The 111,945-nt window shown below is 46.4% G+C and overlaps 1 protein-coding gene across 1 annotated transcript; it reads left to right on the top strand.

Moving 5' to 3' along the window:
- The first annotated feature begins 58,717 nt into the window (after window positions 1-58,717).
- On the top strand, window positions 58,718-108,498 carry EXOSC9 (exosome component 9). The gene is made up of 12 exons (XM_030191779.1): window positions 58,718-58,863; window positions 63,402-63,496; window positions 69,284-69,403; window positions 70,426-70,528; window positions 75,854-75,991; window positions 77,030-77,112; window positions 82,558-82,690; window positions 84,897-84,985; window positions 95,217-95,363; window positions 101,823-102,019; window positions 102,948-103,017; window positions 108,041-108,498. The coding sequence occupies exons 1-12, from the start codon at window positions 58,798-58,800 to the stop codon at window positions 108,129-108,131; spliced, it is 1,332 nt and encodes a 443-aa protein (XP_030047639.1). The 5' UTR covers window positions 58,718-58,797; the 3' UTR covers window positions 108,132-108,498.
- The last annotated feature ends 3,447 nt before the right edge of the window (window positions 108,499-111,945 follow it).

Genomic DNA, 111,945 nt, shown 5'->3' with positions numbered 1-111,945 from the left:
AGACCTGTACAGTCCATCCAGTCTGCCCAACAAGATAAATTCGCTATACATGGTATGTGATACTTTATACCTGAGTTTGATTTGTCCTTGCCATTCTCAGGGCACAGACCGTAGAATTCTGCCCAGCACTGTTCTTGTACTAAAAGTTCTGAAGCTAATGTTGAAGCCAGGGCCATGCCAACATGGTAAGCGCAGTAAGCGCCGCAGGGGGGCACCTGCCTTCAAGGGCGCCACGCCGTAGTTGTATTTAAAAAAAAAAACCTTACTCCTCCGCTCCATCCCTGATTCCCCGGTACTTTAAATTTACCTCGCTGCGCCTCCGACGTCTGCGCAGCATCAGTGAAAGTGCTGCCTGTCTGACGTCTCTCCACCACCCTTCCCTTCGCTCGTTCGTTCCCTCTGTGTCCTGCCCTCAAGGAAATGAGGTCAGAAGAAGGCGGGACACAGAGGGAACGAACGAGCGAAGGGAAGGCTGGTGGAGAGACGTCAGACAGGCAGCGCTTTCACTGACGCTGCGCAGATGTTGGAGGTGGAGAGAGGTACATTTAAAGCGCTGTGGAATCGGGGCGTGCGCACACACCAACTGATGATAGTCTGCAGGGGGGCGCCAGAGACCCTAGGCACGGCCCTGATCACTGAGGCCCCCTGCAACCAGTCACCAAATCTATGACAAGGCAGAATTGGTGTGTAGAGCCTGAGATCTTTCATTAAAACTTGAGGACCATGGGTCAATTTTACCAGATAATAGAAAAGGTGCCGGTACTCAGTACCCCCAAGTACCCCCTCAAAAAAAGCCCTGGTGGTATAAGACTGCATTTTTGTGTTGTCTGGAGAAATGTTGTGACAGGAGCTTGTGACAACCACTGACATGTTAGGGTTCTAAATTGGTTTTATTTACTCAGTTGGGGTTGTGAGTAGAAGCTGGACAGACCTGTGTTGACAGTACTACTATTTAGCATTTCTATAGCGCTACAAGGCATACGCAGCGCTGCACAAACATAGAAGAAAGACAGTCCCTGCTCAAAGAGCTCAAAGAGATAAAAAATAAAGTAAGCAAATCAAATCAATTAATGTGAACGGGAAGGAAGAGAGGAGGGTAGGTGGAGGCGAGTGGTTACAAGTGGGTACGAGTCAAAAGCAATGTTAAAGAGGTGGGCTTTCAGTCTAGATTTAAAGGTGGCCAAGGATGGGGCAAGACGTAGGGGCTCAGGAAGTTTATTCCAGGCGTAGGGTGCAGCGAGACAGAAGGCGCGAAGTCTGGAGTTGGCAGTAGTGGAGAAGGGAACAGATAAGAAGGATTTATCCATGGAGCGGCGTGCACGGGAAGGGGTGTAGGGAAGGACGAGTGTGGAGAGATACTGGGGAGCAGCAGAGTGAGTACATTTATAGGTTAGTAGAAGAAGTGTCTGACCAGAAAAATTAAAAAAAAAATGCATTTTAAAACGGAGAGAATTGTAATTGAAAAAAAGAGCAAGTGTGTTTGGTATTGAGGTGGTTAATTTAAGAAGCCTGGCGGTTTCATTTTTGGCTTCAAGTTGTGTGAATGACAGCTGAACTTGGAAGCTCTAAATAAAAAAAAAAATGTTGATCTTTCAAATAGTTTAACTTGTCTTAAGAAAAGAACAGAATAAATTGGTGAAGCTGTAAAATGTTATGACCCACCACAGAAAAGAAATTGGATGAGGAAGTTCTATATTGACAGTAAACACTGTTATTAGACGGGAGTTTGCTAAAGAAAAATCCTCCTCAGAGAGAAAATATATTATTTTTTGAATAAATTAAATCTGAGCTCATGTTTGTACTACTCATTTCCAGAGGGCTCTGATTTATATCTTTAATGTCAGAAGATTGGTAGTTTAATAATACATCTGGTGTATTGAAAAGTATTGGCTCAGTATTTTGGTGAGCCATAAGATTGCTCATATTGAAATTGGAAGTTCTTGGAAAATTAAAGTGTATTGTTTACTAAGGTGTGCTATAGGCGTGTTAATGGTTTCCGCGTGTTAAACACTAATGCACCCATAGAAATGTATAGGTGCGTTAGCGATGAACGCACCTTAACTTTAAAGGCATATTAAAAACGCTAACACACCTTAGGAAACATACCAGTAAATGAGGGTGGGCTATTTTAAGGATTCTGGATTAAACGTTGTTTGTTTGTTTGTTTGTTTTTTGGTGGGGGGTACAACGTAACACTGATTTTTAAAAAAGGTTCCAGGGGAGATACAGGAAATTATAGACCGGTGAGTCTTATGTCAGTGCTGGGCAAAATGATAGAGACTAGTATAAAGAACAAAATTATGGAGCATATTCAAAAGCATGGATTAATGAGACAAAGCCAACTTACTGACTTCACGGTAAACCTGGAGGACGTAATGGGGCAGTTCGGCAAACTGAAGAGTAGCAAATCTCCTGGACCGGATGGTATTCATCCTAGAGTACTGATAGAACTGAAAAACGAGCTTGCGGAGCTACTGCTAGTGATATGCAACTTATCCTTAAAATCGAGCGTGGTACCGGAAGATTGGAGGGTGGCCAATGTAACGCCCATTTTTAAAAAAGGCTCCAGGGGAGATCCGGGAAATTATAGACCGGTGAGTCTGACGTCGGTGCCGGGGAAAATGGTAGAGGCTATTATTAAAAACAAAATTACAGAGCACATCCGAGGACATGGATTACTGAGACCGAGTCAGCACGGCTTTTGTGTGGGGAAATCTTGCCTGACCAATTTACTTCAATTCTTTGAAGGAGTAAACAAACATGTGGACAAAGGGGAGCCGGTTGATATTGTGTATCTGGATTTTCAAAAGGCGTTTGACAAGGTACCTCATGAAAGGCTACAGAGGAAATTGGAGGGTCATGGGATAGGAGGAAATGTCCTATTGTGGATTAAAAACTGGTTGAAGGATAGGAAACAGAGAGTGGGGTTAAATGGGCAGTATTCACAATGGAGAAGGGTAGTTAGTGGGGTTCCTCAGGGGTCTGTGCTAGGACCGTTGCTTTTTAATATATTTATAAATGATTTAGAGATGGGAGTAACTAGCGAGGTAATTAAATTTGCTGATGACACAAAGTTATTAAAAGGGTTAACTCGCGACAGGATTGTGAAAAATTACAAGAGGACCTTACGAGACTGGGAGACTGGGCGGCTAAATGGCAGATGACGTTTAATGTGAGCAAGTGCAAGGTGATGCATGTGGAAAAAAAGAACCCAAATTATAGCTACGTCATGCAAGGTTCCACGTTAGGAGTTACGGACCAAGAAAGGGATCTGGGTGTCGTCGTCGATAACACACTGAAACCTTCTGCTCAGTGTGCTGCTGCAGCTAGGAAAGCGAATAGAATGTTGGGTATTATTAGAAAAGGTATGGAAAACAGGTGTGAGGATGTTATAATGCCGTTGTATCGCTCCATGGTGCAACCGCACCTTGAGTATTGTGTTCATTTCTGGTTGCCGCATCTCAAGAAAGATATAGTACAATTGGAAAAGGTGCAGCGAAGGGCGACTAAAATGATAGCGGGGATGGGACGACTTCCCTATGAAGAAAGACTAAGGAGGCTAGGGCTTTTCAGCTTGGAGAAGAGACGGCTGAGTGGAGACATGATAGAGGTATATAAAAAAATGAGTGGAGTGGAACAGGTGGATGTGAAGTGTCTGTTCACGCTTTCCAAAAATACTAGGACTAGGGGGCATGCGATGAAACTACAGTGTAGTAAATTTAAAACAAATCGGAGAAAAGTTTTCTTCACCCAACGTGTAATTAAACTCTGGAATTCATTGCCGGAAAATGTGGTGAAGGCGGTTAGCTTAGCAGAGTTTAAAAATGGGGTTGGACGGTTTCCTAAAGGACAAGTCCATAAACCACTACTAAACGGACTTGGAAAAATCCAAAATCCCAGGAATAACATGTATAGAATGTTTGTACGTTTGGGACGCTTGCCAGGTGCCCTTGGCCTGGATTGGCCGCTGTCGTGGACAAGATGCTGGGTTCGATGGACCCTTGGTCTTTTCCCAGTATGGCATTACTTATGTACTTATGTACTTATGAAGGGAAATCTTGCCTCACCAATCTACTACATTACTTTCAAGGGGTGAACAAACATGTGGATAAAGGTGATATTGAGGGGCATAATCAAATGGCGCCGGCCAAATTGATGGGCGACCATCTTCGGGGCTGGCTCTATTTCTGGGATAAGCAGCATAAAATGTTTTGTACTGTTTTGGGGATCTTGCCAGGTATTTGTGACATGGATTGGCCACTGTTGGAAACAGGATGCTGGGCTTGATGGACCTTTGGTCTGTCCCAGTATGGCAATACTTTACTTATGTAACATAGAGAATGACGGCAGATAAAGACCTGTACGGTCCATCCAGTCTACCCAACAAGATAAACTCATTTTACATGGTATGTGATACTTTATATATATACCTGAGTTTGATTTGTCTTTGCCATTCTCAAGGCACAGACCATAGAAGTCTAGCTATATAAAAAATGGTAAAAGTTTAAAATCAATTCTTTTCCTGAGGTTAAAAAAAAAAAAACTAAATAGGGATTTGGTTTTATTCCTTTGAGTTTTACAGCTAGAGTAGTAGGTACCACAGGACCAGATTCCTGTTCATCCAATACAAATAAGGTACCCAACGTAAAAGAAAGACCAAGAAAAGAAGATATCCAAGAAAGTATGAAAATCAGCTAAGTTCTTTATTCAACATAAGTAACCAGAGAACTGAGACAGACATAAAGAAGATTAAAATTTAAAGAAAGTTAAACAAATACTTTATCTGGTTGACATAGTTGAAGAACCTGTAAAACAAAACAAAACACAAATAGGGGCATTTTCGACCGGGGATGACCATTTCTAAGGGCGCCCATCTCCGAGGACGGTGCCGCGAAGTGGCGGAGCCAACTGTATTTTCGAACGAGATGGGCGTCCATCTTTCATTTCGATCATACTGTTGGGGGCGCCCAAATCTCAACATTTAGGCCAACATTAAAGATGATCGACCTAAATGCTGAGAACGCTGGAGGGTGCCCTCGGTTTTCGCTGATAATGGAAACCGAGGGCGCCCATCTCAAAAACAAACAAATCCAAGGCATTTGGTCGCACATGCCAGGGCACCAACCGGGCATCCTAGGGGGCACTACAGTGGACTTTGCAAATTGGTTCCAGGTGCATAGCTCCCTTACCTTGGGTGCTGAGCACCCCAACCCCCCCCCCCAAACCCCGCTTCCAACAACTATACACCACTACCATAGCCCTAAGGGGTGAAGGGGGGCACCTACATGTGGGTACAGTGGGTTTCGGGTGGGTTTTGAAGGGCTCCCATTTTCCACCACAAGTGTAACAGGTAGGGGGAGGATGGGCATGGGTCCGTCTGCCTGAAGTCCACTGCACCCACTAAAACTGCTCCAGGGACCTGTATACTGCTGCGATGGACCTGATATGACATTTGAGGCTGGCAAAAAAAGTTTTTATTTTGAGGATGGGAGGGGGTTAGTGACCACTGGGGGAGTCAGGGGAGGTGATCCCCGATTCCCTCCGGTGGTCATCTGGTCAGTTCGGGCACTTTTTTGGGACTTGGACCTGAAAAAAAGGGACCAAATAAAGTGGACCAAATTCTCGCCAGGGACGCCCTTCTTTTTTTCCATTATCGGCTGAGGGCGCCCTCTCTTAATCACGCCCCAGCACGCCCCTGTCCCGCCTTCGCTACCCTTCCGACACGTCCCCGGGAACCTTGGCCATCCCAGCAACGGAAAGCAGTTAGAGCCGGACAAAATCGGCTTTCTATTATACCGATTTTGCTGGCTTCAGGAGATGGCTGGCCATCTCCCGATTTGTGTCGGAAGATGGTCGGTGATCTCTTTCGAAAATAAGCTGCCCTTGTTCTGCATTCTGTTGCTCTGACGGTCTCAGGATTCAAAATGGCCACCGAGAGTGGAAGTGGCCTTGCGAGACTTAAACTCTCGGTGGCCATTTTGAATCCCAAGACCATCACAGCAACAGGATGCAGGGCAAGGACAGAGCTCCGGGCAGGAAAGAGGGGGCTCTTTCCTGCCCCGAAGAGGCCACTAGACCACCAGGGTAGTAGATAGTAAGTAAGGGGAGGGGAGGTGACCTGGGGGAGGGGAGGTGATGGGGGGGCCAGGGGAGGGGAATATGTGACAGGGGGCGGGGTGAGGATGCAAAAGGGGCAGGGTGTGGGAGGGGCATGGGGCGGGACATGTGTCCTCTTTTTGAGAGGACAAAATATGGTAACCCTAGGTTAGGGACAGTCCTTAGGAGGACCTTAGTGACCTTGGAGGAGTGAAGAGGGAGATCCTGTTCTTTTAGTACTCTGGGCCATTTCGTTTAAGGGCCTTGAAGGTCAAACAGAGAGCTTTAAATTTAGTCATGTACTGTACTGGTAGTCGGTGAAGTTTTTGCGATGTGGTCACGTCGCTTGCAACCTTCTATGAGTCTTGCTGCTGCATTCTGAATGAACTGGAGCTGGTGCAACCCCTTTGTAGTCAGACCATTGTATAGTGCATTTTAGTAATCCAGTCTTGATGTTACCATGGCATGCACAACTGGGATAAGATTTGCCTTCTCGATGTAAGGAGAGAGGCAGCATAGCTGTCGCAAATAGTAGAAGCAGCTCTTGAAGGTTGCTTGGGTTTGGGGAATCAGAGTAAGTGTTGAATCTTAACTGTATTCCAAGGTTACTGACTTGTGATTTCAGGGGGAGTTCATACTTCCCAAAAGAGATTTTGATGTCGGGTACATGTCCACTTGTGTTAGGGACCCAGAGAAGCTCAGTTTTACTTGGGTTCAGGCAAAGTTCGTTGTTTTTAGCCCATTCTTGTATTGATGTTATTCATACAATGCCTCTCATCTAAACCTCTCTCCGTAAATGAACTGAGCACACAAGCAGGCTTCAGGTTTAACATTATAATTATCAAATGACAGTTTCACTGATTTAGTGCCAGAGCTCTGCATGACATGTCCAGGGGCTCTTACCGCTTCAAGTTTCAACTTTCTTTATTGCTTGATACACCGCCTAAGGTAAATGCTGTCCAGGCGGTTTACAATGGTCCTAAATAAATACAGTAGGATACATGAAAGTATCAGAGAAAATAAACTACAATATCTAAAGCAAACATAGGAAGGGAGATAGATAAGGAACAGAATTATTCATCACACAGAGGAGCGGGTGACAGTTTGCTCTGCAGGACTCAGGCGCAAGACCACGTGTCCCAAATCTCCTGTCAGCTGAATCAGGGAGAGGACAAGCATAGTCGCCTAAAGAGATGAGTCTTAAGGGCCACTTTAAATTTCAAAAGAGATTGTAAAGATCCAAGTTTGACAGGTAGAGAATTCAAAAGAGTAAGCCCATAAACAGAGAACACGGTTTTCCCGAAACATAGCGACTGGTATCGCACGGAGGAGGGGAGGGCGTTTAATGTTGTTCTTTTAGTTGCATTGAGAAGCACATAGTCAAAGGACAACTGACTCAATTTCTTGAAAAAGAAGTGTTGTGATAGGTGATATTTTTTCTGTTCTTTTTAAACCATTATATCATGTAGTAACTTTGCCTAGGCAAAACTAGGAAATTGCTGTAGGAGTGGAGGAGTGGCCTAATGGTTAGTGCAGTGGACTTTGATCCTGGGGAACTGTATTGGGCAATCAAGCCATTGTGACATCACTGATGAGGTTGGCTTTTATTGGTGGAATGAGTGGAGGAGTAGCCTAGTGGTTAGTGCAGTGGGGATCTGGGTTTGCTTCCCACTGCAGCTCTTTGTGACTCTGGGCAAGTCACTTAACCCTCCATTGCCCCTGGTACAAAATAAGTACCTGAATATATGTAAACCACTTTGAATGTAGTTGCAAAAACCACAGAAAGGCAGTATATCAAGTCCCAGTTCCCATTTCCCTTTCCCTTATGACATCACAATATCAGAAGTGAGCCAAGTATCAGGCAATCAAGCCATTGTGACATCACTGATGAGGTTGGCTCTTATTGGTGGAATGAGTGGAGGAGTAGCCTAGTGGTTAGTGCAGTGGACTTTGATCCTGGGGAACTGTATCGGGCAATCAAGCCATTGTGACATCACTGATGAGGTTGGCTCTTATTGGTGGAATGAGTGGAGGAGTAGCCTAGTGGTTAGTGCAGTGGACTTTGATCCTGGGTAACTGAGTTCAATTCCCACTGCAGCTCCTTGTGACTCTGGACAAGTCACTTAACCCTCCACTGCCCCAGGTACCAAAAAATTAGATTGTGAGCCCTCTAGGGACACAGAAAGTACCTGTATATAATGTGTACAGTGCTGCATACCTCTAGTAGTCTAATAGAAATTATTAGTAGTAACAATAAAAACAGCAGCCTGCATTATAACATCTCTCATCTCAACAGGATCCTAACATATGTTCTAATCAAATCTTCAGAAACATGAAAGCAGTCCTCTTGACAGACATCAGAACAACTAACTCTTTCAGTACCTGAAAATCTGTTTCCTCGGCAAAATAATAATATTTTTATCATCATGGTAAGTTTCCATTTATAACTATTTTGAGACACTAGGATGAACCCAGGAGGTTTAATTGACAGGAGACAACATCACATGACAAGGCTGAAGTCACAGCCACCATCTTGATACACTAAAAGCAAAGCAAACTATTGGTCCACACCAAGTCACAACATAGGCAGTCCTTATTTCTAATCAGCACTTACAATTGTTTTGGGTGACTCAATTAACTAACTACAGACCAGTTGCATCCATACCACTACTAACTAAAATAACAGAAGGAGTAGTAACCAAGCAACCCACAAGTTATCTCGACAAGTTCTCAATACTGCATGATGCCCAATCAGGATTCCGCTCAAATCACAGCACAGAAACAGTACTAACTACCCTACTGACCAAATTTAAACAACGGATAGCAACTGGCTCAAATATACTCCTCCTACAATTTGACATGTCAAGTGCCTTCGACATGGTTGACCACGGAATCCTACTACACATTCTTGAATATTTCGGCATCGGAGGCAATGTCCTAAATTGGTTCAAGGGATTCTTAACCTCACGCTCATACCAAGTCACATCAAATTCAACCACATCTGCTGCATGGACACCTGAGTGCGGAGTACCGCAGGGATCTCCCCTTTCACCAACAATTTTCAACCTACTGATGACCCCACTAGCAAAACTTCTATCAAACCATAACCTTAACCCTTACATATATGCCGATGATGTAACGATATCTATTCCTTTTAAACAAAACATCAACGAAATCTCTAATGAAATCAACCAAAGTCTACACATCATGAACGCCTGGGCAGATGCATTCCGACTGAAATTGAACGCAGAAAAAACTCAATGCCTCATACTAACCTCCCAATACAATACAACAAAATTTACTACTATCAACACACCTAAACTAAACTTGCCAATTTCAGAAAATTTAAAAATCCTCGGAGTAACAATCGACCGCCACCTTACACTTGAAGCTCATGCGAACAACACAACAAAAAAGATGTTCTTCTCCATGTGGAAGCTGAAAAGAATAAAACCATTCTTTCCAAGATTTGTCTTCCGCAACCTGGTACAATCACTCGTATTAAGCCATCTGGACTACTGCAACTCATTATACGCAGGTTGCAAAGAACAAATAATGAGAAAACTTCAGACAGCTCAGAATACAGCGGCCAGACTCATCTTCGGAAAACCAAAATACGAAAGTGCAGCACCATTACGCAAGAAACTACACTGGCTCCCACTTAAGGAACGTGTCACCTTTAAAATATGCACATTAGTACATAAAATCATCCACGGTGAAGCCCCTGCATACATGTCCGACTTGGTAGACCTGCCACCCAGAAACGCCAAAAAATCATCCAGAACTTTCCTCAATCTCCACTTCCCTAAGTGCAAAGGCATAAAGTATAAAGGACTACATGCCTCAACCTTCTCCCACAAGAGCACGCAACTCTGGAACGCACTACCACGCAGCCTAAGAGCGGTCCACGATTTGACAGACTTCCGCAAACAACTGAAGACCTATCTCTTTGACAAAACATACCGCAAGGAGCAAAACATATAAATCCCATATACACCACAACAATGCCTCAAGACATTACCCCACGCAATCCACGTCCCCGTACTCTCCCATTCAATATCTACCCACAGATAAAAACTGTCTACCCCATCGCTCACTTGCTATTATTTGATCAGCGTACTAAATCCCTTACACCATATCCTTTAGTTTCCACGCCCCAAAGGCGACTGATCTGACCTTGTCTTCCTTTTATCTGTTCACAATGTAACCCATAATTGTAATGTATTGTAATATAAGAAACTGTATTTCCATCATTTACAATGTATTGTAAGCCACACTGAGCCCGCAAATAGGTGGGAAAATGTGGGATACAAATGCAACTAAATAAATAAATAAATAAATAAATATGGCGGCAAACTCCGCCTACTGGCTTCAGGCCAGATAATGGGCCATGCACACTCCTGCTGTCTCCTGTCAATTAAACCTCCTTGACTAGGACAGGGGTGTCCCTTGTGCAGCCCACCTGACCTCAGAATGCAGCCCACTTCAGATCCTTAGCAAAAATCATTTTTATGCCTAATTAACTAACACATGGTTTTGCAGAGCATACAGCAAGTTTGAAGTCACAATTTTAGAAGAGATTCACAGTTTCTGAGGCATTAAAATCATGCTATAACAGACTAAAATGTTCATAGGGCCCATATACCTATTGATTTCTGATCACGTGGCCCCCTATGCTAGGAGAAAAGGGGCCTTAGGTAGATTACATTGAGTTGTTGTCAGAGTTAATATTAACCCAGACATCTCTGACTGCTACTCCACAGCTACAGCTATAAAGTTATATCTGCATCAGCTTTTGCATCAACATTTTCTAATGAGTAAATATTTGAGGTATTGATTTTACATACTGTGTTTTACCGATGTATGAAGGTGCTTTACAGTCAGTAAACAATTCATTACGAGAAGACTTTATAATGTCATCCATAAGAAGCAAATTAACATTTTGAAAGAAGAGTGCAGAGGACGATGGAGGGAATGGTCTTGCATGCATGACGTATTGCTTCAGGATGAATTATTTCTCAGAGTTGGACCATTGTTGGTTCATAAGGCAGCTTTTCTAGTTCATTGCACTTTTAAATACAGTAATAGTTTTCTGTTGAACCAAGCCCTGCTTTGTGTGATACTTTGTTTTTAAGGGAGCAGAATGTGGAAAATCCACAAGGATATATAATTTACGGGGTGAAAACAAAATAGTGAACTGTTCATCTGTTATTTCACAGGAGAAATCCATCGCCACTGGGAGTCTTCCTCTCAGTTCTCCTCCCTCCGAACATTCCTCCTCTTCACTTTCTTGGAAATCCTTTCGCAGACTACTTTCCGCTGTCATTGGTTATGTGAGCTCTTTCCTGTCATTTTTATTTATGTATTTATTGCATTTGTATCCCACATTTTCCCACCTCTTTGCAGGCTCAATGTGGCTTACAATACATCATGAATGGTGGAAATATATTAGAAAATACATATTTAGTGTTATAGGAGGGTCTTGGTCAACATAATGATAAAACATGATAGTAGATATTGTAAGACAGTCCTGAATATCTGTGGAGGAGTTGTGTGTTTTCACATTGGTTGATCTTTGTGGTATGCCTTGTTAAAGAGATGGGTCTTCAGTAGTTTGCAGAAGTTCGTGGATCGTTTTTAAGTTGCGCGGCAATGCGTTCCATAACTGTGTGCTCAAGTAGGTAAAGTTTGACGCGTGCATTAGTTTGTATTTTAGACCTTTGCAGTTAGAGAAGTGTAGATTAAGGAATGTGCGGGATGATTTTTTAGCATTTCTGGGTGGTAAGTCTATCAGATCTGCAGAGGAGTGGCCTAGTGGTTAGGGTGGTGGACTTTGGTCCTGGCCACCTGAGTTCAATTCCCAGCCCAGGCAGCTCCTTGTGACTCTGGGCAAGTCACTTAACCCTCTATTGCCCGCCACATTGAGCATGCCATGAGTGGGAAAGTGTGGGGTACAAATGTAATAAAAATAGACTAGTGCATCTCCGTGAATGATTTTGTGAACTAGGGACCATATTTTGAATGTGAGCCAGTGTAGTTTTTCTCGTAGGGGTTTAGCACTTTCATATTTTGTTTTACCGAATATGAGTCTAGCTGCAGTGTTCTGGGCTGTCTGAAGTTTCTTGATTATTTGCTCTTTACAGCTGGTTTCTGATTTTAATTATTTTATTGTAAACCAGTTTGATTTAGTAAGAAAGGTGGTATATCAAATCTTGTAAACTATTAAACTATTGGCATCCATAATGGAGTGGAGGAATGGCTTAGTGGTTAGGGTGGTAGACTTTGGTCCTGAGGAACTGAGTTCAATTCCCACTTCAGGCACAGGCAGCTCCTTGTGACTCTGGGCAAGTCACTTAACCCTCCATTGCCCCATGTAAGCCGCATTGAGCCTGCCATGAGTGGGAAAGCGCAAGGTACAAATGTAACAAAAATAAAATAGATACTATTGGAGATTCTACATGGAATGTTGCTATTCCACTAGCAACATTCCATGTAGAAGGCTGCGCAGGCTTCTGTTTCTGTGAGTCTGACGTCCTGCACGTACGTGCAGGACGTCAGACTCACAGAAGCAGAAGCCTGCGCGGCCACATTGGTGATCTGCAAGGGCCAACTTCTAGTGGAATAGCAACATTCCATGTAGAATCTCAAATAGTAGCAACAGTGGTGGATGAGTGGCCTAGTGGTTAGGGTGGTGGATTTTGGTCCTGAGGAACTGAGTTCGATTCCTACTTCAGGCACAGGCAGCTCCTTGTGACTCTGGGCAAGTCACTTAACCCTCCATTGCCCCATGTAAGCCGCATTGAGCCTGCCATGAGTGGGAAAGCGCAGGGTACAAATGTAACAAAAATAAAATAGATACTATTGGAGATTCTACATGGAATGTTCCTACTATTGGAGATTCTACATGGAATGTTGCTATTCCACTAGCAACATTCCATGTAGAAGGCTGCGCAGGCTTCTGTTTCTGTGAGTCTGACGTCTTGCACGTACATGCAGGACGTCAGACTCACAGAAGCAGAAGCCTGCGCGGCCACATTGGTGATCTGCAAGGGCCGACTTCGCTAGTGGAATAGCAACATTCCATGTAGAATCTCCAATAGTAGCAACAGTGGAGGAGTGGCCTAGCGGTTAGGGTGGTGGACTTTGGTCCTGGGGAACTGAGGAACTGAGTTGGATTCCCACTTCAGGCACAGGCAGCTCCTTGTGACTCTGGGCAAGTCACTTAACCCTCCATTGCCCCATGTAAGCTGCATTGAGCCTGCCATGAGTGGGAAAGCGTGGAGTACAAATGTAACAAAAAATAATAATAATGATACTCCCAACACTCTCACAGTTGGAGGGTCCCATAACCCAAGAGAACTAAGTAACTTCCCCCAAATTTTCCTAAGTGCCAGGGCTTCCTTGACACAAGATCTTATAGGATGTCATCTCCCCCAGGACCTTCACAGCTTCTGGCTACTGGTCCACTCCCCAGGTGTCCCCCAGCTGGTCAGAGGCTCTGCATAGCTTCCTCTTTGACTCCTCTTAAAGGTAAAAGGATTGATAAACCTCTCTGTCCTGGGCCATCACTGGCAAAAGAACTCTGTTCCCTGCTTAGTCAGTTTGACAGAAAAGAGAGGGCAAGGTCCTTTTCCCTCCAAAATCTCTCTATTTAATTGCTCCCTTGGCCTTCCACATTGGGAAACCAGCGCAAAAAGATCCTCTCACCTGGTATACTTTAGCCAGTCTCTGGGACAAGTGGTATCATGCACATAGTGGAGGAGTGGCCTAGTGGTTAGAGCACCGGTCTTGTAATCCAGAGGTGGCCGGTTGAAATCCCACTGCTGCTCCTTGTGATCTTGGGCAAGTCACTTAACCCTCCATTGCCTCAGGCACAAACTTAGATTGTGAACCCTCCTGGGACAGAGAAATATCCAGAGTACCTGAATGTAACTCACCTTGAGCTACCACTGAAAAAGGTGTGAGCAAAATCTAAATAAATATGTGGAATGTTGCCACTTTTTGAGATTCTGGAATGTTGCTACTATTTAAGATTCTAGATGGAATGTTGCTACTAGTGGAGGAGTGGCCTAGTGGTTATAGCACTGGTCTTGCAATCCACAGGCAGTCAGTTCAAATCCCACTGATGCGCCTTGTGATCGTGGGCAAGTCACTTAACCCTCCATTGCCTCAGGTACAAACCAAGATTGTGAGCCCAGAGAAATATCCAGAGTACCTGAATGTAACTCACCTTGAGCTACTGCTGAAAAAGGTGTGAGCAAAATCTAAATAAATATTCTAGATGGAATGTTGAATGTTGAAACTATTTGTAGATTCTACATGGAATGTGGGGGAGTGGCCTAGTGGTCAGAGCACCGGTCTTGCAATCTGGAGGTGGGCAGTTCAAATCCCACTGCTGCTCCTTGTGATCTTGGGCAAGTCACTTAACCCTCCATTGCCTCAGGTACAAACTTAGATTATGAACCCTCCTGGGACAGAGAAATAGCCAGAGTACCTGAATGTAACTCACCTGAGCTACTGCTGAAAAAGGTGTGAGCAAAATCTAAATAAATAAATAAATAATAGGAGTAGAGTCAAGACATGGTGTCAAAAATTCTATAACAGGAATTGATCTTGAAATTGCAGTAATAGACTATAGCATAAGTCTGAATGTGCATTATTATCAAAAACTTCCAATATCTCCCAAGCACACATCAAACTTATTAATAGATATTAAGTGTTGTGAACTCCTCATTGATCCTCGGGTGTATTTATTTTTTAGTGTATATTTTCATTGAAGCACTTTCTTACTTTTAGTGCTCAATTCTTCAGCAGTCTCATATTTCCCTCATTTCTTGTTTATCACAAACTAATAATAAGCAAATTCAACTACTTAACTGGCAGGCAAGGTGCACAACAACAGGAACCTCAACCGACTTGGCCAGGTTTCGCGACTTCGTCAGGGCGGAGGTCCTCTGCAAACAACAATGTTCATATTAGTTACAGCTCAGGTTGCTAACAGATCCACACAAACTGTAACACAGCTTGAACAAAATAGGTGATTTATCAATTATTGAACCGTAACTTTAGATATTAGCACTTATAGAAACAGAGAAACATGACAGCAGATAAAGGCCATATGACCCATCCAGTCTGCCCATCCTCTGTAACCCCTAATTCTTCCTGTTCCTAAGCGATCCCACATGCTGTTCCCATGCCTTTTTAAATTCTGGAACAGTCCTTGACTCCACCACCTCCACCGGGAGGCCATTCCACGCCTCCACCACCCTTTCTGTGAAATAATACTTCCTTAGGTAACTCCTAAGCCTATTCCCTCTTAACTTTGTCATATGCCCCCTCATTCCAGAGCTCTCCTTCATTTGAAAAAGGCTCTCTTCCTGTACATAAATGCCCTTGAGATATTTAAACGTTTCTATCATGCCTCCTCTCTTCCAGCGTATACATGTTGAGGTTCATAAGCCTGTCCCTATAATTTTTGCATTCAAGACCGCTTACTAATTTCGTAGCCACCCTCTGGACCGACTCCATCCTGTTTATCTTTCCGTAGGTGCGGTCTCCAGAACTGCACGCAGTACTCCAAATGGGGCCTCACCAGAGACTTATACAACGGCACTATCACCTCCTTTTTCCTGCTGGTCATGCCTCTCTTTACGCACCCAAGCATCCTTCTGGCTTTGGCCGTCGCTTTTTCTACCTGTCAAAGGCTGGTGTAACTGCCGGCAGTTGTGTGTGTAAGTGTTAGGAAGAGGTTTAATTGACAGGAGACAGCAGGAGCGTCCTTGGCCAATTATCTTGCCTGAAGCCAGTAGGCAGATCTTGCTGCCATACAAAGTAATGTATTTTGAGTGCATCAAGATGGCAGCAGCTACGTAGGGGAAGCAAGTAAACCTCCTTGGGTATAGGTGGCTTCAGTCTTGTCATGTGACGCTGTCTCTTGTCAATCAAACCTCCTTGACTTAAGCTCACAGCTGTAAGACCCGCCCATGACCTGCCCATGGCCACACCCCCTTTGTAGTTATGCACTATAGGGTCCTTTTACTAAGGTGCACTGAAAAATGGCTTGTGGTAGTGTAGGCGTGGGTTTTGGGCGCGCGCAGATCCATTTTTCAGCGCGCCTGTAAAAAAGGCCTTTTTAACATTTTTGCCGAAAATGGACATGCGGCAAAATTAAAATTGCTGCGCGTCCATTTTGGGTCTGAGACCTTACCACAAGCCATTGACTTAGCGGTAAGGTCTCACGTGGTGACTGGGTGGTAATGACTTACGCGTGTAGCTGATGCGGGCCAGAAAATAAAAAATATTTTTCGGACACGTGCGGCAGACGTGTGCCAAAATTGAAATTACTTCAAGGGTCACGCAGACAAGATAAGGGAGCATGCGCATGTACCGGAGTTCCCCGCCGGTTGGGAGTGTGAGAGAGCAGCTCTTGCCACAGATACAGGCTCCCCTGAGGACGCAATATTAGCGAAACATGCCAGCCTGTCGGGAACTGAAGCACTGATAAGGGAACTTTTGTTTTAAGCACCTTTGCACATTTTTATTTTGTTCACAGGTCACTTGGGGCAACCACCGAATGCTATGAAGCCCACAACCATCGATTCAAATATGCTCACGCGTTACAATTGTAGTGAGGGTTGTGTATAATCACAGCTCCAGCTGATCTCATCAGGCAGGGTAGGAGGAGGCTGGTGGGATGATGGCTGGATGGGCTTTTGCCCAGTCGGTGGATAACAAATACAAAGTTGTATAGTGATTGAATGAGGTATATGTGGGGGTCCGAAGGGATGAAGGTTGTGTGTTGTCCACTAAGATCATTAGTCATGTTGTGCTTTGGGTGAGGAGGTTTACGTAGGGTCGTTGAGGTAGGCCTTTTTGAAGAAGTTGGTTTTTAGTGATTTCCTGAAGTTCAAGTGGTCGTGGATTGTTTTCACAGCTTTTGGGAGGCCATTCCATAGTTGTGCGCTTATGTAGAAGAAGCTGGATGCGTAGGTTGTTTTGTATTTCAATCCTTTGCAATTTGGGTAGTGCTGGTTTAGGTATGATCTTGATGATCTGACTCTGTTTCCTTTTGGTAGATCTATAAGGTCTATCATGTATCCTGGGCCTATGCCATATATAATTTTGTGGACTAAAGTGCAGCAGTTAAGGGCAGGGGCGGAGACGCTGCTCATGCAGGTCTGGCTGAGATTATGTTCAAGCAACTTTCCTTACATTAGTCCCTTATTCTGCTGCTCTCTGTCTGTCCACGTACACCCTGTACTGCTTATTAAGGTCTTTTAATGATTCATTGCTTGTATTGTCTTTCCATTGTAAGAAGCACATGATCCCTTACTACGTACTGTTATTTCAATATTTTTACTGCTGAAATTGTCTGTTGTCCATGTCCAGATTGTTCTTATTGTACACTGCCTTGGATGACTGTTAAATAAGTCCCAGTAAGATAAATAAATCTGTTGCCTTGGCAGCGTAATGCCACTAGCCGGGATTTCCACTCTGACACACTGCTCTGCTCTGAGTCAGGATCTTTACGAGTGTGAGTCACTGTGAGCAGATACTGGGGAAGGTAAGTTTTTATGAATTAACCACATTAGCGCTTGACTCCTGCTTCCTTTCTTCTGATTTGTAGTATGGAATGTTGCTACTCTGAGATTCTGTATGGAATCTTGTCACTCTTTAGGATTCCAGAATCTTGCTATTCTTTGGGGTTCTACATGGAATCTTGTCACTCTTGAGGATTCCAGAATCTTGCTATTCTTTGGGGTTCTACATGGAATCTTGCTATTCGTTATGATTCCGGAATCTTGTTACTCTTTGAGATTCTTCATGGAATCTTGCTATTCGTTATGATTCCGGAATCTTGTTACTCTTTGGGGTTCTGGAATGTTGCCACCGTTTGGGTTTCTGCCTGGTACTTATGACCTGGCTTGGCCACTGTTTGGAAAACAGGATACTGGGCTAGATGGACCATTGGTCTGACCCAGTATGGCCACTCTTATGTTCTTATGATTATAGGTTTGGGCTACACTGGGCCTGAGGGTGTCGCTGTGCTCACATGCACAACCTACTGAAGGGGGGAGACCGTCCCCAAAGCCCACCCTCCTATAATCTGAAAAGAGCTCCAAATCCATCCACAAGTATTAACATTTTTATATTACCACTGGACGTTTGCAGGATGTAGCCTTTCAGTCTAAGAAGAGGTCTGAGTGGACCATATCCTACCGAGAGAGAGGAAGGAACTACAATATTCATAAGAAAGAAAAGAAATAAAGAACAAGAGAGATGGGAAAGGGAAAGGGGAAAGGAGAAGGTCTAATAGTCCTCTAAGGAAAGGGAAAAGGTCCCTATATACATATTCCCCATCCTTCACCCCCATCTCCCCCTCCCTCCAAACCAGTACACACAACCTAGATTAATTTCAGGACTGCTTTCTCTAAGGAATGGTGGGTTGTGCACCAAAATTTTAAATTCTGAGCAGAAATCTCTCTTTATGACTTCTTGTAAGTAACTTTTATCGACATTTAACAACACTGTATTCATTTGTCAACCTCCAAATGTTAACAGTTTTCAAATACACATATGTGTTTACAACATAACAGACTTCCCTTCTGATTTCCCAGTTTTCCAATAGTCATAAATCTTGTCCAAATTAACAGTATCTCCAGTAGCCAAATGTAGTGGTTTCCCACTCCTACCACAGCAGCTACTGGTACCAGCATCTCCCATTCTCCATCTCCCCTCCCCCAATGTGGTCTACCCTCTCCCACCCACCCCAGCAGCTGCAAGAACAGTGTCTCATTCCCCATTCATGTTGGTTCAAGCCTCTCCTCTTCCCCTCCCTATCCCCTACCCTCTCCATGGTCTACCCTCTCTCACTGCAGCAGCTGCATCTGTCAAGCCTGTGTCACGAAAAGTGAGCCCTTGGGCCAAACAACGTCTGGCAGCCAGACAGTTCTGATCTTACCTGGAGAATCAGGGCTGAGGCCTCCGAGGAGGGACAGGCTAGGAAAGACAGAAGCAAAGTCCAGGCTCAGTCAGAGGTTCAAAGGCAGGCGGCAGGCAAAAGCAAAGTCCCGGTTCAATCAGAGGTTCAAAGGCAGGCGGCAGGCAGTAGCAAAGTCCAGGTTCAATCAGAGGTTCTAAGGCAGGCGGCAGGCAAAAGCAAGTCCAGGTTCAATCCGAGGTTCAAAGACAGGCGGCAGGCAAAAGCAAAGTCCAGGTTCAATCAGAGGTTCAAAGGCAGGCGGCAGGCAAAAGCAATGTCCAGGTTCAATCAGAGGTTCAAAGGCAGGCGGCAGGCAAAAGCAATGTCCAGGTTCAATCAGAGGTTCAAAGGCAGGCGACAGGCAAAAGCAATGTCCAGGTTCAATCAGAGGTTCAAAGGCAGGCGGCAGGCAATAGCAAGGTCCAGGTTCAATCAGAGGTTCAAAGGCAGGCGACAGGCAAAAGCAATGTCCAGGTTCAATCAGAGGTTCAAAGGCAGGCGGCAGGCAATAGCAAGGTCCAGGTTCAATCAGAGGTTCAAAGGCAGGCGACAGGCAAAAGCAATGTCCAGGTTCAATCAGAGGTTCAAAGGCAGGCGGCAGGCAATAGCAAGGTCCAGGTTCAATCAGAGGTTCAAAGGCAGGCGACAGGCAAAAGCAATGTCCAGGTTCAATCAGAGGTTCAAAGGCAGGCGGCAGGCAATAGCAAGGTCCAGGTTCAATCAGAGGTTCAAAGGCAGGCGACAGGCAAAAGCAATGTCCAGGTTCAATCAGAGGTTCAAAGGCAGGCGGCAGGCAATAGCAAGGTCCAGGTTCAATCAGAGGTTCAAAGGCAGACGGAGAGCAATCCAGAACACAGAACTCAGGGATCCGCAAGTAGAAGCCGAAGCAACGAACACTGCCAGCGACTGCCCTTAAATAGCCCCCTCCGTCTGGAGAACACTCAACAGCTGTTAGAAAGGAGGGGCACACAACCAGCCCCAGGGCTCCGGATAGGCTGGTCCCAGAGAGAAGGCGGAGTCCAGCCGCGACCAGCCAATCCGGACCCTGAAGGGGCGTTTCCTCTGCTCCCAGGTCCCGCACCCGGAAGGGACCTGCTAGTAAGAGAGCGCTGGCCATTTTGGCAGCGCCGGCGCTCTCCGGCCGCCACCGCGCTGAAGCGGCGAACCGGCATACCCCAGGAGGTGGGTACAACTCTCTGCCCACGCCGCCCATAGCCAGCGATACCCCGCTCTCCCCTGCTCGCGGAGCGGGGCATCCCAGCGGGCAAAGCGGCGCAGGTAAGGGGCGCGACAGTACCCCCCCCGTAAGCCCCCCCTCTCCGTCTAGGTCCAGGCTTAGCAGGATAACGAGAGTGGAACTCGTGTAACAAATCAGGGGCAAGGATATTAGCCACTGGCTCCCAGGAGTTATCTTCAGGCCCAAAGTTCTTCCACGAGATCAAGTAAAACAGTCGACCCCGCTGGAGTTTAGAGTCAAGTATCTCTTTTACCTCGAACTCTGGATCAGGATCAGAATCAGGAACCAGTAGCTTCTTTGGAGCAGGATGCCAGTGGGAAGTCCTAAAAGGTTTAAGCAGAGACACATGAAAAGCATTGTGAATGCGCAGATTACCAGGTAAGTGAAGGCGATAGGCCACCGTCCCCACTCTAGATGACACAGAAAATGGCCCGATGAAGCGAGGAGCAAACTTTAGGGAGGGAAGACGTAGTTTGAGGTACTTGGTGCTGAGCCATACTCTCTGTCCCGGCTGAAATACGGGAGCGGCACGGCGACGCTGATCAGCATAATGCTTGTACCGAGCAGCCGCCCTCCCCAACTGCTGCCGGACTGTCCTCCAAGTTGCATGAATGGTGGTGAGAGTAGACTGGAGTAGTGGAGGAGCTGTAGTCAAAGGAATCGGAGGTGGAAGACGTGGATGACGACCAAAAACAGTGAAGAAGGGTGACGTCCGTGAAGCAGAATGAAAACTATTGTTGTATGCAAATTCAGCCCAGGCCAGGAGATCAGTCCAATCATCTTGACGAGCATTGGTGAAGGCCCGAAGAAAGGCTTTAAGGGTCTGGTTCGTACGTTCTGCCATGCCATTGGTCTGAGGATGATAAGCTGACGAGAAATGCGTGGTAACCCCAAAGGCAGAGCATAATGATCTCCAAAATTTAGAGGTGAATTGGGACCCTCTATCACTGATGATACGATGCGGCAGTCCATGTAGCCGAAAAATGTGCTGGATAAATTGGGAAGCCAGAGTCTTCGCGGATGGCAGGGACCGCATGGGAACGAAGTGAGCCATGCGAGAAAAACGATCCACCACCACCCAGATGATCGTGTTGCCCTTGGAACAGGGAAGATCAGTTATGAAGTCCATCGAGACCTCCTGCCATGGTAGATGGGGTACAGGTAATGGTTGAAGAAGCCCCCACGGCTTGCCTGGCAAGGACTTGGTACGGGCACAGGTAGGACAGGTAGAGACAAACTGCCGAATCTCCTGGGCCATGCGAGGCCACCAAAAATAACGGGAAATAAGGTGATAGGTTTTACGGAACCCAAAATGTCCTGAAAATGCCGTAGAATGACCCCACTGAAGAACCTTGCGACGAGATCGAGCAGGAACCGTAGTCTTGAGACAGGCGGAGGCCCCCACCATAGGAGAAAGGCAAGCAGGATCGAGCATGGGATAGAGCTCCTCAGGCTCCTCAGGAACGTCAAACGCTCGGGAGAGGGCATCAGCCTGAATATTCTTTTCTGCGGGACGAAACACCAAATGAAAAGAAAAACGGGCAAAAAATAGTGACCAACGGGCCTGCCGGGGATTCAAGCGTTTGGCATCTTGCAAATAAAGCAGGTTTTTGTGATCAGTGATGACTGTAATAGGATGCGCAGCACCCTCCAGTAGGTACCGCCACTCCTGAAAGGCGAGCTTTAGAGCCAGCAGCTCTCTGTCCCCGATGGTATAATTACGTTCTGCAGGCGAAAACTTCTTAGAAAAAAAAAAACAAGGATGTTTCTTACCAGAAGAAGTTGTCTGGGACAGCACCGCTCCCACCCCTAGAGCAGAGGCATCGACCTCCACGATGAAAGGCCTTGTGACATCAGGACTCCGGAGCACAGATGCAGACAAGAAAGCCGTCTTTAAGGCAGAAAAAGCCTCCAGGGCAGCAGGAGACCAATGCCGAACATCCGCCCCCTTCCGAGTAAGGGCTGTCAAAGGAGCTGTGAGGAGCGAATAATGGGGAATGAACTGTCTGTAGTAATTAGCAAAGCCAAGAAAACGTTGCAAGGCACGGAGACCCTGGGGCAGCGGCCAGTCCCGGATAGCCTGCAGTTTAGCAGGGTCCATTTGTAATCCCACAGCAGAGATAATATGTCCCAAAAAAGGAATAGTGGATTGATGAAATGCACACTTTTCCAACTTGGCAAACAGTCGATGATCCCGGAGTCGTTGAAGCACAGTGCGAACATGCCCGGGATGGTCCAGAGGTGAAGCAGAGAAGATCAGAATATCGTCCAAGTAAACAATGACTGAAGAATACAGAAGATCCCGGAAAATGAAGTTGATGAAGTCTTGAAATACAGCCGGAGCATTACACAGTCCAAAAGGCATGACCCGATACTCAAAATGGCCTTCGTGAGTATTAAAGGCAGTTTTCCACTCGTCCCCCTGACGGATACGAATCAAATTGTAGGCCCCTCGCAGATCCAACTTAGTAAAAATGACAGCCCCCTGGAGCCGATCAAAAAGCTCCGGGATAAGTGGAAGGGGATAACGGTTCTTGACTGTGATGTTGTTAAGTCCTCGATAGTCAATGCAGGGCCGCAAGGACCCATCCTTCTTAGAGACAAAAAAAAACCCCGCCCCGGCAGGAGAAGAGGATGGACGGATAAATCCTTTACGAAGGTTGTCCCGAATGTAGTCCCGCATGGCAGCAGATTCCTCCCGGGACAAAGCATATAACCGCCCACGAGGAGGCATAGTGCCGGGCAACAAATCAATGGGACAATCGAACGGGCGATGGGGCGGGAGGGAATCTGCCTCCCGGGCATCAAAAACATCAGAAAACTCCTCGTACTCCCTTGGAAGATGAGCATCACAGGGGTGGAGGAGTCCAGGTAGCGCTGGCACATTAATAGGAAGAGGGTGTACTGGTGTCAGACAAGTTTCAAAACAATGACCACTCCATTGGCTGATCTCTCCCGAAGGCCAGTCTATGTAAGGCGCGTGCAGCCGCAGCCAGGGCATACCTAGAATTACAGGATGGATGGCCTGAGGTAAAATAAGAAATTGTATCTCCTCATGATGAAGAAGGCCCACCTGCATCTGAAGCGGAAGCGTGAGATGAGTGATAGGCTGAGGTAAAGCAGAGCCGTGTATGGAAGTGACTTGAAGAGCTGGTTTACAGGAAATAACCGGCCTTCCTAGGCCCTGAAGTAGCCTAGCATCAATAAAGTTGCCCCCTGCTCCTGAATCTAGCAAGGCTAGGGTGTTTATCCTGAATTCTTGCCAACGTAAGATAATGGGTACAGTCATTAAGTTATCCGGAAGGGTTCCTGAACGACCCAAAACCACCCCCTTCACAAGGCTAGGGTCTAAGCATTTCCCGGCTTGTTGGGACACCTTTTCACAAAATGGCCAGGTTTCCCGCAATACATACATAGTTTATTTTCCCTCCGGTGGGTTCGTTCCACAGCTGTCAATCGGTGCCTGCCAATCACCATAGGCACCTCCGGTGCCTCCACAGTCGGAACCACCGCCTCCTGGGGAGAGACAATTCGTGGTCTTTGAGGGGAAAACCTGCGAGGTGGACGGGAGGCAACTTGTTCTCGTGCCCGTTCCTGGAAGCGGACATCAATCCGAGTACTTAGAGAAATTAGAGCGTCCAGGGTACTAGGGACCTCCCGGCCGGCTAGCTCGTCCTTAATGCGCCCACTCAAGCCTTGCCAGAAAATGGCCGTAAGAGCCTCTTGATTCCATTTGAGTTCCGCTGCCAGAGTACGGAATCGAATAGCATAGGCACCAACCGTACTGCTTCCTTGCTGGATCCGTAGTAGTTCTCCTGCAGCAGAGGAGGGACGCCCTGGAACATCGAAGACCATGCGGAACCGACGCAGAAATTCTCCAAGATCCGAAAGGAGAGGATCCTGTTGCTCCCAGAGAGGTGAAGCCCATGCCAGGGCCGCACCGGAGAGTAATGAAATAATGTAGGTAATCCTTTGTTTGTCCGTAGGAAAAGAGGCAGGTTCCATGTCAAAGAGCATCTGACATTGGTTCAGGAATCCGCGACATGCGGAGGGTGTGCCGTCAAACCGGGGAGGTTCCGGCAAACGAAAGGCAGGCTGAGGTGGAGATGCCCTACTTGCCCCGGGAGTCGGTGCTCGCGGTGATGACATCTGGGAACACACATCTTGCAGTACTCCAGACAATCTGTTAAGCTGGGCCTGCTGCTGTTGGAGAGCTTGGGCCAAGTCGGTTAGATCAGGCTTATCTGGCGAGCTCATGGCTTCGGCTTTCTGTCAAGCCTGTGTCACGAAAAGTGAGCCCTTGGGCCAAACAACGTCTGGCAGCCAGACAGTTCTGATCTTACCTGGAGAATCAGGGCTGAGGCCTCCGAGGAGGGACAGGCTAGGAAAGACAGAAGCAAAGTCCAGGCTCAGTCAGAGGTTCAAAGGCAGGCGGCAGGCAAAAGCAAAGTCCCGGTTCAATCAGAGGTTCAAAGGCAGGCGGCAGGCAGTAGCAAAGTCCAGGTTCAATCAGAGGTTCTAAGGCAGGCGGCAGGCAAAAGTAAGTCCAGGTTCAATCCGAGGTTCAAAGACAGGCGGCAGGCAAAAGCAAAGTCCAGGTTCAATCAGAGGTTCAAAGGCAGGCGGCAGGCAAAAGCAATGTCCAGGTTCAATGAGAGGTTCAAAGGCAGGCGGCAGGCAAAAGCAATGTCCAGGTTCAATCAGAGGTTCAAAGGCAGGCGACAGGCAAAAGCAATGTCCAGGTTCAATCAGAGGTTCAAAGGCAGGCGGCAGGCAATAGCAAGGTCCAGGTTCAATCAGAGGTTCAAAGGCAGGCGACAGGCAAAAGCAATGTCCAGGTTCAATCATAGGTTCAAAGGCAGGCGGCAGGCAATAGCAAGGTCCAGGTTCAATCAGAGGTTCAAAGGCAGGCGACAGGCAAAAGCAATGTCCAGGTTCAATCAGAGGTTCAAAGGCAGGCGGCAGGCAATAGCAAGGTCCAGGTTCAATCAGAGGTTCAAAGGCAGGCGACAGGCAAAAGCAATGTCCAGGTTCAATCAGAGGTTCAAAGGCAGGCGGCAGGCAATAGCAAGGTCCAGGTTCAATCAGAGGTTCAAAGGCAGGCGACAGGCAAAAGCAATGTCCAGGTTCAATCAGAGGTTCAAAGGCAGGCGGCAGGCAATAGCAAGGTCCAGGTTCAATCAGAGGTTCAAAGGCAGGCGACAGGCAAAAGCAATGTCCAGGTTCAATCAGAGGTTCAAAGGCAGGCGGCAGGCAATAGCAAGGTCCAGGTTCAATCAGAGGTTCAAAGGCAGGCGACAGGCAAAAGCAATGTCCAGGTTCAATCAGAGGTTCAAAGGCAGGCGGCAGGCAATAGCAAGGTCCAGGTTCAATCAGAGGTTCAAAGGCAGGCGACAGGCAAAAGCAATGTCCAGGTTCAATCAGAGGTTCAAAGGCAGGCGGCAGGCAATAGCAAGGTCCAGGTTCAATCAGAGGTTCAAAGGCAGGCGACAGGCAAAAGCAATGTCCAGGTTCAATCAGAGGTTCAAAGGCAGGCGGCAGGCAATAGCAAGGTCCAGGTTCAATCAGAGGTTCAAAGGCAGGCGGCAGGCAATAGCAAGGTCCAGGTTCAATCAGAGGTTCAAAGGCAGGCGACAGGCAAAAGCAATGTCCAGGTTCAATCAGAGGTTCAAAGGCAGGCGGCAGGCAATAGCAAGGTCCAGGTTCAATCAGAGGTTCAAAGGCAGGCGACAGGCAAAAGCAATGTCCAGGTTCAATCAGAGGTTCAAAGGCAGGCGGCAGGCAAAAGCAAGGTCCAGGTTCAATCAGAGGTTCAAAGGCAGGCGACAGGCAAAAGCAATGTCCAGGTTCAATCAGAGGTTCAAAGGCAGGCGGCAGGCAATAGCAAGGTCCAGGTTCAATCAGAGGTTCAAAGGCAGACGGAGAGCAATCCAGAACACAGAACTCAGGGATCCGCAAGTAGAAGCCGAAGCAACGAACACTGCCAGCGACTGCCCTTAAATAGCCCCCTCCGTCTGGAGAACACTCAACAGCTGTTAGAAAGGAGGGGCACACAACCAGCCCCAGGGCTCCGGATAGGCTGGTCCCAGAGAGAAGGCGGAGTCCAGCTGCGACCAGCCAATCCGGACCCTGAAGGGGCGTTTCCTCTGCTCCCAGGTCCCGCACCCGGAAGGGACCTGCTAGTAAGAGAGCGCCGGCCATTTTGGCAGCGCCGGCGCTCTCCGGCCGCCACCGCGCTGAAGCGGCGAACCGGCATACCCCAGGAGGTGGGTACAACTCTCTGCCCACGCCGCCCATAGCCAGCGATACCCCGCTCTCCCCTGCTCGCGGAGCGGGGCATCCCAGCGGGCAAAGCGGCGCAGGTAAGGGGCGCGACAGCATCTCCCTCCCTTCCCCACTCACACTAGTTCCAGCAACTCCCTTTCCTCTCCCTATCCCCCCCCCCCAGCAGCTGCAAGAACAGTGTCTCATTCCCCATTCATGTTGGTTCAAGCCTCTCCTCTTCCCCTCCCCATCCCCTACCCTCTCCATGGTCTACCCTCTCTCACTGCAGCAGCTGCATCTCCCACCCTTCCCCTCTCACACTAGTTCCAGCAACTCCCTTTCCTCTCCCTATCCCCCCCCCCCCCCCCCAGCAGCTGCAAGAACAGTGTCCTCTCCTCCGTTCCCCACTCTTGCCAGTTCCAGCATCTCCCCTTCTCTAGTCCTTCTGGAATCAACAACAGTTTTCTGGCTGCCCATCTCTAGTTGGTCCCTTGATAATGAGTGTGACTGTTGGGCAGACTGGATGGACCGTTCAGGTCTTTATCTGCCATCATTTACTATGTTATTCTCCAGCATATTCCACAGTTTAACTATGTGTTACATAAATAAATCAGTTTGTTTTCAATCTTGTGGGCTTCTGATTCATAGACTATTCTCTTGTCTGTGTTGTTTGATAGGTTAAACAACCGTTTCTTCTTTAAATTTTCCAAAAAAGGACATCCAAAGTGATGAAGAGGATGGACGGACTCCCATATGAAGAAAGCCTTAAGAGGTTAGGGCTCTTCAGCTTGGATGGCTAAGGGAGGATATGATTGAGGCCTTCAAAATCCTAAGTGAAGTGGAATGGATAAATGCAAATGTATACTTTATTCTTTCACAGAGTACAAAGACAAGGGGACACTCCATAAAGCTACGTAGCAGCACATTGAAAATACATTGGAGAGAAGATTTTTTTCACCCAACATATAGTTAAGCTCTGAAACACAACCCCAGAGAATGTGGTAACAGCAATTAGCATAGCTGTGTTTAAAAAAAAAAAGTTTGGACAAATTCCTAGAGGAAAAGTCCATAAACCGTTATTAAGGCTGACCTGGGGAAAGCCAATGTTCATCCCTGGGGTCAGTAGCCTGGAATCTTGTCACTTTTGGGGACTCTGCCAGGTACTTGTAACCTGGACTAGTCACTGTTGGAAACAGGATGCTGGGCTAGATGGACCCTTGGTCTGACCCAGTAGGACGGCTCTTGTGTTTTTATATTCTTAACTTGTATCATATTCCCTATCGGTTATCTTTTCTCCCAGCTGAAAAGCCCCAACCTGTTTAGCCTCTCTTCAAACATGAGGCGTTTCATCCCCCTTTACCATTCTTGTTCCATTTCCCCGAACCTTTTCTAGTTGAAGAGTATCCTTTTTGAGGCAGAGCGACCAGAACTGCACACAGTACTCAACATGTAGATGCACCACCAGGGACATAAGTACATAAGTATTACTGGGAAAGACCAAGGGTCCATCGAGCCCAGCATCCTGTTTCCAACAGTGGCCAATCCAGGTCACAAATACCTGGCAAGATCCCCAAAAAAGTACAAAACATTTTATACTGCTTACCCCAGAAATAGTGGATTTTCCCCTAGTCCATTTAATAATGGTCTGTGGACTTTTCCTTTAGGAAGCCGTCCAAACCTTTTTTAAAACTCTGCTAAGCTAACCGCCTTTACCACATTCTCTGGCAACGAATTCCAGAGTTTAATTACAGGTTGAGTGACCTTTGAAGTCAGAATGATTGAATATTTTAACACCCAACAGAAAGGACGTAACAAGGATCTGGGGTTCCTAACCCATTATAAACCATAAAGCTGTATGTCTCTGTTGATCACCCCACCCCTCACCTATCCACACCCATCCTGTTAGAATATCAATGATATGCTTTGATGTCCCCATGCATACCTCCGACCCACCCCCATCCTCCCACCCTGTCAGACTGTCATAGTAATGCTTGAAGGTTTTCACTTATATACACTGTCAGCTAGCACATTTGCTTATTTCCGATCTGAGGAAGAAGGGCAACCTTCGAAAGCTAATCAAGAAATGTACTAAGTTATGTCCAATAAAAAAGGTATCATCTTATTTTCTTTTCCATGTTTTATTTTCCATGTTTTATTTTGTTTGATTTCTATTGATAACAGGTTGAGTGAAAAAAGGAAACCGATATGGTTCTCCAAGCAAGTGGCTGAGAAAATAAAGGCTAAAGAGTTGGCGTTCCAGAAATACAAAAAAACTCAAGAAAGGGGACACGAGGAGGAATACCGGATGAAACTGAAAGAAGCCAAGAGAGAGATACGTCTGGCGAAAGCGCAAACGGAAGAACAAATGGCTAGAAATGTAAGGAGGGGTGGCAAAATTTTCTTCAGGTATATTAGTGAAAGGAGGAAGACTAAAAAGGGAATTGTGAGACTGAAAGATGCTGCGAACCGCTATGTGGAAAATGATGAAGAAAAAGCAAATTTGCTAAATAGATACTTCTGTTCTGTTTTCACAGAAGAAAATCCTGGAGAAGGACCGCGATGGACTGCAAAAAGTACAAATGAGATTGAAGTGGATAGAGCACCGTTCACGGAAGAGAGTGTGTATGAACAACTTGAAAAGCTAAAGGTGGACAAAGCCATGGGACCGGATGGGATCCACCCTAGGACATTGAGGGAGCTCAGAGAGGTTCTGGCGGGTCCTCTTAAAGATTTGTTTAATAAATCCTTGGAGACGGGAGAGGTTCTGAGGGATTGGAGATCGGCGGATGTGGTCCCTCTTCACAAAAGTGGTGATAGAGAAGAAGCTGGAAACTACAGGCCGGTAAACCTCACTTCAGTTATTGGAAAAGTAATGGAAGCGATGCTGAAGGAAAGAATAGTGAATTTCCTGGAAGCCAATAAGTTGCAAGACCCAAGACAGCATGGATTTACCAAAGGGAAATCGTGCCAAACGAACCTCATTGAGTTCTTTGATTGGGTGACAGGAGAATTGAATCAGGGACGAGCTATGGATGTAATCTACTTAGATTTCAGCAAAGCTTTTGACACGGTTCCCCACAGGAGGCTCTTAAATAAACTGGATGGGCTGAAGATAGGACCCGAAGTGGTGAATTGGATTAGGAACTGGTTGACGGACAGACGCCAGAGGGTGGTGGTGAATGGAATTCGCTCGGAGGAGCGAAAGGTGAGTAGTGGAGTACCTCAAGGATCGGTGCTGGGGCCGATTCTGTTCAATATATTTGTGAGTGACATTGCCGAAGGGTTAGAAGGTAAAGTTTGCCTATTTGCGGATGATACTAAGATCTGTAACAGAGTGGACACCCCGGAGGGAGTGGAAAACATGAAAAAGGACCTACGGAAGCTAGAAGAATGGTCTAAGGTTTGGCAATTAAAATTCAATGCGAAGAAATGCAAAGTGATGCACTTAGGGAGTAGAAATCCACGGGAGACGTATGTGTTAGGCGGGGAGAGTCTGATAGGTACGGATGGGGAGAGGGATCTTGGGGTGATAGTATCTGAGGATTTGAAGGCGACGAAACAGTGTGACAAGGCGGTGGCCGTAGCTAGAAGGTTGTTAGGCTGTATAGAGAGAGGTGTGACCAGCAGAAGAAAAGAGGTGTTGATGCCCCTGTATAAGTCGTTGGTGAGGTCCCACCTGGAGTATTGTGTTCAATTCTGGAGGCCGTATCTTGTTAAGGATGTAAAAAGAATTGAAGCGGTGCAAAGAAAAGCTACGAGAATGGTATGGGATTTGCATTAGAAGACGTATGAGGAGAGTCTTGCGGACCTGAACATGTACACTCTGGAGGAAAGGAGAAACAGGGGTGATATGATACAGACGTTCAAATATTTGAAAGGTATTAATCTGCAAACGAACCTTTTCCGGAGATGCGAAGGCAGTAGAACGAGAGGACATGAAATGAGATTGAAGGGGGGCAGACTCAAGAAAAATGTCAGGAAGTATTTTTTCACGGAGAGAGTAGTGGATGCTTGGAATGCCCTCCCGCGGGAGGTGGTGGAAAAAAAAACGGTAACGGAATTCAAACATGTTTGGGATAAACATAAAGGAATTCTGCTCAGAAGGAATGGATCCTAAGGAGCTTAGACGAGATTGGGTGGCAAAGCCGGTGGCGGAAGACGGAGATGGTGCTGGGCAGACTTATACGGTCTGTGCCAGAGCCGATGGTGGGAGGCGGGACTGGTGGTTTGGAGGCGGGGATAGTGCTGGGCAGATTTATACGGTCTGTGCCAGAACCAGTGGTGGGAGGCGGGGATAGTGCTGGGCAGACTTATATGGTCTGTGCCCTGAAAAGGACAGGTACAAATCAAGGTAAGGTATACACAAAAAGTAGCACATGTGAGTTTATCCTGTTGGGCAGACTAGATGGACAGCGCAGGTCTTTTTCTGCCATCATCTACTATGTTACTATGTTACTATGATTCGTTTTAAATTTACTACATTGTAGGTTCATCGCATGCCCCCTAGTCCTAGTATTTTTGGAAAGCGTGAACAGACCTAGTATTCTAGGACATTAAGATATTCTTAGTTTGTTTTCCATTCTTTTTAGAATAAAGCTTAACATTCAATTTGCTGCTTGTTTAGCAGTTGTGACACACTGGGCTGAAAATGTCAACCTTTTATCCAAGACGTTTCCAAGATTTTTTCTTGGGTGGTGACTCATCTCAGAACCCTGTGGTTGGGAAGAGTTTTCCCTCTGTGCATCACTTTCCACATTAAATTTTAACTGCTATTTAGAAGCCCAGTCTCCGGAGATCCTTCTGCAATGCTCAGCTGTTCCAATGACTTTGATGAATTTTATATCACCTGCACGTTTAATCACCTCACTCATTGCTCCTGTCTTTACAATCGGTTTCCATGCCGCAAGTCAAGCTTTCCCAGCTCCCTCCATATTTCTATATGGTTTTACCACACAATGAGGTACAGAAGAATGCAGAACGAACATAAAAAAAGAAAACTGAAGAGAGAAAAGCAACTGCCATAGTACAGACAGAAGAAAAAAAATGGCTAAAGACAAAGAGCCATGACAAAACTTTTTTTTCAGGTATATTGGGTAAAGGAGGAAGGCTAGAAATGGAATAGTGAGACTGAAAACTGCTCGGAACCGATTTGTGGCGAGTGATGAGGAAAAGGCAGTCACACTAAACAAATACTTCTATGTTCGTGGAAGAAAATCCTGGAGATGGAACTCTGTTGGCTGACGTGGAGGGGCATAATCGAACGGGGACAACCATCTCTAAGGGCGCCCATCTCTAATGACGTCCCGACGAAGGGGCGGGGAAACCTGTATTATCGAAACAAGAAGGGCGTCCATCTTTTGTTTCGATAATACGGTCGGGGACACCCAAATCTCAACATTTAAGGTCGACCTTAGAGACGGTCGTCCCTGGTGTTCGGCGATAATGGAAACCGAGGACGCCCATCTCAAAAACGACCAAATCCAAGGCATTTGGTCGTGGGAGGAGCCAGCATTCGTAGTGCACTGGTCCCCCTCACATGTCAGCACACCAACCGGGCACCCTAGAGGGCACTGCAGTGGACTTCACAAATTGCTCCCAGCAGCAAAGCTCCCTTACCTTCGGTGCTGAGCCCCCAAACCCCCCTCCCAAAACCCACTCCATACAACTGTACACCACTACCGTAGCCCTAAGGGATGAAGGGGGGCACCTACATGTGGGTACAGTGGGTTTTGGGTGGGTTTTGAAGGGCTCACATTTACCAGCACAAGTGTAACAGGTAGGGGGGGATGGGCCTGGGTCCGCCTGCCTGAAGTGCACTGCAGTACCCACTAAAACTGCTCCAGGGACCTGCATACTGCTGTCATGGAGCTGGGTATGTATGACATTTGAGGTTGGCAAAAAAAAAAATTAAAATTTTTTTAATGGTGGGAGGGGGTTGTTGACCACTGGGGGAGTAAGAGGAGGTCATCCCAAAATCGGCTTTCGATTATGCCGATTTGGGACGACCCTGAGATAAGGACATCCATCTCCCGATTTGTGTCGGAAGATGGGTGTCCTTCCCTTTCAAAAATGCCCCTGAAAGACACATGTGGGAGTGGAGGAGATATTGCTCCATTCACAGAAGAAAGTGTTTATGGACAACTTAAAAAACTGAACGGGGCCAGATGAGATACATTCGAGGATATTGAAGGAGCTGAAAGAGGTTCTGGTGGGCCCTCTTAAAGATCCTTGGACACAGGAGAGGTTCCTTAGGATTGGAGAAGGGCAGATGTGGTCCCTCTCAGTCTCCACAAAGATGGTGTCAGAGAAGAAGTGGGAAACTACAGGCCGATAAGCCTCACTTTGGTGGTAGGAAAAATTATGGAGGAGCTGCTGAAGGAAAAAGATAGTACAATCCCTAGTATCCAATGGCTTATAAGATCCACGCAACATGGTTTTACCGAAGGAAAATCATATCAAACAAATCTGATTCATTTGTTTGACTGGGTGACCAGAGAATGGGATCAAGGACATGCTTTAGATGTGGTCTATTTGGACTTCAGCAAAGCCTTTCACACAGTTCCTTGTGAACAAATTGAAACGGCTGAAGTTAGGTCACATGAATGTGTATTTTCAAACTTTGTGCTTTGAAAATGAGACCCAAAGTGGTAAATTCTAGATTAGAAACTGGTTGACTGACAGACGTTAGAGGGTGGTAGTGAATGCAATTCACTCAGAGGAAAGAAAGATGAGTAGTGAAGTGCCCCAAGGATCGGAACTGGAGCCAATTCTGTTCAACATATTTGTGACTGACATAGCCAAAGGGTTAGAAAGGAAACGTTGCCTTTTTTGCAGACGATACAAAGATTTGCAACAGAGTACACCCCGGAGGGAGTGAAGAATATGAGATTAGAAGAATGGTCTAATGTTTGGCAGTTAAAACTGAATGCAAAGAAGTGTAGAGTGATGCACAAGGGGTGTTGAAACCCAAAAGAATTGTATTTGCTGGGGGGTAGGAGGCTGATAAGCACAAACTTTGGGTGAGAGTGGCTACTCCAGACTTCGCGCCTTCTGTCTCGCTGCACCCTACGCCTGGAATAAACTCCCTGAGCCCCTACGTCTTGCCCCATCCTTGGCCACCTTTAAATCTAGACTGAAAGCCCACCTCTTTAACATTGCTTTTGACTCGTAACCACTTGTAACCACTCGCCTCCACCTACTCTCCTCTCTTCCTTCCCGTCCACATTAATTGATTTGATTTGCTTACTTTATTTATTTTTTGTCTATTAGATTGTAAGCTCTTTGAGCAGGGACTGTCTTTCTTCTATGTTTGTGCAGCGCTGCGTACACCTTGTAGCGCTATAGAAATGCTAAATAGTAGTAGTAGTAGTAGTAGTGAGAGTGTCAGAGGATGGGTGGCAACACCGGTAATTGGGAAGCAAAGCTAGTGCTGGGCAGACTTCTACGGTCTGTGCCCTGAAAATGGCAAGGACAAATCAAGGTCAGGTATAATCAGTTTATCTTGTTGGGCAGACTGGATGGACCATACGGGTCTTTATCTGCCATCATCTACTATGTTACCATGAAACTATCTGACAAGGCAATGGCAGTAGCCAGAAGGATGCTAGGCTGCATAGAGAGAGGCATATCAAGTAGAAGAAAAGAGGTGTAACTGCCTTTGTACAAGTCATTGGAGGCTATCAGGCTCATTTTCGAAAGAGAAGGACGCCCATCTTTTGACACAAATCGGAAGATGGGCGTCCTTCTCACAGGGTCGTCCAAATCGGTATAATCGAAAGCCGATTTTGGACGTCCCCAACTGCTTTCCGTCGCAGGGACGGCCAAAGTTCAAGGGGGCATATCGGAGGCGTAGCGAAGGCAAGACTTGGGCATGCCTAACACATGGATGTCCTCGACCCATAATGGAAAAAAAAGGGTGTCCCTGATGAGCACTTGGACGACTTTACCTGGTCCTGTTTTTCTTACAACTAAATGACCAGATGACCACCAGAGAGAATCGGGGATGACCTCCCCTTACTCCCCCAGTGGTCACTAACCCCCTCCCACCTTCAAAAAAAATCTTTAAAAATATTTTGTGCCAGCCTCAAATGTCATACTCAGGTCCATCACAGCAGTATGCAAGTCCCTGGAGCAGTTTTAGTGGGTGCAGTGCACTTCAGGCAGGCGGACCCAGGCCCATCCCCCCTACCTGTTACACTTGTGGTAGTAAATGTGAGCCCTCCAAAGCCCACCACAAACCCACTGTACCCACATCTAGGTGCCCCCCTTCACCTGTAAGGGCTATGGTAGTGGTGTACAGTTATGGGTAGTGGGGTTTGGGGGGGCTCAGCACACAAGGTAAGGGAGCTATGCACCTGGGAGCAATTTATGAAGTCCACTGCAGGGCCCCCTAGGGTGCCCGGTTGGTGTCCTGGTATGTCAGGGGGACCAGTGCACTACGAATGCTGGCTCCTCCCACGACCAAAGGGCTTGCATTTGGTCGTTTCTGAGATGGGCTGTCACATCCGTCGCTCCCTCTGGCTGCTCCTCTGCGGGAAGCAAGGGCCGGGAGGAAGGACCCACAGCCAGAGAGGGCTTACCCGGCGGTCTCCCGGATGGGCGCCTGTTTCGGGTGCAGTCGGGGCCGAGCCGGTGTCCATTGCGGCGATGGCCGGCCTTCTTGAGGCTGCGGCTGAGAGCCGGGGCTCGCCGCGGCGATGGCCGCCCTGTCCGGGGCCGAGCCCGTGGGCCGGCGATCGCGGCTTCCGGGCTCTTGGTCGCCGGCTATGGGCTCCATGCTTGCGCCAGCGGGGAGGATGGTGCCGAGATGCGATGGCCGGCGTCTTCCCCACATTCAGGCGCGGGAGCCCAAAGCTCCGCCTCAGAGGAACCAGATTGGGATGCCGGTGCTGTAGCCCCGCCTGGGAAGCCGGACAGAACCAACCAGAGGGATTTCTTCAGTAGCCGGGTTCCGATTGGCCGGCCATGTCGGCTGGGGCTGGGTGGTTGATTGCTGACAGTATTTAAGGAGCGGGGCTGAAACAGGATGTTGCTTCAGGTTCTGTTTCCCTAGGCCAGTCTTTGTGTGTTCTTGTTTTCAGTACGTTCCCTTGCTCTCCTGGTTTGACCTTTGGGCTGTTTTTGGATAACTCTGCTAGCCACTTGCCCTGACCTGTTGCCTGTGTTTGGACGACGCTGTGAGCTGCCTGCCCTGACCTGTTGTCTGTTTCTGGACGACGCTGTGAGCTGCCTGCCCTGACCTGTTGCCTGTTTCTGGACTACTCTGATTTCCACCTGCCCTTCCCGCTCCCGGTTCCGGTACTGGGTCAGTTTGTCAACCCCGCGGTTCCGGAAGTCCCGTTGGCTGCCTGCAGCTGGGGGCTCAACCCCCCCGTGAACGGCAGTCGCCGCGGGTGAAGTCTTGGGGTTGCACGGCTGTCCTCTGAGGTCCTTCGGGGCCTTGCGGGACCTAAGGGCTCACCTTCTTTCCAGACAAGACATGGGCGTCCTTGGTTTCCATTATTGCCGAAAATCAGAAACGACCAAGTCTAGGGACAACCATCTCTAAGGACGACCTAAATTTCAAGATTTGGGCATCCCCGACCGTATTATCGAAATGAAAGATGGACGTCTATCTTGTTTCGATAGTACGGGTCTCCCCGCCCCTCCACCGGGACGTTTTGCGAGGATGTCCTCAACAAAACTTGAGCATCCCTTTCGATTATGCCCCTCCACATCTCACTAAGGACATCAAAAGACTTGAGGAGGTTCAGAGGAAGATGACAAAAATATTATGGAGCTTTGTTGCAAAAGATATACAAGAAAAAACTTGAAGACCTCTGTGTGTGTACCCTAGAGGAAAGGAGGGACAGGGTGGATATGATACAGATGTTTAAATATTTAAAAGGTATTAATTTGCAAACTAATCTTTTTCAAAGATGGGGAAGCTGTAGAACCAGAGGTCATGAGTTGAGGTTGCAGGGTGGGAGACTTGAGAATAATGTCAGGAAATACTTTTACACAGAAGTGGTGACGGGTGCCTGGAATGCATTCCCGCAGGAGGTTGTGAAGACAAAACCAGTGACAGAATTCAATAATTCATGGGATAAACACAGAGGAACATTATATAGAAAAGGATAGAATCCAATTAAAGAAAAACAAAATGACCTCATAACTGAACATAAGAGTTGCCATACTGGGTCAGATCAATGGTCCATCTAGCCCAATATGCTGTTTGAGGCCAAGTCATGTCACAAGAACCTGGCAGAAACCCAAATCGTGGCAACGCTCCATACTATAAATCCCATACTGCATACTCCATACTACATGCTTCCCATGTCTGTCTCAATAGCAAACTATGGACTTTTCCTCCAGGAATTTGTCCAAACCTTTTTAAAACCCAGATAGGCTAACCGCTGATACCACTTTCTCCGGCAAAGAGTTCTAAAGCGTCACTGTTCATTGAGTGAAAAAATATTTCCTCCTATTGTTTTAAAAGTGTTTCCACCAGGGGTGTAGCTGGACCTCTAGGGAGGGGACCAGAGCCCAAGGTGGGGGGGGGGGGTACATTTTGGTCACCAGTCCGCTGCCGCTCCCTCTCCGCTGCCCAATGCCGCCGTTGTACATCTTGGCTGGCAGAGGTCTCCAACCACCGCCGCCGCAAATACCTTGTCTGGTGGGGGGTCCCCAACCCCCAGTAGCTGAAGACTTCATCCAGTGCTGGTTTCCGGCACCCGCCACATTGCCTGCCCTGCTCTCAATCCCCCTCATGTCCAGCACGCTCCTTTTCATGAAACTTCAGTGCCCAACGTGAGGGGAAGAGAGAGCAGGGCAGGAAATGCGATGGTGGCACCACCGACCAGCACTGGACAAAGTATTCAGCTGGCAGGAGTTGGGGACCCCCGCCAGCCAACCAGGGGACCAGAGCAAATGTGGGGGGCCCCACCTAGGTATGCCACTGGTTTCCATGTAATTTAACTGAGTGTCCCCTGGTCTCTGTACTTTTTGAAAGGGAAAAAAATGAATTCACTTCTACCCATTTTACACCACTCCGGATTTTGTAGACCTCATTCGAATCCCCCCTCAGCCGTCTCTTTTTCAAGTGTACTTTCTTCCTTTAAGAGGAAACCAGTGCATGACAGCAGATGATGCTATAGGAGACTGAGAAGGTCACTTCCTGTTCTCTGTCAGCTGAAACAGCAGCTGTGACTGGAGATAACATATGATTTCTATATGGGGACACAGCTGATTAAAGGCATATCTGACAGGGCCTAGGCATGTGCCTAATTTTTGTGTTCCTTAATCCTGCCCTGCTCATGCAGGGTTTCTGCCAGGTACTTGTAACCAGGGGTGTAGTTACTTGGGGCCATGGGGGTATGGGCCCCCACAGATTAGGCCCTGGCCCCCTCTACATTTGCCCCCCCCCCAATCCCCGCCAGCCGAAGAGTCTTCCTCAGCGCCGGTCGACTGCAGCGCCTTCGTTGTGGGATCATCTGTTTCTGACGCCTTACGTCCTGCACGGGTTGCAGCAGCGGTCCAAAGTGGTGGCGGTGGGGGGGGGGGGGGTTGGGTTTGCAGTTGCGGCGATGGGGGGGTCCAAAGTGGCGGGGGGCGGCGGCGGCGAGGGGGGTCGGTGGCGGGGGAAGCGGCTAAACAGTGCCCCCCACCTCTGGCTCTGGCCCCCCCTCCCGCCGAGGTCTGGCTACGCCTCTGCTTGTAACCTGGATTGGCCACTGTTGGAAGCAGGATACTGGGCTGGATGGACCATTGGTCTGACCCAGTATAACTGTTCTTATATTCACAAAACCTGTCTGGGAGAGGGTTGAGAAGCATTGATTTAGAAGCTGCCCAGTGGCCCATTGTAATGCCACTGGCTACTTTCCTTCCTTTGGGCATATCGCCAGTAAACATAGAGGCAAGATTAAAATATTATAGTTTCATATAATTTCAAATGACTGCATTCCCTTTTCCTACACATTCTATGGATATGGTTTAGCTGTCCGTCAATACAAGCTTATATTCTGTATCAGAGCCAGCGGTGTGTGTGTTTTGTGTTTTTCCCTCTGGCTGGAATGAGGCCCGGCATGTTCCAAAGACTTAATGGGCTGGAAGGAGGCCTGAATGTTGGCCTCCTGCCTTTGTGGCAGGATGTGAATCACGGGTAGATCAGGTTGGGAGGACACGAAGGAGAAAGGGGGTGGCCACATTTCCTCTGATGATGTTCCAGTGGGTGATGCTAGCCATAGCACAGAAATTATGCATTGAGTTTAGCTCTCTCTGGCTGAAAAGGAGGAGGCAGGATATTTCAGGAGGGACACTTCAGACCAGTCCTGGACTCCTAAAAACCCTATCCTGACACATTAGGGGGACCTGCAGTAGTGAGATGAAAACAGTAACGGAATTCAAACATGCATGGGATAAACATAAAGGAATCCTGTGCAGAAGGAAGGGATCCTCAGGAGCTTAGCCTAGAATGGGTGGCAGAGCTGGTGGTTGGGAGGCGGGGCTAGTGCTGGGCAGACTTATACGGTCTGTGCCGGGGCTGGTGGTTGGGAGGCGGGACTAGTACTGGGAAGACTTATACGGTCTGTGCCGGGGCTGGTGGTTGGGCGGCGGGGATAGTGCTGGGCAGACTTATACGGTCTGTGCCGGGGCTGGTGGTTGGGAGGCGGGACTAGTGCTGGGCAGACTTATACGGTCTGTGCCAGAGCCGGTGGTGGGAGGCAGGAATAGTGCTGGGCAGACTTATACGGTCTGTGCCGGGGCTGGTGGTTGGGAGGCGGGGCTAGTGCTGGGCAGACTTATACGGTCTGTGCCGGGGCTGGTGGTTGGGCGGCGGGGATAGTGCTGGGCAGACTTATACGGTCTGCGCCAGAGCCGGTGGTGGGAGGCGGGGCTAGTGCTGGGCAGACTTATACGGTCTGTGCCGGGGCTGGTGGTTGGGCGGCGGGGATAGTGCTGGGCAGACTTATACGGTCTGCGCCAGAGCCGGTGGTGGGAGGCAGGGATAGTGCTGGGCAGACTTATACGGTCTGTGCCGGGGCTGGTGGTTGGGCGGCGGGGATAGTGCTGGGCAGACTTATACGGTCTGTGCCAGAGCCGGTGGTGGGAGGCAGGGATAGTGCTGGGCAGACTTATACGGTCTGCGCCGGGGCTGGTGGTTGGGAGGCGGGACTAGTGCTGGGCAGACTTATACGGTCTGTGTCGGGGCTGGTGGTTGGGCGGCGGGGATAGTGCTGGGCAGACTTATACGGTCTGTGCCAGAGCTGGTGGCTGGGAGGCGGGGCTAGTGCTGGGCAGACTTATACGGTGTGTGCCGGGGCTGGTAGTTGGGAGGCGGGACTAGTGCTGGGCAGACTTATACGGTCTGTGCCAGAGCCGGTGGTGGGAGGCAGGAATAGTGCTGGGCAGACTTATACGGTCTGTGCCGGGGCTGGTGGTTGGGAGGCGGGACTAGTGCTGGGCAGACTTATACGGTCTGTGCCGGGGCTGGTGGTTGGGCGGCGGGGATAGTGCTGGGCAGACTTATACAGTCTATGCCAGAGCCGGTGGTGGGAGGCAGGGATAGTGCTGGGTAGACTTATATGGTCTGCGCCGGGGCTGGTGGTTGGGAGGCGGGACTAGTGCTGGGCAGACTTATACGGTCTGTGCCGGGGCTGGTGGTTGGGCGGCGGGGATAGTGCTGGGCAGACTTATACGGTCTGTGCCAGAGCTGGTGGTTGGGAGGCGGGGCTAGTGCTGGGCAGACTTATACGGTCTGTGCCGGGGCTGGTGGTTGGGCGGCGGGGATAGTGCTGGGCAGACTTATACGGTCTGCGCCGGGGCTGGTGGTTGGGAGGCGGGACTAGTGCTGGGCAGACTTATATGGTCTGTGCCGGGGCTGGTGGTTGGGCGGCGGGGATAGTGCTGGGCAGACTTATACGGTCTGTGCCGGGGCTGGTGGTTGGGCGGCGGGGATAGTGCTGAGCAAACTTATACGGTCTGTGCCAGAGCTGGTGGTTGGGAGGTGGGACTAGTGCTGGGCAGACTTATACGGTCTGTGCCGGGGCTGGTGGTTGGGCGGCGGGGATAGTGCTGGGCAGACTTATACGGTCTGTGCCAGAGCTGGTGGTTGGGAGGCGGGGCTAGTGCTGGGCAGACTTATACGGTCTGTGCCGGGGCTGGTGGTTGGGCGGCGGGGATAGTGCTGGGCAGACTTATACGGTCTGCGCCGGGGCTGGTGGTTGGGAGGCGGGACTAGTGCTGGGCAGACTTATATGGTCTGTGCCGGGGCTGGTGGTTGGGCGGCGGGGATAGTGCTGGGCAGACTTATACGGTCTGTGCCGGGGCTGGTTGTTGGGCGGCGGGGATAGTGCTGAGCAAACTTATACGGTCTGTGCCAGAGCTGGTGGTTGGGAGGTGGGACTAGTGCTGGGCAGACTTATACGGTCTGTGCCGGGGCTGGTGGTTGGGCGGCGGGGATAGTGCTGGGCAGACTTATACGGTCTGTGCCAGAGCCGGTGGTGGGAGGCAGGGATAGTGCTGGGCAGACTTATACGGTCTGCGCCGGGGCTGGTGGTTGGGAGGCGGGACTAGTGCTGGGCAGACTTATACGGTCTGTGTCGGGGCTGGTGGTTGGGCGGCGGGGATAGTGCTGGGCAGACTTATACGGTCTGTGCCAGAGCTGGTGGTTGGGAGGCGGGGCTAGTGCTGGGCAGACTTATACGGTGTGTGCCGGGGCTGGTAGTTGGGAGGCGGGACTAGTGCTGGGCAGACTTATACGGTCTGTGCCGGGGCTGGTGGTTGGACGGCGGGGATAGTGCTGGGCAGACTTATACGGTCTGTGCCAGAGCCGGTGGTGGGAGGCAGGGATAGTGCTGGGCAGACTTATACGGTCTGTGCCAGAGCTGGTGGTTGGGAGGCGGGGTTGGTGGTTGGGAGGCGGGGATAGGGCTGGCCAGACTTATACGGTCTGTGCCAGAGCCGGTGGTGGGTGGCAGGGATAGTGCTGGGCAGACTTATACGGTCTGTGCCAGAGCTGGTGGTTGGGAGGCGGGGTTGGTGGTTGGGAGGCGGGGATAGGGCTGGCCAGACTTATATGGTCTGTGCCCTGAAGAGGACAGTACAAATCAAAAAGTAGCACATATGAATTTATCTTCTTGGGCAGACTGGATGGACCGTGCAGGTCTTTTTCTGCCATCATCTACTATGTTACTATGTTTACTATGATCTGTGATGCGAGTTCCAAGCCAGGATTGGACAAAAAGTCTCCCTCCTGGCAGCTGAGAGATTTTATCTCGGAGGGAGATAAGGAAGGAATCCAAAGATAACATAAGGAGCTGGGAACATTCCAGGAAGACTGAAGCAAAGGGTTAGCTAGCTGCAGGGCTTATTTTTGTGGGGGTATTGAGTACACGTTTTCCATTGGCTGTTAAAATTGACCCATGATCTCCAAGTTTTAATGAATGAGCTCAGGCTCTACACACCAATTCTGCCTTGTCATAGATTCTGTGACTGGTTGCAGGGGGCCTCAGTGATCACCACCCCCCCCCCCCCCCCCCGATGGGTGGCCTGGCATTTCAGTACTGGCACCTTTTTTGCTAGGAAAAATGCACTGGCTAGCAGAGATCTGAATGAGACCGAGATGCAAAGGAAAAGGAACGCCTGAAAATGCAAAGAAAGAGGGTGTCCCGTATCCGGCACTGGGAAAAGCTGACCTCCTCAGGAAAGAATTTGCTCCCATGGGGTCACATGCTGCTCCTGCAGCAAAACTGTCTGCTATTGTACACCAGAACTCACAAAAATAAATATCCTGAAGGCAGCTTCAGTGTTTAGTTTAGTTTAGTGTAGTTTGGAAGACTTCCTGTAAATTCAAAACACTTCAGCATGAGGCACAGACAGCAGGACATACTTGAATGTTAAAGACCAAACTCAGGATCTACTGGGGGGGGGGGGGGGGGGGGGGGGGGGGGGGGATGAGAGAGGGAGAAGATGAAGGAAGAGCATCAGGGAAGGGGAGCGAGGGGAGATAATGAAGGATAGACATCAGTGAAATTGGGGGAGAGAGAGGAGTCCTGGAGCAACAAGGGAGGAGTAGACTAATGGTCAGTGCAGCGGGCTTTGATCCTGGCGACCTAGGTTCAATTCCCACTGCAGCTCCTCGTGACCTTGGGCAAAATCACTTAACCCTCCATTGCCCCAGGTTCAGACACTTAGATTGTGAGCCCTCTAGGGACACAGAAGGTACCTGCGTATAAAGTGTACAGTGCTGCATACATCCAGTTTCACTATAGAAATGAGTAATAGTAGGAAAAGAAGGGAGATGATGACAGAAGGGGGAAGTCAGAGAGAGGAGAGATGAAGAAGGAAGAGCATCATGGGAGAGGGAGAGAGGAGTCAGGGAGATGATGAAGGAAGGGCATCAAGGATGGGGGAGAAAGAGAGGAGCCAAGGAGAAAGAGAAGAGGGATGCTTATTTCTAGAATAAGCAGCATAAAATGTACTTTTGGGGATCTTGCCAGGTACTTCTGACCTGGATTGGCCACTGTTGGACACAGGATGTCGCCTTCGGCACCTAACCACTATTCAAGAAATCTAGACTACCCCAACTTACTACTACTACTTAACATTTCTAAAGCGCTACTAGAGTTACGCAGTGCTGTACAATTTAACATAGAGGGACGGTCCCTGCTCAAAGAGCTTACAATCTAAGAGACAAATGAACGGTCAGTCCGATAGGGGCGGTCAAAATGGGGCAGTCTGGATTTACTGAACGGTAAGAGTTAGGTGCCGAATGCAGCATTGAAGAGGTGGGTTTTAAGCAAAGACTTGAAGATGGGCAGGGAGGGGGCTTGGCGTAAGGGCTCAGGAAGGTTGTTCTAAGCATAGGGTGAGGCGAGGCAGAATGAGCGGAGCCTGGAGTTGGCGGTGGTGGAGAAGGGTACTGAGAGGAGGGATTTATCCTGTGAACGGAGGTTACGGGCGGGAACGTAAGGGGAGATGAGGGTAGAAAGGTAGTGAGGGGCAGCAGACTGAGTGCATTTGTAGGTAAGAAGGAGAAGCTTGTCATTTCATCCTTTAGATTGTAAGCTCCTTTGAGCAGGGACTGCCCCCCCTTTTTTGTTAAATTGTCCAGCGCTGCGTAACCCTAGTAGCGCTATAGAAATGTCAAGTAGTAGTAGTAGAAGGATGCTGGGCTTGATGGACCTTCGGTCTGTCCCAGTACAACAAATCTTATGTTCATAAGGGCATCAAAGATGGGGGAGAGAGGGGAGAAGATGAAGGAACAGCATCCAGGAAGGAAGAGAGAGAGAGGAAACAGGGAGGGAGGAGAGAAGAAAGATGAAAGAAGAGCATCAGGGAAGGGGGAGAGAGGGGAGATGATGGAGGAAGGGTGTCAGGGAGGGGGAGAAAAGAGATGATGAAGGAAGGGAAAGGCAGAGAGAGAAAGAGAGGAGTTGGGGTGGGGAGAGGGGAGAAGATGAAGGAAGAGCATCAAGGAAAGGGAAGAAAGAAGAGTCAGGGAGGAGGACAGGGAAGATAATGAAGGAAGGGTACCATGAAACAGGGAGGGAGGGAGAGAGAGAGAGAGAGAGAGAGAGATAGGAAGAGAGAGAGAGAGAGAGAGAGAGAGAGAGAGAGAGAGAGAAAGAGGAGTCAGGGGGGACATGATGAAGGAAGGGTGTCAGGGATGGTGAGGAGACAGAGGAGTCAGGGAGGGTGAGAGAAGGGAGATAATGAAGAAAGGCATCAGCAAAGAGAGGGGGGAGAGAGAGAAAGAGAGGAGTCAAGAGAGTTAGAGACGGATGATGATGAAGGAAGGAAGGGTGTCCTGTAATGGAGGGAAAAGTAGGGAAGGGCTGTGCATGGAATATGTGTGAGCAGGAGAAGGGATTACAGTGTGAGTGAGGGAGACTGAGGTGAGTCAGACTGGAGAAAGGACTTGAGAGGGAGAGTAAGGGATTTTATTTAGAAAGACTTCTATAGTGCCTAGAAGTGTACAGATTATATGGGAGTGGAGGATAGAGTGAGAGTGGAATTGGGGAGAAGGGCAGGTGAGATGAATCAGGGTGAAGAGAAGGATTTAGCACAGGGCTAAGGGTGACCCCTGGGCAGCCACACACATTATCTGTTGGTGTCTGTGTCTAAAATCTCAGAATCTCCATCAGTCTCTTCCCAGGCATAAAGGATCCATGACCGCTGGTTGTATAATGATGGAAGGGTCTCTGGACACAGGCACATGCAATCCACAGTGGAAAACTAACTGAGGGAAGCTGGTAAGGAGGCTCCAGAGAAAGGACAGATTGAGTCAGTAAAATCCGGACTGGCTCAATCCTCTTTTTTTCAGAAGCCATATGGTAACCCTACTCAGTAAGGGTTAGAATAAAAATACCCATTTGCTGGGCCCTCCACAAGCAGAGCTATGGAAACAATGATGCCCTGCTGCTTGCCTTCCTTTTTTTCTCTTTATGTGGTTCCCTTCTGCCTACTTGGAAGTTGTTATTATGAGGGAGTGAGAGGTATAGGGGCAGAACATTCCGTCACTACTGTTGCAGTTTAGTCACCTTACAGTAGGTGGCGCTAACCTGCCAAGTCAGAGGCTGAGTCAGAGGGGGGCGGGGCAAGATGGAGGTTAATATGAGTCAGGGAAAGGAGAAGCCAGAGAGATAGGAATCCATGTGGAAAGGAGAAAGGGAGTCAAGGAGGAGGAGGAGGAGGAGGAGGAGGAGAGCCAGGGTGGAGAGGAGTGAATGAGATGGGGAGAGAAAGAGACAGAGGGAGTGCAGGGTAGAAGAAAGGCATGGGAGGCAGAGACAGAGGGTAAGGAACTGACTGCAGGGCGACTGCTGAAAAGCATCTGGAAGATTCTGACTTGCAGTGATATTTGTGGTTGCTGAACAGCTATTTAAAAGTCCTGGTATATTAAACACAGGCAGCAAATCAGCTGCCCTTTTACAAAGCTTGTGGGTGTGTTGCTTACTGAGGATGGGGGGGGAGGGGGGGGGAGGTCTGTGTGTTTCATCTACAGAACCAAGGGAATGGCAACGTTAATTCCTCTTTCTGCAAACCACATCACTAACTGAGTTCCTGAGTTAAAATGAGATGTGCCCTTGTGTAATCAGCATAGGGGTGGCAAGATGGGGTGACCCAAGCCTGGGGGTTCCTGGGTAGTAAGGGGAAACTAATCAAGCCAGCTCACATAGCCCTGCCCCAGCCAGCTGTGCTTCTCCCAACCAGTGGTTACCAAAAGCCCTTTTCATGTCATACCCCATGAGAGAAACAGGGCCTCAAATTGAGTAGCCTAGTGGTTAGTGCAGTGGACTTTGATCCTGGGCAACTGAGTTTAATTCCCACTGCAGCTCCTTGTGACTCTGGGCAAGTCACTTAACCCTCCATTGCCCCTGGTACAAAATAAGTACCTGAATATATGTAAACCGCTTTGAATGTAGTTGCAAAAACCTCAGAAAGGCAGTGTGTCAAGTCCCAATTCCCTTTCCCCTCATTATGATTGACAGTTCACATTCCAGACCTCAAGGAGAGACAGCAAGAAAGAGACTGACTCATATCTCACATTCTGCCCCTAACGTCAGACAGTTCTCCAGAGGCACTGAGACCCATCAGGAGTGCCATCAGGGGAGCCTCTCCGCAGAAGGGGTGTCCTATGCTAGGATGAAACCCCTGACCAACTTCAGCCACATAGTAAATATATTGGCAGACTTTGATTTGTGTTAAAAAGGCATTTATTACTGTTTGCCATATTTGATAACATCATTCAACCAGCTCTTCTATGTGGGAGTGAAGTCTGGGGGTCTACAGGATGGGACAGAATCTCAATATAAAACCCAGCACTTCCAGGTCTACAAACATACCCCCTATATCAACAGTGGATACAGAGCAGAACAATTCGGCATGCGGAAAGATCTGTACATTCTAGTGTCAACTTAATTACACACCACCATCTCCCTCCACTGCCAGTCAAAATGTGCAGTAGGAAGAAACCCTGCCATAAAGACCGAAGCTGTGGCGGTGTAGAACTGAGAAAGATATGTCTTTAAAAGAAATGCAAGAAACTGTCTTAAGTGTGTAACTGACAAATGCTGGCTTAGCTGATCTAGGGGAAGGCCAGTAAGGACAAATAGAGATCTTCACTACAGTGGAGTAGCCAACGGTGGGCTACTTTGAGCTCAGGCCCACCAGTAGCAACACACCTATGATGTGGCCTGCAGAGATTCGCAAGCTGAAAACTCCCAACAACTGTCCCTCCTGCGTACCTTATAAATAGCAGATCTTCGCCTGCAGGAAGCAGCGACTGATACATACTGCTCACACCGGCCCCAAAGCCTTCCCCTCTGACTTATTCCCGCCTATGCGGAAACAGGAAGCTACATCAATGGGAAGGATGTGGGGCCTACATGAGTAGTGTGTATTAGTTGCTCCTCACTGAAAATCTGAAATTTAAAAGGTGTGCAGGAGAGTGGGGATATTTGAGAGATCATATGGCATGCAGGCGAGAGGAGAGACCAAATCACCTGTGGGATGGGGTGGGGTTCTTCTGCCCACCCATCTTGGGCCCAGGCCCGTCCAAAATTGGGTGTCTGGCTACGCCCCTGGTTCACTACAGATCTCTTTCCTGTATTGACAAAGAAAGGCCATTTGATAAAAGAGAGGTTACAGAAGGTCTGAAACTGACCAGTATTTGTGATAAGATGTCTTCTTTTAGAAAAGTAAAACATACGTTTTTAACTAAAGAGAACAAGTTATTAATGTTAGTCTATTATTAAGTGTATTTGAGAAATGCTATGCAACAGGCTTTTCCATTGTACTATGCCCTTATACTTTAGACTTTTAACATATTTGTTTAGATTAAGTTTAGTATTCTAAAATTTGCCGATGACACAAAGTTATTCAAATTGCGAGAAGATTGTGAAAAACTACAAGAGGGCCTTACGAGACTGGGAGACTGGGCGGCTAAATGGCAGATGACGTTTAATGTGAACAAGTGCAAAGTGATGCATGTGGGAAAGAGGAACCCAAACTATAACTACGTCATGCAAGGTTCAGCGTTGGGAGTCACGGACCAAGAAAGGGATCTAGGTGTCGTCGTTGATGATACGTTGAAAACTTCTGCTCAATGTGCTGCTGCGGCTAGGAAAGCAAATAGACTGTTGGGTATCATTAGGAAAGGGATTGAAAACAAAAATAAGGATATTATTCTGCCGTTGTATCGCGCCATGGTGCGACCGCACCTCGAGTATTGTGTTCAATTCTGGTAGCCGCACCTCAAAAAAGACATAGTGGAATTGGAAAAGGTGCAGAGAAGGGCGACAAAGATGATACAGGGGATGGGACGGCTTCCCTATCAGGATAGGCTGAAGAGGCTGGGGCTCTTCAGCTTGGAGAAAAGGCGGCTGAGGGGAGATATGATAGAGGTCTATAAGATAATGAGTGGAATGGAACGGGTAGATGTGAAGCATCTGTTTACGCTTTCCAAAAATACTAGGACTAGGGGGCATGCGATGAAGCTGCAGTGTGGTAAATTTAAAACGAATCGGAGGAAATCTTTCTTCACTCAACGCGTAGTTAAACTCTGGAATTCGCTGCCGGAAAAGGTGGTTAAGGCGGTTCACTTAGCGGACTTAAAAAAAAAGGGTTGGACGGCTTCCTGGACAGGCACGTGGATTCTCTTAGGAAAGAGGAGTTAGTGGTTACTGAGGATGGGCAGACTAAATGGGCCATTTGGCCCTTATCTGCTGTCATGTTTCTATGTTACCTAGTCACAACAGGTCAACAATGGCTAGTCTCATGCAACATATACAACCGAGAGTATTCTACAAGTTGCATGCATCGCTTGGTGACACACCCATGCTCTGTCTACTTGTACACGCTCCTGACAGTTGTGTGCTAAGCAATTTAAGTACAGTTTATAGAATACTGCCTACACTTATCTGGGTAACTGCCAATCTTGTGCATAAGCCCGACTATAAATTACATGCACTATTGGCAGCCAACTTCAGATGCCTTTCACGTAATAAACCTGCCACATCTTAACAACACAAACTGCCAAGACTCAAACTGCAACAACCCTACCCACTGCAAATATTTCAACAGGTCTTCGAAAGAAATTGCTGGTCTGTTTTTAGTAATCTGTATTCTGTCATTAAAATCGGCCGTCGTACCTGAAGTTTGGACGATGGCAAATGTAACACCGACTTTTAAAAAAGGTTAGGGGGTGATCCTGGAAACTATAGACTGGTACCCTGATATCTGTGTAGGGCAAAATGATAGAAACTATTGTAAGAATAAAATTACAGAACACGTAGACAAACATGGTTTAATGGGACGACAGATTCAGCCAAGGGAAGTCTTGCCTCACCGATTTGCATCATTTATTTGAAGGGTGAATAAACATGTGGATAAAGGTGAGCCAGTTGATGTAGTGTATCTAGATTTTCAAAAAGTGTTTGACAAAGATGTATTAAAAATGTATTAAGTTATGTCCAATAAAAAAGGTATCATCTTATTTTCTTTTCCATGTTTTATTTTGTTTGATTTCTATTGATAACCTTAAGAGTGGACTAACACGGCTACCACACTCCTCTACAAAGAGGGGCAAAATCAAACGGGGCACCCAAGTTTTCATGAGGGCGTCCTCGCAGGATGGCCTTGTAAAGGGGTGGGGCAACACGTATTATCTAAACTAGACGGGTGTCCATCTTTCGTTTCGATAATACTGAGGTTCCGAGTGTTGCTGGAGGAGATGCATCTCAGTCAGGGAATTTCTTGAACACAGCAGTCTTGGCTGACCGCAGCTTAAGATGGGCCATGGCTGCCCAGACCTTTTCACTGCAGGGAGAGTGTGGCTAAGGGAAGCTCTCGGTGTGGACAAGGTTCTAGCAAGGAACACTGCTGAAGTAGCTCCCTCAGTGTAGGCTGCTGTTCTTTGTTGAATGTTCCTCCGTAGAAGAATAGTGCATGTTTGCCTGTTGCATTTTCCCTGTGCTCGATTGCGTATTGGGAGCACTGTGTGAACTGTTAATTTCACCGGGTCAGGACCTAGGCAACATGAAGGAACCCTGAGCTGGTACATCAAGCCCCATCTCTGGCCGTCTTGAAATCTAAGCTAAAAGCCCACCTTTTTGATGCTGCTTTTAACTCCTAACCCTTATTCACTTGTTCAGAACCCTTATTTTATCATCCTCACCTTAATATTCCCTTATCTCTTGTTTGTCCTGTTTGTCTGTCCTAATTAGATTGTAAGCTCTGTTGAGCAGGGACTGTCTCTTCATGTTCAAGTGTACAGTGCTGTGTATGTCTAGCAGAGCTATAGAAATGATAAGTAGTAGTAGTCTTTGGGATTCTGGAATCTTGCTACTCTTTGGGATTCCGCACAGAATCTTGCTACTTTGTCCTCATCCCTTATTTGTCCTGTTTGTCTGTCCTAATTAGATTGTAAGCTCTATAGAGCAGGGACTGTCTTTTCATGTTCAAATGTACAGCGCTGCGTACGTCTAGTAGCGCTATAGAAATGATAAGTAGTAGGTATTCTGAGACCTGTTGGGTGTTAAAAAAAGTGAATGTTATGATGACTTTGTATCACTCCATGGTGCAACCATATCTCTAATACTGTATGAACTTCTGGTCACCTCATCTCAACGTGTAATTAAACTCTGGAATTCGTTGCCAGAGAATGTGGTAAAAGCAGTGGGGTTTAAAAACTCAGTTAAAAAAGTCCATAAGCCATTATTAAGATGGGGAAAATCCACTGCTTATTTCTGGGATAAGCAGCATAAAATGTATTGTACTGTTTTGGGATCTTGCCAGGTACTTGTGATCTGGATTGGCCACTGTTGGAAACAGGATGCTGGGCTTGATGGACCTCTGGTCTGTCCCAGTATGGCAAAACTTATGTACTTAGAATTCTGAATGGAATGTTGCTACTCTTTGGGGTTGTAAATGGAATGTTGCTACACTTTGAAATTCTGCATGGAATCTTATTATTCTTTAGAATTCTAGAATCTTGATATTCTTTGGGGTTCTACATGGAATGTTGCTACTGTTTGGGTTTCTCCCAGGTACTTGTCACCTGGATTGGCCACTGTTGGAAGCAGGATACTAGGCTTGATGGACCTTCGGTCTGTCCCAGTATGACAATGCTTATGTTCTTATGAACTCATTGCTGGAGGATGTGGTAACAGCAGTTAGAGTATCTGGGTTTAAAAAAGGTTTGGAAAGTTCCTGGAGGAAAAGTCCATAGTCTGCCATTGAGACAGACATGGGGAAGCCGCTGCTTTCCCTGGGATTGGTAGCATGGAATGTTGTCCCAATTTGGGTTTCTCAAAACACTCCACACAAGCGCAGGGTATTAAGTAGATGTAATGTAGAACAAATATACTTTCTCCAGGCAGCTATTTAACAGTAGGTCATTAACACATGTAATGAGCAAATTCCCTGGAGAGAGTCAGTGGGGGGAGTGACTGGGAAGTCCCAGTGCCCTGGGACTGAGAGTGACAGGGAGGGAGGAGATTGGAAGGAGATAAGGAGTTGTCTTTGCCTGCAGGTTTAAGCTGCCTGCACTGTCCCCTGCCATTGACCTGGAGGATGGAAAGGGGAATCTTGGAAAGCAGAGAGATCCTTTGGCTGTCAGAGGCCGGTTTCAGTTCCTAAGTGGCAATCAGAAGTGGAGTGTGCTACGGGTGGGTACAGGAAGGCCCAGTCCAGGAGCAGGGGACCGCAGCTAGAGAGAGCTTGCCCCAGGACAAGGGTGGATCCGGAGTGGGGTCACCGCTGGAGGAGAGTCAGACTAAAGGGGTCTGAGCCCGATACAGAGAAGTTGTACTGTGAGGAGGAGTGCAACCTTTGGAAATAAAATCTTTCTACAGGATAGGCATGGCCAGGAGCCTTGTGAATGATATGTGTATAACCCCCCAAAAGAAAGTGTTCCTGAGGAAAACAGTGGAAAAATGAGGATGTTATAATGCCTTTGTATCACTCCATGGTGGAAAAGGTGGAAAGGTGTTCCCTCTGAGAATAACAGAAGTCTGGGATTGAGTTGTGCTGGAGTTTATTAAGTGCCTGTGAAGAAGGTTAAAGTTAAAGTCTGCCTCTTGCTGAGGTTGCAATAAAAGTTAATTTTGTTATTAAACCCTTTGGAGTGCTGTGTGGTTCCTGGACTGAAGAGCTGAGTGGAACCCAGAACTGGAAAAATGTCTCCCAAACCCCCGGATCGCTATTCCAGACCATTGACCCACTCCCAAGCTTGACTGCATGTGTGCTGTAACTGATGAGTGAGGGGAGATTGGCCTTGAATGTGAAACTGAACTGAGATCTGTTTTGTGGCCTGGGGCCAGAGCTAGTGAACGGGTGAGACCCGGGTTACATCAGAGTAAGAGCGCTCAGCCCATCAAAGCTTAACAGCAATTGAAATCTTCATCAATCCAATTCTTATATTTTAACGTAATAGCATTACTACTACTACTACTACTACTACTTAACATTTCTAAAGCGCTACTAGGGTTACGCAGCGCTGTACAATTTAACATGGAAGGACAGTCCCTGCTCAAGGAGCTTACAATCTAAAGACAATCTAAACAATCATAAGTACATAAGTACATAAGTAGTGCCATACTGGGAAAGACCAAAGGTCCATCTAGCCCAGCATCCTGTCACCGACAGTGGCCAATCCAGGTCAAGGGCACCTGGCACGCTCCCCAAACGTACAAACATTCCAGACAAGTTATACCTAAAAATGCGGAATTTTTCCAAGTCCATTTAATAGCGGTCTATGGACTTGTCCTTTAGGAATCTATCTAACCCCTTTTTAAACTCCGTCAAGCTAACCGCCCGTACCACGTTCTCCGGCAACGAATTCCAGAGTCTAATTACACGTTGGGTGAAGAAAAATTTTCTCCGATTCGTTTTAAATTTACCACACTGTAGCTTCAACTCATGCCCTCTAGTCCTAGTATTTTTGGATAGCGTGAACAGTCGCTTCACATCCACCCGATCCATTCCACTCATTATTTTATACACTTCTATCATATCTCCCCTCAGCCGTCTCTTCTCCAAGCTGAAAAGCCCTAGCCTTCTCAGCCTCTCTTCATAGGAAAGTCGTCCCATCCCCACTATCATTTTCGTCGCCCTTCGCTATACCTTTTCCAATTCTACTATATCTTTTTTGAGATACGGAGACCAGTACTGAACACAATACTCCAGGTGCGGTCGCACCATGGAGCGATACAACGGCATTATAACATCCGCACACCTGGACTCCATACCCTTCCTAATAACACCCAACATTCTATTCGCTTTCCTAGCCGCAGCAGCACACTGAGCAGAAGGTTTCAGCGTATCATCGACGACGACACCCAGATCCCTTTCTTGATCCGTAACTCCTAACGTGGAACCTTGCAAGACGTAGCTATAATTCGGGTTCCTCTTACCCACATGCATCACTTTGCACTCTAAAGACAAGTGTAGAGTCCGTCTGATAGGGCATACTATATTTCACGAAAGGTTAGGTGCCGAAAGCAGCATTGAAGAGGTGAGTTTTAAGCAGAGATTTGAAGATGGGTAGGGAGGGGGCTTGGCGTATATTTTAACGTAATAGCATTAGAACAATACAATACAAATAATACTCATTGTTATTTTAATTCTGTTTCTTTCCTACAAAATGCAAAGCAGGAGACCTTAATTAACACCGACCATGAATCCATGTTTCACCATGCGGCTGCTTCAAGGTCAGTCTCCATTAGGGTCACTGCTGTGGTTTTGAATCTAACTGTGACTCTATACAGGATGAGGGAAATAGTGGATAGCGGACATCCCTGAGTATCATACAAGCCAGCACTGGCGATGTTCTTCGTTTACAAACCAGAAGTATTATCCCCAGTGTACACATCTGCTAATGGAAGGATCTTACAAACAGCATGCCACTTACTGGAAATTGACTTTGAGGCTGTTTACTTAAAACATATACAAGAAAACAGAAATAATGTGCATGGTAACATTGGGGAAGCCAAGTACTCCGAGATAATCATGCTGGCGGTGAATTAAGAGCGACAGCTTTCAGGGTGAACTGAGCCCTTAGCACTAATAATAATGATAATAAATCCCTTAGCATGTGAAATCTGAACCAATCTAACAATCGCTGAAAGCAGTGCACAAGGGGTTGCACTGATTTTATTGATTAACTTAATGGAGTGTGGGATATAAATATGAGTGCTTTCAGTTTTTCAATTTGAAAGGCATTAGTAATGCTTTGTGACGCCCAGGGGAGAGGTACCTCCCATCCCTGAGCAGTGCCTAGTGCACACACACAACACACAGGAAAATGTCTGCTGTCCCTTTTAAACTTTGCCTTCCCCAGCTCTACCACTTACAGCGTTTCACCAACTGAATTTCTCTCTAATTAACAGGGGGGAGTTCAAAAGACAAAGCTGACCTACGTGATAACATCACGATTGGACTACTGTAACTCCCTGTCCATTGGTCAAACCACGAAGACTTTGCACCAGCTCCAACTAAGTCAGAATACCACAGCATGACGGTTAGAAGGATGTACGAGCCAGGACCACATCACACCCTCCTTGCAAAAACTACCTTACTGGGCCAAATTTAAAACTCAGACAAAATGGGCCAGTTAGCTCTCTACACACTTTTGAGGCTCTAAGGTCCTCCCAAGGAGCCTTCTAAGGAGTAGCCCCCACATTCTGGAACTTACTCCCAGAGACGCTATAAGTCTAACTCCAGACTACCTCTACTTCAGGAAGCAGAAGAAAGCCTGGCTCTTCTCCCAAGCCTTTAACACGTCCGGCAACTGACCATTCACTCACTCCGCACCTAGATTAGCTTGCTACAAACCCTGTAACTAAGACCAGTTCCTCATATCTTATCCAGCTGTACATAGAATTTCCTTCAGCATAGCCATTCATCTATTTATCCCAATGACTTTGTCTCAACTTCATCTGCCCCCTTGACGGCCTTTTAAGATGTGGCAGATGGTCAAATTTCAGTGAGGATATCCTGTTTCCTGATGGGTTCATCTTAACTGTTGTTGTGATCTGCCTTGGGGAGCCTGCTGTTATAAAGATGATGGAATATATTGAAATTAAATGGAAGTAGAATTAAACTTTCCTTTCATTGAGGAACATGGTGATGCATGTGGGAAAAAAGAACCCGAATTATAGCTACGTCATGCAAGGTTCCACGTTAGGAGTTACGGACCAAGAAAGGGATCTGGGTGTCGTCGTCGATAACACACTGAAACCTTCTGCTCAGTGTGCTGCTGCGGCTAGGAAAGCGAATAGAATGTTGGGTATTATTAGGAAAGGTATGGAAAACAGGTGTGAGGATGTTATAATGCCGTTGTATCGCTCCATGGTGCGACTGCACCTGGAGTATTGTGTTCAATTCTGGTCGCCGCATCTCAAGAAAGATATAGTAGAATTGGAAAAGATGCAGCGAAGGGCGACGAAAATGATAGCGGGGATGGGACGACTTCCCTATGAAGAAAGACTAAGGAGGCTAAGGCTTTTCAGCTTGGAGAAGAGAGGGCTGCTTCAACTCTTGGCGGCCATTTTGAAACGCTGAGAGCCGGACTCACAGTATGCAGGGTAGGGTTACCATATGGCTCCAGAAAAAGGAGGACGGATTGAGCCAGCCGGGTTTTACTTCCATTGCTTTGGCAATGGAAGTAAAACCCGGCTGGCTCAGTTACTTCCATTGAAAGCAATGGAAGTAAAACCCGGCTGGCTCAATCCGTCCTCCTTTTTCTGGAGCCATATGGTAACCCTAATGCAGGGCAGCTAGCAGTAGCGCTCCGGGCAGGAAAGAGGGGGCTCTTTCCTGCCCCGAAGACGAAGAGGTACCTCTAGACCACCAGGGATAGTAGAGTAAGGGAAGGGGAGGGGAGTCCCGCGCCCGCCCGCCCCCGCCAGCCAGCCCGTTTGTCCAGAAATCAGGACAAACGGGCAGGCTAGCCAAATCCGTCCGGACATGTCCTCAAAAAGAGGACATGTTCGGGTAAATCTGGACGTATGGTAACCCTAGATTTGGGGGGCTCAGCACCCAAGGTAAGGGTGCTATGCACCTGGAAGCTATTTTTATTTTTTAGAAGTGCCCCCTAGGGTGCCTGGTTGGTGTCCTGGCATGTGAGGGGGGCCAGTGCACTACAAATGCTGGCTTCTCCCACGACCAAATGCCTTGCATTTCGCTGGGTTTGAGATGGCCGGGCCTGGTTTCGATTATGGCTGAAAACCGAAGCCAGCCATCTGCTCTACATTCGGCGATCTCAACATTTGACGTAAATGTTGATTTAGCCGGCGCCAACTGTATTTCGAAAATACGGTTGGCTCTGCCCCTTTGTGGAGCTGGCCCCGAACATAGAAGGCCATCTATTTGGCCAGCGCCATTCGATTATGCCCCTCCACGTTAACTTCTGCTGCATATCAAGCAGTAGTTGATATTAGTAATAAACAATATTAAGTGCATTTTTATAATACATCACTGCATTATTCAAAACAGAAGAAGCAAGTTCCCACAAACCATCTTTCTTTTTTGATCTAGGCACAGGGAAAAGAAAAAGCTTTCAAATGCTCCCTGGGATATGAATGTGATAAATAAATAGATAGAAACTCTGAATGTTGAGCACATGATTCTCCTAACATGATGTCTGTTTTGGTGGTCCATTACCAGGAGAAAAAAGTCTCTGCACGAATATAACAGGTGCTAGGGTGTCCCTATAACCAGCCCCTCCAACTGACCACTGATTAAGATTTATAACAAATTACTACTACTACTACTATTTATCATTTCTATAGCGCTACAAGGCGTACGCAGCGCTGCACAAACATAGAAGAAAGACAGTCCCTGCTCAAAGAGCTATGTAATAAAAGTGAGCCAAGTATAGGACAATCAAGCCATTGTGACATCACTGATGAGGTTGGCTCTTATTGGTGGACTGAGGCATTATGACATCACAATATTAGCTCTGGTTACAAGAGACTACTACTACGACTATTTAGCATTTCTATAGCGCTACAAGGCGTACGCAGCGCTGCACAAACATAGAAGAAAGACAGTCCCTGCTCAAAGAGCTATGTAATAAAAGTGAGCCAAGTATAGGACAATCAAGCCATTGTGACATCACTGATGAGGTTGGCTCTTATTGGTGGCCTGAGGCATTATGACATCACAATATTAGCTCTGGTTACAAGAGACTACTACTACTACTATTTAGCATTTCTATAGCGCTACAAGGCGTGCGCAGCGCTGCACAAACATAGAAGAAAGACAGTCCCTGCTCAAAGAGCTTACAATCTAATAGACAAGAAATAAAGTAAGGGTAGGTGGAGGTGAGTGGTTACGAGTCAAAAGCAATGTTAAAGAGGTGGGCTTTCAGTCTAGATTTAAAGGTGGCCAAGGATGGGGCAAGACGTAGGGGCTCAGGAAGTTTATTCCAGGCGTAGGGTGCAGCGAGACAGAAGGCGCGAAGTCTGGAGTTGGCAGTAGTGGAGAAGGGAACAGATAAGAAGGATTTACTAAATGAAGAGAGAGATATAACAGGCATCTCAGAAACCTGGTGGAAGGAGGACTACTACTTCTACTACTATTTAGCATTTCTATAGCGCTACAAGGCATACGCAGCGCTGCACAAACATAGAAGAAAGACAGTCCCTGCTCAAAGAGCTATGTAATAAAAGTGAGCCAAGTATAGGACAATCAAGCCATTGTGACATCACTGATGTGGTTGGCTCTTATTGGTGGACTGAGGCATTATGACATCACAATATTAGCTCTGGTTACAAGAGACTACTACTACTACTATTTAGCATTTCTATAGCGCTACAAGGCGTACGCAGCGCTGCACAAACATAGAAGAAAGACAGTCCCTGCTCAAAGAGCTATGTAATAAAAGTGAGCCAAGTATAGGACAATCAAGCCATTGTGACATCACTGATGAGGTTGGCTCTTATTGGTGGACTGAGGCATTATGACATCACAATATTAGCTCTGGTTACAAGAGACTACTACTACTACTATTTAGCATTTCTATAGCGCTACAAGGCGTACGCAGCGCTGCACAAACATAGAAGAAAGACAGTCCCTGCTCAAAGAACTATGTAATAAAAGTGAGCCAAGTATAGGACAATCAAGCCATTGTGACATCACTGATGAGGTTGGCTCTTATTGGTGGACTGAGGCATTATGACATCACAATATTAGCTCTGGTTACAAGAGACTACTACTACTACTATTTAGCATTTCTATAGCGCTACAAGGCGTACGCAGCGCTGCACAAACATAGAAGAAAGACAGTCCCTGCTCAAAGAGCTATGTAATAAAAGTGAGCCAAGTATAGGACAATCAAGCCATTGTGACATCACTGATGAGGTTGGCTCTTATTGGTGGACTGAGGCATTATGACATCACAATATTAGCTCTGGTTACAAGAGAATACTACTACTACTTATCACTTCTATAGCGCTACAAGGTGTACGCAGCGCTGCACAAACATAGAAGAAAGACAGTCCCTGATCAAAGAGCTTACAATCTAGACAAGACAGGCAAACACAGAACAATTAAGGTTAAGGGAATAAGTAGGTGAGGATAAAGGACAGGGCAAGTGAGCAGTGGTAAAGAGGTGGGCTTTAAGTTTGCACTTGAAAACGGCCAAAGTTGGGGCTAGACGTACAGGCTCGGGCTATTCCAGGCGTGGGGTGCAGCAAGACGAAAGGAAAGGAGTCTAAAATTAGCAGTAGAGGAGAAGATTTCACAACTTTCAATAACTTTGTCATCAGCACATTTAATTACCTCACTAGTTACTCCCATCTCTAGATCATTTATACACTCAATTTATGAAAAGTTATTCTGTTATTATACTTCCTCTGTGCACATCCATACGCTGCACAAAAAATAAGTGAGATGAAATAACAATTAAGAATGTCAACATGGATGCAGCAGCTCATAGGTTTGCTTGCTTTGTTTTGAGTGAACGGGGATGACGGCTGCCCTGGGACGGGGAAGCTTAGATTGTCCTAATTGGCTTCCTTGTTTACAGTGGCCCTTCCATCCACTCCTGTTTATTAAACCTGCTTAGCTGAAGCCGCCTGCGGCGGTGCGCTCTGTAATGACGCCAACGTGAGCGACTCGCGCCTGCGCACAGAGTGCAGAGAGGACGCGGACGGGGGCTCGCGAGGGACAGATTAGTTCCGAATCTGCCGCCGATGCGCTAAGCGGGATCGAGGCGACGATACACTCAGCCATGCGGGAGCCGCCGCTGTCCAATTGCGAGAAGAGCTTCCTGCTGAAAGCGATCAGGGAGGGCAAGGTGAGACCCCCCCCACACCCGGATCGAGACTTAGCAGCGGCGACGAGCATGTCCCTGCCCCGAGGAGCTTAGGAGCTAAACGACTGTGTCCCACCCTCCTGGGCTTTATGTGAGGGGGAGGCAAATGTCTCCACCTTGCCCTTTCCTCCTTCCTTCACCCCACCCACCACCACCCCCACCACCACCACCCCTTAGCCCCCGGCTCCCTCCCCCCAGAGCCAGATGCCTTCACCAACCTGTTCCCCTGAGCCCCAGCATCAGACCCTGCCTTTCTTCCACCCCCACCACCAGCCACTTTATGCCTGCTTTTGCTATCTGTAGCCTCAGATCAGCATCCCACCCCCACTCCTGTATCATATAGGTATTATTAGGAAAGGAAAGGAAAACAAAAATGAGGACCTTATAATGCCTTTGTATCGCTCCATGGTGTGACCACACCTCGAATATTGTGTTCAATTCAGGTCGCTGCATCTCAAAAAAGATCTACACTTCTTCACTTGGCTCATTAATCTCATCCTACTACTACTAACTACTACTTAACATTTCTAGAGCGCTACTAGGGTTACGCAGCGCTGTACAATTTAACAAAGAAGGACAGTCCCTGCTCAAAGGAGCTTACAATCTAATAGATAAGAGTGAGACAAATATAGGCCAATCAAGCCATTGTGACATCACTGATGAGGTTGGCTCTTAGGCATTGGTGGACTGAGGCATTATGACATCACAATGTCAGCTCTGGTTAAATCACTGCTTTGAGCCAAGTATAGGACAGTCAAGCCATTGTGACATCACTGATGAGGTTGGCTCTTAGGCATTGGTGGAATGAGGCATTATGACATCACAATCTCAGCTCTGCTTAAATCACTGCTATATGTAATACTACTACTACTTAACATTTCTAGAGCGCTACTAGGGTTACGCAGCGCTGTACAATTTAACAAAGAGAGACAATCCCTGCTCAAAGAGCTTACAATCTAATAGACAAGTGAACGGTCGGTCCGATAGGGGCAGTCAAATTGGGGCAGTCTGGATTCACTGAACGGTAAGGGTTAGGTGCCGAACGCAGCATTGAAGAGGTGGGCTTTAAGCAAAGACTTGAAGACGGGCAGGGAGGGGGCTTGGTGTAAGGGTTCAGGAAGGTTGTTCCAAGCATAGGGTGAGGCGAGGCAGAATGAGCGGAGCCTGGAGTTGGCGCGGTGGTGGAGAAGGGTACCGAGTGCTCCCTCCCCCCAGAGCCAGATGCCTTCACCAACCTGTTCCCCTGAGCCCTAGCATCAGACCCTGCCTTTCTTCCACCCCCACCACCAGCCACTTTATGCCTGCTTTTGCTATCTGTAGCCTCAGATCAGCATCCCACCCCCACTCCTGTATCATATAGGTATTATTAGGAAAGGAAAGGAAAACAAAAATGAGGACCTTATAATGCCTTTGTATCGCTCCATGGTGTGACCACACCTCGAATATTGTGTTCAATTCAGGTCGCTGCATCTCAAAAAAGATCTACACTTCTTCACTTGGCTCATTAATCTCATCCTACTACTACTAACTACTACTTAACATTTCTAGAGCGCTACTAGGGTTACGCAGCGCTGTACAATTTAACAAAGAAGGACAGTCCCTGCTCAAAGGAGCTTACAATCTAATAGATAAGAGTGAGACAAATATAGGCCAATCAAGCCATTGTGACATCACTGATGAGGTTGGCTCTTAGGCATTGGTGGACTGAGGCATTATGACATCACAATGTCAGCTCTGGTTAAATCACTGCTTTGAGCCAAGTATAGGACAGTCAAGCCATTGTGACATCACTGATGAGGTTGGCTCTTAGGCATTGGTGGAATGAGGCATTATGACATCACAATCTCAGCTCTGCTTAAATCACTGCTATATGTAATACTACTACTACTTAACATTTCTAGAGCGCTACTAGGGTTACGCAGCGCTGTACAATTTAACAAAGAGAGACAATCCCTGCTCAAAGAGCTTACAATCTAATAGACAAGTGAACGGTCGGTCCGATAGGGGCAGTCAAATTGGGGCAGTCTGGATTCACTGAACGGTAAGGGTTAGGTGCCGAACGCAGCATTGAAGAGGTGGGCTTTAAGCAAAGACTTGAAGACGGGCAGGGAGGGGGCTTGGTGTAAGGGTTCAGGAAGGTTGTTCCAAGCATAGGGTGAGGCGAGGCAGAATGAGCGGAGCCTGGAGTTGGCGCGGTGGTGGAGAAGGGTACTGAGTGCTCCCTCCCCCCAGAGCCAGATGCCTTCACCAACCTGTTCCCCTGAGCCCTAGCATCAGACCCTGCCTTTCTTCCACCCCCACCACCAGCCACTTTATGCCTGCTTTTGCTATCTGTAGCCTCAGATCAGCATCCCACCCCCACTCCTGTATCATATAGGTATTATTAGGAAAGGAAAGGAAAACAAAAATGAGGACGTTATAATGCCTTTGTATCGCTCCATGGTGTGACCACACCTCGAATATTGTGTTCAATTCTGGTCACCGCATCTCAAAAAAGATATAGTGGAATTAGAAAAGGTACAGAGAAGGGCAACGAAAATGATAAAGGGGATGGGACGACTTCCCTAGGAGGAAAGGCTAAAGCGGCTAGGGCTCTTCAGCTTGGAGAAAAGGCAGCTGAGAAGGAGATATGATAGAGGTCTATAAAATAATGAGTGGAGTTGAACGGGTAGATGTGAAGCGTCTGTTTACGCTTTCCAAAAATACTAGGACTAGGGGCCATGCGATGAAGCTACAATGTAGTACATTTAAAACAAACTTATCTTCCGCCTGAACCGATACACTCACATCACCCCTCTCCTCAAGTCACTTCATTGGCTTCCGATCAGGTACCGCATTCAATTCAAGCTTCTGCTACTAACCTACAAATGTACTCGATCTGCAGCCCCTCCTTACCTCTCAACCCTCATCTCCCCTTACGTTCCTACCCGTAACCTCCGCTCTCAAGACAAATCCCTCCTTTCAGTACCCTTCTCCACCACCGCCAACTCCAGGCTCCGCCCTTTCTGCCTCGCCTCACCCCACGCGTGGAACAAACTCCCCGAGCCCATACACCAGCCCCCTCCCTGCCCATCTTCAAATCATTGCTCAAAGCCCATCTCTTCAATGTCGCCTTCGGCACCTAACCTCTACACCTCTACCCAGGAAATCTAGACTGCCCAACTTGACATTTCGTTCTTTAGATTGTAAGCTCATTTGAGCAGGGACTGTCCTTCTTTGTTTATTTTGTACAGCGCTGCGTAACCCTAGTAGCGCTCTAGAAATGTTAAGTAGTAGTAGTAGAAAAACTTTCTTCACTCAATGTGTAATTAAACTCTGGAATTCGTTGCCAGAGAATGTGGTAAAGGCAGTTAGCTTAGCAGAGTTTTAAAAAGGTTTGGGTGGCTTTCTAAAGGAAAAAGTCCACAGACCATTATTAAATAGACTTGGGGAATCCACTATTTCTGGGTTAAGCAGTATATAATGTTTTGTACTTTTTTGGGATCTTGCCAGGTATTTGTGACCTGGATTGGCCACTGTTGGAAACAGGATGCTGGGCTTGATGGACCTTTGGTCTTGCCTAGTATGGCAAAACTTACGTACTTATATGAAAAATATGCAGCCCATAGCGTTAGCAGAATTGGTTTTATTGAGGTGCAACATGATCTTGTAAAGTCTGATGCACTGGAACTTAGTCAAGGATCCACTGGCTTTCTACAGAAACACATAGACTATAGTTCAGGCTTTTTGATCATACCATTTGGTATCGATAAGTTATCTTCAGAAAAATCCATGAGGTCCTCCGAATGCTGGCCATACCTTTATTTTAATTTATGAATTGTCTAACTGAAATTCTGGGCAGTTCAAATATGGTTGGGAGACAGGGTTAGTGCTGGGCAGACTTATACGGTCTGTGCCAGAGCTGGTGGTGGGAGGCGGGACTGGTGGTTGGGAGGCGGGGATAGTGCTGGGCAGATTTATACGGTCTGTGCCAGAACCAGTGGTGGGAGGCGGGGCTGGTGGTTGGGGGGGCGGGGATAGTGCTGGGCAGACTTATACGGTCTGTGCCCTGAAAAGGACAGGTACAAATCAAGGTAAGATATACACAAAAAGTAGCACATGTGAGTTTATCCTGTTGGGCAGACTGGATGGACCGTGCAGGTCTTTTACTGCCATCATCTACTATGTTACTATGTAAACAAGAATGCAATAAATAGTAAAGTATAATACATATATAAATGTTAACAGTGAGTAACATGGCCACCATTTGAACTGTGTGTGTGTGTGTGGAGGGGGAGGTCAATATTCAAAGCGATTTAACCAGCCAGAAATGGATCCTAGACATTAAATCGCTAATGTTCAGCCGCACTTAACTGGTTAGTACCAAACTGAAAACAGGCTATTTTGGGGGTGTTCAAGGGATGGAGTCTGCACTTGGCTGGTAAGTACCAATATTCAGCCCTTTACCGGCCAGGTTAACTACATAAAAGTCAGTCCTAGCTTTGGGATCAATTTTAACCTGTGAATCTTTCATCTTCTAGCGTCTAGATGGACGAGAAACGTATGACTACAGAAATATCAAAATCTCCTTTGGAACGGACTATGGCTGCTGTATTGTGGAGCTTGGCAGAACCAGGTATTTTTCTGGGGTTTGGTTTTCAAAACGATTTTATTGAAAAACTTGCCACTGTGCGTGGCGATGCTGTGACAGGCAGGGTGTTGTGTTGCTCCGGGAGTTTCAAGCGCTCTTGCTTTCCGGGTTGCAGATGGAGGCAGTGCAGTGGTCCAGTTACATCCCAGCCCCATTGTTCAACGTTTCAGCCATACTACAGTAGTTCTGGTTCAGTTACCCTAAGGGTGGTTTATCTCTCACAAACTGACTGGAAAAGTGTATCTTCTTGGCTTTTTATCGATCATTGTTCTTATATAGGTAAAAATCTGCATAAAACACAAATAAGATATGCTTTTTTTTGTAATAGTTATATGGGCTGTGTCATTTGATGGCACCAGCACAGATGAGACAGGGATTAGAAAAACAAAAAGCAGCCTCTCCTTCATGTAAAAACCCTAGTTTTGTTTTCTGTCTGAATTCCTGCACACATGTAATTTTTATGTTTTTGGGGGGGATGGGTGGAACTGTGAGGGACAATTCTTTTCTCTGTTCTGTGAAACATGTTAGCAGATCCGCAGCCCCCTCTCCCACTTGTTAACCAGTTAAATAAAACAAAAATCAAGAAAAGAGAAATGAGAGCATCCATACCTCCTCTCACCAGCAGGTTCTTTGCTGTGGCAGATGCAGTGAGTGGCTTCAAGGCATATAGGTACAGCAGAAGAATGTGCAATCACAGTATCTGTTACAGATGCCACAGTCCAGACTGTGATGTGAGTAACTTGTCAGCACTGTGCCACTATGAGGAGTATTTTCAAAGCACTTCGACTTACAAAGTTCCATTTACAGGATGATGGCAGTGGTCTCCTGTCCATTACAGAAGTAACGAGAACTAGGAAGGATGTTCTTGGGATCCATAGAGGAAGTAGCGACTGTATCCACGCCTAGGCTGCTAGAACAGTCACGGCTTAGACTGAGGCAAAGCCCGGTTTCATGTGCCGAAGGAATGGATCCTCAGGAGCTTAGTCAAGATCGGGAGGCGGGGCTGGTGGTTGGGAGGCGGGGATAGTGCTGGGCAGACTTGTACGGTCTGTGCCAGAGCCGGTGGTGGGAAGCGGGACTGGTGGTTGGGAGGCGGGGATAGTGCTGGACAAACTTGTACGGTCTGTGCCAGAGCCGGTGGCTGGGAGGCAGGGCTGGTGGTTGGGAGGTGAGGATAGTGCTGGGCAGACTTATACGGTCTGTGCCTGTGCCAGAGCCGGTGGTTGGGAGGTGGGGCTGGTGGTTGGGAGGTGGGAGGTGGGAATAGTGCTGGGCAGACTTATACGGTCTGTGCCCTGAAGAGCACAGGTACAAATCAAAGTAGGGTATACACAAAAAGTAGCAGGTCTTTTTCTGCCGTCATCTACTATGTTACTGTGTTTTAGTGGCTAGAAAACCAGATTCAAAATACAAGCCTCTCCAGGATAATCCAGCTCCTCCACCAATCAGTGGTGTTTGAATCAGCTTTTAAGAAGACAAAACACTCCAGACATCATTCCTCATTACTGAGCAAGTCTGGATCACCCAGCTTCCCACCACATATATATATATAGTCCAGTACAGCTACCAGTGTTGGTATAAACCTCTTGACAATGGATGCCTTAGCATCACAGCAGGCAAAGGTGGCATGTGAGCAGCCCAAGGAGGTTTGATAACTGGAGATGACATGAGCCTATCTGGCCCATTATGTGGGCTGAAGCCAGGAGGTGGAGCTTGTTGCCTTATCAATCTCAGTTTTGGGTGTACCAAGATGGCAGCAGCTGCATTGGGGAGAATTAAAAACGCCTTGGGTGAAGCCTGGCTTCAGCCTTGTGACATCATGCCGCCTCCTGTTATCAAACTACCTTGGTTCAGCCGACCTGTGAGTGACACTTCAGCTAGACCCTCTTCAGTAGCCTTTGGAGTGAGATGTTGGACATGTCTAGAGGTGGATGTGCAGGACAATAGAGGAGAAGCTCTTCAGCAGCAAGGTCAGAGAAGGTGGACCTCCTAAAAGATTACTCTCCACTGACTGAGGCTGAGTCAGCAGTTTTAAACAGGGACTTGCACGTGTACAGAATAAAAATCACACACTAATGAATATTTATAAACATCCAACTAATGATGTCACCAGATAAAGCCAAGGGCCAACTCCTCCGAGAGCTGACTTAGTCCTTCCCTATATATATCCCAAAACCTATCCCTTGAACCAACTCTTGATGACCTTGTTTGATGTTGCTTACTAGAACTTAACCCACCGCTGCTCTTTTCGTTAGCAAGTTGTGATTCTGTTCAGTCATACGAATGCAGTATGGGGCCATTTTCTAAGTAACATAGTAACATAGTAGATGACGGCAGAAAAAGACCTACACGGTCCATCCAGTCTGCCCAAGACAAACTCATATGTGTATACCTTACCTTGATTTGTACCTGTCTTTTTCAGGGCACAGACCGTATAAGTCTGCCCAGCAGTATTTCCCGCCTCCCAACCACCAGTCCCGCCTCCCATCACCGGCTGTGGCACAGACTGTATAAGTCTGTCCTCCACTATCCTCGCCTCCCAACCACCCACCCCACCACCCAATTTCGGCTAAGTTTCTGAGGATCCATTCCTTCTGCACAGGATTCCTTTATGCATATCCCACGCATGTTTGAATTCCGTTACCGTTTTCATCACCACCACCTCCCGCGGGAGGGCATTCCAAGCATCCACCACCCTCTCCGTGAAAAAATACTTCCTGACATCTTTCCTGAGTCTGCCCCCCTTCAATCTTTGAGAGTGGATAATGGTATTTTCTGTGCTGAAGCAGTTGCTTCTGAAATTTTCCAGGATATGCATAGAATTGGACACACAGAAACCAGCGATAATTATGTGATTAGGGTTAGGCATTCGTGGGCTGGAGAAGGGGCGAGGTATGCACTTAGGTGCATATTTTATCAATACACATTAAGCGTCTTTTCTTACGTGCAGGAGCTATTTGGTACGTAGCTTTGATAAAATAGGGGAAGGATACACACAGCCTGGGCTTCTGACTGTAAAATGACCCACCACTTGGTCACAGAGACTGCACTCCTGGGCCTCAGGATGACCAGAATGAGACCGTGTTATTGATCTCTTGGGACCTGACCCTGTGGCCTTTGACTTAGTCAACCATACTCTCCTTTTAGATTGGTTAGACTTATTTTTAGGCAACTAATTCTGGTGCAGTTCTGATGTCATGTTTATAAAGAAGGGTCCTTTTGATCCTACTACTTTGGGGGGGGGGGGGGGGGGGGCTACTTTTGATCTATATAGAGGATTTCCAAGGTGGATTGTACAATGACTTATACTGGGTTAGCAAGAAGTGAAGAGAAAGCTAGAGACCACCTTGGCGTTATGATTGTTGCTCAAGGGTGACACCTAGTGGCCAGACTCGGAGCCCTGAATCAGGGTTACAGACCAAGGCCTACAACAGGGGGTTCCCATGGCCTTTAGAATCCAAAAAATGTTTAAATTCAATTAATCTCACTATCTAAAACATTATCCATCAAAACAAAATAAATCGATTGGATGTCCAACCTGACATGTGTCACCTTCTGAAAGGCTGCTCTACAATTTAATTTTCTTGTTCAAGCTGTTGCACTAAAATGTCTTTTAATTTGAATTTATCTGTCTTTTATTTATTGTCTAGTTGATTATTGCATTAATAAAGAAGCACATGTGTGACTATATATATATTTTTTTATTTTAAGTCATTTTTCAAGGTTATACACCTGAACACTCTCAAATAATATAATATGCTAGTAAAAGAGGCCCGTTTCAGATCAAATGAAACGGGCGCTAGCAAGGTGTTCGTCGCCAACACCCCACCCCCCTCCCTGGCCAACCCCTTCGTTATTCTTCCATTGCTCCGCCCCCGTCATGACGTTTGACGCGAGGGCGGGGCCCAGAGCGATTTCCCAACCCCGCCTCCCTCCCTGCCAACCCCTTCGTTGTTCTGCCATTGCTCCGCCCTTGAGGGCGGGGCCCGGAGCGATTTCCCACCCCCCGCCTCCGAGCCTCCCTGCCTGCCAACCCCTTCGTTGTTCTGCCATTGCTCCGCCCTCGAGGGCGGGGCCCGGAGCGATTTCCCACCCCCCCGACTCCCTGCCTCCCTCCCTGCCAACCCCTTCGTTGTTCTGCCATTGCTCCACCCTCGAGGGCGGGGCCTGGAGCGATTTCCCGCCTCCCTGCCTCCCTCCCTGCCAACCCCTTCGTTGTTCTGCCATTGCTCCGCCCTCGAGGGCGGGGCCCGGAGCGATTTCCCCCCCCCCCCCCCCGACTCCCTGCCTCCCTCCCTGCCAACCCCTTCGTTCTTGTGCCATTGCTCCGCCCTCGAGGGCGGGGCCCGGAGCAATTTTGGTGGCTTCACCACCACGAACCTTCGAACCTTTTTGAAGGAAGTCAGGGCTTGGCTTCAGTGACGTCAGTGTCCTCAGAACGTTGAGGGTGAGTTTTATTATAGTAGATCATTACATAATTAACAACACTGAAGTTCACTTAAATTGGGTTCCAAGAAATCCAAAATCAGGAGGAGTTAAAGAAAAAAACAATTTACAAACTAATCAGCACCTAGTGGAGGACAGTTCTTTTGAGCAGGGACTGTCTTTTCTTCATGTTAAATTGTGAAGCGCTGCGTACGACTGGTAGCGCTATAGAAATGATTTATAGTAGTAGTAGAAGCCTGCCCTTTCAGATCAGCAACACGGCCGCGCAGGCTTCTGTTTCTGTGAGCCTGCGCGGCCGTGTTGCTGATCTGCAAGGGCAGGCTTCTACATGGAATGCTGCTAGCGGAATAGCAACATTAACATTCCATCTAGAATCTCCAATAGTAGCAACATTCCATTTAGAATCATTCCTATGTGTCCTTCTACCCTTATCCCTTATTGGTCCTGTCTGTCTGTCCTGATTTAGATTGTAAGCTCTTTTGAGCAGGGACTGTCTTTTCTTCGTGTTCAATTGTGAAGCGCTGCGTACGACTGGTAGCGCTATAGAAATGATTTATAGTAGTAGATACTAATGAAATTAAACTCCTTCAGTTCTTTTTGAGGCAATGAATGATGTTAAATATTTCACTGAATTGAATCGAATGATACATTTACAAGGAAATTTTAAATAGAATATTCCTCCCATTTGGAGAACAGCTGGTTTTAGTAATAGAAACTGTTTCTGCCTTCTTTGAGTCTCTTTCGAAACATCAGGAAACAAATTTATTTTTAGGCCCAGGAATAATTGATCCTTTTTCCTAAAAAACAATCGGAAAAAGTCATTGCTTATCTGGTGCTAAAGATATTATGTTATTTTTTAAAAATAATTTGATCACTGACTTGAGCATAATTGGTTTCCTTTGCAATGCAATCTATGTATTTAAATACATTTTTCTGAGACGGAATCCCTAGGTTTCACCAGGATCTCCACACCAAGGTTAAGAACCCTTCTCTAGCATATACTGGCTATGTTAGAGGGGGAAGGAAGCCTCTGATTGGCTCGAGGTCATCTTGATTAGTTGCAGGTCAGTTTCTGAAGGGGAGAAGAATTGGGAATTTGGAGTGGATCAGTGGTTGCTCTTCTTATAGTAAATTTATGTAAGATCTGGTGTAAGTGTTGGAATCTGAACAGAGGGGCTTCTGTGGTCTGGAACAGCAATGCACATCTCTGATTGTTCTGTTGATCCAGTGAAAGGTGGTATTGCAGCCTGCAGAGAACCTGTGTATGCAAAGTTTATTTTGGTTTCTGATGCTGTATCAACGTTTTTGGGTTTTTTTTTTTTGCAGAGTTCTTGGACAAGTTTCGTGTGAACTTGTTCCCCCAAAGGTAAATCGTCCAACAGAGGGTATCATATTCTTCAATCTGGAGCTCTCCCCTATGGCATCACCAGCTTTCGAACTGGGCAGGTACGCATGCTTCTTGTGAATGGCAGTGAGTACGTGCAGATCCCTGGTACCGGGAAAAGCCCCATCCAGACCGCAGGGTTTGAGCTTCGTGGGTTATCCGGTATACGCAGGTCATACTTTTAACAGCAGTATCTCAAGGGTGCCAAGGAATGCAGGTCAACCTCTCCCACCTTACAAGCTCCTTAACTGCTGTTGGGCTGAGATTTTTATTTGTAGTCTGAGCTGGTCAAACCACAGAGCTGTTTGAGCAGAAGCTTTGTGGTTTTAGTTTGGGGAAGAGAGGGGTGCTGGGTGTGATGTAAATATGTTTGCTCACGGGTGGTTGAATTGAGAGGAGGATGAGAGCATAAACTGTCCTGGATGTGGGGAGGGAAATCTTACAGTCACTGTAGATATAAGTAGGTTAGTTGGTTGGTTTTTATGCTTTCATTTACTGTATACCTGAGAGTATAGGGCATTATCATACTGGGACAGACCAAAGCTCCATCAGTCCCAGTATCATGTTTCCAGCAATGGCCACTCCAAGTCACAAGTACCTGGCATGATCCCAAAACAGATTTTATGCTGCGTCTCCCGAGTATAAGTGGTGGATTTTCCCAAGTACATCTTAATTTTGGCTTAGGGACCTTTTCTAAACTTTTGTTAAACCCTACTACGCTAAGCTCTTTTACGTGCTGTGGCAATGAATTCCAGAGCTTAATTACACATTGCATGAAGAAATATTTTCTCCGATTTGTTTTAAATGTGCTACTTGGCGTGATATGTCTGTAACTTCACGAACTTACCTCAACCTACATTACCCAAATTGCAAAGGACTCAAGTACAAAACCTATTATGGATCCAACTTCTCGTTCGTAGGCAGCCAACTCTGGAATGCCCTCCCCAGACCTATCCGATCAATTAGTGACTATCTACCCTTCTGGAAATCACTAAAAACCCATCTGTAATAATAATAATATGTTGTGTTACTCTTGGTAAACATTGCATGCACCCTTTTTTTCCATGCTTTCTCATTGTTGCAGGCAATCGGAACTCTTGATAAAGCTGAATCGTCTGCTGGAGAGATGCCTTAGAAACTCGAAGTGTATCGATACAGAATCTCTCTGTGTTGTTGCTGGTGAAAAGGTGAGGAAGTGACTGAGAAAGTATCCTTCATCCTCCAAAGGGATCCCTCTTTTTATTGCTGTATATGGCTGCTGTACTGTAGCGCTTGACAAAACCCAGGTATTGTGGTTCTGAGTTTTGTTTTTTAAAGTATCTTTTTGATTGTTATGTTTGTTAAATATTGGTTCAAAAACAGAAAACAGAGTAGGGTTAAATGGTCAGTATTGTCAATGGAGAAGAGTAGATAGTGGGGTTCCCCAGGGGTCTGTGCTGGGACCGCTGCTTTTTAACATATTTATAAATGACCTAGAGATGGGAGTAACTAGTGAGGTAATTAAATTTGCTGACAACACAAAATTATTCAAAGTTGTTAAATCGTAAGAGGATTGTGAAAAATTACAAGAGGACCTTAAGACTGGGAGTCTAAATGGCAGATGACGTTTAATGTGAGCAAGTACAAAGTGTTGTATGTGGGAAAGAGGAAATTATAGCTACGTCATGCAAGGTTCCACGTTAGGAGTCACAGACCAAGAAAAGGGATCTAGGTGTCATCATTGATGATATGTTGAAACCTTCTGCTCAGTGTGCTATGGCGGCTAAGAAAGCAAATAGAATGTTAGGTATTATTAGGAAAGGAACAGAAAACAAAAATGAGGACATTATAAATCCTTTGTATCGCTGCATGGTGCGACCGCACCTTGAATATTGTGTTCAATTCTGGTCGTCGCATCTCAAAAAAGATATAGTGGAATTAGAAAAGGTGCAGAGAAGGGCGACGAAAATGATAAAGGGGATGGGACAAGTTCCCTATGAGGAAAGGTAGTGTGGCATTTTGCTAGTATTTGGGTTTCTACCAGGACTTTGTGACCTGGATTGGCCACTGTTAGAAGCAGGATACTGGACTAGATGATCTGAGCCAGTATGGTTATTATGATATACAGACAGAATAAGGAGAAACTCCAATCCTCATGAACGTCTGCAGAACCGACAACAAGGAGTGAGGAAACAAAAGGTTTAGAAGCCAAAGCAGGATAGTGTAGATAAGTCTTTTATTGCTTCCAAAGTACTGCAAGCGTATTGTCCAAAGATTTGATGTGGCTGTGTTTCGGCTGGCGTGCCTTCATCAGGAGCGTTAACTAACACGGTGCAAATAATGTAGCATTCAAGGAAAATCCTAAGAAAGCAAATAGAATGTTAGGTATTATTAGGAAAGGAATGGAAAACAAAGATGAGGATGTTATAATGCCTTTGTATCGCTCCATGGTGCGACCGCACCTCGAATATTGTGTTCAATTCTGGTCGCCACATCTCAAAAAAGATATAGTGGAATTAGAAAAGGTGCAGAGAAGGGCGACGAAAATGATAAAGGGGATGGGACGACTTCCCTATGAGGAAAGGCTAAAGCGGCTAGGGCTCTTCAGCATGGAGAAAAGGCAACCGAGGGGAGATATGATAGAGGTCTGTAAAATAATGAGTGGAGTTAAACGGGTAGATGTGAAGCGTCTGTTTACGCTTTCCAAAAATACTAGGACTAGGGGGCATGCGATGAAGCTACAATGTAGTAAATTTAAAACGAATCGGAGAAAATGTTTCTTCACTCAACGTGTAATTAAAGTCTGGAATTAAATTGTACAGCGCTGCGTAACCCTTGTAGCGCTTTAGAAATGTTAAGTAGTAGTAGTAGTAATTCGTTGCCAGGGAATGTGGTAAAGGCGGTTAGCTTAGCGGAGTTTAAAAAAAGTTTGGATGTCTTCCTAAAGGAAAAGTCCATAGACCATTATTAAATGGACTTGGGGAAAATCCACTATTTCTGGGATAAGCAGTATAAAATGTTTTGTTCATTTTTGGGATCTTGCCGGGTATTTGTGACCTGGATTGGCCACTGTTGGAAACAGGATACTGGGCTTGATGGATGTTCAGTCTGTCCCATTATGGCAATAGTTATGTACTTATCAATTTCTGCTGTGCCATCAAACAAGCAGCGTTTCACATGCAAATCGAAACGCTGTTTGTTTGATGACCGACCGTGCCGCACATTTGTTGCATCTTGTTTGTCAGGGCTCCTGACGAAGGCACACCAGCCAAAACACTGCCATGTCGAGTCTTTCGACAATACACTTGCAATACTTTGGAAGCAATAAAGACTTTCCTACACTATCCTGCTTTGTCTTCCTCATCTTTTGTTTCCTCACTCCTTGTTGTATGTTCATTACTTCAGCAAGGTGGATCTCAGAGCTTCAAGCACTTTCCTGTAGGGATCCCTTTTAACTTTACAGAAGCTGGTGTTTTCATTGGTACAGTGTCTTCATTTTTATGAACGATGGTTTTGGTGTTTCATGTGAACCAGTTTCTAGACCTTGTCTCAATTGAGAGAGGAGTGTGAAGATGATTTAAAAGTCTTGAGGCCTTTAGATGTGTGTGGAGCCCTGTTGCTTTACTTAGAGGTCGCTGATCGATTCGAGAGGTCAAATAGGTTCTTTTCAGAGGCAATAAAAAGGCTTGTCAGCTGCTAAGCTTAGGAAAGAATTAATTTCAAAGTTTATACTGTGATTCACAGGATTATGTATGGAGAATCCCCCAATTATATGAACAACCTTATCAACCTCCCAGCTAGAAATAGATCATCGTCATCTCGTACCCATCTTAACTTAATCCTCCCCAGTTGCAAAGGCATTAAATATAAGTTTCTCCTTCCTGGGCAGCCAGCTTTGGAACGCCTTGCCAAGATCCATCCGAACAATCAGTGATTATTTACCCTTCAGGAAAATGCTGAAGACCCATCTCTTCAAGACAGCTTATCCACCTGACCCTACTTAACTTTAAAATCTTCGTCCTAATATTTGGTCCTGATGACTACCATACCTCAGATGATATATCCCAATCTCCTTCTGCCCTTACCTTTTCCTATCCATCCAATGCCCTTTATCTTTCCTCCTTACCCTTCCCAATCCCTTTCCTTTTGCTGTCCTACCTTGTTTTTCACTGACTTGTTCAACTCACTACTCACTACCCCTACTTTCATTACATTTACTACAACTTACGATATTCTCCTTTAAAGACTTTGTAATTGTATTGACTATGTAAGCGCAGGGTACAAATGTAATAAATAAATCTTTCTCAGTGGATTAAGGAAGCTATTTTGTCAGCTTACGTGTATTGCAAGGACGTTTGCCTTCTAAGAGGTTAAGAGAACATTCAGCCAGAGGTATGGCAGCCTCTTGGGCTGAATTTCTTGGAGTTTTGCCATTCATAGGGCCATGTTTCCAAAATACGCTAAGTCCGCTTTCGGCAAAAAAAATGAGCTATAGTTTCGTATGGACAAAGGATATTGTTACCTACCAATGTAATTAATTGTTCAGTTGAAAAGTGTGTTTGTCCTTCGCCTGCAGCCAAGTTAAAATAAGATTTGTTTCCAAAATCATCTAAGTCCAGGCAGGTTAAGTCTTGTATGTTCATTGCTGGTGACATCATGCGGTGGTGCCAGTTTTATCACAAATAGAGGGGCATAATCGAAAGGGATGCCCAGGTTTTGCTGAGGACGTCCTCGCAAAATGTCCCGATGGAGGGGTGGGGAAACCCGTATTATCGAAACAAGATGGACGTCCATCTTTCGTTTTGATGATATGGTCGGGGACGCCCAAATCTTGAAATTTAGGTCGTCCTTAGAGATGGTCGTCCCTAGACTTGGTCATTTCTGATTTTCGGCGATAATGGAAACCAAGGACGCCCATCTCAGAAACGACCAAATTCAAGCCCTTTGGTCGTGGGAAGAGCCAGCATTCGCAGTGCACTGATCCCCCTGACATGCCAGGACACCAACCGGGCACCCTAGGGGGCACTGCAGTGGACTTCAGAAATGCTCCCAGGAACATAGCTCCCTTACCTTGTGTGCTGAGCCCCCCAAAACCCACTACCCACCACTACCATAGCCCTCACGGGTGAAGGGGGCACCTAGATATGGGTACAGTGGGTTTCTGGTGGGTATTGGAGAGCTCCCATTTACCACCACAAGTGTAACAGGTGGTGGGGGGGGGGGGGGGGGGGAATGGGCCTGGATCCACCTGCCTGAAGTGCACTGCACACACTAAAACTACTCAAGGGACCTGCATACTGCTGTCATGGACCCGAGTATGACATTTGAGGCTGGCACAAAATATTTTTAAAGATGTTTTTTGAGGGTGGGAGGGGGTTAGTGACCACTGGGGGGGTAAGGGGAGGTCATCCCCAATTCTGTCCGGTGGTCATCTGGTCAGTTTGGGCACCTTTTTGTGCCTTGGTTGTAAGAAAAACAAAGTCGTCCAAGTGCTCGTCAGGGATGCCCTTTTTTTTCCATTATGAGTCGAGGACGTCCATGTGTTAGGCACACCCAAGTCCCGCCTTCGCTACACCTCCGCGAACTTTGGTCGTCCCTGCGACAGAAAGCAGTTGGGGACGTCCAAAATCGGCTTTTGATTATACCGATTTGGACGACCATGTGAGAAGGACACCCATCTTCCGATTTGTGTCGAAAGATGGGCGTCCTTCTCTTTCGAAAATGAGCCTGTTAGTGACATATATTTTTCAGTGTGAGAATAAACACAATTGTTTGTTCGTTCTGTCTGTCTGGACTGATACAAAATCCTGGTGGTCTGTGAGTGTTTTCTGGGAACGGAGCGACCACTGGGAGTGTGGCCTCCAGTAACCTAGAAATCACTGGGATGTGACCCAGTCGGTGGTGGGAGGAGGGTGCTAGTGTAGAGTACAAGTGGCAGGTGCAGATGGACTTGAGCTGCGCTGGGGATAGACCCTCTAAATGGCTGCGGGGTAGCCCCAGGCGGGTGGCTAGGTGTTTCGTGACAAGGTGATTCAAATCTTTTACTGATCATAAAGTGCAAACAGCAGTATAGCTCTGAAAGTAGTATTTGTAACTTGACGTTCAGTGAAGGTACAGACTCTTCCTCTATCTGTGTCTGTAATCCCCTATGTGCAATCGCTGATTTGGGTAACAGGCATCCAGGGTTCTGGGCGACCCATCCCCTCCTCAGCACATAGCCAGGTATGTCTGGCACGGAGGCTGGGTGCTTGTGGTCAGGGATGGGAAACAGGAACTTAGAGGCAATCTTGTAAGCTCTTCTGACTACATAGAACACAGGGATGGTCATGAATAAGGAGAAATTTTGCAGGTAATCGCCTTGTGGCTGGCAGCTGGGATGTATCCTTAGCAACGTGGACAAAATAATGGCGAACAGAGCGGCTGAGTCGGTCTCTTTGCCATTATTTGCTGTACATCTCGGAGGAGCGATGCGATAGAGAATTTCAGATTCACGGAGAGTAGCATTTGGACTCATTTCTCCTGTTTTCTGTCAGGTGTGGCAAGTCCGCGTGGACCTTCATTTGTTAAACCATGAAGGAAACATCATCGATGCAGCAAGCATAGCAGCCATAGTAGCTCTGTCCCACTTCAGGAGGCACGACGTGTCCATCCAAGGAGACGAGGTCACCGTGGTAAGGAAGAGGCTCCATGAAAGTCTTGCCTGAGCCATCATCTCCCTGCTGTAGACAGAGACGTCCGTGCTGTGTAAACAAAGAACACTTGACATCAAAATAGTATCTCACAATAAAGCAGAAGGAGTCTGGTCAGCAGGCAGGACTGTAACCTGTTGCCCCAGGGGGTGATTCTCTATAGATGCCATTAAAATGCTAGTGCAAGAGTCCACATTTGTGCGGCTAACTTGAGGCACAAGCGTTTACACTGATTACCAGTTGTTAAGGGATGCAGGAAACTGGTAAATGCTCGTGCATAAATGATCATAGTCTGTAACCTGCATGTGTAACTGCCTGACATCCCCTGACCTGTCCACGCCCCCTCCCAGGTCCGCGACCCCTCCCAGGTCCGTGCCCCCCTCCCAGGTCCATACCTCCGCCTCCTCCCAGGTCCTTACCCCCTCCCAGGTCCATGCCCGATCCATGCCTCCTCCCAGGTCCATGCCCCCGTCCCAGGTCCATGCCTCCCTTGGCATTGTGTGCTCAGGAATTTCAGGCCTCAATGTTCAAAACTCTGGCTGTTTTCCAAATAGTGCTGTAAAAATACCGCCGGAACAGTGCAGAAGAACAATGCCCTAATGCTCAATGCTAATGAGATGCAAATATAGGCGCACTCATAGCCTTGAGTATTAGGGAGCTTACCGGGAGGATTGTGCTTGGCTCCTGTACAAAGAAAATGTGGTGTGTGGCACGTGTAGCAGCCAGTGTGCAGTGACCACCGCAACAAGGTATGTGATTCCCAAGGAACACAAGGGATGAGCTCTCTCTCTCGCTGTGATTGTCCATCGGAGCCTTGGAAGGAACTCCAGTGCTGATAATTATGTTAGTCTTGAACTTACTAGCCTGTGAGAAAAAAAGATGTTGATTTCTGTCTACCTTCAACATTTCTTTCCCCTCTTCCCCCCCCCCCCCCCCCCCCCCGGGTTTGAGGGTTCTGTCCCTTCGCTTTACTGTGTCTATCGCTTGTTGTTAACCATTGTGAACTGGATTTCTTCTCAGTATACCCCAGAGGAGCGGGAACCCGTACCACTGAGTATCCATCACATGCCCATTTGTGTCAGCTTTGCCTTCTTTCAGCAAGGGTGAGTAACGACAGAGAATCCTTCCTGCCAGACAAATGAGGGAAGACCAGAGATCATTATATTACAATCTGTTCTTGTAATGCACCAGTAGCCATTGAGTTCAAAGCGGATCACAGACAAGAAAATCTAATGAAGCATCTAGGACCCTACAAACAATTAAAAAGACTTCTGCAAATAAAATCAAGATTACATCAGTTTAGAAGCGACGTAGTCTCAAAAGTTTATCATTTTCCTAAATAGCATAAAATTCTACTCAGTTCTTAAACTTTCTGGTAATACATTCCAAGCTTTAGCTGTCTGATAAGAAAAGAAGGAATTAAAAAGCCTCTTTGATATTGTCCCTTTAAGATTTGGGAAACATAGTTGGTTCAAAGATCATAAATAATGTTTGCAGAAGACACAAGAAAAATCAAGTAAATGAATCATATAGACAGCAGCTATTCCTTATCGAATCTTGAACATCATGCAGTATAACGTAAACAATCCTCTGGCCTCTATAGGCAACCAATAAAGCTGAACGTACAAAGGGGTCACTGTCTAGACTCTTGAGGCTTGTTAACTTGAGACCTCATTATCTTGGAGTATAACCTTGGCACACAGTCACACCTGGAGTCTCTATTATTTTTATGAAGCTTCTTTTATTTGAATAAATCACAGATAATTCACTCACAGACAGATGTTCAGAAGTGCTGCTCCAGGGCACAGAGACTCTGTAATCTGAGAGCTGTTGGAGGTGGAGATCTGAGGAGAGGTAGCTTTATTGCAGGGGAGAAAGATAGTTGACAGGTAGAAATGGGTCAAAGCTGGGTGACTGGAATGTGCGATATCTCATTAGGGAGGAGATATTTTCAAGGTAAAACTCAAGTTCGTTGCAGGGAGTTCCAGCAGCACAGAGCTGTCTGGAATAAGGTGGTGCATGCTCCATGTCTCTAGCAGGATGGTGGAATGCCTCGTGGCTGAAGGGACAAAGGGGTGTTGAGGCTTCACACAGGCTCAGGGAGGAGCAGATAGAGACCAATGGGGACAGAGCCTGCCATCGGGTAGCAAGGGGTGGTCCTAGAGGATGGCTCTCGATTGGAGGGAAAGGTCATACCTGGCTGACCTCCCAGGACAGAGATAGTGAGAATGACCAGGAAATGATAGCAGGAAGACAGGGAGTGGAGGAGTGGCCTAGTGGTTAGGGTGGTGGACTTTGGCCCTGGGGAACTGAGGAACTGAGTTTGATTCCCACTTCAGGCAGCTCCTTGTGACTCTGGGCAATCACTTAACCCTCCATTGCCCCATGTAAGCTGCATTGAGCCTGCCATGAGTGGGAAAGCGCAGGGTACAAATGTAACAAAAATAAAATAGATACTATTGGAGATTCCACATGGAATGTTGCTATTCCACTAGCAACATTCCATGTAGAAGGCTGCGCAGGCTTCTGTTTCTGTGAGTCTGACGTCCTGTGCAGGACGTCAGACTCACAGAAGCAGAAGCCTGCGCGGCCACATTGGTGATCTGCAAGGGCCGACTTCTACATGGAATGTTGCTAGTGGAGGAGTAGCCTAGTGGTTAGTGCAGTGGACTCTGATCCTGGGGAACTGGGTTCAATTCCCACTGCAGCTCCTTGTGACTCTGGGCAAGTCACTTAACCCTCCAGTGCCCCATGTAAGCCGCATTGAACCTGCCATGAGTGGGAAAATGCAGGGTACAAATGTAAAAAAAAAAAAAAAAAAAAGAGCCAAGCTTGGCAGAGAGAGAGGGAGGAGGTCTGGGCAGCCTCACAACCAGTGGTAACAGTTTTTACACAGCCAAGCAAGTGTGATTGCATTGCTTGTGAACTACATTACACACAATGCCTTGCTCCCGTACCTTTGCAGAGGGAGAACTGCAGCAATGATAGTCCTTAGAAATGAGAATAACAGTAAAAGCATTACACACATTTTAGGATCACGTTATAACTAGTGCAAGGCTGTCAGAGGACAGAAAAGTCACTTTTTCAGATTTCCTTCTTAAGTAAATCAGTCTTACTGCAGCATTCTGCACTGTCTGCAGTTTTTTTCTTTTTTTAACCGGGGCTTTGTACATCCTATGTACATAATGTTGCAATAATCAAATTCAGATAAAATTGAGGCCTGCACAATCAATCTAAAGTGTTCTTGTAGAAACATGATGGCAGATAAGTGCCAAATGGCCTATCCGGTCTGTCCATCCACAGCAACCACTATCTCCTCATAAGTATCGCCATATTGGGACAGACTAAAGGTCCATCAAGCCCAGCATCCTGTTTCCAACAGTGGCCAATCCAGGTCACAAGTACCTGGGAGAAACCCAAACAGTAGCAACATTCCATGTAGAACCCCAAACAGTAGCAAGATTCTAGAATTCTAAAGAATAACAAGATTCCATGTAGAACCCCAAAGAGTAGCAAGATTCTAGAATTCTAAAGAATAACAAGATTCCATTCAGAATCCCAAGTACATAAGTATTGCCATACTGGGACAGACCAAAGGTCCATCAAGCCCAGCATCCTGTTTCCAACAGTGGCCAATCCAAGTCACAAATACCTGGCAAGTACAAAACATATTATGCTGCTTATCCCAGAAATGATCAGTGGATTTTCCCCATTTTAATAACAGTCTATGGGCTTTTCCTTTAGGAAACACCGCTTTAGAATAGCACTATGAGGACTTTCACTATTGTATAAGCATTCCGACACTTGACACTGCTATATATTTTTATGTTTTTTCCAGTTTATATCTTTGGCTGTATGTTTTGAAGAATTCTTTGTTTGGCTGATGCTTTATATTCTTTCATGAAATGCAGATTGCACAAAAATCTGCATGAATGGAAATGTCAGAATACATGCATACCAACATTCTGCACGTTACAATTAAGTCATTGATTTTCCAAGTTCATTTTTTTTTTCAATACATAGTGTAATCACAATTTGCTCACTGTGAATTAGAAAATACAATCAAAGACCAACATAACCGATTATAACCCCAGGATCCTAAAACAAACTCCATATGTAAGGTACACTCTGCATTGAGTTTTCTTTAATCCCTTGTTCCCCCCCCCCCCCCCCCCCCCCCCCGTCTTCCAAAACGTACCTCCACTCTCTCCTTTTCCAGCCCTCAACATTCACCCCCTCTAACCCATCAGCCAAGTTCATATTTATGATTCGCTATGTTTTATGTTATCATGTATTATGATTTTTTAATTATATTGTATTTTTGTCATGTTCATTTTTATGTCTAACAGCAGTTGCCCCTGATGCAGCCTTACCAGTTCGGGCTCTGGTTATGTAAAGCTCTGAATCTGATTTCCACTGCGCCTGCATCTTCTATTTGGTGATCTACCCTGTGTATGCGTCACTCATAACCTTGATCCATGCCCAACAAGGTGGCCAGAGCCAAGCCTGCCACTCTGTACAGGCCCAAATCTCCCATACTTAAACGCTGATTGTCTAGTCTCCACCATGCCAACCACATAGGCAGCCAAACATGATGGAGCCACATATTCCCAAGTATTGCTAACAGTATTCAACTTACCAGCCAAGATGTCTTCCCCTCACCCCGAGCTGCACAGCATCCACATTCACAGCACTGACCACAAAGTGATCTGCAACACTGGAGTTGCTGAATCTTCACCTGCCATTTGTGGTACACAAACCATAGAAGTCTGTCTGGCATTGGCTTCAGTTCCCAAGATAACACCTCAACAGCCATGTTGCGTTTCCTTCCTCTTTCTATTTAGGTATTCCTTGTGTCCCACACATTTTTTTTAATTCACTCACTGTTTTGAACTCTGCCCCCTCTCTTGGAAGGGCATTCCAGGCACCTACTAATTCTCTCTTTGAAAAAGTATTTCCCGATGTTCTCAAATCTGCCTCCCTGCAACCTCCATTCGTGTCCTCTAGTTCTATGACCCCTACATCTCTGGAAGAGGTTTGTTTGAATATTAATATCTTTCAAGTATTTAAATGTCTGTATCATATCACCTTTCTCTTCATCTTCCAGTCTTCTCTCATACGTCTTATGGCACAATCCCTGTACCATTTTTTTTGTTGCCTTCCTTTGAACCATCTCAAGTCTTTTTATGTCCTTGAAGCGATATGGCCTCCAAAATGGACACAAGTGGGGCCTCACCAATGACTTGTACAAGGGCGTCAACACCTCCTGCTGGTTATGCCTCTTTCTATGCAGCCTAACGTTCTTCAGGCAACAGCCACCACCTTGTCACATTGTTTCACTGCCTTGAGATCCTCAGATACTATCGCCCCCAAGGTCTCTCTCTCTTGGTCCATGCATGTCAGTCTCTCACCCCCTAGCACATACTGTTGGATTTCTGCCCCCCCAGGCGCATCACTTTGCACCTCTTCACATTCAATTTTTAACTGCCAAACATTCAACCATTCTTCTAATTTTGACAGATCTCTTCCTCATGTTGTCCACTCCCTCCAGGGAATCCACTCTGTTGCATATCTTGATGTCATCTGCAAAAAAGCAAATTTTGCCTTCTAACCCTTCAGCAGTGTCACTCACAAATATGTACCGATCCCTAAGGCACTCCACTACTTAAATTTGAGTAGATTCCATTTACCACCGCCATCTGTCAGTCAACCCATTTCCAATCCAGTTCACTACGTCCTAACTTAGCCCACCAAGTTTATTTATGAGCCTCCTATGAAGGACTGTGTTCAAGGCCTTACTGAAATCCAAGTAGACAACATCCCGCCCATGTCTTACTATTCCGTTCTCTGGTCACCCAGTCAAAGAAATCAATCAGATTTGTTTGGCACAGTTTTCCTTTGGTGAAAACCATGTTGCCTCGCATCTTGTAACCCGTTGGATTCTAGAAAACTCACTATCCTTGAGCAGCGCCTCTATTACCTTTTGAACCACTGAAGTTGAGGCTAATGTTTCAGATTCATCTTCTCCCCCAAGTGCTTTCCCCAAGTGCCTTCGCTAGACTGTAAGCTTCATAGACCAGGGGCTGTTGCTTCTATGTCTGTGCAATGCCATGTGCACCTCGTAGCTGAGTTTAAATAAAGTTTGGACCGTGCTCTGATAGTTAGGTTCATTAACAAATATTTTATTCAGACAGGCATGGCGATTGCCACCTCCTCCTTCTGGGAATGAGCAATAGAGAAGAGATCTTCCTGTTGAGATCTGCTTGGCGTTTGAGACAGGATGCTGGGCTTGATGGCCCCTTGGTTTGACTCAGTCTGGCAACTTCTTACGGAGTTGTGCACATAAGAAAGAGTGCAATTATTTGTAAACATTAAAGTAGGCACTTGTTTTCAACTTCTTCACTGAAATGCTTCATCATGTTAGATTTGAGGGTGCTGTTCAAGGAAAGTTGTGTGTGTGTTTTGTTCAAGGAAGGCCAAGTGTTGGTATAGATTCCATCAAGCTCGGAAACTGTGTGTAACATGCTTTGGAAATCTGCTGCCTTTAGGACATATCTTCTGGTGGATCCTAGCGATCGAGAAGAGCGGGTGCTGGATGGGATGCTGGTGATCGCCATGAACAAGCATCGTGAGATCTGCACCATCCAGTCCAGTGGTGGGATCATGTTGTTGAAAGAGCAGGTAACCCTGTCTTCCATACAGATTTCTATAGCACTAGGCTCGGGGTGAAGCTCTCGGACATTGCTTCAATGCAATGTCCGTGTACTCCAGGGCTGGTTGTGTACAGAGTGAAAGCAACAACACAGCGGAGACGACAGAAGTGGCTGGAGATGATTTTATTGTAAATCTTCAAACGTCTTGACACGGCTGTGTTTCGGCAACAGGGCCCACGTCAGCTGCAGTCAGTGTGGTGTCAAATCACTCTTAACCATGCTGAATCAAAACTAACTCAAACGGTTGCTAAAGTGTGTAACAGAAGACCAATACGATTCCGATTCGCTGTGAACTTGCGCCCACCACGCTAAAACACGGCCGTGTCGAGTCGTTTGAAGATTTATGATAAAATCATCTCCAGCCACTTCTGTCGTCTTCACTGTGTTGTTGCTCTTGTGTGTAGTAGAGTAAAGCATGTTGAGTTTGTAATTTGGATGAAAGGCACTCGGTAAATGCAAACTCTTGCAATGGACAGATAATCAGTGCATTGAATATACATGAGCCGATTTAAATGTAAGAATCTAAAGTCTAAGAATTAAACCAGGCAGTGAGGGAGAAGTCTGATGTAAAACCCTGGAATTAAATACTTGCTACTTTTCATCGTGCGTTGGTGCTTTTGCTGCTTTAATATCACACAAGACATCCCACAGTTGGGCTGTGGTTAGAGAATGACACGGGGACAAAGTTTGTCCCCATCCCCGCAGGCCCTGTCTCCGCCCACGCCCCATCCCTGCATGTTCTGTCCGTTCCCCGCCCTGTCCTCATCTGCAGAAGCCTCGAACAATTATGATTTTATATTTAAATCTTTTTATTAAAGTATAAAAAGGAATATGCTGTGCAACTATTGTGTATAAATTACAAATAGAAATCAATAATAACAGCAAGCAGCAATAATAACCTTCCTCACTTCCAACCCCAACAATAGCTGACTTCTACTATCCCAAGGAATCCTAATCCACACTGTTAAAATGTCCAGGGGTATAAAATACAACCGTTGTGTATGCCGTAGAGGGAAGAAATATGCTCTAAGAAGCACTGTTATGATTTTTTAATCTGTGGATAAATAAGAAGTCATCAACAATCACAGGATTCAATCTAGCTCTCCTGTCTTCCACAGTCCTTCCTGGAATAGAAGTTGTCTTCTTAGAAGATGTGCTGGTAACAGGATATACAGGATCCCCCATGCAAATTTTGCTAGCTGTGGCCAGCAAGTTTGCTTGTTTTTCCAAAAAATCAAAATACCGTTGTCTGCATCACTCCAGTTCATTAACAGGCTTCAAAGTAGAAAATGACACGGGGATAAAGTTTGTTCCCATGCCTGTAGGATCTGTCCCCCATCCCTGTGTCATTCTCTAGCTTGATCAGGTGATGACTTTTGTGTCTCACAATCATATTTTCACTAGTCAGTTTGTGGCAGAGCTTTAGGTCACAGTGAGGTGGGGTTATGTGCTGCCATGTGGAAAGCCAGGATCGGTTCCCTGTCCTGGTTCCAGCTGGGGCTGTGGATGTAGTGGAGACGGTGTTCATTGCCCCTGAGGGGGGAGGGATATCTATTTCGGGCCAGTGGGTGACACCTATTGACCTAGAAGAAGCCTTGTCTGTGGCACCCGGCTAAGGGTTTCTACTGACGTGGCTGACTTGCATGAGATGGGAGGGGGGGGGGGTATAAGATTGGGCCAGAGAAGTTCCCAGGTAGTGGTGCATGGCACTGTAGCTGAACAGATGCCAATCCCAGCTGCACTGGCAGGTAACAGCAGCAAGAGGAAACTGCTTGGCCAAACAGAACCATCAACAGAACTCGGGCCTTTTTATGATAATGTGGCGCGTCCTATTTTGATACTTTGGACATACTCTAATGTCCGTTAGTGTGCATTAAGCTTTAGCAAAAGGGCCCCTCGGAGATGATCCAAAATCAGCACTTTTAGGATCCCCACAGATTTGCTCTCTTGTAACAGTTTATTCAGTTCTGTTCCCTTTGCATGAGGTTAATCTTTTGACCAAGGTCAGCATGTCTGAATCCAAACTGTGGAATAGTTGGAATGAATGGGGGGGGATACTGGTGATTTTCCTGTTTTGGTGGCAGTTCTGCCTGGTGAGATCTACACCTAACTCAGATTTTCATTGTCCTGTGCTGCTGATGACTGTACGGGGGTCTTTGTCATTTTCCACAAAGGTCCTTCGGTGCAGCAAGATAGCGGGTGTGAAGGTGACTGAAATCACAGAGCTTATCCAGAAGGCCCTGGAGAATGACAAGAAAATCAGGTGAGCCACTGGGGCCGTTCTGCAGAAGACATGGGTTTGGTTTGGCTCCTCTTACGATTCTTAGAAACTTGGGAGACACTGAAGGTGATAAATAGCCCAGGGGAGGGGGGCCTTGATTTCAGAGGGAATGTGGGGCCCAGGGTGAACCTACTAAAGCAGGCCTCTATTCAAGATGTATTTCTTTCTCTTGAATACTTGCTTCAACAATGAAATTTAAAGCGAGGTACCAACAAAATCAAATTAAGATTGAAAGGGGCAGGGGGACCCCCAGAAACTGTACCTGAATCCCCATTGCCACTGCTTAAGCTCTGCAGAGGAGGGTAAAGCTCTTGCAACCATGCAGGGCTCTGAGCAGTCTCCCCAACTTCTCTCCCCATCTGTTTTACCAAAAGGTTCAAAGAAGGGTGACCAAAAAGATTTAGGGGATAGAACTCCTCTCATACGATGAGAAGCTTAAGAGGTTAGGCCTCTTCAGCTTGGAAAAGAGACGGCTGAAGGAGGTCTACAAAATCCTCAGTGGAGTAGAACAGGTAAAAGTGGATCAATTATTTTACTTTCAAAAAGTACTACAACGGGGGGACACACCATGAAGGTACATGGTAATATTTTTAAAATAAGAGGAAATAATTGTTTTCACTCAACAAATAGTTAAGCTCTGGAACTTGTTGCTGGAGGATGTGGTAACAGCATTTAATGTATCTGGGTGGAAAAGTCCAGAATCTACTATTAAGGTTGACCTGGGGAAAGCCACTGCTTTCTTCCTGGGATCAGTAGCATGGAATCTCGCTGTTATTTGGGTCTGTGCCAGGTACTCGTGACCTGGATTAGCCCCTGTTGGAAGCAGGATACTGAGCTAGGTGGACCATTGGTCTGTCCCAGTATGGCTGTTCTTATGTTGTTATGATAATCCAGTCTACTACATAGTTAAAAAAAAAAAGTACATGTACCACAGTCTGAAGATAAAAACTCCAGACCGCCCAAAATACAGCAGCCAGGCTGATATTCAGCAAAACACGCTTCGAAAGTGCCAAACCCCTCCGAGAAAAGTTTCATTGGCTCCCAATCAAAGAAAGGATCATCTTCAAAATCTGCACCTTAGGCCACAAAATCATATAGGGCGTAGTCCCAGAATACGTGACAGACCTCATAGACTTTTTACCAATAAGAAACAAAGTCAGATCATCAAGATCCTACCTAATCCTACACTACCCAAATTGCAAAGGACTGAAATTACGAAACAACTTACGCAGCCGGCTTCTCCTACATAAGCGCACAACTATGGAATGGGCTCCCAAAAGCTGTGAAAACAATCCACGACCACTTGAACTTCAGGAAATCACTAAAAACCAACCTCTTGAAAAAGGCCTACCCCAACGACCCCACGTAACCCTCTTCACCTACCAACACAGCATGACTATGATCGAACAGGACATCACGCAATCTTCATCCATTCCGACCCTCCACTTATACCTCATACGATCACTATACAACTTTGTAATTTGTTATTCGCCGACTGGGCAAACATCTCTGACGGTACTATGGAAGCCACATTGAGCCTGCAAATGGGTGGGAAAATGTGGGGTACAAATGCAATAAATAAATAAATGATAAATACTAACGAAGAGGTTTCATACCAAAAGGAGTGGAGGAAGTGGCCTAGTGGTTAGGGTGGTGGACTTTGGTCCTGAGGAACTGAGTTTGATTCCCACTTGACCCTCCATTGCCCCATGTAAGCTGCATTGAGCCTGCCATGAGTGGGAAAGCGCGGGGTACAAATGTAACAAAAATAAAATAGATACTATTGGAGATTCTACATGGAATGTTGCTACTATTGGAGATTCTGCATGGAATGTTGCTACTATTGGACATTCTACATGGAATGTTGCTATTCCACTAGCAACATTCCATGTCTGCGCAGGCTTCTGTTTCTGTGAGTCTGACATCCTGCACGTATGTGCAGGACGTCAGACTCACAGAAGCAGAAGCCTGCGCGGCCACATTGGTGATCTGCAAGGGCCGACTTCTAGTGGAATAGCAACATTCCATGTAGAATCTCAAATAGTAGCAACAGTGGAGGAGTGGCCTAGTGGTTAGGGTGGTGGACTTTGGTCCTGGGGAACTGAGGAACTGAGTTGGATTCCCACTTCAGGCACAGGCAGCTCCTTGTGACTCTGGGCAAGTCACTTAACCCTCCATTGCCCCATGTAAGCTACATTGAGCCTGCCATGAGTGGGAAAGCGCAGGGTACAAATGTAACAAAAATAAAATAGATACTATTGGAGATTCTACATGGAATGTTGCTATTCCACTAACAACATTCCATGTAGAATGATGTGCAGGACGTCAGACTCACAGAAGCAGAAGCCTGCGCGGCCACATTGGTGATCTGCAAGGGCCGACTTCGCTAGTGGAATAGCAACATTCCATGTAGAATCTCAAATAGTAGCAACAGTGGAGGAGTGGCCTAGTGGTTAGGGTGGTGGCCTTTGGTCCTGGGGAACTGAGGAACTGAGTTGGATTCCCACTTCAGGCACAGGCAGCTCCTTCTGACTCTGGGCAAGTCACTTAACCCTCCATTGCCCCATGTAAGCTACATTGAGCCTGCCATGAGTGGGAAAGCGCAGGGTACAAATGTAACAAAAATAAAATAGATACTATTGGAGATTCTACATGGAATGTTGCTATTCCACTAACAACATTCCATGTAGAATGATGTGCAGGACGTCAGACTCACAGAAGCAGAAGCCTGCGCGGCCACATTGGTGATCTGCAAGGGCCGACTTCGCTAGTGGAATAGCAACATTCCATGTAGAATCTCAAATAGTAGCAACAGTGGAGGAGTGGCCTAGTGGTTAGGGTGGTGGCCTTTGGTCCTGGGGAACTGAGGAACTGAGTTGGATTCCCACTTCAGGCACAGGCAGCTCCTTCTGACTCTGGGCAAGTCACTTAACCCTCCATTGCCCCATGTAAGCTGCATTGAGCCTGCCATGAGTGGGAAAGCGCAGGGTACAAATGTAACAAAAATAAAATAGATACTATTGGAGATTCTACATGGAATGTTGCTACTATTGGAGATTCTACATGGAATGTTGCTACTATTGGACATTCTACATGGAATGTTGCTATTCCACTAGCAACATTCCATGTCTGCGCAGGCTTCTGTTTCTGTGAGTCTGACATCCTGCACGTATGTGCAGGACGTCAGACTCACAGAAGCAGAAGCCTGCGCGGCCACATTGGTGATCTGCAAGGGCCGACTTCTACATGGAATGTTGCTAGTGGAATAGCACCATTCCATGTAGAATCTCAAATAGTAGCAACAGTGGAGGAGTGGCCTAGTGGTTAGGGTGGTGGACTTTGGTCCTGGGGAACTCAGTTGGATTCCTACTTCAGGTACAGGCAGCTCCTTGTGACTCTGGGCAAGTCACTTAACCCTCCATTGCCCCATGTAAGCCGCATTGAGCCTGCCATGAGTGGGAAAGCGCAGGGTACAAATGTAACAACAATAAAATAGATACTACTGGAGATTCTACATGGAATGTTGCTACTATTGGAGATTCTACATGGAATGTTGCTACTATTGGACATTCTACATGGAATGTTGCTATTCCACTAGCAACATTCCATGTCTGCGCAGGCTTCTGTTTCTGTGAGTCTGACATCCTGCACGTACGTGCAGGACGTCAGACTCACAGAAGCAGAAGCCTGCGCGGCCACATTGGTGATCTGCAAGGGCCGACTTCTACATGGAATGTTGCTACTATTGAGATTCTGTTGCTACTATTGGAGATTCTACATGGAATGTTGCTACTATTGGAGATTCTACATGGAATGTTGCTATTCCACCAGCAACATTCCATCCATGTAGAAGCCTGCGCGGCCACATTGGTGATCTGCAAGGGCCGACTTCTAGTGGAATAGCAACATTCCATGTAGAATCTCAAATAGTAGCAACAGTGGAGGAGTGGCCTAGTGGTTAGGGTGGTGGACTTTGGTCCTGGGGAACTGAGGAACTGAGTTGGATTCCCACTTCAGGCACAGGCAGCTCCTTGTGACTCTGGGCAAGTCACTTAACCCTCCATTGCCCCATGTAAGCTACATTGAGCCTGCCATGAGTGGGAAAGCGCAGGGTACAAATGTAACAAAAATAAAATAGATACTATTGGAGATTCTACATGGAATGTTGCTATTCCACTAACAACATTCCATGTAGAATGATGTGCAGGACGTCAGACTCACAGAAGCAGAAGCCTGCGCGGCCACATTGGTGATCTGCAAGGGCCGACTTCTACATGGAATGTTGCTAGTGGAATAGCAACATTCCATGTAGAATCTCAAATAGTAGCAACAGTGGAGGAGTGGCCTAGGGGTTAGGGTGGTGGACTTTGGTCCTGGGGAACTGAGTTGGATTCCCACTTCAGGCACAGGCAGCTCCTTGTGACTCTGGGCAAGTCACTTAACCCTCCATTGCCCCAGGTACAAATAAGTACCTAAGCAAGCATTGAGCCTGCCATGAGTGGGAAAATGTGGGGTACAATGCAATAAATAATCGTGTTCTGTGCCTCAGCTTCTGAACTCTTGCTGTCTGTGATGGCTGGACTAGGCAGGAAGGGAAAAGGAAGAAGGAACATAGGGAAAAAACTGAAGTGCCTTAACTGAAATGCCTTCCCCATCATATACGCAGATACTGGCATGACGGTCAGTGAGCAGAGGTTTCAGACCAGCCCTTGTGTAGTTCTGAGCCTCCATCTGAAAAAAGATATAACAGAACAAGAAAAAGTACAGCAGAGACTAAAAGTGAGCATTCAATACTGAAGAAAAGGATTTTTTTTACTCAAGACTACTGTGACCATTTAGAGTCAGTGGGACTACATGGATCTGGGTTTACAATACACCTGTCAAAGGTAGGGGTGAGTTATTTTGGGCCATTTTATAATTATGCTAATTTTTCTTTGTTGATCAAAGTGATGCGTTTTAGATGCATATACAATACTTTGTACAAGGATGTGAAAAGTACATAAGTATTGCCATAGTAGGAAAGACCAAAGGTTCATCAAGCCCAGCATCCTGTTTCCAACAGTGGCGAATCCAGGTCACAAGTACCTGGGAGAAACCCAAACAGTAGCAACATTCCATGTAGAACCCCAAAGAGTAGCAAGATTCCAGTTCCAGTGCATCAGACTTTACAAGATCATGTTGCACCTCAATAAAACCAATTCTGCTAACGCTATGGGCTGCATATTTTTCATATAAGTACATAAGTTTTGCCATACTGGGACAGATCGAAGGTCCATCAAGCCCAGCATCCTGTTTCCAACAGTGGCCAATCCAGGTCACAAATACCTGGCAAGATCCCAAAAAAGTACAAAACATTTTATACTGCTTATCCCAGAAATAGAGGATTTTCCCCAAGTCCATTTAATAACGGTCAATGGACTTTTCCTTTAGGAAGCTGTCCAAACCTTTTTAAACTCCACTAAGCTAACCGCCTTTACCACATTCTCTGGCAATGAATTCCAGAGTTTAATTACACGTTGAGTGAAGAAAAAATTTCTCTGATTCGTTTTAAATTTACTACATTGTAGCTTCATCGCATGCCCCCTAGTCCTAGTATTTTTGTAAAGCGTGAACAGACGCTTCACATCTACCCATTCAGCTCCACTCGTTATTAAAGTAGGGGTTTGTTATAACATACTCTACACTTCCAAAGCGAAAGAACTATGATGGAGCCATTCAAAAACATATGATGCAGAGTAGAAGTTCAGGCACCTTTAATAAATTTTATATTTCAGTGAATCCCTAAGTGAGCAGAAGCTGACACAACTTCTGTGTGGTACAAAGTTAAACGTAACATTTTTCTGGACATTTTAATGCATAAATAGAATTTGGATTTAGCTCGTGCCTTTTTTATTAGTAACTCAAAGTGTATTATATCTGAAGCAATCGAGGGTTAAGTGATTGTTCATGATCACAAGGAACCACAGGGCGATTTGATCCCTGGCTTGATCAAATACCCATTTTTCTTTCAACCTCTCAGCTTTATAACTGTGATTGTTTTTCTCCAAGAAGCTGTCTGAGCATTTGAAAATGAAGATAATTCACTCTTCTAGTGAAGGGGAAGGAAGAACGGATATTTCAGCAAGACAATGATCTGAAATACTTCAAAATGAACCATGACGTGCTTAACAGGAAAGAAGGTTGATGGATTTGGAATGGCCTGTACTTTATCCAGACTGGATTATTATTGCTGTTCTGTGGGGATGTCTCAAACTTGCAGTGCATTCAGGAGACTAATATTTCTGAGCTAAAAGAGTTTCAAAACCAAGAACAGAAAGAGGGTTATTTTCAAAAGGGCTTCTAGCTCATAACATCCAAAATGGACGTCCAGCTCATAGGTATATTGGGGATATATTAGGGAAAGGAGAAAAGATAGGAATGGAATTGTAAGACTGAAGGATGCTGAGAATAGCTATGTGGAGAGCGATGAGGATAACGCAAATGTGCTAAACAAATACTTCTCTTGGGTGTCCACAGAAGAAAATCCTGAAGAAGGACCACAGTTACTGCGAGGGAATATCTGGGAATGGAGTGGATTTTGCGCCATTCACGGAAGAAAGTGTTTATAAACAACTGGAGAATCTGAAAGTGGACAAAGCAATGAGGTCCGATGGGATATATCCCAGGATACTGAAGGAGCTCAGAGAAGTCCTGGGGGGACCTTTTAAGGATTTATTTCATAGAACTTTAGAGACGTGGGAGGTTCTGGGGGATTGAAGACGAGCTGATGTGGTCTTCACAAAAGCGGAGACAGGGAAGAAGTGGGAAACTACAGACTGGTAAGCTTCATCTCAGTGGTAGGAAAAATAATGGAGTCACTGCTGAAGGAAAGGATAGTTAACTTTCTAGAGACCAACGGATTACAAGATCTGAGGCAACATGGCTTTACCAAAGGAAAATCCTGCCAAATGAATCTTACTGACTTCTTTGACTGGGTGACCAAAGAATTGGATGAAGGACTTTCGGTAGATGTAATCTACTTGGATTTTGGCAAAGCCTTTGATACGGTCCCTCACAGAAGACTCATGAATAGGCTGATAGGGCTGAATTTGGCGCCCATAGTGTTGAGCTGGATTGGAAACTGGTTTACCGACAGGCAACGGAGGGTGGTGGTAAATGGAGTCTGCTTGGAGGAAAGGAAGGTGAGTAGTGGAGTGCCTCAGGGGTTGGTGCTGGGGCTGATTCTGTTTAATATATTTGTGAGAGACATTACTGAAGGATTGGAAGGAAAAGTTTGCCTTTTTGCAGATGACACGAAAATGGCCAATAGAGTGGATACCCTGGAGGGAGTAGAAACCATGAGAAGGGATCTCCAAACTTTGGAAGAATGGTCAAAGGTCTGGCAGTTAAAATGTAATTCCAAAAAGTGTAGAGTGATGCAGATAGGAGGAGAGAGATTGGTAATCTCGATTCAGGAGAGGGACCTTGTGGATATTAGGGTGATGAAACAAGGCAGTGGCCGCAGCCAAAAGGATTTTAGACTGCATAGAGAAGGGTATAACCAACAGAAGAAAGGAGGTGTTGAGGACGCGCTTGGACTATTTGTGTTCAGTTTTGGAGGGCGTATCTTGCTGAGGATGTAAAAAGACTTGAAGCAGTTCAAAGAAAACAACGAAATGGTATGGGGTTTGCGTAGCATGACGTATGAGCAGAGACTTGCTGACCTGAACATGTATATTCTGGAGGAAGGAGAAACAGGGGTGATATGATACAGATGTTCAGATATTTGGAAGGTTTTAATCTGCAAACATTTTCCAGAGACAGGAAGGCAGTAGAACTAGAGGACATGAATGGAGGTTGGAAGGGGGCCAACTTAGGGGGTCTGTACGTAATTTGAATTTTGTGGGTGAATGAGGCCTGGTCTGGCTTTATTTGCATTGTCCTACTTCATGGGCTTCAATCTTTGGGTTATATCTCCTCTTTGTGTCCCCTCTCCCCCCTTCCTCCCCCTCCTTTTCTTTTGAATTGTTCTTTAAAATCAAAAACATTAGAGGTTTCCGTTTGCTTTGAGAAAAAGTTAGTTTTTCTTTGAGCAGTTTGAACACTATGGTTTATATTGCTTATTGTATTTATCTTGCTTAGTTTAATAAAGACCTCATTTAAAAAGAAAAAAAAGAAAGGGGGCCGACTCAGGAATTCCAGGAAGTGTTTTTTCACCGAGAGAGTGGTAGATACCTGGAATGCAGGAGGTGGTGGAGATGCAAACGGCAACAGAATTTAAAAAATGCATAGGATGAATGCAAAGGAATCCTGTTTAGAAGGATCAGATCCCAAGAAGCTTAGCGGAGATTAGGTAGCAACACCGCTAATTGGGAAGCAAAGCCAGTGCTGGGCAGACTTCTACGGTCTGTGCCGTGATTGTGGCTGAATCAACTTGGACGGGTTTTGATGACAACTTCAGAAATTGTAGAACAAGGACCGTGCTGGGCAGACTTCCACGGTCTGTGCCCTGAAAACGGCAAGGACAAATCAATATCAGATATGCATACGAAGTATTGTAGAATACTTTATTCTATGAGTTTATCTTGTTGGGCAGACCGGATGGACAGTACGTGTTTTTATCTGCCATCATCTACTATGTGTGTATTTTCCAACAAGGTTAACAGGAGAGATTTGTCTTTTGTTGCAGTTTTGAAAGAGTAGATTCTCCGGATGGAGTAGATAAACTGAGTGATCTAGAAAAATGGGATTGGTCAAATGCTTGGCATGTGAGATTCAGGGGGAAAAAAATGCTTGAGGAACTCAAGGGAGCAGTTACACAATGGAAACCTTGGGGTTGCAACTAATGATCTCAAGGTTGCAAAATTCGCCAAAAGCAAACCGCTTTTACTAGAAAGAAAATTCTAGAACCAGAGGCATTGATATGTGGCTCCAAAGGCGGGTAGACTCAGGAGCGGTATTACAAACTATTTCTCCAAAGAAAGTGTGGTGGAAACAGCCTCCCATTGGAGATGGTGGAGGCCAAAAGAGTACCAGAAGCGAACAAAGCCTGCAAAGAAATACATCTCTTTGGAGGGGGGGGGGGGGGGGTAGAGCAGTGTACACAGAACCGTGGGAGCCGGGTTCAAATACCATTGGCATGTTATGTGAGCTGGGGCAAGTTATTGTACCCTCCATTACCTCAGGAACAAACTTAAGACCGTAAATTCTCAGGGGACAGAGAAATACCTACAGTATCTAAATATAGCTCACCTTGAACTGCTGCTATCTAAAAATCCCTTCCCCGATCACCCATAGTGATATATATATGTACTAGCCGTTAAGCCCGTAATACGAGCACATATTAGTGCCCCATCTTAGCCCCGCCCCACCCTAGCTCTACCCACTGAGCTCCTTCTGAGCTCCAGGGCCGGGCACCCCTCCCTCCGAGCTCCAGGACCATCCCGCCTCCCTCCCCCCCCCTCTCTACCAGCTCCAAGACCCCCCTCCCTCCCCTCTCCCCCCCGTCTCCCAGCTCCATCCCTCTTTCCCAGCTCCAAGGCCCCCCTCCCTCCCCCCTCCAAGGCCCCCCGCCTTCCGAGCTCCAGTCCCCCTCCCTCCGTATTGTAAACGTCATCTTACCTTGTCGGGTTACAGCAGCAGGCAGCAGCAGTGAAACGCATGTGAGCTGTGCGCTTCAGGAGCCTTCCTTCCTTTCTCTCTCTCTGCTCTGGTCCCGCTCTCAATTCCTGTTTCCGGGAGGGCGGGACCACAGCTGAGAGAGGGAAGGGAAGGCTCCTGAAACGCCGAGCAGCTTGCACGCTTTTTACTGCCGCCGCCTGCTGCCATAACTCCCGACTACGTAATTTTGATGACGTTACAATTCTGAGGGAGGGGGAGTGGAACTCGACGGGCGGTTGGTGCGGAGTCGCCCCGCCTCTGGACTATGCAACGACGTGTAAACGTCAGAGGGAGGGGGAGTGGAACTCAACGGGTGTTCGGGGCGGAGTCGCCCCGCCTCTAGACTGTTGCTCTTTCAACGTTCGGACTCTACTGCGCATTTGCAGGTGAGTCGGTCACGTCTCATTTATGTTTTCTCTTGTCATGTGTCATACACAGAATAATCAAGCTTTGTCTTTTTAGTGACAGCTGTGAGCCCTCTTACAGAACGCTCCTCCTTCTGCTGGGTTAGGGTAGGCCGGGCGATGTGGTTATAGTGCTCAGTTTGCTCTCCTCAATCTCTCGCCGTGTACAGGAAAGAAGGGGGCAAGTGTGGCTTTGTGGAATCCATGCCCCAGCAGTGGATCACAGCTTTCAAGGTGGAGAAGGCCCCAGTGGACGTGACGGATGTGGAGGAGAAAGCTGAAGGGATCCTTTCCAGGGCTGAGCCTCCTGCAGAAGCGTATCCTTCAGGCCGCTATGCATGTCTCTCTCATTCAGGTGCTGCGTTCAGCAGGAAAGAGACTTCTTCTCAGGCTTTGGTATCTTGGGCTGGACTGAGACGAGAGTTACAGTGGGGGAAATAAGTATTTGATCCCTTGCTGATTTTGTAAGTTTGCCCACTGACAAAGACATGAGCAGCCCATAATTGAAGGGTAGGTTATTGGTAACAGTGAGAGATAGCACATCACAAATTAAATCCGGAAAATCACATTGTGGAAAGTATATGAATTTATTTGCATTCTGCAGAGGGAAATAAGTATTTGATCCCCCACCAACCAGTAAGAGATCTGGCCCCTACAGACCAGGTAGATGCTCCAAATCAACTCGTTACCTGCATGACAGACAGCTGTCGGCAATGGTCACCTGTATGAAAGACACCTGTCCACAGACTCAGTGAATCAGTCAGACTCTAACCTCTACAAAATGGCCAAGAGCAAGGAGCTGTCTAAGGATGTCAGGGACAAGATCATACACCTGCACAAGGCTGGAATGGGCTACAAAACCATCAGTAAGACGCTGGGCGAGAAGGAGACAACTGTTGGTGCCATAGTAAGAAAATGGAAGAAGTACAAAATGACTGTCAATCGACAAAGATCTGGGGCTCCACGCAAAATCTCACCTCGTGGGGTATCCTTGATCATGAGGAAGGTTAGAAATCAGCCTACAACTACAAGGGGGGAACTTGTCAATGATCTCAAGGCAGCTGGGACCACTGTCACCACGAAAACCATTGGTAACACATTACGACATAACAGATTGCAATCCTGCAGTGCCCGCAAGGTCCCCCTGCTCCGGAAGGCACATGTGACGGCCCGTCTGAAGTTTGCCAGTGAACACCTGGATGATGCCGAGAGTGATTGGGAGAAGGTGCTGTGGTCAGATGAGACAAAAATTGAGCTCTTTGGCATGAACTCAACTCGCCGTGTTTGGAGAAAGAGAAATGCTGCCTATGACCCAAAGAACACCGTCCCCACTGTCAAGCATGGAGGTGGAAATGTTATGTTTTGGGGGTGTTTCTCTGCTAAGGGCACAGGACTACTTCACCGCATCAATGGGAGAATGGATGGGGCCATGTACCGTACAATTCTGAGTGACAACCTCCTTCCCTCCGCCAGGGCCTTAAAAATGGGTCGTGGCTGGGTCTTCCAGCACGACAATGACCCAAAACATACAGCCAAGGCAACAAAGGAGTGGCTCAGGAAGAAGCACATTAGGGTCATGGAGTGGCCTAGCCAGTCACCAGACCTTAATCCCATTGAAAACTTATGGAGGGAGCTGAAGCTGCGAGTTGCCAAGCGACAGCCCAGAACTCTTAATGATTTAGAGATGATCTGCAAAGAGGAGTGGACCAAAATTCCTCCTGACATGTGTGCAAACCTCATCATCAACTACAGAAGACGTCTGACCGCTGTGCTTGCCAACAAGGGTTTTGCCACCAAGTATTAGGTCTTGTTTGCCAGAGGGATCAAATACTTATTTCCCTCTGCAGAATGCAAATAAATTCATATACTTTCCATAATGTGATTTTCCGGATTTAATTTGTGATGTGCTATCTCTCACTGTTACCAATAACCTACCCTTCAATTATGGGCTGCTCATGTCTTTGTCAGTGGGCAAACTTACAAAATCAGCAAGGGATCAAATACTTATTTCCCCCACTGTATGTATGAGAGTCTGCAAGTCCACCCATTCTTTTTGTACTGATATCACTGTCCAGTTTATGGGCGGTCAGTAAAAACTCACGGGTAAAGGTATTTATATGTTTAGTGGCTGTCGCTTAATGTATAAACCCTTTTGTTTACCTCATTTGTTGTATTTATGATTATTCTTGGTTATTTTACTGTTGTTATGCTGTTAAATTGTAAGTTTTATGTTAAACTCTACCTGCTGTTCACCGCCTTGGGTCAATCTCTTCATAAAGATGGTTAATAAATCCCAATAAATAAATTTCATAATTTATAATCTGCATGCCCTCAGGCCTCTAGGAAGTTTTACAAAACATACTGAGCTCACAGACTCGGACAAACATAAATACATAAATAAAAACAGTAACGTAGTAAATGACGGCAGATAAAGACCTGAACAGTCCATCCAATCTGCCCAACAGTCGCACTCATTATCAAACGAATGTGATATAAAATACCTGATCATTTTCTCTCTTTTGCATTTCTGGGACGTAGACCGTGGAAATCCGCCTGGCCTTGTCCTTATACTCCGACTACTGGAGTTGCCGTCAAAGCCCACTCCAGCCTATCCAAATCCATCTTTTCATTTGCGAGACACAGACCGTAAAAAGTCTGCCCGGCAATGTCCTCACGTTACATTTACAGGACACAGACCGTAAAAGTCTGCCTGGCACTGGCCTTAGTTTTTCACACAGCTGGAGTTGCCATCGAAGCACCACTTAACACGTCAGCACACTTGCAGTCATTTAAGTTTTCTTTTTTTTTATACCATTCATTTTCTAATTAGAGATCCTCTGTGTTCATCCCACACCTTTTTGAATTCAGTCACCATTTTTGTCTCTACCACCTGCCTCAGGAGGGCATTCCAGGCACGATCATCCTCTCTGTGAAAAAGAATTTCCTGACGTTACTCCTAAGTCTACCACCCTGCAACCTCAATCCATGTTTTCTAGTTTTGCTGTTTCCGCATCTCTGGAAAAGGTTTGTTTCAGTATTAACACCTTTCAAGTATTTAAACACCTGCATCATATCTCCCCTGGCCCTCAGCAAAATCCACTTATTTCTTTTGCCAAGCGGTATAGCACCTCTTTCATCGGGCTTCTCTTAAAACTCTGTATGTGCTATAATCTATTTCAGTAGTGCTCCTACTCAAAATAAATAAATCAAAATGTGAACTTATCTCTGAAAGGTTTGTTGACTTGTCGCTTCACTCTCCTCAAATCGCTATTTTTCGACTGATTGACTGGGTTTCAAACAGTCTTTCCTCAGGGACTTGTGTTAAAGCCATCCATAAACTTGGTATGAAGCTGTCTTGTCACGTTAAAAAGTTTTTTACACACTACTCCTTCCTGGCACACCTGCAGCTTTTAAAGGTGCCCTTCACATGGTATAAGAGAGAGAGATCTTCTAGACATCTCAAGACTAATCTGTGCCTCACCCTTAAAGCAAGGGTACAGTTTATTACAATTCTTTGATACACATGACATAAGTTTTTCCTTTTTAAGTACATAAGTATTGCCATACTGGGAAAGACCAAGGGTCCATCGAGCCCAGCATCCTGTTTCCAACAGTAGCCAATCCAGGTCACAAATCCCAAAAATGTACAAAACATTTTATACTGCTTATCCCAGAAATAGTGCATTTTCCCCAAGTCCATTTAATAACGGTCTATGGACTTTTCCTTTAGGAAGCCGTCCAAACCTTTTTAAAACTCCGCTAAGCTAACCGCCTTTACCACATTCTCTGGCAACGAATTCCAGAGTTTAATTACACGTTGAGTGAAGAAAGATTTTCTAAGATTCATTTTACTACATTGTAGCTTCATCGCATGCCCCCTAGTCCTAGTATTTTTGGAAAGTGTGAGCAGCTACCAGTTTCATACAGGGTAAACAGAGCTTACCCTATGTTTTTCTGGTTCAGCAAAAGCCACTAGCAGTTCCTCTTTGCACTGATTCTTGTGCAGATCACTAAAGTCTTGACCTGAATTTTTCAGGGGCCTGGTGAAGAGGGTCTCCTCACTGTCTTATAGAACAATCAACCAACAAAGCAAAAAAAGAAAAAAAAATTACGGCAAAACTAACAAACACATCAGCAATTGGGGGCCGATGCAAAAAGCTGGCATGGGCAGACACGTGCATTTAGCAAGAAGGGTTTCATGCAGAAGATAACACTTTGCAAATCCATGGCAGCTAGGCTTATATTTGGAAAAACGCGATTTGAAAGTGCAAAACCCCTCCGTGAAAAACTACACTGGCTCCCAATCAAAGAACGCATCGCCTTCAAAATCTGCACCATGGTTCACAAAATTATCTACAGCGAAGCGCCTGGATACATGAGAGACTTAATCGAGTTACCAACCAGAAACGCCTCTGATCTAACACGAACATATCTAAATCTACACTGCCCAAGCTGTAAAGGTCTTAAATACAAATCTATCTATGCATCCAGCTTTTCCTACATAAGCACACAACTGTGGAATGCGCTACCAAAAGCCTTGAAAATGACGTACGACCACCTACTTCTGGAAAATACTAAAAAAAAACCCTGTTTAAAAAGGCATACCCTCCCAATCCAACCTAAATGCCTGACCTCGGCTACACAAGAATACTAAAGCACGTAATGAACATAAATCTACTCCTCCACTCTATGATCTTATAGTGGCTCTGCCATATAAACCAGGGGCGTATCTGCGTGGGGCCACAGGGGCCTGGGCCCCCGCAGATTTCGCCCTGGACCCCCCTACCACAGACCCTCTCCACCTCCCCCTCCCTCCCTCCCGCCACCAACCCGTCGCCGATCTTTGCTGGCGGGGGACCCCAAGCCCCCGCCAGCCGAAGTCCTCTCTTCCGTGCAGGATGCAAGTTGCAACGCTTCCTGTTCTTCTGAGTCTGACGTCCTGCACGTACAACGTGCAGGACGTCAGACTCAGAATTTGGAACTCAGTCTGACGTCCTGCACGTTGTACGTGCAGGACGTCAGACTCAGAAGAACAGGAAGCATTGCAACTTGCAGCGGCGCAGCCTGCATGGAAGAGAGGACCTCGGCTGGCAGGGGGTTGGGGTCCCCCGCCAGCAAAGGTAAGTGACAGCAGCGGGGGAGGGTTGGCGGCGGCGGGAGGGGGTGGAGAGTGTCATTGGTGGCGAGGGGGGGGTCTAGCAGTGGCGGGGGGGGGTCCGGAAATGGCGGGGGGGGGATTGGTGGCGCCGGGGGGGGGGGGAGCTAAAATGTGCCCCCTCCCTCTGGCTCTGGCCCCCCCTACCGCCAGAGTCCAGATACGCCCCTGATATAAACTTCATCTTACCACAACATCACATTGAATTTGTTCACACCGGAAACGGCAAACGCCTTTCCGGTACTACGTAAGCCACATTGAGCCTGCAAATAGGTGAGAAAATGTGGGATACAAATGTAAGAAATAAATAAAATAAATGTGACTGGCCCACAGCATATTAAAGTGAATGGTAATGAGGCGATGCAGAGGACAATGCTAGAGCTCGAACACTAGGTCTGAGGAGGCCTAGAAAAGTTTAGTTTACAGGATTTGATGCAAGTTTTGATGTGAGCATAACAGTACCCCCAACTTTTTAAGACAGAGCAGATGATGTCTCTTTGTATCAGGTGTTCAGCGCTGCGTGCGTCTGGTAGCGCTATACAAATGCTAATAATAATAATGATGAACGGTTCTGCACACAAGCCTAAGCGGAAAAAAAAACTTGTGTCACCCATGTGCTGGAAGTTTTGTTCAGCACATGAATATCGGCATCGCAAAAATTCTCCAGCAACATTTTTCCAAGGCTGATATTTATCCACGAATAACATTCCAGCACATACACAGCTCAGACAGTGTTAGTTGCCCTTACTACCAAACCTTGTGCGCCTGTGTCCAGTAGGGTTACCCTGATTAGCGCACAAAGTGTGTGCTTCAGATTTAACAGCGTAACATAGTAGATGACGACAGAGAAAGACCTGTACGGTCCATCCAGTCTGCCTAACAAGATAAACTCATATATGGTAGGGTGCAATATAACATGTACTTACTTGATCTTGTTCTGTCCTTGTTATTTTCAGGGAACAGACCGTAGATGTTTGCTCTGCACTGTTTTATGATCAAAGCCCACTCCAGCCCATCTAGATCCATCTAGCCATCATCAGGCCACAGACTATATGCAATTCAAATTTGCATATGATTAGTTTTGCCTGCTGATGCAGTAACCCTTCTTGTTACGTTAATGTTAAAGCTTTGCACCAATGTCCGAGGTCACAGCTTCTAACGCCCTTAGTCAGAACTGAATGCCTGTGATAAGTACCGAGTGTTACCACTTGGGATCAGAGATGACACAGGCAGGGGCAACTGGGCAGGCTAAGAGAGGTTTTTCTCTACTGATAGCTGCCGTGTTTCTTTTGTGAGGAAACCTGCCGTAAAATAAACAGAAATGATAAACACGTCTAAACTCAAAACCCACCTCTTTACCACTGCTTTTGACTCCTAACTCACTTACCCTGTCCTTTGTCCTCACCTCTTTATTCCCTTACCCTTAATTGTCCTGTCTGTTTACCTGTCTTATCTAGATTGTAAGCTCTTTGAGCAGGGACTGTCTTCTGTGTATGGTGTACAGCGCTGCTGTGCCTTGTAGCGCTATAGAAATGATAAGTAGATAGATAGATAAAATGGAAAGGAAGATATTTACACAGAGAAGTGCCTGTCTTTTTGGGGTTTTTCTTAACCAGAGCAGGGTTTCTAAACCAGTCTTGTGGGCCACAGGGACAGCACAAATCGGGGAGGGGCTTGAAAGTTCCTGGAGAGACATGGAGGAGGAGGAGGGACAAGTGGAAGATGAGGATGACGAAGGGGCCATTGATGATCCTACCCTTGCAGTGACCCAGAATATCGAGATGGAAGACATATCGGGAAAGGAAGAGAAAAAGTCTGGTAAGTATCAGAGGCCCCCAGTGTAATGTTCCTATAGTCCTTTTCGCACAGAAGCATTAGGCAGTGTTCTCACTTTGGTTTTACCCAGAGCAGCCCACCACCACCCTACTTCTCGCAGCTGCCTCTGTTTCATCCTGGGGCAGCCTGTCACCATCCTCCCTCACGTGGCCACTACTGTTTCATCCTGGGACAGTCTGCAACCGCTTTCCCTCACACAGCTACCACCGTTTTATTATCAGCGCTCTCGTTCACACGGTCATCTCTGTTCCATCCCAGGGCAGTCTTGTCACCCTTTTCTCTCCCATGGCTGCCTCTGTTTTGTCCTGGGGCAACCCGCCACAATTTCATCCCAGGGCAGGCTACCACTGCTCCCTCTCCTTCAGGCGGTTGTCTCTGTTTCATCCCGAGACAGCCTGCCACCGCTCTCCCTCACATGGACACTCTGTCCTAGCCCGGGGCAGCCCACTATCGTCCTTAAGAACATAAGAGTAGCCATACTGGGTCAGACCAATGGTCCATCTAGCCCAGTATCATGTTTTCTGAACAGTGGCCAAGCCAGGTCACAAGTACCTGGCAGAAACCCAAATCATGGCAACACTCCATACTACAAATCCCAGGGCAAGCAGTTGCTTCCCATGCCTGCCTCAATAGCAGACTGGACTTTTCTTCCAGGAATTTGTCCAAACCTTTTTTAAACCCAGATACGCTAACAGCCGTTACCACGTTTCCCTGAGTCAGTGTGAATGTTGCTGTCTGCACTGTACTCTGGCAGCTTACCCTGCTTTCTGCCCCATGAGCTAGTTGTTTGGATTTGGGGTTCAGCTTGTGATTTCACTTTTCCATTGATGTTGGAAAGCTAGGAGAGAGAGTTTCTCTCCCAGGAGATGTATAATAAGCATTACCTTCTGATTTTTGGTTTCTCTCGTAGATGTTGATGTAGTTGTACTGTCTGACAGTGAAGAGGAAGAGGTCATCATTTTAGAACCAGAGGAATCCAGGTAACTGTGAACCAGAGCGGGAAATATCCTAGGGTGCCAGGAAACTGCTACTGGGTGGAGGATCTGTGCTGTGGGGCCGCCTTAGAGGAGAACCAGAAGAGGGGGAGGGGGGGGAGGCTGAGGATAGGGGAGGAAGGTTTGGGTTGGGGGTCTGCAGCCTAGAGGATGGAACTGGGGCTGGAGGTCTGCTGTGGTGAGAGGGAGGAGGGTTGGAGTTGAGGGTCTGCAGGCTGGAGCGGGTGAGTGAAGAGAAATAAGTTTGTATCCATATTAGTTGTCTGTCCAATGTGCGAATACGGGAGAGTATGTATGAAGGACGCGCACAGGCTGAACTACCTGCAGCTGGATTTTGGGTAGAGACCGACTGAAACCGGTTGCTTTGGTTCTAGCCAAAACTGAATGCGCAGCTCGGTTTCGACTAGAACCGAAGCCACTACTGGTACATAAGTACATAAGTACATAAGTAGTGCCATACTGGGAAAGACCAAAGGTCCATCTAGCCCAGCATCCTGTCACCGACAGTGGCCAATCCAGGTCAAGGGCACCTGGCACGCTCCCCAAACGTAAAAACATTCCAGACAAGTTATACCTAAAAATGCGGAATTTTTCCAAGTCTATTTAACAGCGGTCTATGGACTTGTCCTTTAGGAATCTGTCTAACCCCTTTTTAAACTCCGTCAAGCTAACCGCCCGTACCACGTTCTCCGGCAACGAATTCCAGAGTCTAATTACACGTTGGGTGAAGAAAAATTTTCTCCGATTCGTTTTAAATTTACCACACTGTAGCTTCAATTCATGCCCTCTAGTCCTAGTATTTTTGGATAGCGTGAACAGTCGCTTCACATCCACCCGATCCATTCCACTCATTATTTTATACACTTCTATCATATCTCCCCTCAGCCGTCTCTTCTCCAAGCTGAAAAGCCCTAGCCTTCTCAGCCTCTCTTCATAGGAAAGTCGTCCCATCCCCACTATCATTTTCGTCGCCCTTCGCTGTACCTTTTCCAATTCTACTATATCTTTTTTGAGATACTAAATCATTTTTGAGGTACTAAATCATTTCTAAAGTGCTACTGGATGTCCGTAATGCTGTAAGCATTTATATGCAGGTATTTTCTCTGTCTTTAGTGGGCTCTGTTTTAAATGGACCTCTTTTAGACCCCTTCTGGACTTTTCCAAATGGGGAGGGGAACATCTTAAGTTCATCCAGAAGATTCTTTATAGTTTCCCTCCAATCCCAGGGTGGTTGGTTCTGGGGAGGCATCAGAAGGCGTAATTCAAAACTGATCCCCATGACCTCTGCTTTCTGCCTTTCTGGATCTAGGTGTATTCTGGGCCATTTATGTTCCCACATATGGTCTATTTGAATCTATCAGTATTTTGTGCACAAAATGAGTGTCTGGTGTGGGTTTAGTTTAGTTTGTAAAATAAGTAACAGGTAAGGAATACTTGAAAATGAAGACAGAGATAGGTTTCAGATAGAAGGCATTTATTCTTACCAAAGTTTCAAAGTAATACAGACATCGGACAGATTCTGGGTTCAATGGCACAGCGCTCTGCCGTCTGAGATGCGTTGGGGACGACTCCGAACTTAAGCCAAAATCACCCTTCTTTTATACTCTCATCTCTCTATTGAAGTCTATGGCAGCACCTATTTTGGGACCTGTTTTTTTTTCAAATATTTCTCAATTTCTGCGGTTAAACTGTCGCGTCCTGCCATCTGTGCATTTTGTACCCAGCTCTTCCGTTCCATGTATTTCACAAGGTTGCAACATTTTCCGGTAATATCAACATGTTTTTTTGGAACAAACTGTTTTTGCGGTTACTAACATTTTTTTCTGTTGAGATACCAGTTTCACATATTTCATCAACACCTTTCACAACACCTTCTGATCTCTGTATCAGTATCATTTTATACAAAAAATATACTAAAATAGGCCCCATTTTGAGAACCACATTTTATTCATTTTATCCATCATTCTTTCATTTCAGGTGCTATGTATTATTTGAATATTGTACCTGTACCTGTTTGTGTCAAGACTCATTGTTCAGACCTGCTTTCTGCAGATTCTCAAATATTAATTCATTTGTTACTTGTTTGACCTAATCAGTACTTTTTCAGATGTTTTTGGCTCTGTGGCTTTGTCCATCACAATTCCAGTGGCAGATCTAAAACCAGGCCATATATTAACAGCTCACAGTCTGAGGCATTATAGTATTCTTGGTTTGATTTACCGTCCCTTTCCTAATAATTCCTAGCATCCTGTTTGCTTTTTTTGGCCGCTGCCACCACACACTGGGCAGAAGATTTCAGGTTATTGTCTACAATGACACCTGGATCTTTTTCTTGGGTGCTGACTGCAAAGTTGGACTCTAGCATCTGGTAACCATGATTTCGATTGTTCTTCCCAATGTGCATCACTTTTGCATTTGTCCACATTAAATTTCATCTGCCGTTTGGATGCCCAGTCTTCCGGTTTCCTAAGGTCTCCCTGCAATTTTTCATAGTCCGCGTGGCTTTTAACAACTTTGAATAGTTTTGTGTCATCTGCAAATTCACCTGGCTTATCGTTCCGATTTCCAGATCATTTATAAATATGTTAAATAGCACCGATCCCTGCAACACCCCACTATTCACCTTCCTCCATTGAGAAAAATGGTCATTTAACCCTACCCTCAGTTTTCTGGCCAATAACCAATTCCTAATCCATAGATGGAGATTGCCTCCTATCACATGACTCAGGAGGCTGTCTTGAGGGACTTTGTCAAAAGCTTTCTTGAAAATCTACCAGCTCACTTTTGACATGTTTATTCGTGCCTTCAAAAAATGAAGCAAATTGATGAGGCAAGACTTCCCTGGGCTGAACCCATGCTGACTCTGTCCCATTAAACCAGGTTTATATATGTATTCCATCATTTTATTCTTTATAATAGTTTCCTCTATTTTGTCCGGCACTGATGTCAAGCTTACCAGTCTGTAATTTCACGGATCGCCCCTGGAACCCTTATTAAAATTGGCTTTACATTGGCCCCCTCCAATCTTCAGGTACTTTAACAACAGGTTACAGATCACTAACAATTTCATGTTTGAGTTTTTAGTATCCTAGGGTGCCTACCATCCTGTCCAGGTGATTTACTACTCTTTAAATTTGTGGATTTGGCTCAGTACATCTTCCCACTTCACCGAGATTTCTTTCAGTTCCTTGGCATTGTCTCCCTTGAAAGTCATTTGTGTTACAGGTAGATCTTACATAAAGACCAAAGCAAAAAAAATGATTTAGTCTCTTTGTTATGGCCTTGTCCTCCCTGAGTGCCCCTTTTGCTCCTTCATGATCTAATGGTCCCCACCGATTCCCTCACAGGTTTTCTGCTTTCGATGTACCTAGAAAAGTTGTTACCTGTGCAGCAAGTTTCTCTTATTCTCTTTTAGTCTTCTTGATCAATGCTTTGCATCCAACTTGGCAGTTTGTATATTGCATATTTATTCGGGTCCTTTTTCCATTCTTTGAAAGATGTTCTTTTGGCTCTAATAGCCTCTTTCACTTCACAACGTCCATGCCTGATTTAAAGTCCTAACCTTTGCAGCTGATAGTCGCCCTCTCAAAAATGAAATGCTGCTACAGTAGATTTCCTTTGTGACTTCATTCCAGATATTGGCTCAACTTTGATCGTGTTATGATTACCGTTACCTCTGGTGCTGTGCTCTGCATTCCACTAAGGACAAGATCTAAAATAGCTTCCCCTCTTGTTGATTCCTGGACCAGTTGTTCCAAGAAGCAGTCATGTATTACGTCTTGGAATTTTACCTCCGTAGCATTCCCTGATGTAACATTTATCCAGTCAATATCGTGGTCATTGAAATCACCCGTTATTACACTGTTGCTTTCCTAATTTCTGTAAACGCTGCTTCATCTGTCCTGCGGATGGTTAATACAGCCCTACCAGAATACTCCTTCCTTTCACACATGGAATTTCTATCCACAAGGATTCCACACTGCTTCTGTTTCATGTAGAATACTTTGTATGTTACTATGTTTGACTCAATTCCCTCTTAAACACAGGGGCGTAGCCAGTATGGGGCCACGGGGGCCTGGGCCCCCATAGATTTGCCCCTGCTGACAACTCCCGCTGCCGCCTACCTTTGCTGGCGGGGGACCCCAACCCCCGCCAGCCAAGTCGATGTCCTCTTCTTCCCAATCTCACGCAAGGCTTCGACGTGCAGGACGTCAGACTCACAGAAACAGAACGAAGCTGTGCAGATCAGCCAGCGAGGTCCTCCTCTTCCAGCGCAAGGCTTCGTACAACGTGTAGGACGTCAGACTAGAACGAAGCCTTGCGCGGGATTGGGAAGAGGAGGACCTGGGCTCGGCTGGCGGGGGTTGGGGGTCCCCCGCCAGCAAAGGTAGGGGTCAGCAATGGTGGGGGGGAAGGGGGGTCAAAGTTGGTGGTGGGGGGTTCGGCAATGGCAGGGGGGGGTTAAAGTGGGTGGGGGCTCAAATGTACCCCCTCACCTCGGGCTCTGGACCCCCCCCCCCCCCCCCCCACACCACCGCCGAAGTTTAATTCCACCTTAGTCCAAGTTTGTACACGATATCCTACCCGTGATACTCACCAGTTCACGTCTGCAGCCTGCAATAGCAGGTGTCACATCTTTTCTTCCACTGGCTTCTAAGAGTGAGTTCTGTGCTTTGTTGATTTTTGAGTGGGAGATTGGGGGGGGGGGGGAGGGGGTGTAGATAAATGACTCATGCAGCATGGAATGAGCCCTCTCAGCTGGACCTGTGTGCTAAAAAAAGGTATAAATGTGTACAGGATTTGTCTTGTGCTACTGGATCTTCCCTGGCTAAACCTTTTGCATAAGAGCACATAGACAGCTGTATCATCTTTCTAAAAGAGGTTCCCTGTTACAAAATTATATGTGAAAAACCCTTTGGCCCATTGAGTGAAGTGTGTATTGTGAGCATTACTGTTGCCTGAGTCACACACGGTATGAAGTTTGCTTTCAACTTGTGCTTCTTTGTAGGATACACACTCGTTCCAAACATCCTGCCGACTCTTCTGCTACGAAGACGACAGCCGGGAAGAAAAAGAGGAAGAAGAAATTTGCACTTTAAGGGCCCCAACTCCACATCCTCTTCTGCTGAGGAAGCGCTGTCCAAGAGTGCCTTCAAGGTTTCCATGCTCTCTTTTCTAGAAATGCAGCTCTCCGGAGCTGGTCTCCTGCCATGCACCGATGGAACTTAGTCATTTACATTCTGCAGTTCTCTTTACTCCACGTACGGCAGAAAGATCTCTTACTGTGATCACACAGTGGTTTGTATTTAAAAACAAAAAGTGACTACTTGTACCAACCCCCCCTTTAGTTTTGATTAGTTAATGATTCTCTCTCAATTGTGAACTAAAATGTGTAATTAGTTGTGCAGTGTGTATTTTCAGTATTGTAAAGAGTTTTTCTAATAAAAAAAAATATATATTTTAACACAGACAAATGCAGATTTTGGCCTGCTTTTAACAGTTTTGCAGCATTAGCTAGCTTATAAGACCAAATGTGGAGGCTTATTTCCAAAGTACTTAGACTTACAAAGTTATAAAGTAACGAAGACTGCATGTTAGTCACGATTAAAAAAATATAATGGCAATTAATAATTAACTGCCCTCCCCCCCCCCCCCCCCCACATGCATGCACAGTCGGTCCAGCGTCTCTCCCTCCCCTCCCACCTTTTTCAGTAAGTCTTCATCCTCCAGTGGTAGCCCAATTGAAACACTACCTCAACCTGCACCGGGCCTTTCCCTCTGACGCTCATCCTATTTTCAGAAGGGGGTGGAATGGGTAAGAAGGAAAGGCCCTGTGCATACTAAGACAGCGTTTCAATACAGCTGCTGCAGGACAAAAACTTAACTGAAAATGAAAAGGTAAACCAGGCAATGAGAGAGATGCCAGACCAACTGTGCGTGCAAGGGAGGGAGGTTGGGCTGGAGAGAGGGGAAAAAGAATATGAGGGGAGGCACATTTGAGAGAGAAAATGGGTGATGACAGAGGAACACAAGAGAGAGAACACCACTCTGGGTAAGTGGGAGTACATAAGTAATGCCATACTGGGAAAAGACCAAGGGTCCATCGAGCCCAGCATCCTGTCCACGACAGCAGCCAATCCAGGCCAAGGGCACCTGGCAAGCTTCCCAAACGTACAAACATTCTATACATGTTATTCCTGGAATTTTGGATTTTTCCAAGTCCGTTTAGTAGCGGTTTATGGACTTGTCCTTTAGGAAACCATCCAACCCCTTTTTAAACTCTGCTAAGCTAACCGCCTTCACCACTTTCTCCGGCAACGAATTCCAGAGTTTAATTACACGTTGGGTGAAGAAAAATTTTCTCCGATTTGTTTTAAATTTACTACACTGTAGTTTCATCGCATGCCCCCTAGTCCTAGTATTTTTGGAAAGCGTGAACAGAAGCTTCACATCCACCTGTTCCACTCCACTCATTATTTTATATACCTCTATCATGTCTCCCCTCAGCCGTCTCTTCTCCAAGCTGTATAGCCCTAGCCTCCTTAGTCTTTCTTCATAGGGAAGTCGTCCCATCCCCGCTATCATTTTAGTCGCCCTTCGCTGCACCTTTTCCAATTCTACTATATCTTTCTTGAGATGCAGCGACCAGAATTGAACACAATACTCAAGGTGCGGTCGCACCATGGAGCGATACAACGGCATTATAACATCTTCACACCTGTTTTCCATACCTTTCCTAATAATACCCAACATTCTATTCGCTTTCTTAGCCGCAGCAGCACACTGAGCAGAAGGTTTCAGTGTGTTATCGACGACGACGACACCCAGATCCCTTTCTTGGTCCGTAACTCCTAACGTGGAACCTTGCATGACGTAGCTATAATTCGGGTTCTTTTTTCCCACATGCATCACCTTGCACTTGCTCACATTAAACATCATCTGCCATTTAGCCGCCCAGTCTCCCAGTCTCGTAAGGTCCTCTTGTAATTTTTCACAATCCTGTCGTGATTTAATGACTTTGAATAACTTTGTGTCATCAGCAAATTTAATTACCTCGCTAGTTACTCCCATCTCTAAATCATTTATAAATATATTAAAAAGCAGCGGTCCTAGCACGGACCCCTGAGGAACCCCACTAACTACCCTTCTCCATTGTGAATACTGCCCATTTAACCCCACTCTCTGTTTCCTATCCTTCAACCAGTTTTTAATCCACAATAGGACATTTCCTCCTATCCCATGACCCTCCAATTTCCTCTGTAGCCTTTCTTGAGGTACCTTGTCAAACGTCTTTTGAAAATCCAGATACACAATATCAACCGACTCCCCTTTGTCCACATGTTTGTTCACTCCTTCAAAGAATTGAAGTAAATTGGTCAGGCAAGATTTCCCCACACAAAAGCCATGCTGACTTGGTATCAGTAATCCATGTCCTCGGATGCTATCTTTTTTTCATACTCCCTCTTGGCCTTCTTAATCTGCGCCTTGCATTTGCTTTGACACTCCTTATGCTGTTCCTTGTTATTTTCAGATGGTTCCTTCTTCCATTTTCTGAAGGCGTTTCTTTTAGCCCTAATAGCTTCCTTCGCCTCACTTTTCACCCAGGCCGGGTGTCTTTTGGACTTCCGTCTTTCTTTTCTAATTTGCGGAATATGTATGGCCTGGGCCTCCAGGATGGTATTTTTGAACAGCGTCCACGCCTGTTGTACAGTTTTTACTCTCAGTTGCCCCCCTAAGTTTTTTTTTTTTACTGTTCTTCTCATTTTATCATAGTCTCCTTTTTTAAAGTTAAACGCTAACGTATTTGACTTTCTGTGTACAGTTACTTCAAGGTCGATGTCAAAACTGATCATATTATGGTCACTGTTATCAAGCGGCCCCAGTACCATAACGTCCCTCACCAGATCATGCGCTCCACTAAGGACCAAGTCTAGAATTTTTCCTTCTCTCGTCGGCTCCTGCACCAGTTGCTCCATAAAGCTGTCCTTGATTTCATCAAGGAATTGTATCTCTGTAGCGTGTCCCGATGTTACATTTACCCAGTCTATATTTGGATAATTGAAGTCACCCATTATTATCACATTGCCCATTTTGTTCGCGTCTCTGATTTCTTTTATCATTTCTGTGTCTACCTGCTCATCCTGGCGAGGCAGACGGTAGTACACTCCTATCACCATTTTTTTCCCTTTTATACATGGAATTTCAACCCACAGTGATTCAAAGGTGTGATTTGTGTCCTGCTGAATTTGTAATCTATCTGAGTCAAGGCTCTCGTTAATATACAATGCTACCCCTCCACCAGTCCGGTCCACCCTATCATTACGATATACTTTGTACCCCGGTATGACAGTGTCCCACTGGTTATCCTCCTTCCACCAGGTCTCAGTAATGCCTATTATATCCAATTTTTCATTTAGTGCAATATATTCCAACTCTCCCATCTTATTTCTTAGACTCCTAGCATTTGCATATAGACATTTCAGAGTATGTTTGAGTTCACTCTATTGCACCCCCTATCCAGCATCTATTCTCCCCTGGGCAGTACCTCAGGGGCCTCCCCCCCACCCCCCCCCCTCCTCTGAGCTTAAGCCCACTCCAAAATTGTGGCATTGGTTGAATCACTGGTGGCGAAGAAGTTCACTGCATGAGCCCCTTACTGTGCTGTTTCAGCAATGCAGCAGTCGGCAGCGTACTTCAGCCACCAACGCCGCACCCCCTGCATATGCTCAGTTCAGGCACTTGAAAATTGAAAAAAAAAACCCGATACCATACGGAAAGATATAAACAGGATGGAGTTGGTCCAGAGGACTGCTATAAAATTGGTAAGTAGTCTTGGACATATAGGGACAGGCTTATATACGCTGGGAAGAGAAAGGAGAGAGGGGATATGATACAGACATTTAAATATCTGAG

Source organism: Microcaecilia unicolor, chromosome 2, assembly GCF_901765095.1.
Source record: "Microcaecilia unicolor chromosome 2, aMicUni1.1, whole genome shotgun sequence".
NCBI lineage: Eukaryota > Metazoa > Chordata > Amphibia > Gymnophiona > Siphonopidae > Microcaecilia > Microcaecilia unicolor.
Note: the sequence above shows the minus strand (reverse complement) of the source record. Positions and strands in the feature narration are given on the sequence as shown.

Excerpts from the sequence above, each read along its gene's own strand:
- EXOSC9 (XM_030191779.1), top strand. The coding sequence starts at position 58,798 with ATGCGGGAGCCGCCGCTGTCCAATTGCGAGAAGAGCTTCCTGCTGAAA. Across the intron at positions 58,864-63,401 it reads AAGCGATCAGGGAGGGCAAG|CGTCTAGATGGACGAGAAAC; the intron begins GTGAGACCCCCC and ends TTCATCTTCTAG. Across the intron at positions 84,986-95,216 it reads GAGAATGACAAGAAAATCAG|GAAAGAAGGGGGCAAGTGTG; the intron begins GTGAGCCACTGG and ends CGCCGTGTACAG.